Here is a 142,093-nt window from a genome sequence, read left to right on the forward strand (position 1 = left end):
TGGACGATGGATGAAATTTAGGTTAATCATAGGAAGTGACACAGAGGTGTCCCCTAGGGCCAGTGGCTGAGTGAACAACTCAATTAAGAGCAAACTGCCTAAGACAGGGCCACCCATGCAGGCTTGATTTCTGCAGGCTTCAGGGGAGAGGGAGGGGAGATCTCTGCAAAATCTTGCCTGCCCTCTCTTTACTGTCCCTGGGCAGGCTGGCACTGGCAAGGCAGGGCCAGGGGGGCAGAGTGACCATGTGCTCCAGTTACTCTGTCGCAGATGATTCACCATAACCGAGGGGGGGCTTTGAGCAGGACATGTGACACACACACACACAGATGAGTAGACAGCAGCTTTGTTCCATTATCAGTCAGCCATGGGATTCAGGGAATGGGAGGGTGGGGAGCAGGACAGGCCCGCTAAAGCGGGAATCATAAACATTATTCGAACCACCATTTACATCCCTCTCTTTCCCTTGAGCCAGACTCAGAGAGGGGGCCATGTTAGGGTTAGTGATAAGGGCAGATTGTGGCTATACTGTTACCAGAGGGTATAGAAAAAGCCAAGAGGCATAGATAGCTAGCTCTATCAAGGCTAAGAAAGGGCCCTTGAGTCTAAGTGCAATCCCTCCAATAGCAACAGATAAAAACAGCTGGTGCCCATGACAGAACTCTGCTACTGGTTTGTTTAACCCAAGGACAGAAGACATGTGAAATACAAAAATGGTGTTGCCAGAGTAACTGTTAATATGGTGCTTTTCATTGGAACCTTTATTCAAAATACATGTTCTGTTTTATTAAATCTTGTGGTAGCATTGTGGTAACAGACATGGATGAGTAACTTGCAAATTAAGCTGTTCAAGCCTTCAAAATGCAGCGTCAGTGTTAATTGTATGTTGTATGAACCTGTGGAATTTGCTGGTGTTCAAAAGAGCCCGTGCATTAGCATATCACTGAAAGTATGAAGTCATTTAAGAGCTTTATGTTCCTAAGCAAAGGGAACATTAGTAACAAGACGCGTTGACAAGAGTCAGCTGTCAGTTCATTAAGGAGATGGTGGACATGAGAGGAGCATGCAAGCTGGCTGCTTCCTCCTCACAAGGCATGACACATGGCATGCAGCATTTCTACCTGAGAATGAACTCTGACTGAATGTCACAGGAGGGGCACATCACAACAGTTCACCTGGGGCCTCATGTATAAAACTGCGTGGATTCATTCCACACTAAACGTTTGTGTATGTACAAATGATAAATGTATGTACGCCAAAAAAATATATTCACATTGAAAAAAACGTAAATGCGCCTGCCAGTTTGTGTTTTTTTTTTTATAAATCCCAAATTGACATGGAATAGAATAGAATAGGAATACTTTATTGATCCCAAGCTGGGAAATTGCAGTGTAACAGCAGCATTACACAAAGACACACCAAAACAGTAACATAAAAATACAATATAAAAGATACCTAAAAAATAAAATTTGTAAATAAGTTGTCTAATTGTAGTGCAAATGTAAACATATAATAATATAAGGTGCAGTGGACAGATTATGAGAAAAACATAAGGTGCTTGCGATAATAAGGTGTTTGCAAATGAGCGCACATGGATCAGTCTCATATCCCGGGCGTGAAAACCAGCATTGGCAACCTTTTCATGCAGCAGAGGAGCAGGATGATTCTGAGGACTATACTTGGAATATGCTTTAGCAGGTAGATTATAAAGACCTCGCTGCCTCTCCATTACATTATTTCTCTTCATCGTCTGTATGGCCATAATATTAAGTTCTTTAGTGTGTGGGCGAGACTCTCGGGAGCATTATCAGGCCTCTCACACCCATTACAGTCATAAACATGCTCACAAAGTAGAGCTCCATAGAGGCAAGAACCCTGAATTATGCTGGAGTCTGGGCCCTTTTATGTTCCTCTTGTAAGTTGCTTTGGTCCATACCCAGTGCATAGGCTATCTGAGTAAAGGGATCATGTAAATAGGGAGATTTTCTAACACTACAATACTTCTAGTGTTTTAAAAAGATATCTTATCCTATGAGGACCAAAGAGATATTTTGGCTTTTTATCACATTGATTTCACTTTCATTTTGTCGTCCCAGACGATTTGAAGTAAATAACGCATCCAGGCTACAAGTAACAGGAAAGAAATCTCTTCAGTCAAAAAAATAAACAATTATAGCAGGTTCTTTTTAAAAAAATTGATTAAATATGCCTGGGCCAAGCCTTTGAGTAGCTCAGGTGTTTGGTTTAGGTCCACCCACCCACCATCATATTATAGTACATTAAATACATCTGAATACAGGGAAAATAGGAAATCCCCTCTTATACATGCACTGCAATGCTGAAGGTATCTAGACATGCATAGCATCAAAAAGTGTCACTATGTGACGATTAGGAAATGAGACCCCGCACTTCATATGAGAAAATAGCTTTACTCTAATTTATCAATCTCAATTTTATCTGAGTTTAATAAATTTCTTACCCTTGGAGGTGCCTTGGTCGAGGGAGCTGTGGGACAATGCGCAAGGTCAGGACCTGTAAGGGCAAAACCTTTAAGAACAATAGCACTATGCTGATGTCCCTAAACAGACTGCATTACCACCATCAATCACCTAAGCTCTTAGTGACTGGCTGCTGTCGCCTGTTCTCATCTCACCCTTGTCATCTCTTCCTGAGTTGTTGGTAGGTTGAAATAAAATTACAGCAAAATGCCATAATGTGCTGTCTAACGTCACCTCTGAGTTCTGCAAGTATTGTTGCTGTGGCGATTGCAGAGGGCAGGTTGTGGTGCCCTGACCTGTAGTCTCTCCAAAAGGATAATGAGCCTCATGGCTCCCAAAATGAATGTCGTGGGCGGCCAAGGTTCAGTCTGTTTCCCCATAATGAGCTTCCATCCTTTCAACAAAAAAGCCACAAGGCTTTTTTTTTTTTTTTTACTCTTTTTAATTTCTTTGCCATCCCAACTAATTCTAGAAGAAACAACTATGGACAAAAAAGCAGAGTTCAAATATGCAAAGAGCCCTAAGCTTGATCATGCACACCAGTGCGTGGAAGAGTGAGAGTAAACAATAAGAAATGCAACACCAGCTGACATTTTGAGGTCAGCGTCATTCTGCTCTTCATCTCTGACTCTTCAGCATTCCTGAGTAGCTGTGGTGTATTTGAGGGGGCACATTTGAACTGTATGTCCATGGAGCTAATTAAGAGAGACATACAAAGGAACAAACAAAACAACATATCAGCTACATTAAATCTCTTCTGAAGGCGCTGAGCAGTACAAACATGCCACTCATTCAGTCACTCGCCCCTCCTCCTCCTTAGGCTGTGGTGGGGTTGCTTGCTGCTGAAGAGACAGAGAAGGTAGACAGCGCAGTGATTTTGGTCATCAAACACATGTTATCATCCCTGAGTGGGCAGGGAACAGAGGTGACTGAGGGAGACAGTTGTTGCACACACTACTCCCATCACACTATTGTGTGATGGGAGAAGGAAAGTTGTGTGTGTGTGTGTGTGTGTGTGAGTGTGTGTGTGTGTGTGTAGCAGGGGCTGAGGGGAGCAGATAAGGGGGTAGACAGAAGAGAGAGGACCGTCACTCACAGCACAGGGACTTTTCAAGTCCGAGCCTGTCAAGCATGGACTCGTGTGACAGCCACACTGAACTCCTGGTGAGCTACTATTTCCCCTACCATGGTCAAGATTACAACGATTGTCCTTACTGCACAGGCCACCCATAAAGCTGCCGACACAGATGTTTAGACAGACAGGCTGGGCATGTGGGTGGAATTCCTGTGTCCTGTGGAGGTATAATGCAGACAGGAACTCTATGAAATCAGCATGTGAAGCTGCGTGACACCTGACTCTCCTGCGGTGACTTATGCAAACATGTATTTATGAATACGCATCTCAGGCCCGTTTAACTATGCTCAGTGTGTCGGAAGTGCAAAGAGTGATACTGGAAATCACTCACTTATATATATATATATATATATACTTACATAACAAAAGCAAAGTTCAAGTAACACCCTTTTGGAAAAGGTATTTGTTATCTTGTCTTGCTTGTGAAATAATTCAAGTGTGCTAATGCCAGTTTCATTATGATAAAGTGGAGCTGTGATTTGAATAACCTGTTTGATTCCATCATGAATTTAAAATGTCTCCCTTCCTCACCTTATTGTTCACTAAGTAGTGGCAGAAACCAGTATGAACTTAGTCCAGGTGAACGAATACTGAGCGTTGTTTGCTGCTGCAGAGGCACCGGTCCCCATAGGGCACTGTGGGATCGAGGAAGATCTAGAACCTGTCTCTGCAGACTCTCAAACAGCCCTATAATGACAGCTCTCAGCAAGACTCTGATTTCATTGAAGCTTTGATGTGACCGCTAATGGCTGCTGACAGATAGGCTCACACCCCCCTCATCACGCTGCTTCTTATTGTATTTCCCCTCGCTAGGACCAAGCTCTGGCTTTACCAAGAATTGATTTAATCTGACCTTTGCCAGAGTTGTGTTAAATCCACATTAACCCTTCTAGGATTAATGAAGAGAGTAGAACAGAACCTATTTGTTAAAGCGATCCAACAAAGATGACTCAAGCTGGAGACATTAACTCTTAATGTTATATCCCGTGTACAGTCTCCTGGTTCACTTCCTCCAGTAATCCACAGAATGTAGCTGTGTCTGTCTCTGGTCAGATTTGCACAATGCCATGTTTGTTTAAAACGTGCAAACAGATGTTTAGGAACACTCAGCTTCTGTCATGTTGTATTATGTTTCATGTCAACCAAGGAAATATACGGCCCATCGCGCATACAAACACGCACATGTATGCATACTCTGCCAAAAATGGGCATGCAGTGTCACACACACACCCTCAGTCCCATAGCAGACTTTTTGTTTATATCTCCTACCCTACTTGAGCTGTGGCCTGGCCAGCCAACCATACTATCTGCCATGTGGCAGTCACATCAGGTTTGAGTCTTCGTTCAGCCCAGTCTGTGCACATTGAGTTAACAGGTTTCAGCTGCAGCGAGGGCATGTCAACCCAAGAATGCACTAATCAATCATATTTCACATCGAGCACGCTCGGGCTAAACCACAACTTACCATCATCACCCCTCCCTCCTACGGTTCCTTTTTATTCTTTGCTTTTGCCGTGTCTCTTGAGCACATAGTGCGGAAAACACTTAATGAATCAGACAAGCTGTTCACATGGACAATAATGAGCAGGTTTTGGTTGAGGGGAACCACAATTTCTGGTTTCCACTAAGGTACTTGAGCTAGAGTTACAACAGTAATGAATAGTACCATAGGGATCTCTGTTAAATATAGCCTTATTAAAAGGTCAGTACTGCACCAGACTTACATAGGGAGGAGTGTTTGGCGAATGCATACAACATTTTATGTTGCTAAGTTGTCATTAACAATCTTTCAAATGTAAAGCTTAGACTTTATTTAGGAATTCCTCTTAGAAAGATAATTTAGGTTAAACAATGTAAACAATGAAAAAGCATATGTGTAGCAATAACCCACTTAAAAAGGCTTTGATGTATTCAGGGCTAAAATTGTCTTATCCCCCCATCCCTTGCAGTAGCCCCTGGGACAACTTCTTAACTGATTTAGCTTTATTGCAGCTGGTCAAAATTTACTTATTCACATCATAGAGCTTTCAGGCAATCGTCTATCAGCAAAACTAATCTATTTTCCTTTCAATAGGGGCCCTTTTTCAATTCAGTTCATGGGTCTTCTTAATCTGAGCACAACCTGTTTTAATACAACACGTATTATGTGGAACGGTTTTACCCTTGAGCAATGTACTTTACCTGCATTTCTGTGGTGCAAAGTACAGCTTTTCAAATGGGTTTCAGAATTTGTGAGTCACTTGGGATGAAATTCTGTGCCAAGCCATGAAATAATAACACTAATAGTTACATAAGGTCTGAATTCCTCCAAATTCTTCCATTTCCTACCGTAATGGTTTGGGAACACTGATCGACGCATCATTTAATCCATGTGTCGTTGGCTGTCTTTAGACACACAAGGGGCACAGCCTTGGCTTAGAGCCTCCAGTGTAAAGTATAATTAAGTCACAGGTAATTGGGGCGTGTCTTGGCGGTGGCTTGGGGCATGTTGCTTCCGTGCGACAAGGACATTTTAAACTCCCTCTCAGATCCTATTTTCTAAAAACAGTTCTAATCATAGTGAGGACGTGGCCGTGTCCAGGAACTGCCAGGGAAAGCACATAGCACACTAGAACTGGGGAGGCAGTCGAGACAAGGATGAAAAATGCAATCAGGAAATACAGAAAGGAAGGCAACTGCAGAGAGCGAGTGGCCAGCTAATAACAGCTGATAAGAGAGCAGTCTAACCCAAACAATACGCAGACTAACTGCTTTAAATCTGGTCTCGCAGGAAAATGAGTTCATCATTTGCACGTCCCCATGAGCTGGATGTGCAGATGTAGATGAAATATTACCAATATTATTACATTCTGTAGATTTTTTTCCCCTGATTTAAATAGCCTACAATAAGATTAGAGGATTCACATAACAACTAATTCAGTTTTACATTTAAAAAAAAGACATTAAATGCCAGTTGGGTGATTTCAACACTTCAAAAAAAAAAAAAGAAGAAGAAGAAACAAATTGGTATTTTACAGTTTTCTGATCCGCAATACAATCCTCCAATGCAATCTCCTCTGCAAATCATAATTTGTCGTCTCCTCCACTTGGCGAGGTCAGGAGACTAACAGGAAGCCTATGTGGTAAATCACACCTCCTTTTTGAATCAAAACAAACTTTTCCTCATTCTCAAACACAATCTGTTAGGCTGCCCTATCTCCCAAGATGTCCCAGATAACAGATGTTTATACTGAACCTATGGAGAAAAGGTGAGGGAGTGGGGCTAAAGGAATCGGTTCTCCAGATGAGAAAAAACAAAACAAGGGCTATGTTTTCCATAGCAGGGATTTGGTTCTCTCCACACCCTGTCTTTTTTTTTTTTTTAGGGTTTCCTATTCAAACAGAAACAGAAACAAAAATCTGACCTGGCGTCTGTTGTTGAATGGTCAAAGTTATGATTTCAAAGAGATGAAGCTGGAATCCAATTATTTTTTACTTGACTGTGTTGTCTTTCATAACATTGATTTACCAATGCTGACCTGTCTGTGGCAGAACAGTTGGGGGATGCAGGCTCATTTAGTGGGATGGAAAGGATCTATTGACCCTAAAGACAGCTGAGGTACACTAGTAGATCTTTAGCTCCCTTTTCTTGGCCAGTCTTTAGCCCCGAACACAAGGGACCTTTGTGTCTCTCTATCCTTTCGCTGGCAGCTGTGGGCTAAGCACTCATCCATAGATCTACACATTTGCAATTTTGAAGAGGTAGGAGCAACACCAGTCTATCATTTTTTTTCCTTCTCCTTCTTTCTAATCTTGGAAATCTTGGAAATGAGGCATACTGAGCACTGCCAGGGGAGGTTGATTATTCTAACCGTGTATTTGCATGGTTTCCTCCTCCAGACATGCTGCTTTTCCTTTCCATAGTGCACCGAAATAACAAGAAGACAGAACATTGTGGAATGATAGACAGTAACAGTCAGTGAAATAATCTTCAGAAATCTAATGGATTCACTTTACATTACAGTATGTCTAAATATGCTTATGGAGAAGCATCATGAGATGATTACTGCCGATGTGAGTGGCTATGATAATCACAGGAAAAGATACATATTTATGCTTGCACTGAAAGGAATGTGGTATTGATTTAGAGCATATGGGTATTAACTTACAGACTTTTAGGGTAGGGGATATAAGTATGCCATGGTATATTTTGTTTATATCTTTTCTATATTCATGTAGGGCCGTGAAGGTATGTCGAAGCCATTCCAGATGTTGCATTTTAAATCATGTCATCTCCACTTAGTGTAACAGTCCAGGAACTCCATTTGGAGTAAATGCCCCTTAAAGAAGGTAGTTTTGCAGAGCATTTGGAGGGATCAGCAGTCTTTGATCCACTTTCCTCCTCCCTGCCGGTTGGCTCCCCTGACCTTTTGCAAACCCAATGTGGCATCCACCTTTCCAGCTAAGACAATTTGACAAATAACTGATGACCGCTCACATTTTTAATTTAGAAGTATGATGAAAAATTAACCGTGGCCAACTCAGGACCTTGATTTTTTAAACAAGTCTCCGGCAGCCTCTCTCCCGCCATCCTTTTCCTCTCTCTCCCATCTATCTCATTTGCTCGCTCTCAGTTCCTCCTCTGCTGATCTTTTCCTTCATTCCCCCCTCTCTTGCCCCATAACTAATCCTTATTATGCCTCTCACATAAACTGTGGGTCTGGCACCAGTCTGCCTAGCCACACAGGCTAACAGGAGTAGGGTGAGGGAGGAGATTGGAGTAGGATTCTTAAGTTGTAAAGGGCCAATAAGTGGCACAAAAGATGCTCCACAGACCCTGTTTCCTTCCCTCATTTGGGACTTCTTCCATTATGTTCCTCTGTCATACCCTACTCAGCATAATAACTCCTGAAAGGTAGATAACTATTAATAGAGTTCGCACAGTACTGCAGTCATATGGATTGCCCCGCAGCGCTGTGACTAAGTAGAACTGATGTCTCCTGTGACAAGCGCTCGTGTTGCTGTCATCCAGGACGTGCAGACACTCTGCATACATTACTGACTGCTGGCTTCCCCCTCTCTGTCCCCCCTTTTGGATGGCACCACAGCTGTCCCAAAGTGAATCCCAAATGAGAGAATATGTCAGGGTTTGTTTGCTGCAGGCCTTGATTTGATGCTATTACTCTGCAGATGGAGAGACTGGCTCAGTCTGCGGGAGCTGAGAGCTGCTGGTGGACAACACTTGCCTCGGGCCCGGCCTGGTGGCACCGAAGCACATTTTGAACAAACAGAGAGCTGAAACCTATAAGGGTTGAAAACGCATTTTACTTTCTTAGTGTGCATCCCCCCCAAAAAGAAAAAAAACAACATCCTCCGCTGATTCCTCTCAACACACCCTTGTGCTTGTATTACAGAGACCAAATGACTAAATCTTTCTCCCGTAGCTCTCCCTTCTGCCAGATGTTCCTCATTCATTTTTCTTAGACACAGCTGCATATGTAAATAATCCATGAATTCTCCTGCTGGATGGGTGGATCGGGGAATATTGTGTGTCTGTTTAAGGAAGCGGTCTCCTCGTTTGCACCAAGGGTGTAGACCTGCTTTCGACTTTAAAGCAAGGCGGTTAGTTTTTTCATTGGGTCCGAGGGCGACAGAAAGTCTGTCCCAAGATGATGAGGTCAATCTCTACCCACGGCACCTGGCAGCAACTTAGCATAGGTTATCTAACTCAAGGAGACAGATGACATCTTAGCTGAAAGTGCTTAGCTACCTGTTCCAGGTCAAGGCAGATTTATTGCTGTTGATTTTTTAGCAGAGGCTTGCTGTATTGCCCATCTTGTTTCGGGCCACCAAAGCATCTCTTTCTTCTCAGTGGCAACCATCAACTGCACTAACACAGGGAAAGACTGACAGTCGACCCACTGAGGAGGTGTGCAGGCAAGTCGACCAGAACAATAACAAAAGTGGAGTCAGAGGCAGAAAGGGGAAGAGGACAGACCCTAATAATGGCCAGGCCGTGGCTTGACATGCTATGAAAAGTGACAGTGGACGAGTCATCCATTATTTATAGCAGTGTAGAGCTGGGTTATTTATTTTTTGCAGCAGCATGAGCAGCAAGGGATCATGGCACAAAACAAGCAGCCAGTCGTGGCCTATTCGTGTGATTGTCAGCAGGCAGCGAGGCAAGCCCAATGGTGAAGGAAGCTGTGACTGTATGGACACTGTTCCCGGGACAGGATTCACCTTGACTACTGATGATTCTCTGTCCCTCTCATTGTCTCTCTTTCATGTCATAGACATGAGAGATCAGTGTCAACTGTGGATTGGTCAAAATAATATGACTGCTTACCTTTAACTTGCATTTTTAATGGTATGATGAAGCTCTGACTGCTGCACTGATGATAGTACAACTTTGGAATAATTATATTCATCACATTGTTATTGTGTTGATAACTTATTATCTATGTTGTTTCATCAAACATAAGAGTGTGCTACAAAGTGTTTGGAGCCACACTGGAATATTAAGCAAATAATCATGAACTGTTGATGGAGCCAACAATCAAATGACACATCCATCAGTAAGTGGCAGAATTGCTGATGTCAGTGGGAGACTGCAGTGGCTAATCTATGTGTATGGATTAGCAGAAGTGCTCAATAGTTCTGTCCAGGCGACTGAATCACTATTGCCACAGATATTTATTGCAGCTGAGTTGAGCGGCCGTGTGTCTGGACATGGCTTAGTACAGCAGAGATACCACGGACGCCATCAGGGCATTTCTGGCACACAGGAACGCGCATGACATCAGGAACAGATGTTGCACATGGTGAGGCCCATCAAGGGACAACAACTCTGCGTCAGTGCATGAATATTTTAGACAGCTTACTGCTGTACTTATCAGTGAAGACACGGCTAGGCTGGCCAAAGATCCAATCAATCTGATCTTAAATTTCTGGGGATGTTGTAATCACTTTATTGAAGAAGGAGGAGAAAACGCACACCAGGTTGATGAAGTGCTGCCTTGCAGAAAGCAAAGGGGAAGTTGCATTTTTATATGCATTTTTATTAGATGACAAAACTACAGTATATTCGTCCGGGCTTAAAAGGAACGCCACCTAAATTAGAAATTCCAGTATGTTATTTCCATAGCCTAGGAAAGTTAAATTAATATATTTGAACATGAGCACCTCTCTCTTAAAGCCAGAAACCAGAGAAGTCAGTCCAGCTCCATAGACAATAAATGGGAGGATTAATGAACCAATAAGATGTTTGTTTTCTTTCTTATACTCAAATGAGCTTTATTCTATTGTAGTGTTGTCAGTTGTGAAACAGAAAATATTCCCATATATTCAGAACTTTCCTCTGGGTGCTCTCAGTGTCATCTATAACATCTTTAACAATTCATTGTCTGTGGAGCAGCTCCACACTTTATACTGGATGACATCACAAATTTAAGATTAAGTACTCTAGTTTTTGGATTTGGGAGAACGTGTTTTGGTAATATGCTACTAATGGATCTGGCCCAGCTTACATCCAGGACATGATTAAAACCTACACCCCAGCTCGCCTGCTCTGCATCGGAAAATCGGCTTGCAGCTTCCTGCGAGAAACACAGTCACTCGCTAAGTCACAACTGTTTGCTGTCCTGGCTCCCAAATGGTGGAAGGAGCTCCCCATCTACATCCTCACAGCAGAAATTCTACACATCTTCCGCTGCAGGCTAAAAATGCATCTCTTTTCCATTGCACCTAAGCTAGAAGATGATGATTTATTTGAGCTAATTAAAAAAATTGTCCTAAGTCCTGCACTTATATGTAGCACTCTGTAGTTTTTGCTTATTTGAAGTTAACTCAGTTACTTAATTCTAGCTTTTCTGGGTTTGTTCCCTAATGGTTGAATGCACTTATTGGAAGTTACTTTGGATAAAAGCGTCAGATAAATGAAATGTAATGTAATGTAATGGAGGGAGATGTTCATGTTTACAAATGTTTTTGGACTGTCTTAGATCATAGGAATAACATGTATGAATTTTGAAAGTTGACTTAGAAACCAAATTGGTCTCAATATAATAAATATGCATTAGAGCTACAGAGTATGCTATGCAGCTGCCCCTCCTCTTTGTCGCAAGGACTTTATCACCATGTGAGCATATACCTTAGAGAGAGTCAGAACTACTGTAATGTCAGACTGCAGATCTTTTCTATATATCTGTAGAAAAGGGAGTTCGACAGCCACATTCCTGTAATCCACACTCTTTTCTAAGCGCAGCTTGAACCAGAAGCCTCAACCTCTCCTTGACCCCGAGGAAAAGAATCCCTCAACCAGATCCCCAGAGAGACTTTCATTACAGACAAAAACAAAATCCATGGGTGGCCAGAGTCATATTCTGATATAAGGGCAGAGGACATGGACTTGATATGAGTCTGGAAATAGTCCGATGGAGTGCAGAGAGAGCCCTGGGTCCATGTTCAGCTTTAATGTCCCCCCTCCTGCTCGTCAGTCACACATAAAGAAAATGCTTAATTGCAAAAATTCAAACCAGTGCAGTGGACTGACGTCATATTATTGGAACGGGGGAGAGGAGACAGGCTTTGAATTGCTTGCGAGCAGGGCAGATGGATACCCCTGCCTAGCAAAGGTATATGTCCGTATGAGTTACGAGCTTGTAGCGGCGTTTAGAGTTATGGTTGACACAGATCAGCTCAACATTCAATATCACAATTACAGTAAAAGCTGGTGTAATGTTTCTCATATGGATAGCAGCATAAACCTTAGACCTCTAGAGGAACCCAAACACTGCAACATAGACTTACTATACAGTATATAGACATGATGTTAATATTCATCAATGTAGCAGGCTATATTTCTTATTAATTATGATACAGATTCACCTGGTGGGTGGGCGGGTGGGCGGGTGGGTGGTCATGGTGGCGGGGAGGGGGTTGGCATGCGTTTTAACAATGCATGATGACGTGATGGTGTTATTATTTTTTAATGATTATATAAAATGCTTTTATAATGTATGTATAATGTGTATTATCATTGAAAACTATGAGTTTTCCCATAGCAGTGGAAGGTTTTGAAACAAAACAAAACTCACATTCCTCAGCTTCGAGCTCATGTTGTACAGAGTTGACTTTTGAGGGAGAAATGTCTTCTTTTCCTGGGGTAGATAATGAGGTTGATTTTATTCAGTTTAATATTCATTCAAACCAAACACATGGTTTGTGTCGGTATGAATACATTTCCCTCCACTTGAACGTTAGATCTGCTTTCCAGCTCGACAAAAGATAAACCAAGCGATTGTAATTTTAAGGACCAGCATGCCGTTCACCACGACTGACATCTCTTTTTTAATTGACCCCAGGTCAAATAGGGACTGGGATAATATTTTGTTAAATTATTCTCATTTCCCTATGAATCACATTTCCATATATCTCCACTTCATGCCTTATTTATTACCTCCTTACAATTACCATGCAAACGACGTCTTAACTGTCACCCCTTTCTCCCTCTGAACAGTTTAGTAAATATCAAACCATATTTATTATTAATAAACCCACAGCTGAAAACCCCCTTTTTATTCATAAATTATTCACACACTCAAAAGCTCCAGGAGTACGGGCGCCCTCCATTTGATGCCACAGAGGCCGGCATAATTAAGACTATTGGCTTGAGCTGATGCTTGTGCATGTATCATCTGTTTTGCCCTCATCTATCTGTCCATCTGTGTGAGCCATAGGAGATCATACATATCAATCACAGTGTCAGGCCCAGTGACAGACTTTACACAATGGTTGCTGATTTTATTATCACGGCACAACTGGTGGAGGCACCCTGCTATTTTTACAGCTCGCCCAAGCCCCCGCTGTCAGTCACTCGTTGATGGTTTTCACACTACGGCCTATACAAACACACAAAAACAAGAAAAAGCACAATTTCTTTTTATAACTCTATCCCTCACATTCAAGCTCCTACTCGCAACCTAAATCGCACCCTGACATTATGTAAAAACAACAAACACACACACACATTCAGTTCAGACACGCTCATTTACCCATGTGCTCACTCACACTAACCTGGGTTGGCTTCCCAGCTGTGCAAGCTGTTTCTTCCATCAACATGTGTTTACTGGCAGGGGACCCTTATGTTTGCATTACAGGGAGGCAATAAACAGGAAGGCCAGCCCTGGGGTTTGAAAACTACTGTTTGGGGTGGGGGGTATCTCATGAGTAGTGAGCCCCAATCATCGTGCAATTCAGCCTTTAATTAAATGCAACCCAAAATGTCAAAAAGACTTTTATATTTGTAGATGATGTTTTCTGAAAATCCACACATGCTGAAGTCCTTGGTGTTCAAATCTACACACTATGATGAATTTTTCACAGTCTTGTGGAGGGCTAACCACCTGGTGGAGTTAACAGGGTACATGTGTGCATGTGTTTTTTTGTGTGAGTGTGAAGGGGGTGTTTGTTAATTTTTAAATGAAGTCATTCCTTGGTACAATACAAGTAAAAGACAGATTAACCAGATGACTGCAAGGCTTATTATTTTGGTTAATCAATAGATCCTTGAATAACTAATGAACAACATCAAAGAACAAGCGTATAAACAGCCACGGGCAAGTGATAGACTGCACTGTTTTAGTCTCTTTATGAAAGCCTTAGCTTTTGTTGAAATATTATAATGATTACGTTGTCTGTTCGTATGACAATGAACAATAGGCTCATTTTAGATCAAACTGAACCTGAAAAAGAGTATGTTTTGAGTGAACTTCAAAGCCAATAGCAAAAATACTCAAACCTAAGAATTTACATTGTATAAACTATTAAGGCACTTCAATTTAAACACTCATTTGGTGAGTTAACTAAAATAGCAACACATGGGCTGAATAACATTAGAGTTGAGTAAACCAAAGGGAAATTTTTATAGGTTTAATTCAGTAATTGATTTATTCTTTCAAGTGTTTAAGAGTCAAATGATTGTTTCAACATTTGTCAAAACATGGTCTGGTGCAACTACTTACATGTAATTAACTTTAATCAATTCCCAAATCTGTTGGGTAATGGAGGGAAGGGATTGAACTGGATACTAATTTTCAATAGTTAGATTTCCTTTTAACTAGAAATTGACTAAATCAAAGGGTAAAGGTTGTAGGTTCATGACGTTTAGTGACTGAACATTACTTCAAAGAGATGCCCATTTTCAAAATTCATACATGTTATTTCTACGGTATATTAGTAAACATGAGCAACTCTCTCCTAAATCCAAAAACTGGAGTGCTTAAACTAAAATTTGTGATGTCATGCTGCTCCATAGACAATGACTTGGGGAAGTTGTTATAGATGTCACTGAGTATGTGGGAACATTTTCTGTTTGACACATCACTACAATGGAATAAAGCTAATTTAGGTATAAAAGAAAGAAAGAAAAAGAATCCCTCTGTGGGTACACAAAATCAGTCTCCCCTTCATTGGCTATGGAGCAGCTCCTAACTCTTTATTGGATGACATCACAAGAGAGAGAGAGAGAGAGAGAGAGAGAGAGAGAGAGAGAGAGAGAGAGAGAGAGAGAGAGAAGCAGCTCAGGTTCACTAACAATGACTGAACTTTCCCAACTATGGAAATAACATATTGAAATTCTTATTCTTGGTGGTGTTTCTCCCTTTTCAACTGGATTAAATCACAAGGCTACAATTAGAAGGTGACATTAAGATACATGGACGTGGGTTCACAATGAAACATTCTGTTTAGATAGACATAGTTACCATGAATGATCACGGTACGGTAATGATATTCAAAAATATGAACATTTTCCCGCAAAACATGGTCTTCACTACATGTCCATCATTGTTGAAGTATGCGAAGTGGGCTTCATTTAACTTAGAATAAGTGCATTAAATGCCCTCCTCGTGACGCTCGCTCAGCCAATAGCGGGCCCTGGAGGCGGGGGCCGTTGGACCCCCTGGCAAGCATCTGAGGCAGAGGGGCTCCTCCGACTCAGCTCCTACCATATTTGATGTACCCCCCTCCCTACCAGATGACTGTCAGTGCGCATTTCCTATTGGCAAGAGGGAGTGAGAAGTAAACAGAGGAGACCGAAAGGGGAAGAGAGTGTGTGTGTAAAAGAGAGAGAGTGTGTGACAGTGGGAACAGAGTGGGAGGGGGGCGAGAGGCAACTTCACCGGGGTTCATCACTGCGCACTGCCGAGGAGGAAGAGATCGCTTTCGAGCGCAGCATGTTGAAGCAGGTTCAAAAAGTGGACTTTGGACGAAACTACTGATTGAATGAAACCAATGGACTGTTAGAGAGCGCGGTGAGAGGTAACAGTGACGGGGAACAGATACTGCTGGAGGAGAAGCTGATGCGGTGGAGAAAGTTCACAACTATGGAGATGCTTTGTTAACTGAGAGTTTACAAACTGTACGGACCATTCAGAGTCGTTTCTTGAAAAGTGGATGCTATTATAGACGAATCCCAGTGAGCTTTGTGTCCGGTGATATCCCGGTTCCGCGGTGGACCATTACCAGCTCAGTCGCATAGACGGAGCGAGTGAATCCTTCCCCGCAACACAATCAACGGACCAGAGCTACTAAAATGACGGCGTTATACCTCATCTTTTGCCTTATGGCCACAGGTAAGACGTGCCTTTGTTTCATCATTTAGCATGCAGGTCTTTTTATTGATGGAGAGGATAGACCGCGCTCCACACTGGCGCGCTGCGTCAAGCCATCCAGTGCGCCGTTACGGAGGGGCAGCTGATGTGCTGCAGTGCTACAATTCACTGCTGTTAATTGTCTTTAAATGTTTAATTAGTTTTGAAAGAGGGATTACAGCAGGAGGTTTCCACAGTCTGCATACCCGACCCGGAGCACCGGTGAATAACGGCAATGCGTAATTCGGGGGCATAGCTGTGATTGCTTCTGCTCTGGTTCAGATTTCGGTGTGTGAGAGAGATTGCCCTGGGTTTGATGGGTAGGCATGGGGTTGCGGGTGCAGAGCGCACGAACGGAAAGTTGCAACTATTTTTTTTTACACAGGGGTTGAGGCTACTTGCTCCGGACTGCAACGTGTGTGCACGCATCTGAACGTATAACCGCCGCGTGTGTGCCCATTCACAATAAACGATCTCGTGTTTTTTGGAGGATGAAAGAGATGAGAAGAAGGGCAGTGAGCTCCGCAACCCCTTTACCCCTCCACCCCCGAAGTTAGTCAACGGTCCCCACCTTGATTACCGTAAAAAAAAAAAAAAAGACTACTAACTATTAAGAGGTTTAGCCCGGTGAAACGATGTGGGAATGATGGTTTCTACTGGTCCGTACTGGTTGGGTCTGAAGGTTTTTTTTCTCTTTGAATGGTAATCCATCACAATCGCGGTTACTATCAACGGTGCGTAAACAGATGAAAGGGTGCATCATGAGGGGGGTACGGTCTCGCGGGTGCACGCGTTTGTGATGGAGCAAGGCAGACAGAGAGAGTAAGATAGGGGTAGACGGAGAGAGAGAGTGAGTGTGTGTGTGTGTGTGTGTGTGTGTGTGTGTGTGTGTGTGTGTGTGAGAGAGAGAGAGAGAGAGAGAGAGAGAGAGAGAGAGAGAGAGAGAGAGAGAGAGAGAGAGAGAGAGAGAGAGAGAGAGAGAGCATTTGTTTTTCGGGAGCCTTAACGCACCTGTCCCCCCTCCCCAACTTCACCACCCCCTGCTGCTTTTTGTTTGCAGAATCGAGTTGCCTACAGTAGTTTGTTTATGAATCCTTACAGCAACAAAAGAAACATATACCATGCAATGCCTATACTCAGACTACCCAGTATCAATGTATCATATTCTGACTATGTCTGAATGTGTTTTATGGGAAATTGACAATGATTCAATTTGATGCATGTCTGGTTCATAGTTTTTCCAACTTTATTTCTAATCTATGCATCACCATATCTTATTGTTAAAGTGATCCTATAATAGAATTAGCATGAGACAGGGAGCAGCTTTTCTAGTATAAATATAATCATTATGAACAAGCAAGCTCTCTGAGCAGCTGGTAAAATGTACTCTAATAATTCAGTGTCTTGACGCAATTATCACTGAGCAACTGTTGACTTATCAGCATTTTTCAGAGTCGTTGATAAACCCGTTCATGGTATTAACAAGTCTCTCAGACAAAGGATGGAATAATGAAATCAAGATCCTTTTAGGGTTGTTGTTTTTTTTACTCAGCCAGAAACGGCATTTGTGGCTTCCACAGACAATCACGAAGATCACAAATGGCAAAGCGTTGTTAATAGCCATTTGTTGTGGGTACATCTTTACCTTCAGCCCCGGTTCCGCATGGTTTTGTCATTATTCAAAGCTCAGGGGAGGGACATGACACCAGTGGACCTCTGCTCCCTGACAGACTAGCAACAGCTGGATGAGAAAGGGCGGTAGCTAGACAGTGGCATATTTCCCCCAACCCCAACACACACACACACACACCCACACACACACACACACACACACACACACACACACACACACACACACACAAATAATGAGAATGGTAACAGCTGCCCTAATTAGAACCTAAGAGACCCTAGACCTCATTTATTGAGCCTTTCTTACACAATCAAACTTTGGCCACAGCAAATGACTTCACTTTGAAATTTGTATATGGCATATAGAATGTATGTATATGTAGTCTTGTACCACACAGATAATTTACTTCCTCAGAAAGTCCCCTGGGCTCTCAGAGGAATTGGATTCCACACTGCATCAGTATTCTGAGTAATCTTCAGTGAGCTCTGCTTTGGAACCTTTTGCTTTGGGTCGCCTGCGTCTCATCGGGCCAAGTTCAAAGGCTGTGAGCCGAGATTACAAGTTTCTCTCCCTTCCTCTTAAGTCGTGTCGCCACTCATGTCTCACTATAGTGTAACGCCGTGGAAATGTTCCACCTTGCTTCTTCTCACAACTCCTTTTTGCCGGGCTGCAGAATGTGTGACTATGGGACAGGAGGACATGAGAGCGTATCTGCCTAATGGGCTGGAGGCGGCTGACAGACTTTCACCGAAGGTTGAAAGCCTGTTCATACACATATTTAATGCAAGCACACACTGACACAAACAGAGGAGTGAAATCTAGCTGGGGGATAAGCCCTGACCAAGCCCTTTCCTCCCTATACACTATCATCCTTCCCTGTCCCATTACCGGAGATTTGTTTTTTCTGTGTTTGTGGACGCTGTGGCAGCATGGCCCAAGAGGTTGGTTTTAGGAAGCTGTGCATATTTTATATACTGCCGCTCTTTGAGTTCTCATGAAGGGGGGTCAGGAATGAGCGGAGGGAAACAGATGAGGAGTGGGGAAGGAGGGGTAGTCATGTTACAGGGATAAGACTTGGATGTGTCACCAGTGTCTCAATGATTAAGCTGACAAGCATTGGGTAAACTCTGAGGGAGAGTGCTGAGCATCGTTAACCTTTTCTCCATCATGTTACTCTTTCTGTCACACAAACACACACACACATACACACTCAAACATGCTTATGCTCTAATATCTCCTCTCAGTTTTCCGTTTCTCTCCCTCTCCCTCATATCTTTTTCAGTCATCTGTGATGCAAAAAGATTGAGGATAAAGTAGATGTAGAAAGTTTGAAGGCGAGAACCCCAGCCAGCTGATGAGGTAGTGCACGATGGTGCCGATGCAGCAGAATCTGAACACAGCTGAGTCTCGAACAGAAGTGTCTTGCATTATTTAGGAGACATAGTCATGGCAAAGATATAGATGCATTTTGGCCTACTTTGATTTTCTGTCTATGACGAGTTCTGTTAAATGGTTTGGCTGCTGTGGGTGTTGTATTGAACGTGTTGTGTGGGATTTCTAGTTTCACTTGTGGCCAGAAATCATATGTATTTGTTGTAGCTGTATCTCTATCTATATCCAAGATATTATCTCTGTTCACATAAACTCAAAAGTTATTATTTGAATGTTTCTTCTACAGAGTCTTGAGTTTTTCACTCTCATTTAGATATGCAGACACACACGCGTGAGGCACAAAGAGACAGTAATGAATGATCAAGAGCTTAAACAATGGCCTGCTGTTTCATCTCATCCTGGAGACGTGTCTTGCACACATGCCATTGTCTTTCTGCCCTTCTTCATAAACACGGATATCCTCCCATTACCCCTTCCCGCACACGCACTCTCTAAACGTACAGAAGGAGAAACTGGAAGGAGAAAGGAAACAATGGGGCTTCATAATGTTGCCTGTCTCTAATCAGCTTTGCCATGCGGGTAAACAAAGATAAAGAACTTGGCAGTGTGTCCTTAGGCTTTGTTATCAGCTGTTAGCAACTTAACTGGATGTGTACGCCAGTGTGGCTCAACACAGGAAGCCTAAGTAGCCGCGGATGGAACTTAGCCTCTTCTAGAATTATTTTTACCTCCACCCGCCCATCCTCTTTTTGTCTTTGCTTTCTCCTTGTGTCTGTCTCTGCACATCCTCACCTTGTCATCCTCTGGGGCAGTCCGAGGATCCGGGGAGGAAATGACAGGGAATGGGACAATGGAGGGGCTGTGTCAGCTTCCTGTCATCGCCTGAAGTCTTCTCCCCCAGTTACAGCACTACTTCAGGCTGTATCATCAGCATGTAGACTGGTGGGGACAGCACAAACTTGTTTATTTTTCTGTATAAACACGGTAATGGAAATAAGAGAGGGAGAAACAGAGATATTGTGCATGCCATTAAAATAACCCCCAAAGGGAAACGTTTATAGTTATACAGTAGTAGTAGCTATTTTAAGAAAAACTTGGATTGCATTTATCTCCCCCTACAAAGCAAGTGTCACTTCCTTCTAGAGAGATGTATCACCATTTCAAAAAGACCCTAAGCCCAAAAACCACAACAACAGAAAAATTGCAGACATACTAGACCACACATTCATTTTTATTTTCCAATCAATTTCTGCCCTGCAAGACAAGAATTTCATATCTCCTGCCGAGACACAGAAACCAACCGCAAATTGAAATTTATCTTCTGCGTTGCAGCAATATCTGTTCCTGTGTTATCTTCACCAGCCGTGTTCCTTAACCTTGTATTAAAGATAGCTCTGTTGGAGAAGGATTCTGGCAGCTGAGAAGGGAAAACGAAAAGTTCCGTCAGGAATACCATCAGACAACGCTTATTCAACACTAGATGCTGATTTTACTCTTGTTTTTACTCTCCTTATATATGAAATCTGATAAGTCTGTGGCACTTGCCTAATAGCACATCTAAAATATTTCACTGTGTGTACCAGGGCTTGTGGCATGTGCACATCATCCAGAAATGACTCATGCTGAGCTCACGGTAACAACATCCTTAACACAAACACACGCACGCACGCACGCACACGCACACGCACACGCACACGCACACGCACACGCACACACACACGCGCACACACACACACACACACACACACACACACACACACACACACACACACACACACACACACAGAGGTCAAGGGCACACAGTGGGGCAGAGGATGATAAGCTGAGATGAGTGTTTGGCATCTTCAGGGCTGTGTGCCCTTTCTGGAGCGATTAGTCAAAGTCCAACTGTCTAATTAATGATGCTCCAGCAATCAGTACATGTCATCTCCTTAACCAACTAGGGGTAAAAACACATCCAAGGAAACAAGAGATTGCTTGCTTGCTGCTCACTTTATTAGTGATGGAAGCTGCGCATACACTTGTGAGACTAAGCGCTCCAACTACTCGTTACTTGAAGTCCACCCCCTCCCCTTCGTATTCTTCTTTTCATTGCTCCTTCCTGACAGTTCAAACTCCCTGGAACGCCAGGGCTAATATTGTGTTAGTGACTCAACCATTAACCAAAATAGTGGGTTGGCTGTGGCTTTGTCTCTTCTTCCTCTGCACAATGAAATACCACAGTGTTGTTGTAGGAGGCTGGGTGAAGGGTCAGAGAAATGTCTTTTATGTCCATTTTTCCATTTTGGACGGGGCTGGCAAACTCGCCCTGGGAGGTCTGCAAGAGAAAGTAGCCAATTTGCTATCAACTGAGAGGTGTCAGTCAAAGCTTATCGATCGAGCTTTAACTGCGGCTCCTTCAATGGCAAAACATGTTAATGTTATTGAGCTGTGTGTAGACGTGGGGAACGGCGAAGCACGTGGGTGGTTGAGGTGGGTGGCGGTTGGACCGATAGGGGGTTGGGGGGGCAAGGTGTGTCTCTCTCCTGCCGTCTGTTTGCCAATGAAAGCCGATGCAGAAACGCCAATGGGCTCAGCATGAGAACAGAGAGGGGAGGGAGAGAAATGAAGAAAAGGAAGGCAGAGGGGTCAAAGGGATCTACTGCTAGGAGCCTAGCATTTCAAGTAATGGATATGCTTGAATTGGTGTAAACCAAACCTGCTGTGTTTCTTCCAGCATGACTGAGGTGAAAAAAACAACAACAAAGGTGTAACTGACTACAAGTCTGAGGGGGATTAATAGAAAGTTGATATTCCAACACCTCAGGCCAAACATTAGATCTCAGGACATGCAGAAAGTGGTTGTGTGCGTGTCAGGAAGGTGTATAGTGGGCGGTTTCTCTGCCACATTCCTGTGAAGTTGCAGCAAGGAGGGAAAGAACACATGGCTAAGTGCTTCCCAAGCTGGCTGAGGTGAACCTAACACCCCTCCTGGAGGAAGCAGCCCAACCATTGTTCCAGCACATTGCACCCGTCTGACTGAGGCATCCTAGTGCCGTGCCGATCCCAGGGGGTTGGAAAGAGAACGAGGCAGTGGAGGAGAGGGACTGATTGTTCCCTTCTCAGACTATCCACAGATGGGGCTACGGCACAGGATGCTGGCTGTTTGCTTTAGAAAGTCCCAGGCGTTTGCTTTGCAGTCGTGGTGTACAGAATGCTCTGGGGGATAGAGGAGAGGAGAGGAGAGTGCCAGTGGAGACAACAGCAGGGGAAGGGAAAGAGAGTAGAGCAGAGAGAAAGAGAAAGAAATGGATAAAAAAGGCCCCTGCCTAATATGATGTCAGTGTGAATATAGTGTCAGTGCCAAGAAGGGAAGACAGATGATACAGCCATACAATGATAGGGTAGTTGGGCGAGAGAGTGCTCAAGTCCTCCCCTGTTTCCAAACAGAGACATATAGAGCAGGAGATAATGGAGAAGGGAGGGAGAGTAAAGAGAGTAAGCGAGGAAGGGGGGGGGGGCTTAGAAGGAAGGGATGAGATGCAGGGAACCCAGGCTGCATCCATCATGTGGTTTGGTGCAGAAGCCATTTGTACCTATTGTTCTCCATAATTTGTTTTCTCAGAGCCTGCAACAGGAGGGGTGAAGGGGAGAGACAAAGCTACGGCAGCCATTTATTTTTGTGCTAATTACATAAGTGAGACAGCATAATTAGATGTAAAGCTAAACAGACAATAGGCTGGAAGAGATGCACAGAGGGAGATAGACAGGGAGGTGTATATGAATTCAAATAGAATGTGAAATAGGGAGGCATGTCCCTCTCTATTTCACATTCGAGAGTGCAAGGGAACACGTTAAAAGAAGTAAAAACGGATGGCGAGGGATAAAGGGAAAGGAAAAGGGAGAGTAAAGGAGATTGGCCGACGGAAGGGATAAAAGATAAGAGGGAAGGGGAGAAAAGCCCTCTTCACAGACTGCACTTTGAGGTGAACCATCGCCGCTAGAATAGTCACCTCATTTAATACACCTGCTCAGCGGGAGGGGGATAGAGAGATGGTGGAGGAGATGTTGTAAAAGAAAAAGAGAAAAAGGGCAAAAGAGAAGAGAGAAGAGAGGGGATACATCTCATGTTCTGTCTGCTTCTTTAGATCAAAGGCAGAGAGTGGCCCCCAGGAAGCTGTTTGTTGTGGCTTGTTTGGGAGGGTCTCTGTCTAGTGTGAGGTCATGGTTTGACCTAGTGTGCTATTATATTCAGGTAGTATGGCGCTTCAACACAGCCATATGCCAAACCCTTGAAGGTAGCACAGGCTACAGGGCGCAGAACAATTTTCTAGAAGGAACCTGTTGAAGCTCTCTGGGGCGGCGAAGCTGCAGGAAAGCTGACAAAGAGAGAGAGAGAGGTACAGAGAGAGGGAGAGAGACAGAGGGAGAAGTTGAAAGATTGAACATCTATTCATCTAACTAAAAAGGTCACGTTCTTAGCTAGTCGATGTTGTGTTGCCAAATATTCTGTGTACTAATGCAGTTGTGTATCTGCTCCAGTCCACGTGTAGGCGGTGCGTGGGTGGGTTGAGCATGTCACCAGTCTTTAAGATATGTGATACAGGGAAAGATAAATAGGTTCTTAATAAGGCCACTCAATCACTAGCTGGTTACAACAGCTGACCAAAGATTGAGGGGCAGTCAAGCCTGTTGTGGAGGCCTATTGAAGCCGGTGGAGGGGAACTCTTGAGCCGTCACACTTTAGATTACCCATTCACTGCGCTATAGAACTCTGGCCTAACTACTCTTCTTTCTCTAAACAGTCCTCTGACACACTATAGTATAGCTCGAGTCAACTCCCTGATTGTGCTGGGGAGTTTTTTAAAAGCCAATTTAAACTCAGTCCTTTGTTTAACTCCCCGTTAACTCAAGAGGGGACATATTGTATTGGCTGTGTGTGTGTGTGTGTGTGTGTGTGTGTGAGTGTGTGTGTGTGTCTGTCTTTTATTGGGCCATGGTCTAAGTTTTGTGTGTGCAGTCTTTGAGCATGTGATTTTTTTGTTAAAAAGAACCCAGCGTATCTCAGAACTGGCACAGACTAGTTTTTTTTTGGGTGAAAGAGAGGGTGCATGAGAGAAATCAATGGCCCAATTCAACCCATTACAGCCATGACTGTTGCTGTAATGGTGTGGAAATGGACAGTGGTCTTGTGGATCCCTTTTATACCTCCAGGCTCGGATCGCAACTGAAGCTCCGATTCATTTCCTCCCAGCTTTGATTTTTAAAAAAGCACTCTGAGGGTTTCAAAGACTCTCACATGATGGTGACGAGAGAAGAGATCCTTCCGTTTTGTGAAGCCGATGAAACCTCCATTCTGCCAGGTTTGCCGAGGGACAAACATAACACTGGGCTGCAATTTTCCTCGACAAATAATGACTTCTCTAGTCCTCTCTCCTTCCAGCTTTTGCCTCTTTGATCCCGGGTAATGTGTTAACAACCAACAGGTTCATGGAATACCCATTACATTAGTATGTGTATTCGCGCTGAGGTGTGAGAGTGTGTGTTTGCACATGTGTGGCTTCATGTGTGTTTTCACACCAATTAATGAATTGCTTTATATGCCTGCTGAGGTGACGATGGCCTGTCTCTTGCAGGGCATAGTTTTTTTTTCTCTTCTGTGTCAGCCTCCACCCATGATGGCCAAGGCTCTCTCGCACTAACACGTTAATGAAAGCGGTCTAATTAGTGCCTGTGGTTCCATATAGGGGACCCCTGGAAACATCGCGAGTTGGCTGCACCAGTGAGAAAGTTCACATATACAGGGAGACCTGCTTGGACTCACACTCAAATTAGTGTCCTGGTTAATTGGGATAGGAGTACAAGAAAATAAAGGAACTGGTCATATTTTTCGATATGTGACCACCACCACATCCTTCACATTAAGCTCCCTTACTTTCTCCGGTAGCGCTCCTCCCGAGGGCGATGCAAGAAAAATTATTTTGCTCCTCTTCATCCCTCTCCCTCACTCCAGATAATTCAATCTGTTCAATATCAAATAATCTCTCCCCAATTTTTCAGCCTATTGTAACGTTATCGCTCAAACAGCTACCTCTGGGGGATGAGCCTTGTTCCACCTTGTTAAAAAAAGAAGGGGCGAGGAAGCCCATGAAAGAAGGATGGCAAATAGCTCTCAGAGGAGCGCTCTTAAAAGCCTCCGTTAGGCTTTCTCGTGGGCCATATGTGAAACAGCGCCCGAATAGATTAAAAGAGAGGAGGATAGTAAGGATGGAGAGATACAGAGGAAGATAAAGGAAGACGGAGACACTACAAAAAGGAGGGGAGTGTTGGTGATGTGCGTTGTGGTACTTAAGGTCTGGGGCTCTAACTTGTGTCCCACAGCACTTAACATGCCCCTAGCCATCTCTCCTGGCAGTTAATTAGAATCCAATAAGGTTGCCGCCTGTTGGTCATTGTTCCTCCAGTGTGTTTACCCTTTCCAGAGGCTCCATTCGCTGCTTAATCTGCCGAGAAGCTGAATGTCAATAGGTCAGGCCAAGACTCCAGAGCCCTGAGAGAGAGAGGGAGAGACAGAGTGAAGGGGGGAGGAAAGAAGGATCAGGGGGATGAGGAGAAAGGGGTCCTTTCTCTCTCTCTCTCTCCTCTCGATATTTTCCTCTGACGTTCCATGCTTCGTTGTTGTTTTTTCCCCCCTGCCTCCATCTTGCGTCTTCTCTTCTCTTCTTTTCTTCTCACTTCTAATCCGTCCTCTTGATTGTTCTAAGCTGCTTTCAGCCAGCCCCTGGGAGGGTGGGGGGTTTTGGAGTCTATTTTAATTAAGATTTAAAAGACGACTCCCTCAAGAAGGGAGATTTAAAAGCAGGATGGACTGAGCAAAGTAAATGAATGAAGGTAGGACAGATTGTAAAGAGGGCTCAACAAATATCAGAAATTGATAAGAAGGAGAAAGTTAAGAGGCTATTATTTTACACATGCAAATACGAGCGTCGCACACACCCACACATTCACACAAGCGCAGCCAGACTCTGAGGCGTTCGAGTGGCTAAGCCAAATGGGATTTTTTTTTCATTTGTAATCAAGCGGCACAATCTATATAGATTGATCTCAGCTTCCTGTGATTCATACCATATCCTGCAAGGGTGATATGGGATCAGTGGTAGCCAGCAGGCAAGCTGAGGGAGTTATCTCCACACTATGTCTAATGATCGATCATCTCACCAGATGCGCTTAAGAGCCTGTAACGCTCCACTTGTTTATCAGAACCTCAAACCTGAGGCTTCTCTGTAGATGTGACCTGCAAAGAAAGTCTTGTTTTTTGCAGACAGACAGGTAGACTGCACGAAAGGGCTCAAGAGACGTGTTTTAAAAGTTTAAAGTTAGCTTCTGTTGTCTTTGTAGTGTGACCAGACATGTGAATAGAAGTTCAAGTCATTCCCATGTGTAATGTGGTACTATTTGGGTGGTAATGTCACCACAGTGGAAGCGCTAGACGTTCCCTTAATTAACAGTCTTATCGCACTAGGACAAAAGGAGATTTCACTGTAGAAGTCTGGCCATCAAAGATACAAGTTATCATCCAGCATAGCTCTACTTCTACGACGCAAACACTGCGTTACAGACAAAGTGTGTGTCCATCTGTGTGTGTGTGTGTGTGTGTCACTGCAGCCAGAGAAAAAGGCGCGTGCTACGTGCTTGGTAAAACAGTCACAAAGCACACATCTGTCCCAACTTGAAGCGTGCATTCTTCATCCAGAGTAAAACCCCAACGAAAACACACCCCAAAAACAGAGTGCACAATGAAGTGTTTTAAGTTCATCAAGCCACAGACTTTGGTGCAGCCGGTAAGGTGTTAAAGGCCGGGCAAGGGTCAAGAGCCCAACCCACTGCATTCTCTGGCGTGATACATCCCGACACACAGCCACCATATGTCCGGGGTTTTGCAGTCAATGAGCCAACCTACCCAGCATGACAAAGATCTATTCATACACAGTTGACTCTGAGGTAATTTGCAATGCCATGGTATGATCAGGACAGAATGTGGCACTAGTCCAACCAGTGGCCGTTTGAGAAAGACAATAGACAAGAACGTACAGAGAAGTAAAAAGGACAAAGAACTTTACAAAAGCATTTTAAGCGGATAAATGCAAGCATGATCTTGCCCTCAGCTCGCTGCAGCTCCATAGCTTGCCTCCATCAAAGCCCCTCGAGATTCTTCCAGCTCATTCTGGCGCCGTCACTCACAACTCTGTTAATAAGGCCAGCAGTAAACGCCAGGAATGATATGCAGGGATGAAAGATCCTTCTCTCATGTTCTCGCTTTGAGGATGTCTTTCCAGTTGTTGGGGGGTGGGGGGGGGGGGGGGGGTGTATGCAGCTTTATAGAGTAATGCTGCATTTTAACATTTTAATGGAAACAATAAACCCATATCCGCTTATAAAATAATATTTTGTGTCCCATATCCTGTTGTGTTACAGCTCTGGGGACTTTTCATAAAGAAAAAAAGCCTCCAACCTCCACTAAGCTAAAGGTATAGAAGAAGCCCATGCCAAAGAATAAAGTGTGCTAAGCTCCTGGGGGAGGGATATATCACACATATATTCGTTCACTGCAGCGATTAATATCTGGGAAAAAAGGTCAAACTTGACTTGAAACGGTCCAGTATATCACAGTTACATTCAGAGGCTGCATTTCATACATCAATCCCCGCTGTGATGTCTCATCAGCGTGGTCACACAGGAGAGACCCACATTGCACATTATCAAAGATTGATAGGGTGTCCTAGTTAAAGACAGGTGGGGGTGGGGGTGGGGGGGACGACTGGTTGGGGAAGGAACTTTGCGTTACCCTCTGCCTTTCCAGGGGTGCTGACTGCGTTTCTCATGGCCTTTTAACAGCCCGATGCAATCATCATCACTGTAGTTGGCAAATGTTATGCCAGGAGTCACCTATGCCTGACCTTAAGGACTTGACCCCAAAGATGTACGGGCTGGAATTGCAAAAGCAGCTCCTTTGAGGTCAACGCTCGCACACAAGATGACGCCGGCTGACTCAGGAAGTTCAAGACGGAGGGCTGAGCCTTCCATCTCCTCCCATCCGCCCTCTTCCTCATCCTCCCCTGTAACGAAAGACAAAAACAAACTGACAGAACAAACAAGCAGATTATCCTAAATCCTTTTTTCTCTAACACACAACCTAACTGTCTCCTATATCCACTGTTCACCGGCATCATCCCCATTTCTTGTTCAGAGTGCTTGCTTAATAATTAATTGATTAATTAGTTCGCTCATTAATCATTTATTCATTAATCATGGCCTGATTTTTCTAGAGGAAGCGGCGCAATCTGAAAAAACCCTGACTTCACATTTCACTCTAATTATGCTCCTTTACTAATCAACGCTTAAGAAATGGAGTTTCAGGAAATTAGTTTCCCCCCTTTCCCTTCTTTTTCTCAACACAAAGCAGGATGTATTGAGGTCGGCAGGTAACGTTCCTTCCCTCCCTTTCTTGTGTTCTGGAAGCTCTTAGTCATCAGTTATTTTAAATGATTTAAGTTACAGGCAATCTGATGAGCAGAATGAAAATTTGATGTTAAATTAAAACTCATTTTCTCCAGCTCTAGATGAAAAGGGAAGAGTAATTCTTGTCACAGACTAACCACAGACATTGATTAATAAATGGCAATTTGAGGGCCGTTTGTAAGAACAGAGAGGTGGCAGCATTGTGAATCACACACTTATTGTTTTCACTGGATCCATGGCTCTCCTGGGAAGGGAGGTAATTTGTTTAATCGCCAGGAGTTATGTTCTCTGGACGGAGAGATGGGAAGATAGGATAGTTCAGAAATATCTCCTGTAATGTGGAGCGAGCAGGAGAAGAGAAGCATTTTAAGCGGGTTTAATTAGAAGTGTTTTTGTGCCTTTGTGTTCCTGTTGGATGCAGAGTTCACAACAGAGCTCAGATGCTCTCTCTGAAGGGGCTCTTGTCAGCTGCCGACAAAAAAGGAATTATGCATCAAATTAAAGAGAGCTTCAGTGAAATGGAGGCAAGTCAGGCATTAACCTCTAAGCTTTAAAAAGCACACATATTAAGCAACCCTAATGAGACTCTCATTGAACGAGCTGTGTTTTATATTCAAACACACACAAAAGCACAGCTTTGACTTCAATGTGGCATTGCTGCTTCTGAATGAGGTTGTCTCTCTTATTCATCTCACCAGCAGCAAACACTGCAGAAGTGAACAATAGTGTAGATGGCCCTTTTACTCTAATGAGATGCATACATTTACAACATTACCACCCTCATTAAAAAATAATAATAATAAAGGAGAAAAAAAGTATTAATTATGAAACGCACTACTTCCTATCATGAAGAGCCAAGGGGGTCTCCACTGGGCTCAATTAGGAAGAGTAGGCCACAAATCCCTAGACTAAATTAATTGACACCCCAGGGTATTCAGCCCAGAGTCCCAGTACAGAATCTATGTAGAGAATTCCTTTGTTTTCATTTCCACCGCCTTTTAGAAAAAGCAAGAGATGGAGGCAATTTTAACGTGATCTCTTCATTGTTTTATGGATTTTTTAATCTATTATTAATTTATATATGTTTGTTTACTTGCCATGTCTGCGGCTGGGAATGAAAAGGTTTACTTTGTGTTTATTTATTCCTGCCCCATCTTTCAGAAGCCTTTCCGTCACATGTTGCGCACCATTGCTGTTTTATCCACTATGTCAGCTGTTGTGCACACACTAAACCAGGGCTTTTGCAAACAGCACAAGACGTTAATGATTTAAAAGCACAGTAAATTATACTGAAAGCCCTTTCCATACAAACACTGGGGAAAGAAGGGGAGGGAACCTGAGAGGGGAATTGGGATACAGAGACAGAAAGAAAAAGCGAGCGAGCGAGAGAGAGAGAGAGAGAGAGAGAGAGAGAGAGAGAGAGAGAGAGAGAGAGAGAGAGAGGAGAGAGAGAGAGAGAGAGAGAGAGAGAGAGAGAGAGAGAGAGAGAGAGAGAGAGAGAGAGAGAGAGAGAAGCAGAGCGGACAGAAAAGGGCTGGAACTGTGACACAGATCCAGCCAGCAGCTGTCTTGCAGTGAAAACACCAGGGGGTAAGCAGGAATGACACGAAAATGACAAGACGAGCTCAATCAACATCTTGTCAACACTGCTGGCTGATGTGTACAGACAATTTCATACCGCCACCACTGGCTCCCTCCCCTTTTCTCTCTTTTTTTATATGGGTTTTTATTTCCTGTCCTCCTGCCAGCCAGCCAGTCACTTGCTATCTGTCTACATGGAGTCAGCTCTCAGCTCTTTGGCTGTTGGCTTCAGAGTGGGGGGGTGCTGTTTAAAAGCTGTGCTAGAATTATACTCAGAGAGATGCTTTTGCCCACTAGAAACCCTAAAGATATGTGAGTGTGACAGTGAATGTGCATACAAGTGTGTGAGTGTGTGTGAAGACAGTGTAAGAAAGAGTGTATTTATGGCACATTGTCTGGCACTGCAGCACAGTGACTGCTCAAACCATTCACATACGCTTACACAGTGACTATGTCACATCAGCACTCTTGGTCTCCCCCCTCACAGCCTCCTCCTTTCCCCCCTCCCTTCTTTCCCCCCTTGTATGCATACCACTCTATTACTCTATCCACTGCATCTGCTGTAGCAGGTACCCGGGGAGAAACTCTGCTGGTGCTCACCCATGCGATAAGCCTCACTGCTGCCCTGGTGTGTGCAGTGCCCTATTCCAGCAGAGAAAAACCTTGTGGTGACAGCCTTGGAGACAGACTGATTACAGCATTCCATCAATCCCCTCTCATGGCCTGCTCCTTTGCAATTGGATGCTGACAGGAGCCCACTTTTTCCATTTTTACCTTACCTCAGTTTTCCGGTCTTTCTAACATGTAGTGGCTCTTTTTTCAATTTTTTCCCCCTACCCTGCTTTCTTGACTGTTGTAATGACAAGCTGACACAAACCCCTGTGATTTTCACACCGGGGATGTAGAGAGCGGCAGAAAGGGACACGGAGTAGAAGAGAGGAAGAGCTTGGGAGAGAAAGTGCAAGGGAGAGTTTGGCAAGAGATGACAGCTGACACGGAAAAGCAGAGTGATGGCAGAAAGATCCACAGAGAAAGCAAATCAACAATTAGTAACACCTTACATAACCCTCAAAGGGGGCCTGCGAGACATTGATTTCAGGGATCATGGCTCGCTGACTGTAGACGTATGAGCGATAAACGGAGGAATGAGAGGATGGGGCTGGATTGTAGAGGAATGAAAGAGAATGCCCCGGCAGAGCTGGAGGGGGGGGGGGGGGGGGGGGGGCTGGGTGGGAGAGAGGGGGATGAGCGGTCACTCTCTAAAAAGGGTCTAGGTCTGAGCCAAGATTTTCACAATGGAATAAAGGCTAGGAGGATTAAACTCCAGCAAAACAGCTCTTAAAAAGCTGTTAGACTGCAATTTGGGCACAAAAACACAGAATGGGAGAAAAGATAGTGAGAGTGGGTGGGTGTGCAGCTGGAATGCAGTGTGGGAGAGAAAGAACTAAAGAGAGGCCGGGACACACTGAGGTATGAGAGAGAGGAGGCCAACTGTAGAGACACAAGCAGTTTGCAATGGTCCAAGTCAAAGAAAAAAAAACAGAGGTTCCTCACACATGCAGTGCATGTGTTGGGTGCCACGAGTTGGTGGGTGGTATCTGTTGTTAGTCCCCTTCAAGCCCTCAGAAGTTCTGTAGGAGTCATGGTAATGAGCTTAGTAGCCAGATCAAACATGAGATGGGCGCATGAGTCCCCTTTGGGACATACGCTTTGGTTCAGCTACCTCAGCACTACTATCTGTTTGCACACACACACACACACACACACACACACACACACACACACAGGAAGGCGAAGACAAAGAGCCTGACTCAAAACAAAGGGATAATAATTCCATACAGAAAGAAATGGAGCTTGCATTTTCCAGCCCGATTTAGAAGCCTTATCTAGACAAGGCACAATGGATGGCATTTGGGGAAAGGGGTTGTTTATTCCAAGCTTGACACTTTTTTGCCAATTGCCTTGTTTTGTGCTGTTGTTTTTTGGGGGGGGAGGTTTTTCCTCCTCATTTTCTCCTCTCTGGCTCTTATTGTGGAAAAACTCGCACCAGCCGGGTGCAGGATTCTGCCGCCACCGCCGGGGCAAAAGCGCAAGAATATATCAGGTGCTATTTTTTTTAACGTTTTGAATTATTACTGCACAGAGCAAATTGTCCAGTCAAGTTGAGAGCACTTATATTTATAGACCCCACAGGACTGGATGTTGCACTTTTTGCACTGGATGGGAATGAGGACATGGAATAAAATCATGACTAAAATAGGGACTCTCTGCGAAACGCAGCTTGAAGCCTCTTAGAGTGAATGAACATATGCAGTTGAGTGTCATTTTAACAACGCTGGGAAATGGACACAGTGCATCGCCTGAGCTATTACAAACAAGAGAGCCTGACGTTATTTTATGTTTTATTTGAAGGACCTGACTTTTTGAATGTTGGGTTAAACTGATTCATGGCCTTTTTGTCAGAATACCAAAATGGCGTAAGAGATTATGACTGTGGTGACTTGGTAGTAAATGCACTGTACTGTGTGTGTTAGATTCCCATTTTATCTAAAGGTCATCTGCAGTGCCATTATCTTTCTCAGTCTTTAGCATCATGGTTGGAGCTTACACACACACACACACACACACACACACATACTCACACAAACACACACACTCACTGACTGTTCAATCTAATTCTATCAAGGCAGATGTCCAGTGGTGGATGGATCATTGCTGACATCTGTCCATCTCTTCCTGATCCTTCCTGATGTGAGTGTATCCCTATCAGCTCAGATGAAGGAGAGAGAGAGTGCATGCAGGCAGACGCAAAGCTCTTTAAATGGTCGTGTCCAAGTCGGAGAGGCAGTTTTGCACTTAACTCTGACCATGTGACAGAGACAGCAATGTCACTGTGTCAAAGTAACTGCTAAATGTGCCCTCCGGTGTCTGACAAGTCGCTTTCCCTATTAACAGTGCCCTGCCCTCAACACTTATTCACACAGTCAGATGCGCACACACAATCACACACAGGCAAAAACATACATAGCACATTTTAAGACACACACATTGAGCTCACACAGTCTGGCAGAAATGCACACACACACACACACATAAACTTAGCCCCATGTGCATCCAGCAGCGTGAAATGATATTCCATTTTGAGAAATCCGGATTAAAATGTATCAGGCCAAATGTGTTTTGACCTTGTTACTGGGGGATGAAAAAGCGCGCACACACACACACACACACACACACACACACACACACCGCAAAAGGTAAGAAACAGAGTTAATGTTGTATTTTTCCGTTAATCTAAAATTGAACTGGCTCTAAAGTAACATTAAGCACACGGCATGTGGTACAACTAATCTACACTGCACATATTTACCTGCGTAACATTCAAGGCGACATGGTAAATAAACTCACTTCTACTGCAGAAATGTTTGGATTTCAAGGGGATTCAAGTCTTTCTTTTCGTATGCAATTCAATTGCAGCCAACAGACAGGCTCCTCATTCTGAGTCAAAGCACTGAGAAAAGCAATGGCGTTATGGTGTTTGTGTGTGTGTGTGTGTGTGTGTGTGTGTGTGTGTGTGTGTGTGTGTGTGTGTGTGTGTGTGTGTGTGTGTGTGTGTGTGTATGTGTACGCAGCAATGCAGCATACCAAGAACAAGCCTCCTCACACCCACAGCTCCCTACTTCTTCTGACTGCCTCTCCTCCACTGTTTCTTTGTCTGGTTCTGTTCCTCCCTCTCTCCCCATCAGAAATGTATTCATGTAATTAAGCTGCTAATACACCGTCAACGAATTGTCTAATTCAGCAAGGAGGAATTAAAGGAATCTGGCATGAGTCATTAGCCAGTCGAGATGTTCTGTTGAGCATTTTCAATAAGGGATCTGGAGAGCAATGAATCACTCATATGGTGTGAAGACATTCGCTACAGCATGTTCTCTGTAATATTTGTATGCCTATATGTATGTGTGTGCGCGCGTGTGACGTTAATTGCCATATGTGGGCATGAGAAATTGCATGTGGGTGAGGTAAAGAGAAACAATTGAGTGCATGTAATCCATCCAAACAATCAACCAATGCAGAGAATTATTACCCATTGTAAACATTTAGATACTCTGGGCGAGATACCTAATTGCAATCAATGTTTATACTGTTGCAAGCTCAAAAAAGAAAACCCCTACTAGCTCTGCAAAGGAAGGGAAACATTCAATAGCTCATAAAGGCAGAATGTTAGGGACCGGCAGGCGGACTGTGAAAACAGCATTTTTTGAAGGTATGATGGGAAAATGCCAGCCTTCGCTAAACGCCTAATAGCCTGAGCAGGAAGACGTTTCACTTCTCATTGACGCTCTAAAATTGGCCTCTTTTGATCCACAGTGCGTGACACACATACAGCCTACCTGTTTGCACCCACAGCTCAATAGGCTTTTCAGACACTTTGGTAAAAAATGATGGACGGGGGAGACATTATTGGTGAACTAACATGCATTGTTCTCCGACCTTTGTCTTCTGCTCAGCTAACTATTAACATCTCTTTCGGTTCAGATGTAAAGGAAAGAAAGAAAGGGTGGATGTAAAAATGGGTTTTTGAGGCAGTTGTTGCGTGCTGTCTGAGCCACGGAGAACTCACTTAATAAAGTTCTGATAAACTCGCTGTTTAGGCGGCTTTAGTTACGCTGTCGGGGGACAGAGACAGGAAGGGTGCAAAAAGAGAGGGGAGGCCGGGGGCAGGGTTCAGTCTGTGGTGCACCCCAAGATGAAGTGGATAATTGAGTGCAGAATAAACACTGCAGCAACCTCGGAAGCCCCCCCCCCCCCCCCCCCCCTTCAAATAAAAAGAAAAACTACAGAGAATGGAGTGAGAAACAGGGGGAAAGAGAAGGGGTGAGAGAGTAGGAAAATCCCAGCTACTCTCTGGGGGGAAAAGCTGCTATTGAAAAGCTATTAAACTTGCATTTAGCAGGATTGATTGGAAATGAAGAGGCCTATTAAAAGAGAGGGACAAGGGGACAATAGCGCGTCTCTGGCCGCCGTATGTTGCCCTCCTTTCAGCAGCTTTCTTTGCTTGGGCGGGGGGGGGGGGGACAACCCTGTCTGTTTAAGCGCTCCCACCAAGAGAAAGCAGTTCAGGGGGGGCTTAGCACTGCCTGAATAGAACCCTCTTTATCTTCCTCTGTCCCCCTTCCCTTTCATTCTCTACTGAGCAACAAAGAAAGAGAGAAGGAGAATGAGGGAAGGGTTTTTTTTAAGTCCTCTTCTCAACTCAAACAGACACCCCACTTAGATAACCAACCAACTGCCTCTCTCCCTCTCCTCCTACCTTCCCCTACGGATTAGTTACCTCTGGAGTCTTGCCATCTTCCCCTGCCAGTAGGGTTTGTAAAAACTCAATCTTTAGCATAGCGGCACAAACAGTTGGAAACCATCAAATCCCCATTCATGCAGCGTTTCTGTATGCGTGTGAAGGCAGGCCAGCCAATCCAGTGAGACTGTGCGCCATACTTAAACACAGCGCAGAACGGCGGCAGGTGTCTCTGCTGACTTTCAGCAGGCACAAACGGATGGGTCCCCCGGGAACTTTAATGGAGTTTTGATTGTTTAACATCCATTTTTACAAAAAGCACACTGAAAGAGTGGCAGATTTTTTTCTCCCCAGAAGTGTGTTTGCTTCATGTCAGCGAGCGTATAACCATATGGTCTTGAGAAAGAGTTAAATAAGTTATGAGGCGCAGCTGACTCTTCGTCTTAGAAGCCACATTTATGGGGGGAAGAAATAATATTTTCACATGTCGACCTTTCCCTTTCTCTCAGCAAGAGCCATGAAAACATGAGGGTGAGCAGACCAGTTCACGGGAGTCTGCCTCATTTTACACCTGCTGTTTTTCACAACGTTTCTTATGCTACATCTCTGCTGGCACTGCAGAAACCATACATTATCTGAAATGCCATTAGCAGTATCCTGCTTACCTAAATATTTTATAGCTATTTTGTGAATTTCAGTATGAATTGTTCATCTGCCATCATGGAAATATGAATTCTAAGAGAAGTTTTATTCACATCGTGCTTTCCCTCGTTTCTCCCAGCAGCCACCCAAGCAGCCTACTTCTCCCAGCAGCCCCAGGACCAGGTGGTTGTATCCGGTCAGTCAGTGACTCTACCCTGTGTCATTGTGGGATACCGGGGAATGGTACAATGGACCAAAGATGGCCTGGCACTGGGTGGAGAAAGAGACCTACCAGGTATTATCACAGACCCTGTATGTTTGTCTGTCTTTCTTTTCTCTACCACTCTGTGTGTGTTTATTGCTCTCTGTCTCTATCTGTCTTGCCGCGATCAATGCCAGGTCTCATTAGAAACCAAGTCTCTCTATGTCAACCACTGGAGTTTTACGCAAATGAATGTTTAGAGAACAATGTACAGCAGACAGGTCGGCTACATGCGCACACACCAAACTTTAATTTGTTGTTTAGCATTTTAAGGGTCTTGTAGGAAGGTAGATAATCAATTGGCTTTTGTCACGCACTGACATTTAAATGTGTGGCAGGCTAGAGAGAAGGTGGAGAGGCTTCGTCTTGACCTTAGCCACCCCATCTTAATTGTGTCGGTCTTTAAAAGGACAGACTCCTCACGCCGCAGCCCTCTCACGTGTTGCATTTCCAGCCTCATGCTGCTCTGCTAACACAACGGCTCAATGCCTGGCTCAGTAAGGTGCGGCTTGCTTTCATTTTGTGTCTTAAAGAGCCTTGCCATTTTCCTTTCGCCTTTGTTCAACATACAAGTCTGTTCATTTTATAGTCCTTTCATTATGTGTTTTTTTTTGTTGGGTGGTTTGTTTGTCTCTGACTCTATTCTCTGTGCTGGCTTCACGCAGGCTGGACACGCTATTCCTTAATGGCGACCCGCTATCAGGCGAGCACAGCTTGCTGATCGATTCAGCAGAGTTGGAGGATGACGCGGTGTATGAGTGTCAGGCTACACAAGCAGGACTGCGCTCCCACCGTGCCAAGCTCACTGTACTAGGTAAGATACACAGCTCAGGCATGATCCTCACAGCCAGCCCTCGTGCCAAGGCTGGCATCGCTCTGGAACAATCAGGGGAGTGTCTTCATCACAAACACAGAAACATGTAGACAAATCTGCAAATTACACATGTGCAACACACGAAAGATAATCACATTTAAAACACAACTTAACATGGACAAATTCAAAAAATACACCAAATGTTGTTTAATTTGCAATTCCTAATACAATCTCTTATCACCAATCAAAGATAACCCCGTTGCAAATCTAGTTTCCTGGTTTAAAATCATGTCCTGAAAGCATAATTCAAGACTCAGCCAAGATTTATCTAGAAAAAAAAAAGGAAACCCCTCTGCTCTCAGTAGCGATAATCAAGACTATGGACGTCTAGGATAATGTGATTGCTGCAGTCACAAACGAGTTGTGTAGTCGCTTGAAAGTCAGGGTCTGCACAGTTAGCACATTTTCCAGTGCAAGGCGGTTTTTACATTAACATGATGTGAGTGATCTACTTCTTCACACAGAATCCAGAGGTGGAGGGTGGGGGTGTGTGGTCTTGGGGGAATTGGAATTGGCAAAGCACTGCTGGCATCTGGTGGCATGCAAAGGAACATCACTCTGTTAATTTGTCCTGTCAATTGTTCACATATTCACCTACATGCAAGTATTAAACAGAAATAAGGGAAAAAGCTCACAGAGGGCACAAAATATGCAGGCGTGATGCTGCAGCTCCTGCTACAACACAATGGAAAGCTTTCAACACAGAGCCTGTCCTTGAATATATCTGTTGCCATTAAGGTGTGAACTCATGAGGGTGATGAGTGGTACAGATAGGGTTGCCATGGAAAGGCAAGCTGACTGACATCACAAGCAGTATGCAGGAGCATTTTCCACTAAACAAATAGATTCAGAAAGCTCACCTTTCTGTGTCTACTGTCAGAGGGGCACATAGCACTGCCCTCACCGCATGCCCACACACATGGCCATGTGGAGGCAGCACACAAAAAGTTGATGAAACTGACACTTGTGCATTTAATGCACTCCGAAAGACCAAAGCTGCTAGTCCATGAACATAATATGCATTTCATAATTAGGCCTATATATAGGAAACCATGTGAATCGCTCAGGAACCTTTATGTTTATGTGTGGACATAAGAGTGTTAAAGAGAGAGAAGAGGAAGCATTATCTCTGCACATGCCTGTGTGTGTGTGTGTGTGTGTGTGTGTGTGTGTGTGTGTGTGTGTGTGTGTGTGTGTGTGTGTGTGTGTGTGTGTGTGTGTGTGTGTGTGTGTGTGTGTGTGTGTGTGTGTGTGTGTGTGTGTGTGTGTGTGTGTGTGTGTGTGTGTGTGTGTGTAAATCAATGTGGCCAGATGAGACCAAAGCAATCCTGCACAGTCAAAGGAGTCAACGGCGGGAGTGCAGTCAGGGGAATCGGCATGGAAATTAAAATCACCTAGCACTCGGATTCCATTAGTGTCCATGCCGCGGCAGCGGAAGGACCTCTGACAATTCAGATATACACAGTGAAATTGGTTCGGTAGAGGGAGCGAGAAAGGCCAGCACAAACCCCATGTTTACGCCCTTCTCATATTGGTTGGGGAGATAGACGCCTTCATCAGGGGTGGCACGCTTGGCTTGCCAGTGGTGCGTGCGAAACCATGCAAATAAATGAACAAATAAGCAATTCAGTTGAAACATCACTCCGCAACAGTAAGAGCAAATAGAGTAATAATGCTACTCCCAAGAAAGGAAATAAATATGGTTGAGTCTGTTTTCCTTCCAAATGACAACTGTTCTCTGTTTTTTTCCTGTCTGAAACTACACCTTGTTAAACACGGGACATAAGAAGATATTGTTTGCCTCTTTTGCTGTTGCAATATATTGATGCTGAGCTAAGAGCAACAGCAAGCTCAATAACAGTATGACTTCTTTGTGGCTATGCGCTGGCCTGGAGCTGTAATGCCTTCTTTTTTTGTTTAGAGTGGTATGTTTGTTCTGCTTTACAGTTCCTCCTTCAGACCCTGTGGTGGAGGGTGGACCTGTTGTACGTCTTAAGGCCCACACACCACACAATCTCACCTGCAGAGCCTCAGGAGCCAAACCTGCTGCTGAGATCACCTGGTACAGAGATGGAGAGGTCATGGAGACCGCAATTTATTCCAAGGTACAGTGAAACATTTCTATGCCCAAGCATTAGCCTTCAATCACTAACACCCACACAATAATATGTAACAGTGGGTAGAAATAAATGCAAAGCTATTCAAAACAGAACTATTTTCTCTTAGGGTATGATACTCTTTCTCTTCTGTTGCACTTTTTTATTTTTCTCATCTTTCTCCGATGGTCTCACAGTTTTTTTTTTCACCACCCTTCTCGCACAATTTGTTCGCTCACTCTCTGCAGTCCCCCTCCCATATTCACTCATGCCTGACCCCCCCCCCAACCCCTCCCTGCTCCTCTGCCTCCCCTCACTCGCTTACCCTCACCACCCCCCCCCCCAACCCCTCCCACCTCCTCCTCTGCCTCCCCTCACTCGCTAACCCTCTCTAAAAACCCCCCCCCCCTCCCCCCTCCTTTGCTCGCTAATGCAGCGACACTACAGCATAACTGGAGCATGCCAAAGCTCAGACAGGCATGAGTGTTTCATACAGTAGAGTTTCTGCAGAGAAGAAATCACCCACAACAATGCAGAAACACAATGGGGATGCGCCGGAGCGTAAGCCAGCCACGGCTGGGAAAGTGTCACATTTTTCATGCTCTCTGACCACGCTAAACGACGCTAAACACCACATTTAAGGAGGCGAGCGCCTGTAGCGAGAAGGGAGGGAAGGGGATTGGAGGGGGAAGGGGGGGAAAGGGGAAGAAGAATACAGGAGGGAAAAAAGAATATAGAGTTAACTAGTGAGATAGCTTTGTGGAAAACTGAGCATTTCCAACATTAAGCATGAGACTGGGGACAGAATGAGCTTTGTCCTAGTGAGTGGTGGTGACAGTCAGGGAGTGATGTGATTTGATCTAGCATAAAAGTGCTTTTTGTGTGTCTTGCTGAGGAAGTGAAAGCCTGTGTCCATTGATTTGGCTGTCCAGGGAAAAGGCTCAGCTTGCCCTTGCTTTCTTCCTAAGAAGTGTGACATTTCTTCCTCACTGTCACCACCTAAAAAAAAAAAACAGACACGCAGGCACCTTGGCCATCACATTTTTTTCCCTTTGTATGTGTGTGTGAGGAAGAGAGGTGGAAGAGAGGGAGAAAGTGAGAGAGCAGTGAGCCATATCCTCAGAATCTACACCTTTCCTCACTTAGGCGTATTGATTTCTGTGAGCAGTAAATAGATTTAAAAGATGATGACAAACAAGGAGCGCTGACGGGGAACACTCTCAGAAATGTGGGAACAGCACAATATCCCCTGCTGCATCATAAAATTTATGATTTAACTGCCATGCCAAAGAACGGGATGGCAATTTTAACGCTGCGCACATGAAAAAATAAGACCTGCAGTATCATAGAGATATTTTCCGAAGTGGTGCCATCGTAAATGGCAAGTGACTTGCTTGTGCGCCATTGAGCAGTTCTGCATGATTATAATAGAGTCTCTCCATAGTTTTACAAAAGCATAGTTTGTAAACTGTTGCTTGGACATAAGGGAGCATCTAACGATTGTTGCTCAACTCTACAGACACTGTTGGAGGATGGGAAGAAGGAGTCGGCTGTCAGTATGCTTCCAATCATCCCTGAGGATGGCGACTCTGGCCGCACCTACACATGCAGGGTTCTTAACCCAGCTGCCCCAGCCGGACGACAGACATCAGTCACTATCAATGTCCAGCGTGAGTGTCTCAGCATCAGCTTTCCTACAAAGACCGTCGAAAATATCAAAATATTGTAGCAGGGTGCATGCTATGTGCGGTAATCTGTAAAGCACATTCGATTCTGTTGACTGTGAAAAGGTGAGCGGTGGCAATAAGATTACTAAATCCAATTCGCGTCAGTAACATGAAGGTTTTCCTTCCCACAGACCCTCCTTCGGTGACTCTATCAGTCCAACCTCAGACTGTGACCGAGGGAGCCAAGGTTCTCTTTATCTGCTCTGCTTCGGCCAATCCTGAAATCACCGGTTACAGGTATCCATCCTGCATATTCATCCCAATCTCTCACTCTGAGCCAGCAGTCTTAAGATGATGATACAGCATAATCGTGCAACTACTTGAAGACGTTATATGCTGCCAACATGCCAGCCAGAGTAAAAATGTCATCCAAAATTAAGCAGTACAAGCATGCAAGTGTTTTGTAGATTCATGGGGATGAATGGGCTGCTTGATTGGCAGCGTGTGATTGTGATTGGCACAAGCCATGAATCAGCTAATAACCACTTTGATACGCATGGCTAAGTACCTTCCCTGTAACTAATACGTCTGTATAATGTGATTATTCATCTGTCCCAGGTGGTCGAAAGGAGGAGTACCCATCTCTGAAGCAAACGGGGACAGCCTAGAGGTGACAGTGGACTACTCTTACTTTACAGACCCTGTCTCTTGTGAGGTGTCCAACTCTGTGGGCAGCACCAATGTCAGCACCCTGGTCGATGTCCAATGTGAGTATAATATAATACAGTGTGGTTAAATTGTGTAGTTGTGTATTCTGAGAATGTCTCAAGCTACACGTTATTATGAAAGTAGTCTCTCATTGATTGTAAGTGGCTGTCTGTGTCGCTTCACCCTAGTTGGCCCCAGACTGCTGTCGGAGCCTAAGCCAATGACTGTGGATATAGGAATGGATGCGGCCTTTACTTGCGCATGGACCGGAAACCCTCCTCTGACCCTTGCCTGGACCAAGCAGGGCTCCAGTGTGGTAAGGCAACAAACACTAGTTACCACCTTAACGTGGCGGAAAAGCTTCAACACCATCCCTCCAGAGAGAAACATTCGCACATGGCCTTGAGGCACGAATCCCTCATACCCCACACACCCCCCCTCGCCAAAACATTCTTTTTTCAGGTTGAATCTTCAACACCTCGTCTCTCCATGCTCCCTGAGGGCTAAAGCCTCTGGCAGAAAATGTCTATCCACTGACAGATTCATACACCATCATCAGGGCACATGATATGCTGTCATAACTCTAATCAATTGATAAATCAATCAGTCAACAAGTGAGCCGAGCAGTGGTTCCAACTAACAGAATTAGTACATGTGCAGCATTCCAGCCTTTTAGTTCACTTTTTTTTTTAAGTTGGGCTGTATGAGGTACTTATCCATAATCAGCGTATTAGCACGCCTGCGTATTGGAGAAGCAGGGAGGAGGCAGCAGCTAAACACGTATTAACCACCTAACAAAAAAAAGGTGTCTTAGTGTACATATATGTGTATGCTATAACTATTACCTATGCTCTCCTCAAAGCAACCACATTCCATTGCTAAAAACAGTAGCCTTTACCTCACAGAAGACGGGTGTTGCTGCTCTACCACTGCCTCGATCGGTTAGTTTGTTAGTTTTGTAGTTACTAACCCTTTACAGCCAAAAAGTCACACAATAACACAAACAAACTAATTGTATCAGTGGTACAAAAGCAACCACTGTCAGTAAAATTACTGTTCTTGCCATTGAGTCTGGTTGTGAGAGGGTAAAACAGATTCAGTCCATGCATACATTTAAATAGTATGTCTGACAGCAAGGTAAAGTGGTGAAAATCTAGTTAAGTTGCTGCCCCTATCCTCGGCAGTACATTGCTTAACTCGATTGTCAGGACTGCTGCCTGCTGCTCCAAACTGGGGGTGTGCCGGCCGATGGATAAGTACATAATTCAACCCCACTTTAAAAAAAAAATTAGAACTATCCCTTAAAAAAGGCCCAGCTGCACTTGAGTATCCATTTCCTCAAAGTCAATTTCGTAGGTGGAACAAATGGGACACTTCCACCTTTTTTTTTACATCATCCTGGTAAAAGTCTTCTCAGCACACACACACCAACTGTGGGAACATCCCATAGGAGCTTCTCTCCTGGCGACTAATATAATTTCTGAGGCGATGCTGAAGAAAAAACACTGCCAGTAAAGAATGCTGCGGGATGGCGTGAGCGATGCAGTCATCTCGAAGAGTGAGAGCTTTTAGCCTTACTGAGGGAAAACGTGTAGGCAATTTTCTAATCCACCCACTGCCACTGTCCCTCACACAGCCACGAGTAATGGATTAATTGGGTTACTCCATAAGTGTGTTGAAATAAAAAAAATAAAAAAATGGAGAGAGTGAGAGGGGATGTAGGGAGGGAGGAGATCGGGTAAATGGATTAATCACAGCTTGATGGAATGACAGGATCAATGAGCTGAGGGGTGAGTGAGTGTAGCAGCTCCAAAGGCTGAGGCCCACTCACGCCATAGTGGGCTCTGTTCTGTCCCCACTGTTTAATTACAACAATCTCCTCGGCAGCACGGTCACTCAGCAGTGGCTGGAGTGTTTAATGCTGTGATTAAAGCTCTTCACAATGAAATTAAACTCAAACCACCAGCATTTGTTACACTGGTCAGCCCACCTCTGTGCTGCCTCCACAATGAGTTGGCCACTTATAAAGGTCCCGGTTTCCAGTCAGTCTCTTCTCACGACCGCCTTTGCTCTTTCTTGCTTCTTCTCTCTCTAACACACTTCTCACTTGTCTCTCTGGATTCCTCACTAGGTGCTCAGTAATGGCAACACCTTGCAGCTGAAGGCTGTTACCCAGGAGGATGCTGGAACATACACCTGCAAGGCCATCGTACCCCGGATTGGAGTTGCAGAAAGAGATGTCATGCTAACTGTAAATGGTGAGTGGCTTCTTTTGATTGCTTGTAATGCATGGACTGATGGGTTGAATAAGTAGCATCAAAACTGATACCTGGTAATCTGGCATTGGTCGATGTTTCGAAAATATTCTCTTTCTTTCATCCTCACAACAGGCCCGCCTATCATAACAGCTGACGCCACACAGCACGCCGTCAAGCACTCCAAGGGCAAGCTGGAGTGCCGGGTGGGAAGCAGCCCCCCGCCTGATAAGATTGTAAGTGAGCTCTTTTATTTGGGTTACGTGTCATTCATGTACGCTTGGGGAGCTCACATACTCCATGTTCCTCCTCGCCCCGCCCAGGTGAGAGCGATCAGTCTGTGCGGCTTTACCCCTAACCTCACCTTCACACCTTTTGCACCAACACATCTCCACCTCACATGCTCACACACATATTCACAACTGTAATTGCGCCGACACTGACTGGAGAGCCAAGTCGAGTTAGGGGAGCTGTGGGAGACCGGCTTCCTGCAGGTTTCAGCCAAACCGCATTCAATTAGCGGCCCAAGAGGCATCACACGGCTGACCCTGTTGAACTACTGAACGTACGCTGGGCTGAGAGAGGATAATTAGGGTGTGAGGAGGAGTGAGAGACAGGTGCCCTGCTGGCCTTGCGCTAGAGGCAGCAGAGAGGAGCTGTATTTCACAGTGCAGCTACCTAACCCTCCTTAGGCTTCACCTGCAGGGCAGACGTGGGAGGCAGCTTAAACATGAGCCTGTGAGCTGTGTCAGCCACGGAGCATCTCAGAGGTCGGCAGAGAGAAAGCAGAACAGAGAGAGGGAGCGGTGTTCAGTCAGCAGCAGGCCCAGGGATCTAAGGATAAACAGCCAGGCAGGCGCCTGGTTCGCTCACCAGTGAGGAATTCTTCACAGAAAAAAGTGACTTACTCCCTGTTGTCTTTTTCTCCTGCTCCTCTCTCAGGTGTGGACTTTCGGAGACATGAGCCTGTCCTCTGGTTCTTCCGGTCGGTACTCAGTGCAGACAGTGACCAGCGACCACGGAGTCCTGTCTTCCCTGGTGCTATCTGAGACTCTGGTGCAGGATTTCCAGCTGCGCTACAACTGCACTGCCTGGAACCGCTTCGGCACCGGCACAGCCCTGGTCACACTGAAGGAGCAAGGTACAAACTTGAAACGGTTAACAATCCCCCACCCTAGCCCCTGCACAGGTTATAGTGATATTCTCAATCCTTGCTGAGATTAGGTGAAAGCAAAGCTCCCGTCTTGTGCTTATCTTAATTATACTCCTCTAATCGATATGATTTAATCAGCAGATGGTTCCTTTAATGAATATGTTTGCCCCATAACATAGTTATTGATTGGGGACAAAAGTCAATTAGAGGAAGCCACACGCGTTTGCGGTTGGACTCATATCACTGTCTCAGAGCCAAGTTCGGCATCTCAAATTGGGCAGTAGTGCTACTACACTGAGGCTAGTGGAAGCCTTTGTTGCAGCAGACACCAAAAATAAGGTCCTCGCCAGCAATTTACATCAACGTTGCAGAGTGGGGTCTCCAGAGAAATGGGCAGCGGTATCTCCTGGAATCTCTAATTAGATTACCGTCTGTTGCTTCATTGCATGTCAGGCCTTGTTACCCTTCTTTCAGAGAGATTAGAGACAATAGCCATGCTGTTGGATGCCGGATCGCCCGCATAAAGCATACGCTAGCTGTGAGCTTGCCGGGGCTTACCACAGATGAATCTATATAGGCGCTGACGTTTCTGGGATTAGCGGGACAAATGAATGGATCTCTTTCTTTCTTTCGCTCTGCACATTCTTGACACTGACACATATGTTTTACTATCTCTCTTTTCATCCCTCTCCTTCTCTTCAAAATTCATCTCCCCCCACCCTCCCTATGCCACACTTTTTTTTCTATCGCTGTTTTTTTGTCACAGAGGCCCTGCCTATGTTGATAATTGTCGGCGGAGCAGTAGGTGGAGGCTGTGTCCTGCTCATCTGTGTCATCACTCTGGTCTCCCTCTGCTGCAGGCACACAGGCAAAGGTGAGCTCAACGGTCAGTATGGGCGACGGGGGTCAACAGCCAATTCTTCGAATCAAACAGATTGAAGTTTTTTTTCATTTGTGAGCTGAAAATTGCACGGTTTTGTTTTAATTTTTGTGCCGTATCACACTAGGATGAAATGTACATGTCTGCCTGTTAATATCAAGTAAAGCAGCTAATTTTCAATCCCCACAGGTAAAAGGTGCACACGTCTTTCCAAGAGTGACATCAGAGTTCAGATCGTTCACAGTGACCACAACGCTACACGTGGCAATGATGACGAGGAGGACGTCAAAGAACCCATGGTAAATTTCTTTTCCTTCTTGGTCTTTGTATGCCATGTTAATGTCTCTATGGATGGTTAGGGAAATTTCACATTAACACTAATGCAATGCACAGACTTTTTTTTAGGTCTTGCTCATCCTAGTAATTTTTCAAAAATGCTTGGTCTTCCCTCAGGCACCCAACAGCAGCGAGTCTCCTGGGACATCGCGCACAGAACACAGCGACCTCCTGGAAGAGGAGGAGGATGAAAGATCGGACATCAAGGTAAAACTGTTGTAAATACTCACTCAAAGAAGCTAAATAGCAAGAATGCACTATTTTCATTCATTAATACTGAACTAAGCTAAATTCATGATTTATTTTTCTTTGTCCTTCTTATAGGACCCCACCAATGGCTATTACAATGTCCGTGGCCATGAAGACCGTAATATCCGCAGCAGTGGATTCTCTGAATACGTGCCCAACACTCGGCCAGTCTACACTCCATCGCAGCTGCCTTCCCCGAGCCCCATGTATGGTCAGCATGGCACCCAGCCTCGTGTCTATGACTTCTCCCATCGATATGCAACCACCACAGCAGGCAGAACCGCGTATGAACAGCAGCAAGCTGCTCAGCAGCAGCCTGCCCAGCCAGCCAGCATTTACCCTACTGATCCCCTCTACAGTGGCTCTGCTTACCTACCTGCTACCTATGGTCGCGCCTTCACCAGCTACGTTAAGCCCGCTTCCTATGAGAAGGTGGATGCGTATGACCAATCAGATCAGGCCAGCAAGGTGTCCAGCTCATCTCGCTTCTCTTATGCCTCCTCACAAGTATCCTCCCAGCAGTCTGACTATGGCCGGCCTTCACAACGTATGCAGACGCATGTCTGATTAGACAAAAGAAGAGTACAGGAGCAGCGAGTAGATAACCGTTGTCAACTCCACATACAAGTGTGGCTGGACTAACATGAACACAGACTTACTTTACTCGGACGGTCCTTCAAGGACATGTTTGGACAGTATTTGGAGGGAGCTATGTGTTTACTGGGGGTTATGGGATAACCAACCTGTATTTGTTGTGATGGATGGCGGGATCTACAATAATGCTAACTGTAGAGCTCCTGAGCTGGAAAATTCAGCAGATTGTGATGTTCAAGTAAAACTTATGATTACAGTGTGATACCTCACCAGATTATCTCTACATGATGACCACCCAAACCTGTGGAGATATTCGGTCAACTAAGGAAATAAATCAAATGCATCTCCTGAATTTGGGTGGCCAAAATGACTGGGGTAGCTGTTTACCTGCCTTTCAGAGTTTACTTTGTGTCAAACACGACCTCTAAAATACTTTGGAAGATATTACAAGCGAAGACATATTTGAGGAAAAAAACAGATATGAACGACCTATTGTTGTCTGTCATTTGGTGTTTTGTTGGCATGCGAAAGGAATTCTAAGCACATTTGTGTCTCTATCATCCACAAAAGACTGAGCTATCCACATCCAGAGACAGACATAACTATTCTGCACAACAGGCTAGCTCTACTGACCAACAAGTGCTACAGGCACTGTACTGTATGAAGAGTTTAATCAGTGGTGGAATACTTCTGGCCTGGGCTGTATTCCTGGAGCTCCTTCTAATAATAATCCTAACACATTGGGCATAGCTGTGTTGCTTACCAGTGGATAAAAGAAGGAGATATGAAGAGAATGTGTATTTTAGCCATCATTGTTATGGAGGCCTATATGTTAACTGTGTGTTGTACCAAGATGGACAAGGTGAGGCCATGAAACCCAAAGATGGTGATAATTGTAAAGGGGAGAACAGGGGCTTAGACTGAATACTGATGTCCTACCCCTGGTACTGTTTTCTGATTGTAAAATGAAGAGAAGGCTAATACCAGAACAATCAAAAGTGGTGATTTGGAAAATGGTGGCAATCTTGAACTCGAAATAAACTTGAATGCGATGCCATCTTTAGCAGGCTGTGTGGGGGGAAGATGTGTAAGGCAGTCCCTAGGGTGGACCATAAAGTCTCAAGTTTTACAAATCAATCAAATTGTCTCAATATGTTTACAAGAAACAGTACTACCCTGAAACACTAAGTATCTGTACAAATGGCAGAGCCCATACTTCTCTCATACTTTTCTCTGTTGCATGCAAATGATGTGTCTAGTGAAAATCTTCAGCGTTTATCTTCATGTCCATTTCATGTTTGAGACATTGGTTTCTGCACCTGGCCCAGTTGCATTCCACTTCCTGGATGTTTCAGTATGGACGCCTGTACTGCCATTTGTCTAAAAAGCTGTTACCAGGCAGCCTGACGAGAGAACAAATGTCATTTAAAAGTGAGGAGGCAAACATCATCGCTTGTCTTTATTTTTATATTTTATATAAGCCTTAATGTACAGCGTGTAAGCTGCTCTATTGTAAAGTAACTTTATATACATATGTATCTATCTTGGTTGATTTTGGGGGGTTCACAGATTTTCTTCTTTAAGTTGTTCATCAATCATTGAATGCAGTTACTATGCTTTTTTGGAAACGCAACTAATTGCCATTTGTTTGTTCATTCTTTTAATAATGTATTAAGCATTTTATTTGCTAAAAATGAGCTATCGTTGCTTGTACCTTTGTACACATATTTATATTTAAATAAAACCATTTCCGATAAAGAAGTGGCTGGTGGAGATCCTGAGAGTTAATCAGCCCGGTGAGTAGCTTCATTGGGCATGGGGAACAGCAACAAACAACAATGATGAATACATAAATTAGCAGCACTGTCTATGTTGATTTTCCTATTCCCACAGTGGTGTGCTGCTTTTAATGAAGACAGATGAGATAGTGGAACCCCCACTGTATGTGTATCCACCTCCCAAAGTCGGTGTGCCCGTCTCGTAGGGTAATAGGATAGAGCTGTGACAAAGGCAGGTATTATTTGACAATAGGAGATCGTCTTGTCACCTCAGTTCCCCAGGTAGGCACGCTGCTCACGACGGGGAGGAGAGATACATGCTCATTACAATTCTGCTGTGAGAAGGGACAAGGTCTCACAAGACATGCATTTATTATGCACAACATAATACAAAACGAGACCTTGTCAAAGACAAATAATGCAGGTAATACAATTAGGTACTTAGGAATCAGATAAAAGATGTTTATTACTGCGAGTCTTTCATATAAAAACATATGCAAACACGCACAAACAAAGTATGTCCATATTCCACATCACACTGTACAATGCTCATGAAAAAATCTTTAAATATCTAAAAGCTGTGGCTTCTCCCTACTTTCTGAAAAATACACATTTATGCTTGCATAGTTTCACTGGAAAGCTCTGTGGAATTAAAAAAGAGGTCCACTGAGCATTATCCTCAACAAATTTTTCTTCTTAATTTTTTTCCCCTTCAATAAATAATATTTATGCAAATCTTTGGCTTGCTTATCCGTTATAGAATATTTCCAGGATAAGTCAGAGATGAAGGCAAATAGAGTAAAAGAAACCGTCTATTCAAATCTTAGATTTAAAAGCTGACTGAGTTGGTTGTGACCAGAGCGGAAACTCTCATAGGGATAAGAAGTCATTGCATTGCTCTGGTAAACTGGTGAAAACACCATTGGTTAGCTTTGGCTCTGAGGGGTGTGCGACTGAAAACTCAAGTCACCCTGAGCTTAACTAGAAGCCTGTCCAAAAGCCAACTAGATCTAATCCTCAACCCCCCTTTTGAATATCACTTTTTGGCAACTCATTTACAGACCAGGCAAAGCCAGTCAGCATCTGTAACCGTCATAGAAATACTGATCTAGGTCCCCTGTTCAGATCAACAACAGCTTAAAACAAGCTTACGTCAGCCAAGTCTTTGCTGAACATTTTGCCTGTTTTAGCCCACAGACTACATACCTACTGCAATATTCGTGTTGTAGGGTTTTAGATTGATTAATTCATTTTATACACATGACAACATGTTGAGTCGTTTCTTACCTTTTAACTTTTGCTATCACACGGTAATGCAGATGTCTCCATAAGATACTGTTTATGCTTTTGCTGATAAAACTGAGACTAATGGCTGCCTGGCAAATAAAGACAGATAAAATGCTTTAATCAATCTAAAAACCAATGCTATGCTTTGGAAAATGGTCGTCAGTATATTTTGTAGCAAATAGGCTAAAACAAAAGGTTCGTTAAGATACTTGATGAATAAAATCCCACATTCAGCCCAAAAGGATGACGCCATCTCTCCTGTTTCGAAATACACAATACAAAGGCTTAAAAGCACAATTACTTTTAAAAAAACTGTAAAATTTTCAGAATCTGCATCTGTATATATTATTGATGGGAGGTAAAAGACACAGGGCTGATTTACGGCTTTGAAATAATATGAAAGAAAGAGCTAGAGAGTGAGCAAGGGAGTGAGTGGGAAAACAGGGGTGGCAACCAAATAAAGTGCTTTAAGTCATTCATGTGAGCAGTTGGGCAACAGTTTCCTCAGTCTGCTGCTACATGAATAAATCTTGGAGAGGCTTGTGCTGAATCAGGCTGAAATGTTCGGTCTCCATTATTTGTAGCACTATGATGCACCCCCACTCCACCTCACCCCACCCTGTTCACCATCCCACCCTGTTCCTACAGACGTCATCAAATCCCTGTCTCCTTCTTGATCCATTCTATCAGCTTGGTGACACGCGTGTAGACACCAGGCTTGTTCCGACGAGCGCAGCCCTCGCCCCAGCTCACGACGCCGGCCTGGAACCACTTCCCACTCTCCTCAAAACACACCATGGGGCCTCCAGAGTCTCCCTGGTTACGATGGCGAGGGGAGAGTGGTTATTAGATTGGGTTTGGATGTGAGAGCATGATAATCATATGGGTGTGAATATATGTCCGTATAAGCCCTTTGTCCTTTTATTCTATTCCGGAGAATGTGTTGCACAGTCTCACCTGGCACGCATCAACTCCTCCGGCCAAGAATCCACTGCAGAGCATCCTGGACGTGACTTGGCCCTCCGTGACCACGTTGCACACCGTGTCGTTGATGATTTTCACCATTGCCTTCTGAAGCACCTGTGCCTTTGAACCTGCAAGAGCAGGACAAAGAGGGCACGTGACCTCTGTGTTCGTCACTAACATCAAAGGTGTTAATGGGCTGGATTAGTGTTGGCTAATGAAGGTTTAAGAGGCGTCCCAGGAGAGCCGATGTCTGTTTTGATATATGGATATAGAAGAAGGCTTAATGGAACAGAGCAGATTAGAAAAAGATGAGGGAAAAGTGAGGGAGGGCTGAAGTGGAAGAGAAGTATGTCAGGATGGGATAGATAAAGAAATGGGAGGGACATTAAAGGAAAGAAAGAATAAAGGATGAAATGAAAAAGAGATGAAGGAGAGAAGAAGGAAGCAGGCAGGGAAGGAAGATGAAGGACAGAGATGAATAGCTCATTGTGAGAAGGATGGGGGAGGAGTGGGATGTCTTAATTTTGATGTGAGTTGGATATGCAAAAAGGAAAAACGCAGAGTGGGTCACCCATAATTTAGAAATACAGTATAAATATTAAAAATTAGTAGAATAATCAGTTAAAAGCAAAAAATCAACAAATGACGACAGTTCTACTTAGAACCACCAATTCATGCATAATACCTCCTTCTCGGAGAGCGCCGAAGCCCGTGACCCAGCAGGACATGCCTGCAGGGAAGACGTGGGAGGAAGCGGGTAGGCAGATGGGTTGGACGGTGTTGGTGAACTCCAGTGGCTCGCTGAGCTCCAGCAGCGCAATGTCATAGTCAAAGGTCATCTGGTTGTAATCCGGGTGGGAGATGATCTTCTTTATTGGTCTGCGCTGTACACCATCCTGCTTGTACTGGTCCTGCATGCCACTGTAGGATTGCCAGTTGGATGCAACATGGTTCCTGCGGTAGCATCATGGGGCAAAGGTTACATCTACGTACACGCAGGAGGCCAGATGGTTAGACATAATATCATGTGTGCACAGTCTTACAGAAGCAAACAAAATAGCCCTGCAACATATGCTACTGAAAGGTAGTTTTGTTGAGACAAAATTATAAGAACAGCAAACCAACATCTTCTCCAAACAGTCAGATTATAAACTACAAAGGAAGTATTTCATTAGATTATTCAATTTGTATGATACTGTTGCCAGCCCTGTACAAAAATATGTAAAATGACATACTACTTATGATAAATGACTGTAAATAAGAGCACTATATACTTCCATAAAGTATTCTGGAAAATGCTTAGCAATTAAATATCATTCTGTAGAGTAAATATCAACATCAACTGTGAAAATGAACACATTCCCTTCTCAGCAACAATAGAGGTGGCTCAGGTCGAACAGCATGGTTAGTGCTCCACCTACAGGGCACTCTAATGAATACAGATCCATGCTCTCAAGGATGAGATGTAAATTTAACCCCCCCAAGGTTTTTCTGAAGTAACTGTATCATCAGGTGCTAATTTTCAGACTTTTCAATTCGTATATAAACAGTCCTCTGTGTGTTTGCATAATAATATGTAATTAAATGTTGAATAATATGATGAATAATAAAATATAAGGGAGACAATAACAATTTGTTGACCCAAATATAAAAGAAGGAAAGTGTTACATATTTTTATACAAAGTACAGTCCTGCTCTGTACATGTGTATGCAGGCTACAGATGTGACTCACGCTGGGTCGTTGGTGACAAAGCAGTGGGACGCCGAAAGTAGCCACTTCTCATTTATGATTGAGGCACCGCATACATGTCCGTAGGTCAGGAAGTGAAGGCTGACTTGCCAAGGCCACTCCCCCAGCTCAGCGTTCTGCCCTCCTACGATGCGGTTCAGCTTATAGGGCCTGGTGCCACACGCTGACATTTAACAGAGAATATAATGAGAGAGGAGGGGCGTTGGGTGGTGAGTGCAAAATACTAGGTGAGATCGGCAAGAGTGATCAGAGGGAAAAATCTGAAAGTGAGATTCAGTTGACTGAAAGCTATCATGATGCCGGACTTGGCTGCAAACGCTACTATGACTCTTTGGAATCCTAATAAGGCACACTGGCATATTAGCTGATAAAAACAAAAAAATAAATAAATAGACACACCCTGAGGCTTAAGTGGAGGAAAAAACAAAAACTTCAGAGATGACAAGAGCTGCTTTCAAAGACGAATTAAATAAATAAAGCAGTAAAGGCCCGGGGCTCTTTTCTAACAGACAGCCCAACACACAGCTCAACTCAGCTCTTCTATAATCTAGTTTGAATGACACTGAAGAGATTAGAGCCACTTTCAACCGTTCTAAAATTTGTATTTAAAAAAAAAAAAAGCTCAATTTTGAAATGCATGAAGAGATTTAAACATGTCTTACCACAGTCAGCCTCATCGGAGTTATCAGAGCAGTCGTTGACGCGGTCACATTCGGCGTTCACCTTGTTGACACATTCTTTGTTCTTACACTTAAAGCTGTAGTCGGAGCAGATGCCCGGCGCTACAGCGTGGTGGAGACAGGTCCCAGAATCAAAACACATAGCGTATTTCAATCAAAGCGTTAGGGCATTGCTAAGTTGAACCAGTAAAATACTATGCAATCAGCGAGGCTTCAAAGTGAGACTTGAATGCACAATGCATAGTGATTGCATTGATTGGGGCTATTGATTGGGGTTGAGGTCTAATATCCCTCTTTATTCACAGAAGTGAAAATCAAAAGGAATAGCAAGACAGCCCCCTGTGTGGTGTGTGTGTGTGTGTGTGGGGGGGGGGTTGACAAGTGAGAGAGTGAGTGAGTGAAAGGGAGATTGAAAAGAGTGAAGAAGAGAGGAGGAGGAAATGAGAGAACGAGCTAAAAGAATATCAGCAGTGAAAAAATGCTTTGAATTAAGAGTGAAGTCTTCAGAGCAGCTTTGTTGTCAAATTCTCAAACTTTACTGACAAAGGTTAATTACTTAATGGTTTGTGTAACATACCTATAAATCACTCTCGCTGGGTTTTTTTTTTTTCAAATGTGTGCGACAAGAGAAAAAGTGCTGCCACTCACAGGTTTTACAAGACGCCTCGTCACTTCCATCTTCGCAGTCCTTCTTCATGTCACACACAACCTCTTGAGGCATACAAACACCGTCACCACAGCGCCACTCATTCTCCTCACAGTCTGGAGGCAATGAAACCCAGTGGTGAGGAAATCATAATAACATAAAGCTGAAAACTTGAATAAGGACAAGACAAGGCAATTATTTTCAGAAGGACATTAGTGGTGCAGCCACGGTGCACATTAGCATCCATCTCCCTTCTTCTTGTGTGTATTACACATGATTAAGTGTCTGGAGGGAAGCTGAGCAAATTGGGCTTCAAGGCTTCAAACAAACTCCATTACCGATAAAATAATGACTGCACACAGCCCAGGAGTCAGTGACCAGCGCATTAACAGTGATGTGCCTTCAATGTTAGCACAATTAGCATAGCATTAGATAAGGTTTGAGCACCTCAGCAATACTTACTGCAACTTTTCTCATCGCTCTCGTCACCGCAGTCGTTGACGCGATCGCACACCCAGAGTTTCGGTTTGCAGAGGCCATTGTCACAAGCAAACTGATCCTTCTCACACCCTGAGGTAAGAGAAATGCCATGTGTTAAACAGTGCAACTGAGGATGATATACATTTGAGTGATTTGAAATGGGGCATGTTCAACAATGCAAATAGGTTAGAATAAAATTAGCGGGTCTGACAAAAATAGTCAGAAATTTTGGAATATGCTTATTTTCTTTGTTGCCAAGAGTTTTTAATGAGAAGGTCGATACCACTCTAGTGTTTGTAGAACAAATATGAAGCTACAGCCAGAAGCCAGTTAGCTTAGATTAGTTTAGCACATAAACTGCTAACCTCGCTCTGTCTCAACACAATCTCACTAATTTACACATTATATCTAGTTTTCTTAATTTGTACTAAAACTAAGGTAGAAAAATGTCAAGTTGTGGTTTAACTGTGTGGCCCATTTGCAGTAAGGAACTTCCTGAAGCCTAACCTTTCCGATTAAGATAAGACTCTAGGAAATCACTGCGCCCAGCCAAGAAATGGTCTTGTACATAAAACCTCATAAAACCACAGCTTGTCATTTTTACTCTTCAGATTTTATTACCTTTTGACAGAGCCTGGTATTTCGCCCTTTTTATGCCATACAGTTATCATGCTAAGCTAACTGGCTGCTTGTATTTAACGGGTAGTCAGGAAAGCGCTAGAGAGCAAGTAAGGGAAGTAAGGAGAGGGGTCTATTGATCTTAACTAAAGGTATTAGCCAAAATGTGAAGCTATTCAATTACAGTGAGCAGCTGAGAAGAGGACATAGCATATAAGATAAGAAATTAGGAAGGGAGGTGTGGTTCAGTCGAGGGAGAACTTACGGCACTTCATTTCGTCGCTCATATCACCGCAGTCATTCCAGCCATCACACTGCAGGTCTTTTGCGATGCAGATGCCAGAGGCACATGCAAACTTGTTGGGGCAAGCTGCTCACAAAAAAAGAACAGAGAAAAGAGGGAGGTATCAGAGGAAAAAGGGAGAAAAAGATGATGATGACAAATTGAGCGAGAGGAGTGACAGTGTATGTTTGCTACATCCATCTTGTTGCCAATGCTTGTCCCTGTTGATCTGAGCAATTATAAATCCATTTCAGTCAAACTGGGAGACAACATAAAGAGCAGAGGGTATTGAAAGTGAAGTGCTCCTGACTGACAGCGGCAAATAAAAAGGACCCAATAAACAAGCTCTCTGGTGATTAGTCTAGCTCTTGACTTTCACTGGTGCAGTTTCTAAGCCTTTATCACTAAACGGCTCCATTTGATTGTCAGTCAGCTACCGCCCCGTAGTCTCTCAGACTACACAGTTACTCCCCCTGTCTTGCCTTGTAATAGCAGGCTATGAGTGTCACTGTCACATCGCAACATTTCACCCATCTCGCCAAGTGTTGTGTAAATGTGGGCAAGTCATTTAACTCACGGTTTGCCGGATCGAAAGCGCTGTACTCGGCACTGAAGCCTTTGTCAGTGAAGGACTCATCAGAGTGGAAAATCACATCTAGGACGTTGGTGCTGCTGGTCAGAGCCAAAGAGGACATTTCCCCGCAATACCTGGGACACGGGACAGATGTTTAAAGGAAAATTCAGGTTTTATTTTAGTTTTTCTAGTGGTTATGATGACAATGCTACGCTGCTACGACAACATCCAACAGGGCAAGAAACATGAGCAGTAAGTTGCAAACAAACCATGGTTAAGTTAAATCATGTGAAATATGTTATATGGAGGTATAACTGCAGGTGAATGCAACTTAATGGGAGTAATAGCACGGGAAAACTGTGTGCAAGCACTAATATGGTAAGTATAGTGGGAGCTGAGAAGTCGGTCTGTAAACTGTGATGGATGTTTACTGCAGACAGTATATAGGGAATCATTTAGGGTGTCATTTAAATTAATTTAAGTCTTACTTAGTGTCCATAATCTCCACATAGTCTTTGTGACAAACACGGATGTCCACACCAGGCTCTTTCATGCGGAATATGGTGAACTTCACCCGCACCTTTTTCCCAGCAGGGACCTACAGTACAGAGGAAGAGGTGATTGGTTCATAATGACCTTATTTATCTCCACCTACTGTACACACCAAGACATGCATCTATATCCCATGTAAATGCAAACAGACAACAAAGCCAAACAGGCTAGGGGTATACACACACACACACACACACACACATACACACACACACACACACACAAACCACTGCGGCTCAGCTAGAACTGCGGCAGCAACAGCGGTCTGACAGATGAAGATAGAAGAGGCACTGAACAGCTTGGCTTCTATAGTGCTGCCTCAGCATCCCTCTCATGGCAGGCTAAGGATGGAGGAGGAGGAGGTGGGTAGAGGGGTTTCAGGTAGGGGAGGGGGCCAGGGAGAGGAGTAGTGTTGCAAACCTTGATGGTCCACTTGCAGTCCGCTGCAGGAGGATAGAAGCCAGGGTGAAGTGGAGATGTGAAGACTCCCTTATCTGCAGCGAGGATGCCACCACAGGTTTGAACTGAAAAGAACATGTCATATATTAACATGGAAGCATAACACATTTTCATTTGCAATGGTTTTAAAAGGGTCCCTTATTTTATGCTCATTTTCAGATTCAGACCTGTATTTTGGGTTTCTACTAGAACATGTTTAAATAATGTTTGAAAACACATTATTCTTTTCATACTGTCTGTCTAAATACACCTGTATTCATCCTCTGTCTGAAACAGTCCGCTTAGCACCGTTCTCTTTAATCCCCCCCTTCCCAAAAATGCCCAGTCTGCTCTTATTGGTCAGCTTTTACGGGTCATCAACATTAGTAGAGACTCTGAGTCTCTGCACCAGCATTGCAGCTGTTGCAGCTGGGGAATGACTGCAATGGCATTGTAGCAGCACTTTTAACTATGCATAGTCTACTACAGTATAGTTGTGACATCACAACCTTATTGAAGTCCTGACGGCTGATTTAAAGGCACAGTTTCTGAATACAGGCTGTTTATTTCTCTGTGGATTGAAAGTTTTTTATATAGTTTCAAAGTATTTATATAGCACTCTGACCTGAAACCCTAAGGATAATCAGAACCAAACAAACTGAGGTGTATTAAGTACAGAATGAAGCTGTAAAATGGTGGCAAGTGCTGTAAAGGTCTACATTACCTAAAGACTTGGGGATGGCTTTATACTCTGCCTGGAAGCCAGGCCTCTGGACATCAGAGTCAGTTATCAAATTAATCAGCATGATGTTGCCGGATGACACCACCTCCAGAGGGTTGGAGGGGGGTCTCTGACCACACTTTCTGTGAGAGAAATACAAATAGTCAAGCAAGAAGGTACAAAAATCAGGTACAATTACAGAATCAGAAAGAGGTGTTTGCAACAAATTGTAGTAGACAACCATAAAGCATGAGCCGAACATCTGATGCATTTACTGAATGGAGTTGTGCTCTTCCTTGGGATGCGAAACACTTAGGGGACTCAAATACAGCTGTAATTCCTTTCAGTCAGAAGAACTAAAACATCAATTCAGCAAACAAGTTTAAAATGCTTAAAGAAAAAAAATATTTGAAAAGAAATCATTACGCAGAGAGGGGTAGAGAAGGAGATAAATAAGGAGATGTGCCAGCACTAGATAAAAATTGCATAGGCGGAGTTTCAAAGTCAAACATTAGGTACATTAGCAAAAAGTTTCAGCACCACTGGTGGCAGAGCAACGGAGGTGTGAATAACGCTGCAAGAGCAGCAATACATCTACTTCTCGTAGAATAATGTCATTATAGAGTATTATATTATGGCTCTCATAAACCTCATGTCACCTTGGATAAAGCTGATCGCTCAATAGCTTTATAAAAATGTTATGCATCGCTTCATAACACATATTTGTTTGGCAATGGCTTCTGAGCTGGAAATTGCCTGCAGCTATAACTGATGTTGCATTCAGGAGCCCGGAGTTTCAGGATCACAGCCCTCCCCCATAGACAAAGTGCGATTACACACTGTGGTGTAGCTGGATTCAGGTTGGCACCCTTCACAGGTTTGAAAGCAGAGGTCTTTTTGAGCCAACTCAATCTCAGCGAGGTCTCAAAAGTTAACAATAAAATGAGACATGCACCGCTAAAGGCTTCAGGGCCAAGAAAAAAAAAAGTTGTAATCACAAATCCAGTGAAAGGAATGAAGTGAAACATGTTTTCCACCCACATCAAAAGAGCTTTTACTCCTAAATCCCTATGCAACATTTCAGTCAAGTGATTCCTAGTGGTTGTCCTCTGGGAATCATGCAGAACTATATTCCCCCTCTCTCTGATCGCCAAGACTAAATAAATGAGACAAATGTTGGTTGAGCCCTATCAAACAAACCCTGCAACCAAGGTTTAAGGCAACATGAGAATATGGTTTGTGTCACACTTTGATGTACTATGGGAACAAAATTAGATAAATCACTGGTTTCCTTTTCCCTCTGAGTGGAGGCCTTAGTGCACGGCATACAGCAAGTAAACAATATGATGGTAAAACCGGTTCCATTCGTGGATATTTTACTTCAGTATGACCGACATGTTTCCGACACTGTGGACACAGTTCACAGCCCTCTGACTTACTCTGTGATGGCCTGAGAATCGTCTGGACTCAAGGAGTCATAGATGGAGACGAAATCATCAGAGCAGTCATCCTCAATGTGGAAAAAAGGGAAAGTGACAAATATGACGTTGTTCTTTGAAGCTCGGATTTGCCACTGACACCGAGACCTGGCGGGGTAGCCTTTGGGGTACCCTGGTGATGAAAATTGTTTTGCAGTTTCTGCAGCCTCCAGGCGGAAGAAGCACTCCTCTGGGAAATACAACATTGGTTAAATCACACAGTGAGCACAGATACGAATAACTTGAGAAAAGCAGTTTACAGCATGTAAATTAAAATCTGTTCATGTTCTGTATCTTTTTCCGCTTGTTTTAACTGAGTGTTTTCTCCAGAAATATTGTCAGCAAATTTTGTATCGTTTTGTATTTTTCCGTGCAATGAATTTTTAATTATGTCATGCGATTACAAATGACACATTTGAGCACTGTTTAATCAAGTCCTGCCATCCTTTATGTATGTAAAGACAGATTGATGTAAGGATGGAACAGCTACTATGGTAATGTTATGCAATGTAGTCTAATCATCCCAAGGTAATAAATCAGCAGACAGTGTCAAAGAAAAGCGTGTGAGCGGACTCACTCTGGCCTGATACAAGGTTCTCAATCTCTGACTAGAGAAGCACATGTACAGTACAATGCCGGCCAGGCCGGTAATTCGTTACAGACTGGCAAGAGTGTGAGCATCTAGCCAGCTGGAAAATTACAACTGCAAGTGATTGAAATGGGACGCGCTGTACTCACTGGCTCTGGGGCTCCTGGCCATGCGAGCATCTGTGACTGGAGACGGAGAGAGGGGGGGTGGGGGGTTAGAGAAACAGCAGGAGAGGTAAGAATGGGTCGCTAATGTTGGGAGGCTGATAGAATTTGATGCATGGAGCCCAAAATATTTGGGTTGCACATTTTTCTGTTAAATTTCCCTGCGCTTAAGGGAACTGGTGATGGTGTGTAGCTCTTTCTGCTCCATCTCACCTTGCCCTACAGCAGCAAACCCCATACATCTCTGTCTGACTATCTGGAACAGCAGCATCAAATCATACCCACAGAAATCATTTTAAAGGAGGACCAAAACCACTGAGTCACAGGGCCAGCATTTGGCTGGTGGCCAGGATTTGGACAAATGCAATGTGAATGCTGAGAGGACAGAAGGAAGAAAAATGGCTGTCTCGAGACCAGGCCAGAGCCCAGCTAATATCATTAAAGGATCCAAACAGTATAAAATGTGCAATCTCAGATGCAGCACAGGCAGAGAGGTCTGGCTTATCTGTTATCATCTTATCAGCCCAACTCAGAGCCATGCTTTAATAATACAAACACAAAGTATACAGAATACCAATGCTGATAGGAGATGACAATGACCCTATTTAGATCAGTATTCACAGAGCGTTATATTTGTTGATTGTTAAATGTCCTAATCTGGAGCCAGCTGTATACTGTAAGACCTCCCCTCCTACCCAGGTGGTACCTACTTGAGGCAGTGACTTCACTGATCTTGATATCCTTGGGGTTCCCCATGCTGCGCTGTTGCTTCATGCCATTCTCCAGTACCTCCAACACACGCTCCTCTGAGAACTCTGGCACGATCTCTAGGTCTTCGACTGGAATATCAAACTGGGACCAATAGTAGGCTATCACACCCTCACTGGTGCGAGCACAGATGAAAGAGAAATGGATGGGGGGTGTCGAGGAAGAGAGGAAGAGCATTAGGAGACGTTAGTAACAAGTTTCAAAATTAAAAGAAGCAAAGATTAGTGGAACACAGGTGATTTGGATTAATGTCAATCAGAGGTTCTCAACATCTTTTCAGCCAAGGACCCCTTACATTATAGAGAATATACCGGGGATGTCCTCAGGTATATGTCTTTTTTTATACTTCTCAAGTCTTAGATGTTAAAAACACCAAGAGAAATGTATATACAATCTGTTAGATACACGTCTCGCATCTTTTTAATATATCAAAATGTTTTAGACGTGTATTTAACAGAGCGGTTTTTGAAATTTATAGATTTGATTAAAACGTACTCTATGAATTTAGAGAGATTTAACAATAAAATACTACCGTCAGGTAGAAAAAAAAGTCCTTTTCCACACAGACAAACTTTAGGCAGCGCTTTCATTAGTCATTTCACGTTTCTGTAATAATGATTTATGTGAGACCTACAACTGAAATTTACACTCAACAACAAAAAAGTGGGTTTTCATTCAAATATGTAAGCTATCTATAGCGAAAGTAAATAATGTACATGTACATGAACAGACGTACTGAAAGCTGTCCACTTATGATCTGATCACTCAGGACGGATGTTAAAATCAGGCGAAAACGGGCCCTTTGAGCAGCACTGCTGTAAATCTCTAAAGCACACATCTACAGTAGCTGTGAACTGTTGGATTTTTCTGAGGCTTAACAGTACTGAACTTCACCATCCACTACAGCTAAATGTCACACACATAACCGGTTCTGTTCTCAAGTCAACACACATCATCTAACCTTGATTTTGGTTGTTTTAAGAAATTCAACACACTTGAAACTTGGAGCCCGCAGAGATCTGTGCAACAAAGATTTTTCTTCAAACAAGATTTGGTGTGTAGTTTCTTTTTTGCATTAAGTTTTCATGATCTGTTCAGCAGTAAAAAAAAAAATAAAGAAAGAAAGAAATAGAGGAGCTCAGGATATCACAGTACCTGAATGCAGTGACCACGGACTTGGTATAGTATTTTCCAAGGAGTGGATCTTTCTTGTAGTTTTCCTTAAGCTGTGTAGAGAATATGTGTTTAACTGAAAAGAACATGTACAAGATTCCTGCTTGTCTGCCTAAAGACAAAAGTACAAATTAGTATGTTAACATAAAAACCACCTTCCATGAAAAGCACACAACAATGGGATTTTCAATTAACTGTCTTGCCTTGAGCTGCAGGGAGCTGTGAACTATATCAGACAAGGCTGTAGTCATACTTTGTGGTCTTAAATGCGGGTCACTACCATACATTATGCATGTAGAGCGTTATCTAACTTCAAAAGCTTGTTGTGGAAAAAAAAGAACCAGCTGCAGAAGGATGAGAAGGTTTGATCTGTAGGGGTTAGTGATAAAAGCAGAAAATTACATGGGGGGAGGGGGAAAAGTCTGTTATCATAAAATAAAATATCGAGCTTGAAAATGGTAATCTCTAAAGTTTAATGTCTGAACTCAGCAACATCAAATATGAGCTCATTGCCGTTTTACTAAAAGCATTTAAGAGATACAGAGGAGAGAGTTCTTCGAGGACTTCACAGAAAGGTTGTGCTAGAGTGGCAGAGTAAAGCTGGTTAAACACCATCTCCCAAGTTGTTTTAGCCCAGCATTGTTTACTTGAAGCTATACTCCACACGTTGTACCGGTCATGTAAACAATAACCTAGATCTTAAACCTCAAAAGCTGCCCTCTTTGGTTGCAAACCAGCTACATCATAAAGCACCCCCACCCCCCAGATTTTTAGTCTTCTAATATCCCAGCTCATCTCTAATACTCACCCAACACCCTCACTTCTGTAGCTTTTCACTGAGAAAATGTCTGCTTAATGGGGTATGAGCGAGTTTTTTCCCCCCCTATCAACATGCTCCTAAGTGGTGCTACAAACATCTCCACTGCCTTCAATAATAGGAGATGCTGTTAAAGGGAATTACTAAAGAGGATGTACAGCGTTTTATTCCACCCACGCAACCGTGCCTTCAGCAGTTTCTGTGCATTGGGAGAGGGGCATTTTCTAAAAAGCATTTCCACAATGGCAAACAACTAATCCTCAATGAGAGAAGAGTGTAACACTGTGCTCAAAAAGGTAGAAAAGGAGCTGAATTCAAAAGAAAAAAAAGAAAAAGGGAAAAGTCATCATTTTCGGGTGTCAAACTCACAACTGCCTCTAGGTTGTCGGCCAAGTTGTCGAATTCCTTGCTGGCGGTATTCTCCAGCTTCTCGTTGTACGGTACCTCAACCAACTTCATATGCCCGCTAAAGACCAGGGCTGATGGGCCGTGCTGCTTACTGAGAGTGGCTTCTGAATCAGCATCTTTAACTTGGAGGAGAGAGGCAGATAAGATTTAAGTGTTTGATCAACAAAATGCTTTAAGATAACTGTCTCTGATGAAAGAGGGGGATCAGGGTTTTAAACAGGCCCTGAAGCACCATTTTAAAGTTGTACAGCATGATCTCATATTGAGCAGACAGTTTGGCTGTCAGAGCAATTAAAACAGTCTGATGAATCAAGGGGCTGTTTATTAAGACTTCAGAGGCCTTTTTTATATCAGACCCTGTATGTGTAAATGACACAGAAGCGGTGCAATGGACTCTCTGACATTTTTCTTCTTTGCATTATTAAAAGGAGAAAGTGGGAGCTGTCAAACAGTCTAACACTAATGGGAAATTACAAAGTCCAAACAAGCCACTCTTCCACTCTTATATCAAAGAGCTGTGCCTTCACAGTGAGTTGGAATGATCTCCTTTGCAGTTTCTGATGTCTGTTATGTCTGTCTTGGCAGTAACTGATGTTAGAAATGTAAATATTCACAATTTCGCATTTAATTGTATCATGAATAAACTTGATTTATGTACAACAAATGTCCAGAAAATGTCCAACATCTCATGATTTTTGCATATAAAGCTCAGTACTATATATGTCTCCACCGTGGACAATACGGAAGACGACAGCTTTCAGCTATACTCACAGACAAACAGCCAAATGAGGATCGCAGCAATGGCCGCAAGGATGAGAACCCCCACAAGGACCCCGATCACAATGCCGAGTTTCCGCTTTGATGTCATTTTCTCTTTGTTGGTTAAGAAGTCAATCCGCTCGTGACGGCCATTACGGCCCTGTTGCAGAAAAAAAGAGCAGAACATAGTCAGGAAAACATAGAGCAAGTATGCCATGTTCTGGATGCAGATAACATTTACTTGGACTTAACTGTGAACAATGGGAGAAGAGTCAAAAAAGATAATTGCACTGGCAAAGGAAACAATATCTATACAACTAATGCGTCTATGATTAGAGTTCTTCATAGATCTGGAATCTTTATTTTGCTCTCAAAGTACACCAGATTGATGCATTTAATCTTAAAAAAGAACATTTTCTTACAGTACCCTCCTAGAGGATGAAAATTCTTGTAGGCCATTTTGTCATATCTCAACAAAAAAAAACATTGCAATGTCAGTTTGTTGTAATATTGTGCAGCCCTAGTTAAAAAAGTAACTGTTTCTGAATACAGGCTGTGTGCATTTCTGTGGATTGAGCGTTTTGATACTTTCATAGTATTTACAGTATGTTGCTTAGCTTATAGCATTATATCAAAAAACGACATGGAGATCTCACTTTTTATATATGGGACCTTTAAAATAGACAACTAAATTATATTACATATGGAGGACATATGGTCATTAACAACACTTACTGAACTTTCTCCTCAGATAAAATGTGTAAAAACAAATGAATGTGTTTTGTTTGTATCTTTGTTTGGCAACAGCTCACTGTATGTTTAGGTCTGTAGTTTCAGTTTCACAGCGCAGTAGGATTGAGTGTTTAATAAGCATTTATAATTTGTAGATGTAATTCATTCATGATAAGACAAAATGTGGTAATAAACGAGCATAATATTGTTAAATGTATAGTTTGTGAATGTTTAGAGTAATTAATGTTTATTAGACTCAGTAGCATTCCCTTTACCTGCGAGGTGGATGCAATTTTTGGGAGGGATGAGCATTAGCAGTTCTGTTGATGAAATCATGTTATGTGCAGATATTTGCTGTTAATAAGCTGAATATCCAATATTCAATGCACTAAAATGCTATCCAGTACAGCCGTAATTAGCTGCTAATTTATTGATTCCACTGAAACACTGCAGCCTGTGCATGTTGGAGTCACAATGTAACTGAGCGTGTCGTGAGTCTGGTGTGTGTGGAGGTCTGTGTGTTTAACTGCACCTACAGATGTTGTTTTGTGGCGATTTCATGAAGAAAGAAACATAGTCTACGGCCAATAATTACGCAGAGGGCAGAAAAAGTATAGAAGTACAGAAAGAACAGTACAGAATATTCGAATATCAGAAAATGGCACTCACGACAGCCCTTCATCACACCTAAATTCATTTATTTTAAATTGATTTCAGCAATATGCCATTGTCTCAGACGGGATTTTTCTGTAACTGAAATTAGAGAAACAAGTTTGAAATCAAGGTTAGGAGAGTTTGTACTTGTGGTACAGATCATTTGCAAAATGATGTAAAACAAGAACTCTCAGTATTCAAACTCCTCAATATTCAAACTGCTGCGCTAAGACACAGCACTGAAAAAAAAATGTGATGTGCAACGCCTTAAACTACTCTCCAAGAGTGACGAGTTCAAACAGGCAGCTAGGCAGATGTTGGCAAACACAACTGGCCAAACCTGTTTAGTAAATCTAACAAAGCTACCTAACTCATTCCTTCATGTACACACACGTGCATTGAGCAATTGCATGTTAACTAAGGAAGATCTTGCAGGTATTACGGGATTTTTGCTTTAGGCTGTGTGTGTCTGTCGATACTGTGTGTGTCTGTTGTTGAGCTCTCTCGAGTGGGCGGACTGAAAGAAAGGTTTCAAGCTGGTTAGTAATCAACACACAATGAATTCAGTGCCTGTAGCCCATGAGTGAAGAAGCCCGAGTGCCATTAGGGATGGAGAATCACTTTGGTATTAAATCAATTTGTCAGATGTGCTGCCCCTTAAGACGGGGGCTCAATTACATGAGTCTAGATGATAACTCACGGCAATTAAGGCCTATTCTCACCCAGCTCTGGCTTCCACACGTGCTTTCTAATTGGAATCTCTAACAGCAATCATGGGCCAGAATGAGAAGAATCATTAGAGATGGGGTCAGCAAGTGCTCCAGGGTCTCTCTCTATCAGTCACTCTGATCACAGCCCAATAAAACCATTACATGCTCTTCATCAAACCCCATTCTTCACTCCTAGAAAGAGACACTATCACATTTTTTTAACTATATGTACAGTAGAATTTTTTTTTTAATACCAGCTGAGTGTGCTTTGCCATTATTAAACAGGAAACAGTGTGATCCGTCTCTCAACACTGACTTATGAAGAAAATCCACAACATGCTGATGTTTGACAAGATAGCAATCAAAATTGCTGGTAAACAATCTGTAGTCAGTTGCTACAGAGTATATACAAGCAATCAAACCAGTTTGACAAGTAGGAAACAGGTTAAAACGGCTGTCAGGTGTGGTTTAAGAAGTCATTTCTTATTGACGATTTTTCATATAAATCCAGATCACTTGGACTGTATACAGCTTGATATTTTGTGTAATATACTGATTTGATGCTTACATTTACTAGTAGATGCACAACATAATATGAAATAATATGCAAACGGTATAGGGCTCCTAATGGCATCTGAAAGATTCTACTTCAACCGACCTAAAATAAGCAGAGCAGAGCAGTCTCTAACGCATTGTCAATGACTGTTCATGGACTCCTGTCAAACTGTGGAACTAAGCAGCAGTGATCAAAATCAAGATTGTGTTACTGTATTGCTTATGTCCCACATAGTGTTTTCAGAAACATATTTTTTCACAGATCGTCTGTCTAATGGTGCTGTTGGGATATAGCGTCAATTGCAGGAAATATAAAAAAGAACCATATTTTTCCTAGAAAGTTACCGACTTCAGTTTTGAGTAGCTACGTCTTACTCTGCTGGATACTTAAGTAAAGTTCAAATGCAAGACAATTGCCTTCTTGGTTTTATTTTGACAGATTGAGAAATGCTTTCTGCCTGTGATCCGATCAAATCTGCCGTGATGACTTTAAGTTTCAGTGCTCAATAAATCAAATATCAATATGTAATGTTACAGAGCGCAGGGCAAATGTTTTGATCAATTGAAAATTAAAATTGTAATTGAAAAGCTAAAAGTTTTGCTCTTGAACTCTGAAATATACAACTGCATATTCAAAGTCAAACATAAGTGGAGATGAGTTTTTTTCACATTAGATATCATTTTGAGTTATTGTTTTTTTTTCCAGCTGCAGATTTTATGTTTTCAGATTCACTTCTTATATTTTACAGTTTCAAATCTTATTTTTTGGTTTCAGATCAATTTTTTTCAGTTTATTAATGAATAACTATAGTAACAATCGTAGGTGGAGTCCTTTAACAAGCCTTTTTCACAGAAGACATTTTTTGACATATCACAGATCAGGTGTAAATAACAAAATGAATGATGGATGAATGAGAATTTCCATTTAGCTGCTTCTGTTTAAGGGCCCTGTCTAGTATTGTGCATGCTGCCTCACTGTCACAACGTACTGGGACACTTGAACAGACCAGAGTAATCATTCATATTAGTAACACCTGTGTTCTTCCTACTGTAACAAATGCAACCTAGTGCAACCCTTTGCCCTTCGTTGCCACTAGTTCTTTAATGTTTGGTTGGTGTATCTGGGTGACTGGGCCTCCACAACCCCAGATTTTTCACTTTTAAAACTTTTAGTCTTCATCCCCAACTGACATTGCCTGAAGTGGCATCACTTAAGGCAATTTATCAGATTTAACGCAGCTCCCTCTGGAGCCACAAAGGGCTTCATACAACTTTTTTCACATATGCAGAAGTACCCCCTAAGACCTGTAAACAAACTTTGATGTATAAAATCAGTGGCGTTCCTCTTCAAAAAAGCTCTCATGTGCCTCCTTTGCACTCACCAGCACTGATCTGTCCTAAGCAAACCAGCCCAGGGACTGCAGCCAAAAGGGACACTCACATACGACAGCTAATCAATGCAATTTAGGCTTCAGTGGCCTCATATTTACTTTTAGTGAACAAAACACCTACACACATCTCTTACTTGACAGTAGCCCTAAGCAGACATTTAGCAGTTAGCCTTTTATACTGCAGCACCAGTGTGTGTGAGGAAGCTTCACCTGCCCTGTGCCTTGTAGCATACTACCACCTTGCTGCACAAATTAAAGCTAGTCAGGAGCAAATCAACACAACTGCCTCTATCAAGTTGTGCACACAGATTTTCTAATTTTACACAAACATGCAGCCAGAGGCCAAAGCTGAAAAGCAAACAAAGCCTGTGTGAAACTGAATACACGCGTAATTAATTATTTATTAAACTCCCCAGTTTTGTCAACTATTTGAATGCATCACTCATTGAAGTCAATCATAATTTTAGGAGAAAATCCTGTTTTTCCTTTAATGTGACATTACGATCAAATCCATTTCATTTCTGTCACTCTGATTCAACATGACTGCCCTTGAAGTGTAGCCTGAACTGCAGGAAAAAACCTGGCCTTGCCTGAAGAATTGTTTACCAAAGCTGAGTCACCACATAGAGAACACACTGACTACAGTTTTCATAGTATTCCCATTTGATCCAGTATCCAAGACTAACCTCCTCTGTCCATGAATAATCAAATACTAAAAAAGGAAGAAATGTTAACTTCCCAACAGTTTCACTCATGCATCTTGCATAATTTAAAACAAGTATTTCTCCTAGCTGTCAGAATGAAAAGGGCAGAGGTGTGGCATGACAACCTCAGTACTTAGAGTAGATTTTTTTTATTATTAAATTACGACTTGCCACCTAAACCAACTTTTTTATACAAAAGGCAATGCTTTTACTGAATCTTAATTCATGCCAATATGCAGCTCATTTCACTGAGCACTTTTCCAACAAAAAAAAAAGGAAAAAGCAGCACCTGTTTTCTTGGTTTCTTTGTTGTACTATATTTCTACAAAGGCAGCAAGGGGTCACGTAAGGACATGCTTGACAATTCTCCTGTGTCAAATATCTTACAGTGAGGGCACCCTGTCACCTCTGAGCTGGGAGATGGCTCTTACAGGTTGATGCTATTGACAGCAAGCTTCTGTTTTTGACATCCTTGTTAATCTCACGCTGCATTGAGAAAGAAAAACTGTTTTTTGGTAGAGAGCTGGTGAATTTCAGCAGCACTGACCAAAGCCTTGTAACCACCAATGAGTCCCTTTGCAGAGTGAAGTTAACTTTTGGCTGTCTGACACTGTTTTCTGCCCACATCATCTACTGCTATTTCAATCTCAAACAAGCCAGTTAAGAGTTATGCAGTAACAAGAACTGTATGATAAGTACATAATGTATGCATATTCCAGGAGAATTCAACCTATGAGCTGTTGATAGTTTCCACGCCCTATTATCACCCTATTTAAATATTAGATAAGCCATAAATATTAGATAAGCCATATCTGTGTGTATGTATATATATATATATATATATATATATATATATATATATATATATATATATATATATATATATATATAATTACAGTTTTGTTCTTTTTAAACTTTAAAACTTATTATATTTTGGAATTTACAAAAGTAAACTAAATTTAACCAAATTTAAAAATGAAACAAAAGTCTCCCATTCAGTCAGCAAGACCATGATAAAATACAGTAAAGTAAATAAACCATTAATACTGACACCATGTGGCTGACTGAGGGGTTTCTAGACCTCTATCCCCTTCTCCGTGTGGTGGGGACAGAAATAAACTATTCTTAGTACAGTATCTAACCAGATCATTGGCTATGAGATGATGAGAGGTAGGTTACAAAAGTAGGTGACGCAGCTTTAAGGACTTTTATTCCATGTATGTAGAAACCCAATTTAAAACTAACATTTATTCTTTAAAAGGTAGCAAGAAATGTGAAGTCAGCAGTCAACCTTTAGCCCATATTTCATCTGACTTTACCTCACATAACTGCCTTTGAGACTTAAAGTAATAACTATGTTGTGTAAAGAACAGGAAGTGTAAAATAGATTAAACATAACTTTAAAAAACGAGTGAATAGAAGTGCATTATATTATTTATCCAAATCTCTACATGAATCAGTTTCCTTCTTGATGGTAATGCAGCTGATACACACACAACATTCCCCTTGTTTATAATCTCTGTCTCTGTCATTAATGACAACGTGTGATTCAAAACGTTCCAGTCGGCCTTTGAATGACAGCACACTGGTCAAAATGACAGCACCACACAGAGCTCATTTTAACGCCATGTTCTGGTTTAATCGTTCCCATTCAGACGGGAAACGTTGTGATGATAACATACAGAAACGCTGTCAAAGGCTAAAGTATCAGACTATCAATGTTTGAAAGGACTGTTTGTGTACAGGCCTAATCGTGTAAACAGAGTGTCAATAGCAAGTGTAGGCCCAAAGCAAACAAACGTTGGTTATAAAGTAAAACTGTCTATTTTTTGTGAGAAAACAACGTACACTGCCTTGGATATCAAGAACGTTGAATTAGACCAAACTTACGTCGTAGTCATATCTGGCGGACTGCATCTTTTCTGTCCAACAGGTTCCGGTTCACCTGCCCGAGCGTGTTAAACACCTGCAAATCTTCAGTTTGCAGCGTTAAGGGGGGAAAAAAAAAGTGTATTTGTGACTGAAGTGAAATCCAAATGCCAGTGGGCCTTCCTGTATCGTCGCGAGCTTGGAATGCTGAAACACCTGAACGCGACCTCTTCCTCACACACCTATGACGGAGACCACGCCCACAACACCTGCAAGACAAGACCCCTGTAATGTAATGGCACCAAAGAATTACCCTCTTCACTAACATGCAAAAATGGCGCAGGGGAGGTTTTATTCAGACTATTCAAAAACATGCTGCTACTTCTCAGTTTGGTAACTTTCTGCGGGCATGCAAAAGGATTTTCCCCCTTTATTTTCATACCGTGTGTTCCCCCTGCTGACCATTTGCGAATGTTGCTGCCAAAAATCCGGAATAAATCCCATGTTTGCCTATAACTTGGAAGCATTTTGGTCAAATATATGGGGAAGAAATGTCAAGCACTCACAAAAATTTGTTATTTTGACTTTATTTGTGTGGGGCCCTTTTGAAAATGTAGACACAGTAACAACTTACTGTATACAGAATATAATAAATCAACAAAGGGATTTTACAAAACAAACTAATGCAGTCAGTCTCCTGGTGCCTTATAGTGCAAATAGCCTACAGTGGACAAGCTTTTGGTATTTCATATTTTTATTCATTTATTTATTTATTTCTCAGGTTTTTTTTGTTTCTCAGATTCTAGATAGACCTATACACTCAAGAGGTTTTATGTGTGTGTTAGTCTGATATGTAAAATAAAAGTGTCCACTTCATGGTCCACTTACATAAATAGTCAGAAACTATGAAAACCATTTAGCATAATGTAATCCAATAAAACAGCACCCTACAATACAGCCTCAAAAATTATCAAAGACTTAAATCAAGGCCCCCTTATTTCATCTTTCATTTTTACTCACTATATGTGGGTTTTTCTTCATCTGCTAATGGTTTCCAACCTTTTTGGCTGCTGAGAACCATCTAGCCTACTTAAAATTCCTCACCTCAGGTTGTGGCTCCAGTGTGGGCACGAGATGTGATGAGATTCCTCAGCCTTTTTTCTGTGGCAACTGAGTGTAATTATGAGTAACACATCTTTTTCTTACTGCGTAAGCATTGTGTGGGTCGCACTCAGATATATTTTTATTTATAAGACACAATTACATTATTTATTCAAGCGGTAAAACGCTTGAAATGAAAAACTGATTGTATTAATGAATGCTGGATTTTTTTTTCCTGGAGTGTTAAGGAGTTGATGTAGTTTCAACAATATTTAATTAGGCATTGAATTAATTTGAAGGAAAACTATATTAGACATGCAACAAAATAAAATTCCCAGCAGAGAATTGTATATGTCTTAAAACTTGTGTGGAAGGGAATTTGTGTCTGCTTACCTTGATGGAGAAGGCTGCCTTTGTTTAGTTCTTACAGAGTAAGAAATTGTGTTTTCTTCATTTTGCTTAAAATATCTTCTCCTTGGACAAAAACTCTAGACTAGCCTGGGATCTGCACGAGTTTGAAAATAAAACCTGTATTTTCTCAGTTTCTCAATCAGAGGGCTACAAAGTCAATTGACAGTTGACTGTAACAAGATGGCATTTTCCAAATTCATTGTTTTTTTCTTATTCTGGAAATTGATGAAAGAAAAGGTTATATTGTCTATGAAGCTTAAGTCAAGAAAAATGCAATGTCTTTGAATAGGTGTGAACCCACGTTTTAGTTCAACTATCAAAAGGCCTTATCACTGTATTATAACGTTAACTGATGTTATTTTTTGCTGTTTCACACCATTTGGCAGAGGTAGTTAACAATACAACACGATTTCATTTGACTTTTTTGGACCCTAGAGCTATGTACGTTTGTCATGTTAGCTGATAGAGACCTGCTCTGAAACAGAATGCTTTTCTCATATGCAGACTATTCACTGAAAAGGAACCATTTTCCTTATAAACTGTGACTGTCAGAGGAGTGTATAATACACTTTCAATCCACATATATTTACAGAAAAGTTGTAATTGACATGAATATTTGTTTTGTCTTTTTGTCCCTCAAAAAGTCTTCATGGTGCAGACTCCTTGGACATTCCAGTCAGCATCCTCTGCTTTTAGAGAGTTTTAGCAACTTCAAATTTTACTTTGATGGATCATGATTTTGAACTAAATGTAATTGGGAAAATGAGTGATTTCAACTTAAAATGCTGAGTTGAATGATTGGAAAGAAGAGTGGATTTGACAGGGTATTTTAAGTACAAGTGATTTGCCTTTCAGTGTTCAGGACTTTTGGCCTTTATGTCGAATCTACTTAAACTAATTAAGTATCTCTAGTATGCATTTCTTTACTACTTTACGTGGGATCTCATGCCTCAATTTTTTAAGTAGGCTAAAATCAATATAATTGCATAAAATCAAATATATTATCATATTCTATGGGATGGGCTCTCTAAGAGTTACATTCCTCTCCAAGCTCAAGGGTTTTTAACCACGTGACGTCATCACACGGCCAGCTGTTCACCATATTCGAAATCACAAATTAAAACCGCAGTCATAACCTTTAAATTAATTCCCTTTTCGGGCGAATTGTCGCTTAAAACCGACGCAGACAAATCAGCAGAGCGACCCGTGCCGTGCGTTCTCGACCCATCGCCACCAGAGGTCTCTCTTCACTAAACCACCGCGAGGACTCCATGAGTAAACTCTGTGATAGATAAATACCCGCAGAAACAGGGCTTGGTTCTGTCAGTTTGCTTCATCCACAGAAAAAAAAATCCCAGGCTGCCATTGGAGAGCCCGTTGGCAAGAGCGAACAGGACGCAGACGCAGGAGATATCGCAGGAAGGCGCACGACGAACGCAGTGTCCATCACTTCAGCTGATGTAACCAGACAGTGTACGTTGGAGGCAGTCATTTAACAGAAAGGCAACTTCGTTTTTAAAAAAGAGACAAAAGAAGGCGAGAAAATGGGACATACCACAATACCTATATTGATGGCTGTATTGTCCTACTGCGTGTGGGAAAACGTCGAGGTAAGAGCAAGTCAATCTGAACCATTTGATGGCGCATTGCTATTTTGCTGTCTGTCTGAACGTCGATGTGGACAATATGCTGTGTTCTACTCATTACGACATTAAACCTGCCACGCATACAGCTGCCTCTATCTCCATATTGCTGACACGCACCCTTATCTAGGGCAGGTTTAATTTGCAAATGCATCCCCGGGCTCCGTCCTATGTCAACATGAGTAATGACAGACAGCGTCCATGCAAAAACGCAGCGACAGGGAGAGGGTTTTTTAAATTGCAAAGATTGCAATATCATATGAATGGAAGCTGGACACGCAGGACGTCAATATACTTTATATTCGTAGAGATGTGGTTTACAGTGTGTTCGGCTCGCTGCGTCAAGTCTGGGCCTGTGTCAGACGTGGGGGAAAAAATGTCACAGGCCTTTTTGCTCTGTGGAAGGATGGAGATCTAATCCCGTCTGGCCTTGTCAGAGGGACAAATCTGCTCGCATCCGTCCTTTTAGAGGAGTGGTACAGCTCTTGAGCAGGATGGACTCATGCATATTCAATCGCTGTTCTGCTTACATTTGGTCTTTGCGGAGCACTGGATAGATAAGAAAACTCCCAATGTACAGTGGGGATCGGGGAACGTTGACACATACCTCTTTTTTAAAAATAGGGTGGCTTGAAAAATGCATGTGAATAAACCGTTGGCTTTAATACATCTCTGGACATAAGAGTGTGATACAGAGTATACTAATGAGAGATATGGGGTCATCCTATTGGCATCTGTCTCCATAAAATAGGTAGAGAGGAGATAGTGAAAGTCTCTGGTAGAGAGGACAGATCAATAGGCTGCCAGCTGCTTCCACCTCCCACCTGTCTCATCATGACTTACAGCAGACATACAGTTTGATGGACTCTGCCTTTAATAACCTTTCAGTGCACCCATCATCTCTATCCCCCCCCCCCCCCCCCCCTAATAGACCTGAGTCACAAATTCAGGTTGGAGCATGGATATTTGTGTGTAGGAGCAGAGGGTTGTGTTTGGAGGTGAGTGTGGAGGGAAGGAGAGAAAGAAAGGATGAGTCATGGTGTCCCAGCTGGAGCTGTGGCTCAGGTCAAATGTACTTTTCCACCTGGAAATAAAGAGCGACTGAAGCGGCGGTATCGAAGATAGGTGGAATATTGAGCATCCTGACTGTTGGTTCAAGTTCCTAAGAGGATTTGCAAGATGTTTATTTATTAGCCATCTTCCACAGCGAGTCTGTAACAGTCATAAAGCCTCTCCTTTCATACTGAAATAATTTAACTTCTCTAAGAGCCTTAGCGGGATTACTGCTATGCTGAGGAACAGGCTTTCGCTTCATACAAGGAGACCTGCCCATGAAGGTTTACACTGAAGATTACGCTTTGAGAGGGCTGGCTGGCTGGATTACACTGTGGTATTAATCCTAATAAAACTGTCAGCTTCCCTTAATTTACTCAACACTCATTCAGCTGAAATGCGCAAATTGGATACATTTGTTTTGATCTCTCTTTTATACTGTAATATATAAATTTGGCAGTGCACTGGGAGAATCAGAGCGTAATCAAATTAAATTTCCAGACAGTGTTCTGGATTAGTAAAACCACGATCATTTCTAGCTGAAATACAAATTCACCAATCGTCCTGTGTTCTGATTGGACAGACGCGTTCATGTTTGAGTTGTCATGTGTCAAGTCAAGAAATGACTTTCCAGGTAACTCCCATTTACTGTACCTGTCGCAGCACCAAGAGCTTTTAGCTAGTTGACACGGTCAACATTTCTGATACAAGAGGTCATTCATGAACAAGATGACAGGAACAACCACCGTTATGGGCAGCTTCTAAACTTATACATATATCATGTAGTCTGACATTCATTGTGCAGAGGAGGTTTGGATTCAATTAAATTTGTGGGGTAGTCTCTAAGTGGGTTACATGTGCTCTTACATCTTTAATAGAAGTGGGCAATATGGATACTATATCACAGTAAATCACATTATGATACTATAGGGGTGGGCAATGTAATAATATATACTGTGAGGTGATAGAATTTGTTTTGTCGTAGTATTTATCCCTTTAACATCCTTGGTCTTAGTAGGTCATTGTTGGGAATCAAAGAGCAGGGCTGCTTTATGGCAATAATATATTCTTATACATGAATGTAATAAACTACTATGATTGGTCAGGTGTTTCGTTTTTTTGTCAAAAAATATTCCTTGCTATTTATTTCAGCCATTAACGTAGATTTCGTTATCAGTGCTTCAACTAACAATTATTTTCACTGCTGCTGATATTGATTTTTGACCAGGATTTTCTCAATTAATCGATTTATGCATTTTAAATGTCAGGGAATAGCAAAAAGGCTGATCACAATTTGAAGTCCAAGTTGAAATATTCAGCCATCTTGTTTTATCCAACTAACACTCTAAACCCCAAAGGCATTTAGTTGATCAGAAAAGAGTAAAATACAAAAGTTTTCACTTAGAAAACGTTGCTTAAATGTCTATTTGAAAATGGTTGCTGATTATTTGTCATTCATCTAATTGATTTATCGACTTATTATTTCAGCTCTAATTATGTGATATAACATATACCATTAAAAAGGATTTGATGTTGTATCATGATACCTCTTCTGTCTCAATCTGAAATTGTCATTTAGCAGTCCTGGTCACTGATTTGCACCATTAGCTGCAATGGTCTAATACAACCAGGGATATTGTAGTAACAGCTACTGCAGATATGGTTTGACAGAGTCTCCAACTGTAATTCCTAAATTGACTTGTTTAATTCTATTGTATATTAAAGCAATAGCTTGTGACAGGTAGTGGAATGTTGTTATTATATCACAGCTAATGGGAGTTGTTCGGACTGATGCGACATAATCACAATAAACCACTGCCTATTTTGAACTATTGCTTAAATGTTTACATGTTGTATCTGATTTAGCTAGCTAACTTTGTTAAGTTTTCTTTTTTTTCCAGACATGGAGTGATACTACTTTGCAAAGGAATTAGACGTCATGTCTGTTTATTGTTATTATACCGAAGTTATGAACCGGTCAGATTGTTTAATTTGAGCTACCCATTTTATAAAGTGTGATACCACCCGGGCCTATTCTTTAAGATCAAAAACATTAGGGCAATGATAATGACAGTGTGATTACTTACTTATCAACAAAACATAAATCCGATTGCAGCCAGTGAGCTCAGTTTTTCCTACAACACAACCCCACACAGGAATATCCTATTTATGAAAGCAATCATATAAAGATTGGAGACTACAGGGACTACTGGTATGCTCAAATTTAGCTCTGTATTTACCAAGATAGATGACTGCAGTGTGAACCTGAGCCCTCCAATCCAGAGAGGCTGCAGAAGACTGAGAAACTAACCCGGCGTATCTACAGGTTTCAGGAAATACTGAAGGTCTGGGAAAGTATAAAGGGAGGAAGGGAGGGAGAGAAAATGGAAGGAAAGAGCAGAAGGATAGGAAGCAAGTTTAGTAAAGCTGAAGATTAAAAATGAAAATGGTGAGTCATACAGTCATCCCCCTCTTCCACCACCACATCCCCACCAACAGCAGTTTCAGTCCTTGTGCTGAAATACAGCCATACAGATCCATGCAACTCCCACCCCCATCTGCCTTTCAGTGCAGTAACACAAGAGGATTTGTTGGGGAAAAAACAAGAAAAAAAAGACGACCACATCTCTCTCTCTTTCTCTCTCTCACACACACATGCACACACACACACACACACTGCCCTACACTCACTCAATTAATTTTAGAGCCAAGAGATAATCGGGTTTCACTAATGGATTCCCGTGCGCTTGCTATTCTCTACTATATCTGTGTGCCAGTGGGCATAAAACATACCATTTTGTTGTATCACACGTTTCCTCTCCGTTCTCTGTATATGACTTCCTTTTCAAGGTTAGTGAAATGCAGCACACTCGCAGGAACTGGAATAAACCCTGCAGAGTCATTATGAAATTAAATCTACACTGTACCCGAAGGAAAGGAGCGCTGTAAAAAAGCCCTAGCAATTGAGCTGTTACTAAAGGTGACAAACTTATGAATGATATTTATGTGTCCTGTTGGCCATTCCCACAATGGACAACACTAAAACAGCTCCTTTTGCTGCTGTGTCGTTCAAAGGGTTATTGGAGGATTTTATTTCTATTATCGCTACAAGTCGTTTAGAGTATGAATAAAGAAAATATATTTGTGTTTGTTCCTCTAGACATGGAGTTGATCCAGCTTGCAGCTGAATATAAATTGTCATTAATTGCACATTTGCAAGACATCCTTCTGATAGGTTAAGGGAATCTCTGCTAAATCTTCATTAAGATGATTCAACCTAGTCTCCTTGCCTTTCTGAAATATTTCAAATTATGCGTCTCAGCTGGAAAGGGAGTAATTCCCAATTCAGTGTTTAATAATGTTTGCTTTCAAGGCTCATCACCTTGTGTCATCTCAATAGCCTGCCATGCATAACCTGATGCACTGCATCTGATGAGTTAATATATTTGGCTTCCCAGAATACATGGCTGTTTCTAGGTTAAACATAATCAAGGACTAATATTAACTTCCCAAAGATGACTTTACCCTCATCATGTGCTTACTGAATGCCACTTACATGGAGATCCATGGGGCCTGCGTCTGTAAAAGCTGAAGCCCGGATAGGACAGCATGGTTCCAATGTGTGTTTCTTCTGTGTGTTTTTGCATACGTCATGCATTTGCTCAGCGTAACCTAGAGGGATTGAGATACACCAGCCACCCTGATCCCATCCAGCTGTGGGCCCTCTCCGTTGTCTTGTAGGGCAGAGATATCACTGCAGTCCAAGGTCTTCACACCCCGCATAACTGCCTCAGTAAGCCTAATGGGTTGGATTTTTGCGGAAAAAAAGTTTAATGCCGGCACGAAGCGAGGTGTTTAGTACTGCCACAGCCAGTGGGAGGGTTCCGAGGAGCCCCCCTCAAAAACATCTGCAGTGTGGTGATAACACTTGTCCTTCGTGTTCAGGAGGAAGAAGAGAGAAAGTGCAGTGAAATAGATTTAGGGCTGGCGTAGAGAGTGAGAGAGAGAGGGGGGATTGCCCTGGCACGGCGAATGATTTGAAAAACGGAGAGGGTGAGGGAGGATAGAGAGAAAGTTAGTGATGTAGAGCATGTAAAATGTTATGTGGGTTGCAGGGTGGAGTGCATGCTAATGGAGGAACCCAGCCCTATAGTTGCTCAGCCCGAGCATCTGGGAGCAGAGAGATCCATCTCTGTCATGTACATGTATTCACAGGTGGCCTTGAAATGAGACGAGGAATGGGAGGGCAGAGGCAAGAAAAAGACCCTGTGGCCAGAGTGGAGCCCTGAGTTGTGTGAAAGTGGGACTGCAAAAAAAATCTAATTTCCTTTACAGCCGTGACTGCAGGGTTTGAGAGAGTGTGGGGTTGTTGGGTCCACTGAGAATGATCAGGTCAGTATTAACATTTTACAGGAGAACATTGGGGGCATTATGGAGGGAAATAATGTTCTCGCGGCAGGTTGTTTTGCTTTGCACAGCATTAACTGCGAACCAAACACACAGCTCCTAACAGACAGACTAAAAGGTAATTTCCAAGACATCAATCCAAATGTAACAAAGATACAGTGGTTATTATGGGTAGAAATAACCTAAATTAGGTCATACACTTACACAGATAACTCAGAAATACACACACATTCACCACACACTTGCTGCTTTATAAAGATGGCACGCTGCAGAAGCCGCATCAATTATTGAAGGCCGTGGAAAGGTCTGGGCTCTCACTTGTCAACGGGGCTTTGGCACTTGTCACGCAGCCTCTCAACGCTCCCATGCCAGTCCTCTATCTTCATGGTACCTGTTTTTTTTGTGACCCCTCTTCCCCCCACCGTCCAGGTCCACTCCCTTAGCCTCGCTCTACAGGAGACAAAAGAAAATCCCCACGCCTGTCTGCGCCCCCCCCCCCCCCCCCATCTCTGGCCCAGCCTTCGGCACTCCTTACCCCTCCCCTGCCCACTCTCCCAGACACTGCTCCTCCATCTGCCTCAGCAGCTTTCAGTGGCCAGTGACATCTTTTCACTTTCTCTTGTGTGTACTTTGATTGTCCTTGAATAATTCATGCTCCAAACTTGCCCTTCGTGATACTATTTTTCTTCTGCACTGCAACTCTTTCTTTTTCTTTCTTCATTCTTTATATTTTCAGACATCTAAATCTCACGGCCCGGTTTTCCATTGTCACTACACCTTGCTAATGAACTCGATGAAATCATATATCAACATATCATGATACACAATAATGTCTTCAAAATTGATAATAATGATAATACTAACAAGCACATACTAACCTAAAATTCTCAGAATATCTGATGTCACATATTTTTGGTTTTAATTTTGCCCCAAAGTTCTTAATAAAATGAGAAAATACTCTAATATTCATTTGTTACGTAATAAATTCAAACTTGAGTAAACAAAAATAGGCTTTACCATGTATTTATTTCATACAGACTATTTATCTATTAAATTACCAGAAAACATGCTATATTGTTATAAATATCATTATGGAGATATGAAATGACCTACAGTGGAGATCAAAATAAGAGAATAACTAATAAATACTTGATTTATTCTGAAATACAGTTTTTTTTTTTTACTGTCCAGAATTTGATAGAATATTCGCTGTGGCTATACCACTGCTGTACTAGCGTGTTTTTTAAATAACCAAGGCACTTAAACTTTCAGATACCTTCCATCTATTGGTGTTAATCTGGCACCTGGTAAAAATGTACGTATTGTTGGACACACCCTATTTATCTGGCAGCTCTCCTGGTTACGTTGCAAGATGGCAAGCCGCTCTAAGGTGACTGAAACCCTGTGACAGTAGGTTGTCCAGATGAAGGCCAAAGGGATGACCCTTTCAGCCATTAGAGGGAGGTTGGGCGTTCACAGTCTGTGATTTCAAGAATATTAAAACTTTACAACGGCACAAATTCCCTCAAAAAGGCCGGTCATCCATGTAAAACAAAACAGGATTATGCAAAGACTCTCAATGGGGATTCGGTTCAACACTGCAGCTGTAATTGCTCAACAGTTCAGTGCTGAACAGGGCGAGGATCTGTCTGGCCACATAGTGTCTCATCATTTAAGACAATTTGGACTGAAAGCCCACTCTGCAGTGACCAAACCTCTCTTCATCAGGCAGAATGAAAATTCCAGACATGCCTTTGCTGAGGAGCTTGTTGTTTGGACAGAGGAGAACTGGTCCAGAGTGCATTTCAATGATCAGAGTACACTCAATTTATTTGGGTCAGATGGGAAACATTCTGTTCGGCGTAGGACTGGGGAAAGACTGAACCCAAAGTGTGTAAAGAAGTCAGTTAAATTTGGAGGAGGAAGGGTCACGGTTTGGGGGATGTTTTCTGCTGCAGGAGTTGGGCCTCTTGTTCAGCTACATGGCAGGGTGAACGCAAATGTTCATGTGAACCTCCTTCGGCAACATGCAATACCTTCCCTGCAATTGTCTCCCTATTTCTGTCCCAAGATCAAACCAGAGCAGTGTGAGAAATTAGTGATGTCCTGTGGCCGCAGATGTGCTGAAGTCATTTAAAGCAAGGGCCTCTACACTTTCTATTCATTTTTTAATCCTATAGCCTAAGAAAACATTGTTTTAATCTTCTCTTCTGATAAAATGTTTACTGTTCTCTAATTTAGCTCACTGTCTTTTTCACAAAACAAAGTTTTTTGTTGAAGTGCCTTGGTTATTTAAAAAAAACATGATAGTACAGCAGCGGATATTCTATCAAATTATGGACTATAAAAATACCAGTATTTAAGAAAGAATCAAGTATTACTTTGTTGTTCTCTAATTTTTATTTTAATATTAAAAGTTGGTCGTTCAATGAGTACAACTGAAATAACAGTTAAAACTTGCCCAGTTGAACCAAATTCCTAAGGACCTCTCTCCATTTTGCTATCACTAATGAGTTAGATGGCCACAGGCGACTTGTTTTGTTTCCTGTTCACTATCTCGGCCTGTTCTACTCTGTTCACTAGCAGAATACATATAAAAATAACAGATATGCAACCCGGATCATTGCTAGCAGTTGTTTATTTACCAGTGTTTTAGAATGTGTCGTTGAGGAGTGTATATTCACAGCAAAAGGAAACTCCAACCCTCCTCCCTTCCCTTGAGACAAAATGTTCCCACAGTATTTGACTCGATGCTGAGTATTCATCAACCCCAGCTTAGATTCTCCAAAGGATTCCTGCAATTGACTCTGCCTCTGTTTTATACAGTATACACAGATGGCCTACTATAAACAAACAAGCAGGTGCAAACAGCTATAGATGATAAAGAGACTCAGGTGCTGCTTCGGCTGCTGTTAACAATCAACAATAAGATTAAACCAGTGATGGTGAGAGAATAGTATGCCATTGTTTTATTATTCAGCTCAGGGTCATTGTGCCCGTCAAGGCCAAGCTGTGCTAGTTAACAGCCAATACTCACCCAAGCTCATCTGACAAATACGTGTCACATGAGGTTAGCAGTGGTTTGGGAAAAGCATGTAATAAAAGTACAAAGCACAAATGGAGGTTCCATGCACCAGTGAGGGGTGTTTAGTACAGATTGGCCTCAATGATTAAACCATATTTCCTTCAGTCGGACATTCTGTGGAGACTTTATGGCCCTAGGAAATGAGATAACACTAATATTTAATCTACTGAGTGATTCTGCAGCACAGACTGGCAGACTGCACAGCCAGCACGCATTATCTCACCAGAGTGGCCGGGTCTAAAATAACACTGAGAGGGCTAAAGCGAGACAGGACATGTCCGTCTGACATGATCTCAGTTATCATCATAATCATTAACTGCACTTCATACTGCTACTGGTACTTAAAAGTGCTTGTTTTGAAAATTAGGCTTGACACATAAAGGGAAAGGGATTTATCATTATACGCCTTGATTTAGCTATGACAGTCAGTTGAAGAAATTTGTACATATCCCATCCTTTGTAATAGTGGATATGAGCGTACTTAAAGAAAGTCTTGGAGGGACAGACTATTGGAGAAGCTGATTAATGAAAAATGGAAAGATAATCAGTTGTGTTGTAGCATGCAGGCTGTGTAGCCCTGAAGCAGAGGAATCAGAGGACTATGTGACGAATCATTCAGTCAGCTACTGAGTCACCACATTGAGATTTAGCAAGAGTGGGATCATCAAAAACAACACAATATAATGCAGTCAATGATAGTGGTGTAATCAGACTAAATTGTTAAATACGCTATATTGTATTAACTGTGTTTATATTGTTAATACCATTGATGTATTATATTATATTCTAAAAAGTTAAGCTCAAATCAAGCAATCTGATTGGTTCATAGCCATAGTATTTCGTCTAAATCCTTAATTCAGTATCACTATAATAAAAAATGACCTAATTATATCAAATTATACCATGTTATATTGTATACATTTATGACTGTGACTAACAACTAAATTTATCAATCTCTAGATTTTTTTTTTTGCGTTGATTGAAGTGATTGTTTAATCTATGAAGCAATCTAGTAGAAAAAAATGGCCATCACATTTTCCCACATCCCAAGGTAGCAATAAAAAATACTACTGATATGTCCGACCATCAGTCCAACCCAAGTTTACGGTCATAATAAACATAAAATATAGCATGTCAGTAGCTAAAAACAACTAATGTTTGCCATGTTTCATGATAAATGTCTTTATTAAGAGTTGGTGATTAATTTCGACTTAATTCATTTTTTGATTACAATGTTGTTAATTATATCATATATATTATTAATTAATTGTCATTAGAACTGCTATATATATAGACATTGTTGACAAAAATTTCTATAATATTACAGGACAAACATTTAAGTTTTTCCTCACTCTAAAGACAGTCAGTAAGTCTAACTCAACATTGCTAAGTAATTTAAGTGGTGTATAAACAACCAGCAGACAGTGATAAGGAAAGCAAACCAACCATTAAGCCAGCGACCTGCCGGGGATACAAAGTCGAACCAAACATATGGGGACCCTTTCATGTGAGAAGGGAAGAGACAGAGAGAGGCAGACTGATAACAAGCCGGAGAGAGACTGAGTGACATGCTTGAAATTCTGTAGGGAACCAGTTGCTACGGTAACAGGGAAGGTAGCCGGCTCCTGTAGGTGGTGTTACCATGGCAACCCCCCTCAGTGGCCAAATGATGCTGAGAGGGAGAACGTAGTGGAGAGGGCTAAATAAATGTGTGTTTACGGGTTTGTTGGGAACAAATGAGACAGACGAAAAGGACGGCAAGTGAGTGGAAGCCGATGGTAAATGTCGGAAAACGACACCAGCCGCACTGTGCGCTCTTTCATCAAGTTTGCCCGTAGCAGAACCCTGTTTTTTTTCTTTTGCTTTGTACAAGTGGCAAGCCAGTCCCAGTGGGCCCCGGCATAAGCTGTTCATCCTGCTGTTCAATAACAGAGCACCTCATTATCATGAGGAGTAGGCCAAAGATGCTGTGCAGTGCACCATACTTTCTGAGAGACCTGTGAAGAGGTTATCCCCTCAATATGTCTCTGTAGTTTGTTGGGCTAAAGGTGTACATTGTGACCTCTCACTGGGAGTTAAAGACCAGTTTGTTCCCACTGTGGGGATACCACGTACCTCAGAATTAAAGCCATGAACCAACATGTTTTGTAATGAGTTATTTATTACATACATACCATTATACATAATGTGTGGACACAATTAAAAATGTATTATTTTAGCTTTCTGGCCACACCCGCCTCCACAAATATGTAAATAAATACTCACAACCACATACTACTCTACCTCACTTTCTCTGCGTGAGGCTCACACAACATATGTAGTATACTGTATATATAACCTAATTTCCATAAGATGCATCTGCTAGACCGGTTCCCAGGGGAGCTGGCACGATGCGATGCGTTGTGAATTGTGAATAAATCAGAGACGAAGGAAAAAGATAGCACTCTCCCCCTCCTCTGTCAACACGTCTCAGCCGTACAGTATGTTACTCCATGTTCTGCTAAAAGTCTGTTTGTCTTATATATGTACATTCAGTTAAGCATAGTTTGATTTATTTAGCAAGCTTTAATATAAACACTCAATTACAATAAAAAAGGATATACAATACTGATACAGCGGAAACAAGACAGATTAACAGTTCCTGATTTACATATTTGTGCTATTATAGAGCAAACAGCATCTGCGGTCATAAATCATATGGATGAAATGCATCTATGTCCTATTTAATTTAATGAAAATAATGTGAACTTGACAAATTTTACCCGAGTGATTTAAGTTCCAAGACTATTTGCCTGTATGATGCACTCAACCGTTCAATGTTTCACCCTATTGACAGATTCCTTTACTTGTTTTAACAAGCACTAGCTGCAGTGTAGACAGGTCTGTAGAGGATACACTTACTAACTATGTGCAATGCTCAAAAAGTGCATGAAGTGAAAGTAAAAGTAGAACTGGGGGAGAGATGACATGCGGATCCCGAGAAGAATACCCAGGAAGAAAGACTTCAGTACAGATTGGCTGCAGAGACAACAGAGTCAAAGGCAGAGTGAGGGGCTTGAGAGGCAGCAAAGGCCCAGAGTGTGAGATAAGAAGGAAGCAAGAAGAAGCATGAGATCGTATTGATGCTGACTGCGTGCTGTTTGTCAGGGATACCATAGAAAGACAGTCTGTCTTCAAGTGGATCAATTATTACAGTCTTTTAGCCTAAACATGCCCATAATTTAGGCTTTGAGATTCCCTTAATCTACTTAAAACATGCTCAAGGACATCATGTTATTGCTTTGAGACCTCCAGTCTCGTCTGCACAAAAAACACATTCGTCCAATACCTTATTCTACTATCGATAAAGTTATCATCTCTGTATATGTCCTTGGTCTGAAATTGAAAATTGTGTTACTAATCTACCTAATCTCCATTAGCCTAACCTGCTAAATTCAGGATTAAATTCCAGGGTGGATTAACAATTCCAGAGATCCAGCTCAAAGTCAACCTGCCAGTCATCTAACTGGGCGACGTTTTTTCATAACATTCAAAACAAGCAACATTTGCAGTTTTTTGTGTTTTAATCATATGCTGTTTTGCTCACCAGAATAGAGGTTTTGTGCGGGAGAAAAGGTAACAATAGCCTGTGGAAAATACCACACTCTTGCTGTTTCAATTCACAGCATGAACTTGCTAATAGAAATTTGAACCTTTGAGTATCAGATGTGACTCCAGCCTTTTAAATGTTTTAACCATATAAATACAGATTTGGAGAGCTTTTTTGCTTTGTGTCCATCTCAAATCTGCCTGCGGAAAACAATCCCTGATTCAGTGGCAATTGTGTTGACATTAGGGTGTTTCAGATGGACCTGCAGCGCTCAAATCTCCGCTAAGCCTTTGATTCCTTCAATCCCCTGAGGTAGCTCTTCAGCTTGAAATCATATCTGCAGGCTCACAGTGTTTGGCATTAACATGTTAGCATTCCCATGTTGTGTTGCTTAACTGTGAAGGAGGTTCAGCAGTGTTACATAACAGCAGAGATTCATCAACAATGCTACCAGAAGACAAAATTATTTCAGTTTGACTATGTGGAAGAAGCTCTCTGGGCTCTGGCCAGATTTATGATGTGTTTGTGTCCCACAGATCTGCAGGAGGCGGTTGCATAGAGAGGATTGGGGAAATAACACACCATACTTTGTGTTTTTGTTCTTTTCTGGAGAAGTATGGCGTCATTATGGCGTGTGAGTCAGAGGAAGCGTTTGCTGAAATGTGGGTGGAACTGAGAGAAAGAAATGCATAAAAGTGCAGCCTGCTCTATGCAACTGTCTCTCACAATCACTTGTTTCATTGGAATATTGCTTAATGCATCCTTTATACAGAACTGGGAACACATTATATCAGGTTCTTGTTCTGTTCATGTCTGACCACGGATGCTGCTGAAAGACAGGATGTTTAAAAAAAAAAGTCACAGGAAGCATATCTGTAACAATGTTGCCTGCACAGTGGAAGTAAAATCCAGGTGTGTATAGTGGAGTGTATTATAAAGAGAGTGAGAGGGGAAGGGGGAAGCAGGGTGTGTGTGAACATGATATTTATCATGAGTCATGCGAGTTCCAGCTGGGAAAGTCGAAGTCTCTGTTCTTGTGGTTATGGGGCTTCTTTTGAATCCCATGGTTCTATCGTACATCATAGAAATCTGTATCCAACTAAGGTCATGTGATTCCAGGAGGAGTTAGCAACCTTTACACAAGAGACACACCAGTCTCTTTCTTTTTCCCCAACGGCAGCAGCCTGTACAGTGCTAGTTTGAAAGATATAAGCTAAAACCTTGAGAAAAAGGATATATATAAATATATATATATAGACCCCATTTGGCACAACACTGAGTAAACACACTCCTAAATAACCTAACAATCATGAGATGATCTATGGAGTTTCTTGCAGTGATGCCATCTGACATATCCTGTATTTTAAGCTATGCTTGAAATGAAATCAAATATTGGGAGCTGGTTTTGGCTGCTATTTCAGACCTAGATGAACCCTGGTGATTATGGGGCCATCTGCTCCCAGTGCGCCTAGCTGGAGGCAGGTCACTGTAATCTCGACTGATGAAGACTGATTTAGAGAAGGCTGATGTTTGTACATCTTTGCAACCAAAAGCTTCTGTCGTAATTGGGGCTGCACGATATGGGGAAAATATTACGAATTACGATATGAATTCTTAATTTTCATTGATATATAATATTAATATAATAAAAATGAATATATTAAAGTGGCCATATTGTAAAAAATGCAATCTCTATGTCTTTTTGATTAAAAAGCAAGTTGAGGTGCCATGTAAATATTGTAAAAGTATCATAATGCTCAATCCACAGGGACATTTATACAGCCCATTTTCAGAAAGTGTGTCTTTAAACAAGCCATCAGGGCTTCTGTACATTTATGATGTCATTATATATATAGGTATACAGTGTGGTGAGAGTGCTGTTACAGTCATTCCCCAGCTGTAGTCACAGTGCAGAGATGCCGAGAGTGAAGATTTGGAAGACCCGGAAACACTGACCTATCAGAGCAGACTGGGATTTTTTCGGGAGGGGTGTTTAAAGAGAGATGCCCTAAAACAGAGCGTTGCAGACAAAGGGTGAACACAGGTAATCTTCAGACAGACAGTATGAAAAAAGTTTTTTTGAACATTAAAGCATAAACATGTTCCAGCAGAAATCAAAAATACTGGTATGAACCTGAAAATTAGCAGAAAATGCTTATTTTCAACTCTGGCCATCGGTCTTCAATGAATAGAAAATGAATGGCTTCAATTAGCCATTAGTCAGAGATGTATAATAATGAGTGTCAATGTGCCAAGCTAACCTGCTCTATCCCCCTTTGTCCCCTCTGTACCATAAGAGTCTGGCAGACTAATGTTGCTACTCTCTAATAACTACATGCCACACCAGGAAGAGGCCTGATGGAGCCTATGAATAATTAACCAACATGATTACAATGATGAATGCTCCCAAATCTCTCTGGCCATTTAGCACTGGCCTAGAGAGAGAGGCCAAACAGCAGAGTGTCAGGCATTGTGTGAAAGCTGTCGGTAGGGAGGGGGAGATGAGAGATATCAAGAATAGGGGGGCTGGGGTGGATCAAGCTCAGCCTTGAAGGAGGCGGAGAGAGAGGAATATAGTAAAGGAGGGGCCCGGAGAACAGGAAGACACCCACTATTCAGCCATCTGTGCTGCAGAGAAGCACAAAGACATGCTCAGGAAGGCCTGTGTGTGTGTGTGTGTGTGTGTGTGTGTGTGTGTGTGTGTGTGTGTGTGTGTGTGTGTGTGTGTGTGTGTGTGTGTTTGTGTGTGTGTGTGTGTGTCTCCTACTTGCATGGCTTATGCATCGATGAGGCCTATTTGTACGTGGGTGTGTTCTCTACACGAGTGATGGAGAGTGGCCAGTACACAATGGTATACTGATCACGAGCAGCTTACCAGGTTTTTCACACTAAGAGTAGCAAAGCTCCTAGTTCGCATGACACACAAATTTAATAGTAACTAATTTGTTTTTTATTGCATAACATAATGTTAAAGTTAAAGTATTAAAACTCTAGCAACACTTGTAGTATTGAGATCAAATGTATAATGTACAAGTGCCTACATCCTCGGATTCTGGAAATCGTTTTGTCTTTGTGATGTATGGTTGCTTGATTACGTTGTCACTACATGGTGTATATCAGTTAGATGGGATATCCCAGATCCCTGTTGCTAAGTAGGGATTAGCTCCTCAGGGGTCTGATGTCTCTAGTTAATTATCAGGTGTCAAGCAAGCTTCATGCAATATATCTGACCGGAGAGTTTGTATTTATGTAGTTACTAGTGTATTTTCAACTTTAAGTTTAAGTATGCACCAAAGGGTTTCGCACAACATATACACAGGGCACATGCCTAAGGTAATTTAGAGAATAGAAAGATAACAAAGGAATTATAGAACAAATTCATTATAGATACATTAAACTTAGGAAAACATGATGAAAGGATAAAGCAGGATCAAAAACACAATGAATCACAGTTGTGTACAAGGGAATAAAAATGCATCAAAGGCCCCTATGTTACTGTGGTTGTGCTGCTACATGCTCAAAGCACTCTGATGCATTTAAGGCACGGCTCTCCAATGTACAGTCTGGCAGCGATATGTAAAAGGTGAAAAATGATGGGTGGGCTCCTCCCCTCCGGCTCCACTGCTCTGGCTTGCCTGCCAGGGCCGGGAGATTGCATCATTACAGAGGATGAAGTCATCCTGCAACATAAGGGTGGAACTTTAATTAGGACAGGGTGGAAGATGCTGGAGGAACATGTAAATGTACTACCCGGGCCCAAACCCAGTCCACATGACAGAAGCATTTATGTTGTACGGTCTGTTGTAGGCTAGCTCTTATTGTGGTTGATCACACTACCGCATTATTTACTAGAGGGATATCTGTGAAAATATAATTAACCAATATTATATCTGCACTAGCTTTTCCACAACTTCTGGTACAATGCACGGTGCGTTCCTGTCTCTGTGGCATTCCTTAGTTTCCTTGTGATGCCTTCTGCTGTGGAGGTACACATGAGATTACAAAGGGAAGCAGTCAGTCAGTATGCAGCGGATATAGAGAAGCGCATCAGAGAAAAATAGAATTACAAGGGAGCTAACAGAGGCAAAGAAGCTGGTGAAAAGGCAGCCAATCGATGCTTTATATCACCAAGTCGTTATTAATGATGCAGCGTTCTCTGCAGCGGGGAGATGTCAGGCTTCTGTGCTGTCTGCCTGTTCAGCCTCATCAGCACTAGGACATAATATGTGGGACTCAGGATGTTTGAAAAGTGCTGCCTTACCAACCTCTGAACCATCCCCCTCACCCACCCACCCCCCAGCCCGCTTCTATGCTTGTAGACCGTAACGCACAGAGATGCTTCAGTACACTACTGTATTTTCTCACTGAGACATGGAGAGTGACTCTGCTTCCTGTCCTTTACCGGAGAAGAAATGTTGTTGACAGATTGTGAAGCATTATTGTGAAGCAAACTGGATCAGTGTGCCTCTGGTCCCGAAAGAGACTTACGCTGCTGTGCTCACACCACAACATTCTTGACACTTTTAATCTAAATCGGCATTTAATGGACCACAACACTAAATATCTTTGTCTGCATGCTTGTTAGTCCATTGGGAATTAAAGCTATGAAACATGGACAAAACGGCTTAATCAAGGCACAAGAATGTGATTAATTCACTGAAGCAAAAGTTATTTTTAGCTGTGAATAAAAGCCTAATCCTTCACCACAGAGGACTTTTGCCTGTCTATTTAATCTGTATCCTGAATACAGCAATGTTTCTGCTTAAGACAAGTTGAATTTTTGTAAACGTAACCTTGATTCTTTGTTTAAAAAAAACCTATATTTTTAAAAAGCACATTTTCAAATGAACTCAGAACAGTTGATTTTTTGGGATCATCTACACTTAAATGATTCTACTACCATAGTCGCTCTTTGAGGCTGTACTGAAGCATGGCGTTGCTTTGAGCTAAATCCTAATGCTAGAATGACAGCACGCTCACACTGACAACAGCCTGCTGATGTTAATATGATGTTGTTCCACATCCTCGGTGAGCATGTTCACATTCTAACATTAGTTTCCATAGCACCAAACAGCAGATTTCACTGATACCAATGGCGGTATTGATTATGCTCATTATTATCTTTATCGATCCTGTTCAACACTCTCTGTGGAATAAAAAGTATGTTGTATAGAAAGATGTTTCAGCATATTGCTGGTGTTTCCACCCTTATACCCTTATTTTAAATGATCATTTTACAGACATTACAAGCTTTACTGTCATCTTTAACTGTGTAATGAAGCAACACTTTGGACGGTTTCTCTCTCTGTCTCGCCGCGATGACTCCTTCTTGTTGCATGTTTCCAGCTGCGTCGAAGCACGAGTTTGACGTCATTGTTTTGCGATGCACAACTGTCAGAAAAACGTGCCAATATTAATAGGAAAATAAAGAATTGATAAGCTCGGAGGCATACGATTCTGATCGATAGTCTGGAACCAGAAACGTCTGTACCAAAAACAGAGTTCATTCCACATTTCTTTTGTTATGCTTACATTTTCTTTTTTCCCTCTTGTTGCGATATTTCACAAAAAGCCAACAATGTCAGTCTCGTGATGGTTAGAAGAAAAGTAAGGGGAAAGTCAGTAGTTTTCATTATTTGGGGATCATGAATGTCAGTTCAATACCTTATGGCAATAGTTGTTAAGATCTATCAGACTGGACCAAAGTGGCCGACCAACCGACAGATAGGCCAACAGTGTTGTAGAGATGCTGCTTGCGTAGCTTAATGTATTATTTATTGTTACCTATTCAGATACACTAATTGGTAATTGATATAGGTGACAATTTGTTGTGCATACAGTACAGTATGCTTGCTCTGTATGACCCATAGCCTAGGAAATAAAATAGGCATGTGCAACAGAAATAAGTTTCAGACATTTTCATTGCTTGTTATTAACAACGCCATGCCTAGCTACAACTGAACATCCGTGCCCTCCTCTCTTTTCTATCTTTTACATTGGACCATTGTTATCAGACTTAAGACTCCGCTCTTGGTTGAATGACCATTTTCTATTTAAACACGATTAGCAACTTGGCAAACTCTGTCCTCAACAGCACTCTGCCGGTACATAAATATTTGTGCACTCTTGGCTGGACTTCAGATCCGATATTAGAGTTGATTCTACAGAAATACTAATGATATGGGATCTAGGGCTTAAGAACATTAGACATAACACGATCAATTGAAATGGGCAAAAAGTACACTGAAAGAAATTTTATCCAAATCAGAATCAGAAATACTTTAATATTCCCAGGGGGATGACAACATGACAACAGTATGTTCTTGAAACAAGTACAGCCAACAACATTCACTGGAATGAAATCAGGCTTCTATCGTCATGCCCGGGTTCAAGCACAGTCTTGCCAGATGTTTCCCAGGCTCCTTAGTATTGCATTAACTGATTTCCTGAGTCAGTGTTTATTTTTACAAAAAAAAAAAGAGGTCCACAATCTGACAACTCTACGTGACGCACTAAATATGTCAACAACCACAAAATACTAACTGTCCAGCTATACCTTAGTAGTCTAGGATTAACTGACTGACGCATGCTGATGACAGTTTCTGTTATTGCTGTGAGAATACAACAACAGCACAAGGAAACACCTACAAAGACACTGTGGCATTCACACAGCAGAGCAGATTGGGCATGTGAGGTCAGTCCCTGAGTGATATATTTATTTGATGCTGCGGCTGTGGGTAGTGGCCAGCGTGTGGAGAAGGAGTGTTCATAGGAGACCAAAAGAATTGTACATCTCAAAACGGTCTTTCTTATTAGGGGTTATCACGAGAGGGAGATCTAATCTGGTCCCAGATCAGGCTGGAGGCTGGGTGTGCGGCCTTGCCGTACGTGGAGGTCAGGGCCTCAGGCTCCTGATGGACTGCTATTGATTGGAGGGAACGAGGCGATACAGTTGCAGTCGCTCCGCATTGATTTTCTGCGAGTGCAGTAGTGGAGAGCAGGCAGAATGAGAGAGCTGGACCAGGGGGAGCTGCCAGGTTATCTTCTCAAATATCCGGAAGTATTTTTTTCTTCTTTATGGCACTGACCTTCCCTGAGTCAAAGAGATATATCTATTTAGACATTAGCTCAGCAGCTACACTAGACAGACTGTTTCAGCAGCTTCAGCCGTGCTCATCCAACAATACTCTTAACCAATCAAAAGCTCCAGTTGAGCATTAACAATAACCGTGTTCCCATTCATATATTTTTATGCACATTTTATAGTATCGCATTAAAAAAAGTAATGGAAATGGCAGAACTCTATCAAACTTTCGCAATCACACAGTGAAGTTTTCCTGCTGGCTTGACGCGTTTTTTGCCTTTATTGAAAAAAGGGTCGATGGGATATAGAAACGCTATTGTCAAATAAATTCTTACACAGTAAACATTTAACTTAACATGACTGATCAGTTGTTTCTGCTTTCGGCATCCTCCTGGATATTCCCATAACGTGTATTTGTCTCTGGACAATTTTAGCTTAGGTAAGTTACAGTTCTGTTTCACAACCTTTACTTCTTCTACTCTGTTTACTGGTGGATTACAGCTATGCTGGGAATTTAGCGCCAACTTCTGACAAAATTACGCTGTCACCTTGTCAATTTCAAAAGTTTAAAACTTGCTTAAAATTTTCTTAAAATTTGAATGGAAACAGACTACTGATTTTTCTAGAAAATATATGATTTCATACTGTGAAACTAGAAGAGTGTAAGTTAAACATTGATTGTCTATGCAATTACTACAAATCATAGCGCAACATTTTCCAAAGCACAATTAAGTAATTTGATTCGTTTTCTAAATAAGTTTTCCATACCTTCCAAGCATTGTTTCCAAAATGAACCATGTAGGGACTTAAAAACTTGCTTGAGAAGTTGTAAGCATGTGCCAACAGCCAAAGCTTTAGAATTAGAGCAATACTGTCCAAAAAAAACCAGCAGTCAAACAAAGGGAAAATGTGCACAATGAGAAAAGGAAAAAGTCAATTTTGGAGCACTTAAAAAATTAGATGTTCAAAGAGTGAATCTAGCCCATTTTTTGTTGACTGTGATGGATTTCCTTTCTCAAGGAACTTTGTAATCCTCTGGTAAATTATATTCAAACAATATAGGAATTAACTGAATAAAAACTATGGTCTATGAGGTTTGAAAATGCATTCATAAATCTAAAACTGCTTTGGGAAATGGTCAGCAGTTAGAAAGTAGATCCGTAATTTGTAAGAAATCTGCTAGGACATGCAGAAACACAAACTCCTCTTAGCGTAATTATAATGCATAGACTGCTCAGGGCCTTTCATATTTATTGTACATTCACTCAAAGGGTTTTATATATTTATTTTATTCTGTATGAATTTTAATTAGGACTTCAAACACTTGAGCTTCGGTCGGCTAAAGCAGGGCTTCCCTTTGATCAGGCGTCACTCACCCATATTTTATCTCCTCCATTTCTTCCCTTTGGGCAACTTTACTTCTAATTGGCTCAGCGTCGCTCGTCTTGTCTGTCGTCAGTAGGTCTATCTCTCTGTCTGTCAGTGCAGATGAAAGGATATGAGCTATACATAGACTCCGGGGCGCGGGATGCCTTTTTGAGGAGTCCCGGGGTTGGACAGTAAACATTATCGCTTGTTCTCTACCATGAACGTTACTGTCAAATAATTCACAGAGAAACCCGCATCTTTTCATTTGAGCTAAATGACCTGCAGGAGACTGTGCGCGTGTGTTCGGTAAACAACTCCCTTTTGCACCAGAGATGACTCAGACATCCAGTAGAACACGATATACTTTAGCTTCTCGTGATTCTTGAGGGCTTGCTGCTGTCACGTTTTCTGAAGGATCTGTTCTGTCTGTTAAGGCAGATGGAGTCCTTGTTTGTGCTGTTTATAGAGATTTTCCACCCCAACATAACCCCTCCCTTCCCTTGTTCCTCCCTGGACTCTCTCTCTGTCTCTGTGTTGTGTGTTAATGTAGTGAAGTGGCCTATCGGTCAATGAGCTTGTATTAACACCTGACTCCCAGCCCGAGCTGCTGTTTCTTCCTCTATGTGGGGTCCCTTGGGCCCTCCCCCAGGCAGAGGCAACATATCCACACAATCAATAACAACATCCTAGAAGGCTGTTGGGTGAGGGGAAGAAGTGGTGGGATGGGGGGGCAAACATTTACATACTCTATGATATTTTAGCGATACACCTATCGTTTCATATACCATCCATTATTTCTGCTCTCTGCTGTCACTGCTGTCAGCAAACAGGGAGCATGTGCCACCAGTCCATAACTCAGGCTTTTTATTGGCTTTTTTTTCTCTTCTCTTCAGGGTTATTTCAACAGGGAGTCCTCTATGGATCTTTCCTGATTTTTTTAGGTCTTCCGATATTCTCTTAAAGCTTGCAGTATGTCCTCAATTCCCCCATGCATTAACTTCCCCTTTTCCTTCCTCTACATTCTCACCTCAGTGTTTCGATCTTACACTCACTCAGTCTTGCGCCCTGGCTTACACTCTTGGTCTAATGTTGGATAGTGCTGAAGTGCATTTAGGAATTATCTGTGGTCTCCCCGCCCTGGATCAGCTTTAAACACAATATTATCTGCCACTGTGTTTGTATCGACTTCCTCCTCAGCTTGTCTCTCTCTCTCTCTCTCTCTCTCTCTCTCTCTCTCTCTCTCTCTCTCTCTCTCTCTCTCTCTCTCTCTCTCTCTCTCTCTCTGTCTCTCCCCCAATCCCTCCCTATGCTCTCTAGGGTATGGCCATGACGGAGGTGAACGGGCCGGGCCCCCAGGTGGCAGAGCCGCAGATTGCCATGTTCTGTGGCCGTCAGCTCCTGCACATGAACCTACAGACTGGCCAGTGGGAGCCGGATCCTCAGAGCCGCCAGGGCTGCTTCAAAGAGCCCGGCGAAATCCTTTCCTACTGTCAGGAGGTAGGGTCCTGAACCTTGTAAGAGAAATAACATCAACCTGAACAACTGTAATGCACACCAGTACGGATCAATACTTGTAACAGTAACATTATCAAAACCAGAATCACCCTTTATGGCAAAGAGCTGGTATTAAAAGAGAAAAATCAAGTAAAGTTGCATATTCTTATTCTCTAATTTCTGATTGTCTAACACCTGTTCAATCAATCTATATATTTCACCATATATAGTGAAATGATGGTGACCTGTTGGAATATTTCAGTATTTCATTTGTAGCACCATCTGCTTGTCCCCTTGTCACCTTATATTTCTACTCTTTAATATTTACTTTAAGGTAGTGATCAGTGGTAAACACTACTGTACACTCCACACACTTGCTTTAGAAATATTAATTTGAAGTGCAACAGTAAAGGCAACCAAGCGCCATCTGGAGGTCAGAGTAGACAAAGCTGCTGGAGAGAGCAGCAGCCACAAGCCTGAATGGACTATAATGCGATTAGCAGACACATTATGCATGTGTGATGGCTTTTATGCAAAAGCATTCCTGTTTTCCTTGACATTTCTGATGAAAGCATTTTAATGTTCATTCAGACTCTGTGCCAGTGTCTCTCACAATTATTCAGCATTATGTATTTCAAATTATTGGCCATTAATTTAAGTAAAAGTAGTCGGATGTATAAACGGAAAATATTGAAAAGCAAAAATGCTTGTTGGAATTTTAACTTCAGTATGCCATGTCTAACGTAGCTTCAAAAAGAGGCCTTACACAGCTTCATAGGCATAGTTAGAGAATATGTTGCATGGCTCTCTCCCTCGTTAGTCTTCTCGCCACTGACTGTGTTCTCCCTCCTCTGCCCGGATCCTGCTAATTTTATACTCCCCCCTCCAAACCAATTCCCCGACCTCTTCTCTAATCAATTTCCCCCTTGTCCACTGTTCCTCTTGTCCTGAAACCCTTTGTTCTCTCCATCCATCTATCTGTTTTTGTGTCTCTCCTCGTCCCTGCATGTACCTGTACGCCCAGATGTACCCAGCACTACCGATCTCCCATATAGAGGAGTCAAAAAGACCTGTCACCATCCCCACCTGGTGTAAGAAAGGCTGGGGCCACTGCCAGTCGCACCCCTTCATAGTCCTGCCCTACCGCTGTCTAGGTAAGAGCAACACATCACATTGCCATTAGATAATTACACTACCAAGAATACAGAAGTTTGGATTTGCTTTTTACATTTTTTTAAGCATTTGGTGTTTATTTAGGGTTAGGGGGTTCGGGTATAGGGGTAGGGGTTAATTAAAACAAAAAAGTAAAACTAGACCAACAGGACACCCCGATTGAATAGGTGAATATTTTAGGAAATTTGCTTTTGTGTGGAGAGCTAGATGAAAAGACACCACACTCATGTCTGTAAGTTAATATGAATACAGTCAGCAGCTGATTAGCTTATTAGCTTAGCATAGCATACAAACTGGAAAAACAGCTAGCCTGGCTTTGCCCAAAGGTAATGCAAATGCAAACCCCACCACAGCTCACTAACTACAATGCCTAAAGAGCAAAGATAAATAAATATGACAAACCTTTTTACAACACAGTATTTATACAAATTAAACAAATAACATATTACATCTGGTTTGTTTTATTGTATCGATCTTCTTATCTAACTCTTGGTAATAAAGTAAATTAGTTTATTTCCAGGCCACATATTTATTTTTGAATAATAGGGTCAACTAAGTTTTGAGAGGTGTAGGAGAGTCCTTTAAAAGGGGTTAATTGGACTGAAGATACAACAACAGACAGTAGGCTATTTGGAATAAAGTAAAGAGTGACACAAACCATGGTTCAGTGTCAAAGCAGAAAATTACATGAATTTGATCATGCCTATGCAACTAATGTTTAAGCTAGCAGGATAATCAGTGCCACAGCTTTCTGTTTTCTTTTTGTGTTAGTTCAGTTCAGTTCGTTGCACATTTCTCACAACAGTTCTTTTTTGCATTTCCATTGTCAAAATTTGTGGAAGGTACCAATAGACCCTTTCAAAGTTGTAAACATAAACATTCTAAATATGCCCCAGTTTATTTCCAGTGGCAGTGTATGTCGATGATATTTCAGCTGTCAGGAAGTCAACGAGGACCCAGGCTGTTGCCTAGCAATGGAATTCCATTGAAAAGGTCTATAGCACACTGATTCAATACTTAAAGGACGAGCTACAAAAAATTGTGGTCTGCGATTGGTGTAGATGTTTCTCTGCAGGTTAAGTGAAGAGGAAATACAGTAGGTAGGCAGTGAGAGGCCATGCCTGCCATAGGCCACTAGGGGGGCAGATAGGCTAACAATGGATGAGTGAATAAATTAATGAGTAATGAGCAGTGAGTCACCCTGGATTCATGAAGCACTTTGATTCTTATGAACAGTGCAGTAGAACTGGTTCGAGCTTGTTGATTTTGATTTCTACTGTACTGCCTGCCTATGGGTGAACACTTTCCTTTAAGCCGTTTTAAATAATATAAATATAATAAAATATAATCTATAATACAAACTATAGACTAGTAAACTCTTCTTCATTACTGTATGGTTTATTGTATAAAACAAAGTAGCCATCTGCATGTATTAACTCCATAATAAATGTTTTATATTCATTCAGTCAAAGCACCTTTTTTTAACTTTATTTCCTTGACTCATCTGACTATTCTAGTTCATTATCTGATTTGTTTCATGTATTCTTTGTATCATTCTGCTTGCCTTCATATACTCGTATCTGTAAGCACACTTAATTCTCCCACTGCTTGAAATCAAACTTACACTGACCTTACATGTTCTTCAATCCCGCTGCAGAGGGCGAGTATGTGAGCGAGGCCCTGCTGGTGCCCGACCGATGCCGTTTCCTCCACCAGGAGCAGATGGATGCTTGTGAGAGTTATGTGTACTGGCACAACATCGCTAAGGAGGTGAGAAGGGCAGATAGTGGAATTTTTTAGATGCTTAGAATTTTAGGAGGAAGACCTGTGTATAAGGAAAAATACGGTTTAAAAGCCATATTAAAGCAGCAGGGTGATTTTTATGAGACTTTCCGCTGGGGGCATTTTCACATACACTATAAACTTTCCACAAATTAAATTACCTCCCCTGTAGCCAAACAACAATAGCCGACTAGACTAGACAAGTCTGCACAGTGGTGTGTTGGGTATCACAACATCACACTTTATCAGTACGCCTACCTGAGGTGTTATTATTTTACAGAGCAGAATGGTGACAGAGTTCAAGCTGGAATACTCCTGTCAACTTTTTATATTCTCAGAGATGCTAACTTTTAACATTAAAAAAATGTAAATTTCAACCACATTTTATGTGTTTTTAACTTTGTGGAATCAATGGCCTTTCTCTTAGGAATGCACTGCAGACAATCTGGAGCTCCACAGCTACGGGATGTTGTTGCCATGCGGAGACCATTTCCGGGGGGTCGAGTATGTGTGCTGCCCAGGCCGAGGGACTTCCAGCGGTAAAGGAGAGACGGAGGACAGAGAAGTGCCTGCTGGTCCTCAAACGCTCTCATCCCAGACCAATGAAAAATTCAACTCCATGTAAGATGATTCAGCTTGACCAAACAGTGATGTTAGAGAGATGATACAGAGAGTGTCTTCATGGTCATCAGAGTAATGACTGTTCCACGTCTCCACAGCTCCAAAGTGACAGCTCCCACTCCCAGCCCCTCTCCTGACACGGATGTGGACGAGGCCGACATGGAAGAGGAGGATGGTGAAGTGGTGGAGGAGGAGGAAGAAGAGGAAGAGGAGGAAGTTGATGAGGAGGAGGCTCAAGAAGAGGAGGAAGAGGAGGCAATAGCTGTAAAAGACCCAGAGGAGTATGAATACCCAATTGACTCAGGTCCCTACCAGACTTCAGACTACCTGGACTCTTTCTACTACGAGAAAAGCCACAAACCCACCACTTCTGCACCTTTGATGAGGGGAGACAGCTGTGAGTGTCCCTAATCTGTTCTGTTTATCGTTTCATTATTTGTGTAGTAGCTGTGGTTAAAACACAAAAAGTCAAAGGACTACAGTAAATGACAGTGTCTCTCCTGGTGTATAATAGATATATAATAATATATCTCTCCTGTGATTTCATGCAACACACATGCCCCTACTCACCCATGCACCTCATGCATGCATGCATATGGTGTGTGCATGCCACAGACATGCAAACAAATGGCTCTTTCTAATTATACATAGGGGCATTAGCCTCTCATCAATCTATATTGTCTGACCACTGACCTCACGGCCTGTGTGTGTGCATGTCATGTAGATCTTAGCATATCACACAACCACACCCGCAGCATACTCCAGGTTTGAGCGGGCTCATTCTAATGTGCACAGTAAATGGAACAGATGACCACTAGACACATGAACTTGACTGAGAACAAAGTAAGGATGGCAAACCATGGTTGTGTTCACTGTCTGTGTGGAAAAGTCAGTTGTGTTATGGTGTTGTCAGAGGTTTATTTTTGTTGAAAACCATTTTTAAATCAAACCGTACTCCCGTCCTACTTTCTGTCTGATATTTTCTTTATTAATATTACATGTATACATGTACAGTGGATAATTGTTTCTATCACTTTACATATTTCCTTTTAATATAAAGGAACAGGTAAAAAGTATTTAAGTAAGTGATAAACAAAAAAAGAATATATAAAGCGACAAGGAAATACTATAAAGAAATACTACTTCATAGACAGATTGATATCTACATTTCGAGAAAATAGTGTCGCTTAGTAACAGATATTTCAATTAAAACAAGTGGAATTTATATACTGTATGCAGTTTACCTAAAAAACTGATTCAAATGTACCACATACCAGGTTATCTCAGCAACGGTCCAATTTGTCCTGGGCAGGTCTCTAAGCAAATGTCAATTTCTTCATCACAAAAATATGAGGGATTACGTTAAACTAATCCTCAACTAGTGCAATCTTTGGCTTGACCCATTTCCTACTAAGAGCTGTTGTATATTTAGAAAAAAACTGAATGCACGATTATTTTTAAAACCCAGATAGAATATCTTAAAAGAGAATGGAATCGTGATTTCAGCATTTTTTCAATAATCTTCTAAAAAAAATCCAATGCTTGAGATTAGTTGAAAGCCAGATAATCTATACTCATGATTGATCTTGTGTATTTCACAAAGTGATGTATATTTTCCTGTTTCACTGCTGGGGTTATTATAAAGAAAATATTATCTTCTGTCCCAATTCTCTCCAGGACAAAGCAAATGCAGTTTCCCGTTGTTGTTCATTTAAATGTCCCCCTTCCTCAAATTGTAGGGTAAAATTGCCTTTCCCTCCCTGTTGATACGTTTTCAGTGCATACCCTGTCACATTTTGACCAGGGTTGTTCTTTTCATTACAGTATAATTGCTCTCTGGCTCTTGCAGTCAGCATGACAGTAATAACCTCTGTTTTCTGTCCCCTCCGTCTAGTTACTACACCTAGGCCCACAGATGGCGTTGATGTTTATTTTGAGAAGCCAGTGGATGACACTGAGCATGCCAACTTCCTGCGTGCCAAAACAGACCTGGAGGAGCGCAGAATGAAGCGCATCAATGAGGTGACTTTTACAGGGCTAAAATCAGGCAAATCATTTGTTGGCTGGCAGGTCGGACTGAGACTCGCTGTTCAATTTCCTTCATTTTCTAATTTAATTTGCACAATGAAAGGACCACTGGCCTGGACATGTATTATATTATATAATAGAAGTTTAACACATGCCCCTAATAAAAAACTGCTAGGCCCCTAAGTAGGCCCCCTAAGTAGGCCCCTATGACCTAAAATGGATATTATTAAGAGTGGACAGCATATATTCCCATGTATAAGTATTCTCCTTATAATTTCTATAGAATATGATTTCAGTACAACAATCAAAATCTGAAATAGCAACCATTTATTGCCAGTTAATGTTATTATCAGTAAACCAATAATATACTTTGCAGTAGTTGTGGAGGCAGAGTTTCATACAGCCCACGATGGAAGTGAAAAGTTTATCACACTGCACATCTGACTGTTTGCATGCATGTGTGTATCTTACACACACACACACACACACACACACACACACACACACACACACACACACAAACACACACACACTCTCACGATCTCAAGACGGCAGCTGTAAAACTTTAAGATTGTCTTTTTGATTTGTAATTTTACCACAAATACTGTGTTTTCATCTTTGCAGTCAAGTCTTCTCACTCACTAAGCACTGTGTCTTTACAGATGCACAGTTATGATGTGCTTATTGTTCATAACTAGCCTTGGTTATTTAAAAAATGACAAATTAGTAACTCACACAATGATGTCTGATCAACTACGAGCATTTTTTTATGCATTTAGTAATATCTTCACGTTTGAATGCACTTTTTGTAAAGTTGCTTTGAAAAAAAAGTCAGCTAAATGAATGTAATGCAATGTAATTTCCAGAATTGTAGAACTACTCTTTTAAGCCAGACTTCCAAGTTTTTAAAACCAAACAAAATCAAAACTTTTAATGAAAATAGATAGGTGACATTGTGTTAACATGCAAAGTTGCACCGTCTCCCTTTTTGCACTTTGTGAACTTACACACATTCTATAGCTAAACCATAAGGCATGGCCCTTTCTTGCAATTTTAACGTTAGGAGATAAACTTACATCATGCACTTTAATTCCTTAGATAATGAAGGAATGGGCAGAGGCAGACAACCAGTCAAAGAATCTACCAAAGTCAGAGCGACAGGCCCTGAATGAGGTAAGCATATGTTTGTCAACCTGTTTATTGGCTTTATTTTTTCTTGGGACAATGTCACACCAGCTTTACTCATCATTGCATCTACTGCCTCATCTTTCCTCTACCAGCACTTCCAGTCTGTGCTGCAAACGCTGGAGGAACAGGTCGCTGGAGAGAGGCAGAGGCTGGTGGAGACTCATCTTGCCAGAGTGGAGGCCATACTCAACAACAACCGCCGCCTGGCCCTGGAGAACTACCTTACTGCCGTACAGTCTGATCCCCCTCAGGTAAGTCAGAGGAGGGGAGAAAAACAACAAAAATAGAAAGTAAAACCTGACAAGAATCTCACATCTGCTTTTCTAACTGGCATTTCCTGACTCTGTCCTCATGTCCTCCAGCCAGAGCGTGTTCTGCAGGCTCTGAAGCGATACATGGCGGCAGAGCAGAAGGACCGCAGACATACTCTCAGGCATTACCAGCATATTGTGGCTGTCGACCCCCAGAAGGCTGAGCAGATGAAATTCCAGGTGCGTGTCTGAGAGCGTGTGAGGCGTTTGCTTCCAAGAGACTTTTCATACACACCTGTGCTTTTGAGATACCAGGCTGACTGGGAACAGTGCATGCTGGAGAGGACGACGCACCACAGATAAGTTAATAAATACATAGCCCACAGAGGTGAACCAGCTACCAATCTGATTTTCATTAAACTTAGATCAAAGGCAGTCTTGACTTCAAACACAGCTTTAGACACATGACTGCAGAGAAAATCCATTTGGACTTTCATCTTGAATTTAAGGAAGCAATTTACTGCTTCTCTTTTCACAGCAGTTAAACACTTAGGCTCATTGTGTGAGCTCTGCTGGCCCTTTCTTGGTTAAAAAAAAAAAAAAAGCCTAAGCAGAATGATTTTAAAGCCTCTGCACCGGGGACCAGCAGCATTATGTTTTTGGGGTTGTTCGTCCCATTCCCATTGTGAACATGATATCTCAGGAACCCCTTGAGGGATGTTCTTCAAATTTAGCACAAACATCCACTTGGACTCAAGGATGAACAGATGATTTTGGAGCCAAAGGTCAAGGTCACTGTTACTTTTGGCCATAACACGAGAATTCCTAAGCCAATTATGACCACATTTCTAACAGAATAAAATTATGAGGTAATGACATTTTATATCCAGAAGGTCAAAGGTCAACTTCACTGTGACATCATAATGTTCTGCAAAAACACTTTTCTGCCCATTATTCAAACTATAACTCAGGAACAGAAGGGGAGACACGTCAGATACTGAATTGGGGACACTGCTCTTGAAATTGTGGTGATTGTATCGATCCTCTGTGCTGTTGGGTTGAAGATGTGTGTGAAGCATCCATGTTTCACCAAAAAATACACTTAATACCTCTGGACAGTTTGGTTGTAATCTGACTTGTTAGCGGAGGCCTACAATCACAAGTCGGTAATTAGAGATTGACCGATATGGATTTTTTAGGGCCGAAGCCGATGACCGTTACGGACTGCCGATTTTCTTGTGCCAATATTTGGAGCCAATACTACTTTTGCTCCCTCAATTTACATCATTGAAATTACACAACAATGATAACAAATGTTACGAGTCTCAAATTAAAAAAAAAAAAGGAAAATTTACTTAAACTTTTAAACTTAAAAAAGGCATCTCCAGCAACACGGAACTGCCCTTGGACGCCTGTCTGTATATAATTGGCCGATACTATACAAAAAAAGAACCCACAAAATATCGGCCAGCCGATTTATTGGTCTATCACTAGCGGTAATTCTAGTTTATATTTTGCAGGTGTACACACATCTCCATGTAATTGAGGAGAGGATGAACCAGAGCCTTGCACTGCTATACAAGGATCCCACCTTGGCTGAGGAGCTGCACAATGATATCCGTAAGTTTTATCTACCATCACCCATCAGTTTTTATCAGTTTTCATCTGCAGACTGCTGTGTGTGGACATCTTAATGACTTCTGGTTTTTTTTTCTTTATGTCACCTGTAGAGGAGCTTGTCAAGGCAGAAAGAGGAGACATCAGTGAGCTCATGACCACCTCCTTCTCTGAGACCCGCACTACTGAGGAGCTTCTGCCGGCTGAAAGCGAGGAGGAAAAGGATGATGAGGAGGAAGAGGAGAGAGCCTTCCAGAACAGGCCTTATCCTCCCCGTATTGGTATATATATCTACATACTACTCGTACACCCACAAATTAAACTTCCTTAAATCTGTCCTAAGTGTGTGAGTGGTATATAAAAACTTACTGACTTTGACTTTCCCGCTATTTCTTTCTCTAAAGAAGTGCAGTCTAATAAGAAAGGTAAGCTGGTGTTTCATTTCATAAAGCATGGCTATTTTTCTGTTTACAACGATTGCAGTACACATACTCTTACGTTGGCTCACAGCTACATGTTTTATTCCATTTTTGTGTCTCGTCATCTTTAGTGTCTACAGTCGATGAATATGATTATACAACATCTGAGAGAGGCCCTACCTATGAATATGAGGAAAAGGTAAAATGATGATCTAGTGATATTTCACATACATTTCATCCCAGTTCAATGAAGAATATGCTTAGACACAGAAACGTGCTGTGAGTATGTTATCTATGCAGTGTTTGTGTCCCATAATTTCCCTTATTTTGACAAAACTCCCTGTCGTCTTAGATCAACACCTCTGTGGAGCTCAAGCAGGTGGTGAACAAGCCTCCAGAGATTGAGAGAGATGAACTGGTAAGGGCTGAGTATGAACATCATAATGTTTCTCTGTTGACAAAAAAATAAGTGAAGAAATTTGCATGAAATCAAATTAAGATCCCATTTCATTTTGTTTCTCCATTTCTTTCTTTCCATAGCAACCCGATGCCTTGGAGACATTTAACCGTGGTGCCATGGTGGGGTTGCTTGTGGTGGCTGTGGCGATCGCCATGGTGATGGTAATCAGCCTGCTGCTGGTGCGCAGAAAGCCATACGGCACTATCAGTCATGGCATTGTAGAGGTACGGTCCCAGATAGGCCTTTAATTTAAGCTGACCACACCTGGTGGTGGTCTCGCACCTTATAGTTTAAAACTGAATATACATTATTGCCTACAGTAACACTGTCTAAAGCACAACAAAGGTTTTTAGGTTCACTTCCTACCTTCAAGGTATCAATTGGCTTTGACTTATTTCATGTTGTGGTGAAATAATTAAACCAGTGGCTGCTTGTGGGTATGGGTATTCTTCTAGTCTAAACACTTCTGGTACAATGTCTGGAAGAATATCAAGTATTATTATTAAAGTATATTGAGTGTTAAAAAATGATTTAAAAGAAATGCTGGTATGATCCTTAAGGTTAAATGAATATTTTGACATTTTGGAGAATATGCTTATTTGCTTTCTTTGCAAGAATCTTAACTTATACCAGTCTAACATTTGCACTGTTAATATGAAGCTAGAGTCAGCAGCAGATTAGCTTACAGTACCAGTCAAACATTTGGACACGCTTTACCATTCAAGTGAATGAGAAAAGCTTGTGGCACTGTACGTCAGAAGTCTGAGCTTGGAACTGTAAATAAGAATATTTCCCAGAATGCCAAACTATTTTTTGAAGAGGCAGTTGGTGATTAAATACTGTAGAGAAGAAGGCTTTTGGGGGTCTGCTGAGCCCAGAAGGCGACGTAGATCCTTCCAGAAGCCTCCCCACACAGCAGCCACTGTCCAGCTCCACCATTCCCATGCACTTTTCCATATTAAATAAACAATTTATTCACAACTCAGTTGATAGTGTGTTCCTGAATTTGTTTTTAGCGTGTAATAACAAGAGCTTTTGTGTTTCTCGCAGCAGGTCGACCCCATGCTGACACCAGAAGAACGACAGCTCAACAAAATGCAAAACCATGGCTATGAAAACCCTACCTACAAATTCTTTGAACAGATGAACTGAGGTACCGGGGTTGCCAACAAGTCATGCCTGACCACTTGTTTTGTTCCCCTCACCCACTCTTCCTTACAGTGGTGTCTCAGCTACACTCACACCTTTGACGGATTCATGATGTGTTGAAAAAACATAAAGCAACTGAATAAGAACATGTTCCTACCCAAACCAATTGTAAATGACCAACAACAACCTATCATCATTACCAGAATGTGAATAACGAGATATGATACAATCTCACATCACCTATTGTAATCTAATACTCCTCTGGGTTAGAGTCTGAGGATTGTTCTTTCCATTAGCAGTGCCACAGCATTTCATAATCCTGAAAACATTCACCTCATAGACAGGCAAACCATCCCAGTGGCATGACTTGACCTATTGCTCCACACTAGAAACTGAAGTTGAACGGTGCATAATGCTTTATAGTATTTATTTTTCAGTAGTAGTCTCTTTCGTTTAAATTGTACCACAGTTAGATATAATGTATCTGTGTAGATGAGTGTGAGTGACAGCCTAATTAAATTATGGTGTAATTCTCAATTTGAAACCCACTCAGTGATAAAAGGGCAATTTGAAGCTAATTGTCAAACTGTCCTTACCTCCATGAGTTACTGTAATATTGGACTATACCTCTAATATGAATACATTGACATTAAGTGAGTATGTGGAGGTGTTTACTTTGAATGTGTGAGACATTTAGACTTTAATTTTAAGACATAGAAGGCCAAAAGACCACACTAGTTGCAATACGGAACTATGTGCTGGTGGTACAAAATACGTCACGTCTTTGATTCTGAGGACTTATTAGTAATTATTTGGCAAAATAAACCAAATATTCCATTTAGCTTATTTAGACAGTGAATGAGTTTATTTTATTTGTACTGCTACCTAAAGAACTGTAAAACAGAATAATCAGAAGTCCGTTATTTTAATGAAAGCATGACAACTTGGTGTATGATACTGCTGTATTTATTTGTGTTGTTCTTGTCATTGCTTTTGAAAAGTCGAAAATGTCACCGTTCAAAATGGACACTGTAAATAACTTAAGAAATACATACTACTAGGTGTAGACATTTCTATGATTAATTTGCATCGATGTAATGGAATAATACATAAAAATAGTAAATTGTGCTGTTACGAGAAGGAGAAACATTTTCCTAACATGGCTGATTGAAAACGGACTGTTGTAAAAACCAGCACAAGACAACGACACAGTAACTTCTTTCTGAATGTATTTAAGGTAGACATTGAGATTCCATCTTCTTTTTTAGTAATGCATCATTCCCCTAGTAGACCTTTATAGGAGTAGTGACGTTCAACACATCCAACAGACGGACTACATGCCTGGTTCCCTTCTCATCACTTCCTGTAGCAGTCTATTTATTTTCACACTTGGTAGGTGTGTAACAGAGCAGAGGAACTTAAAGTCTAGGCGTGTCATATTGTACAGAGCAGCGGAGTGTAAAGAGGCCACAGCTATAGTAACGTAAAGTGTCAGTGTGTGTAGTAAGTCCTAAAAACAGACCACACTCAGGCATGATAGTAGTAGAATTTACTGTATGTCTTTAAATCTCCCACTTTGACAAATTTGGACTCAACAACATTGAATGTTAGTACTCTATAGATGCTAATTTTAAGTTACTCTCTTCTTAAATAGCTTTTCACTGAATGCCTCATTGTAGTTTGTCATATTTAGATTTATAGATCAACACAATACCCTGTATAGGTAATTGAAAAAGGGATTGCCCCTTTTTTTCCAGGTTGATTGTTAACTGCTTAGTGTGTCAGGTTGAATTTCCTTTAGCCACTTTTTTCTATCAGACCATCTTGGTTAAGGAAGGTCACATTGTGGGATGCTGCTTTTTGTTCTTCAGTCTTTAACTATATGCTGTAGTAGAGATAATCCATACCAAAATCCGTTCAGATTTTATTTATTTCTTACTGATGGAAGTTTTCTTTAAAACCTGCATTTGTCCATTCAGAGGAAAAGTCATTACTTGTACTTATAAACTTATAAGTTGTTGTGTTTTGTTGTTTTTTTTTGTAAATTTGCTTTGAAATAAGCAAAGAGTTTGACTATCAGAGGTATGATTTAGAGTTAATCTTCAGTTTCTCTCATTAGGCAGGTTAATTGCAGGTTGCGGTTGTGTTATGACAGGTGAAGAGAAGTCATAGCCCTTGTATAATTTGTACAGCTACGTTAGTGAATGAAAACGTTGTATGTTCACAGTTTAAGTCAGTTGATCTTGTAATGATACTACTGAAACAATAGATGAGAATAAGCTTGCCTGTGTTTCCCAAACCACTGAAGGTTTCCTACCAGCATTTAGCAGACTTTAGAATGGTGTATACTGTAGTTACTCAAATCACATTTGTACGTACATCCTCTGTCAAATTCTAGACTTCTTTGTTGGTCTGTCCCCTTACTTCCTGATGAAATATAAACAATGTTATTGAGATTTTAATTGCTGCATTATTGCCTTTTACAATGCTGTGTTTTGGATGTAATTATTCTGTATTTTTTATTTCTATGTAATAATCAGTTGGATCAAGGGGTCATGCTTTTCACCTGTAATGTAAATTTAGAAGCTTGTATGAAAAAACATTGACAAGTTTATAACGTTCAGAAATGTGAAATATAGCAAGACACATGTATGGCCTCTGCCTAATTGACAAGGAGTGGCACTAAGCACAAGTAGAACCAAATTACTCAATTTGTGTACAGGTTGCTAAATGTTAGACATTGATTACGTCTTATTTCAATTATGCCGCATTGATTCTAGGGATGTCAATACCACCAATGAGAGAGCTGTTCTTCATTTTCATTCAGACCTTTAACCAAAGACATGCTCCACAAATAAGCAGACAGATGTTCCTATTTGGCAAAATGTTCTCTGTTGTGTAACTGTATTTGCAAGCAATCTGAGAAATTAAAACTGGTCAAGCTAATTGATAGTGTAATAAAAACGAATGACCCATAAAATACTGTATCTGTGATTACTGAATTACTTATTCACATGCTGACTTTCTCTATATTCAGAAGACTGACACCATGATCACCTGATAGAAACTTAATTTAGTCCATCTATCTCACAGAGGCAACATGCAGGAGAGTAAAGGTTGATCATGATGTAACCAGTGTAAAGAACCCATGATGTAAAGGCCACAGTCAAGAGGGGAGAAACTCTGACTAACTCAATTCTGGAAAACTTTTTTTCTAGCATTTCCTTGGTTGAATTCTTTGTAAAAAGAAACCTAAAGAACACATACAGTAGATTATAGTTAGTTTCATGGCTGAATGCCCAAATATGTTTACCACAGTGCACAAGGTGGGATTTGACAACAATGATGATGTTAAAGGTCCCATAGTGTAAAAAGTGAGATAGCTTGGCTTTTTTTTATTATAAAGAAGGTTGATATGTTAAATAAATACTATGAAAGTATCAAAGCACTCAATCCTGAGACAAACGCACACAGCCTGTATTCAGAAATTCTGCCTTTAAACGAGCGTCAGGACTACTGTACTGTGATGTCACAACAGCGGAGTGTTACAGACCGAATACAGATATCAGGCAGACAGTATTAGAAAAGTGTGTGTGTGTCTGTGGGGGGGGGGGGGGGGGGGTATTATTATTTTATTATTTTATTTAACGCATGTTAACATGTTCTAGTAGAAACCCAAAGGTTGAACCTGAAAATTAGCATGATATGGGACCTTTAAAGAAGAGGTAACGCTCATTTGTATAGCAGACATTGGTGAGGAGACATAATACATGTGATAGTAAAGATTTCTACAAGATAAAAATATTCACCAAGATTTACATCAGGCGTAAGATAAGATTTTCTCTCAGTTCTCAGTATGGAGTTTCAGTGACTACCTTAGCCACAGTGTCATTTTTGTGAGACCAAAACTGCAGTTGTGTATATGCGGCACCAAGGCTAAAACGTACATTAGAATTCTACAAACAATGTTACTGTACAAAGAAATGCAGCACTTATAATTACCCATGATAATCTCCAAGTCATTGCTACATTGTTAGTAACTGGTGAGTATTTTCCTTTGAATGTAATGTAGTGCAATGACTAATGATATACTGTAGCTGTGGGGGTTCATTTCCTGTAATTTCTAGGCAACTTAAAGTGACTGCTTTAATGAAATCATCATCTTGTAGTTTATGCTGTGATAAGCATCAATAATCAGACCCTCGTCAAAATCCAGCCGATTAGCTTCCTTGACACAGTTCTCAAGCATTAATTCACCTGGCTGTCACAAGCGTGGGTAGGCCTCACACTTCCGTCACCCACAAATTACAAAGAAGTGTCAAGCCCCAGCCCCAGCCCTGCACAGGTTCACTTCTTCCAAACCACAACACTGACGGGTAGTCCTGCTTACCCAGATTACTGTGAAAAGGCTCTGTGGCTGTACAGTGACAGTTTGCCATTGATGCCTCCAGCGCACATCAGTCATCTTAGTAGTGGTTCCTCTGAAGTCGACTGCTCACTATACCGCCACTGTGGTAATGTAAGACGACTCATATTAACCCTGACTTTTATCACATCGCAGTCTGAGTGTGCGTTTTGTTTAGTTCACTAACACTTTGATTCATTCAACAAAACAACAATATGAAACCCCTTAGTATGCAGAAATTAAAGAGATTTGTAGGTAGATCAAAGGTTGGTTGCTTACTTAGTGAATTGAAAGATAAATATCATTAACATCATACGAGAAGTATGCTGAGGGACGTGCTAATGCAGAATGTGCAGACTCGCAATTACCTCAAATACCCCACACAGTTAGACACCTCAGTGAGTCAGCATTGATGCTGAGTCTGATGGTAATGATTATACTAACAGTGAGGGGATAGCAGATGCTGAGGAGTGCGGTGTGGGGGGGGTGGGGGGGGGCTTACATTCTTGATATTACTGGAAGGTGCAGGCCTCAGCTAAAGCGGTCCCTTTTCCATATAGTGCTAGATGACATTTAAGTGTTGGTATAATGCTAATCTGTCTGAGAGGAATAGATGAGATCAGACTGTCCAGTGGTTTAAGCAGTCCTTGACGTTAACCCCCCCCCCCCCCCCCCCCAAATTGTCAGCATATGCAGCATAAACTGTTACATTATATATATTTCTTATCTATTTTTCATGGTCATTTTTCTATTTACTGTATACAGTGGGTACAGAAAGTGTTTAGCCCCCCCTAAATTTTTCTCTCTGTTAATTTGTAGCCAATTTTTTGATAAAATCATTTAAGTCAATTGTTTTCCTTTTTTACACACAGCACCCCATTTTGACGGAAAAACACAGAATTGTAGAAAGTTTTGCAACTGAAACTGAAATATCACATGGCCATAAGTATTCAGACCCTTTGCTGTGACACGTATATTTTACTCAGGTGTTGTCCATTTCTTCTGATCATCCTTGAGATGGTTCAACACCTTTATTGGAGTCCAGCAATCGGGGGAGAAGAGTCTTGGTGAGAGAGGTAAAGAAGAACCCAAAGATGGAAGAAAGTTCTAGAAAGTCAACCATCACTGCAGCCTTCCACCAATTGGAGCTTTAGTGGCCCAATGGAAGGCTCTCCTCAGTGCATGACCAATAAAAGCCTGCATATAGTTTGCTAAAAAACACATGAAGGACTCCCAGACTATTAGGAATAAGTTTCTTTGGTCTGATGAGACCAAGATTCAACATTTGGCCTTGTTTCTAAGCAGTATGTGTGGAGAAAACCAGGCACCTCTCATCACCTCCCGATACAATCCTAACAGTGAGGCATGGTGGTGGCAGCAACATGCTGTGGGGCTGTTTTTCAACTGCAGGGACAGAGATATCCTGAACCAGACTGGGTTCACCTTCCAACTTGACAGAGCTGGGGAAGATCTGTAAGGAGATATGGCAGAGGATCCTCAAATCCATGTGTGAAGAACTTGTTGCATCATTCCCCAGAAGACTCATGGCCGGGGACTTCAAAAGCTCAAACGGGTGCTTCTACTCAATACTGAGGAAAGGGTCTGAATACTTTTGGCCATGTGATATTTCAGTTTTTATTCTTTAATAAATTTGCAACAATTTCTACAATTCTGTGTTTTCTGTCAAAATCTGGTGCTTTGTGTGTACATTAATGAAGAATGAAATCAACTTAAATGATTTTAGCAAATGGCTGTAAATTAACAAGGAGTGAAAAATTTAAGGGAGTTTGAATACTTTCCAGTATGTTCTTAACTGCAGCACATTGCTTTATTGTTTTTTTCCTTTTAATATGTTTATTGTGTGTGCCAAACACCGAGGCAAAGTGCCTGTATGTGTAATCTGATATACATGCACACACGCACGGACGCACACACACACACACACACACACACATACACAATAAGTTATCATGGATGGTCAGTAATCTGTAGGTGTTGGAAAAAGCATACGAAAAATGAGAAAATGTCAAACCTGCGATCACAGGAATTACAAGGAAACCACCTTGTGCTTTACCACATATAGGTGTGTGATAACGTATGTGTGAAGTCTCAAGGACACACTTTGTGTTTGAATGCTACATTTGGAACTGAGTTCTCAGTTAGAGGAGATGTAGTCTAGCTCAACAGATGTACAACGCTGCAATTAGGCCCCCTTATGCATCGGATGTTAGGCCCCTCACGCAATATTTTAATTTATTCTAAATTTGTTTTTGCATTTACTTGTTCATTTTTTTACATTTTTTTATTTCTTTATTCTTTTGTTTCAATGAATTAATGCCTACATTTAAGTTTTATGTTTTATTCTTAATGGCATATTCATTTATTTATCGAGTAATTTATTTATTTATTTATTTATTTTTTATTTTGGCAGGTTCAATCCTCCCTAGTACAGCATCCCTTTCAGTATTGGTCAAATAAAACATACAGAATATAATATGCACACTTGAGAGAAACCTCTGATAGTATAGAGTGTCTAGGGATGGATAAAATCACAAAAACACTGTAGACACTTACTTAATTAAGGCCATGTCTTCCCTAGCATACTCACATATCACTTCACATCATAAATGTACAATAACTGTAATAAGACCTACATATAATGTTGTAAATCTATAGTCCAGACCTTATAATAACAAGCCTTATCAATATTAAATCACTTTCCACTGACGCATTACTAATTAGTGGCCTGATTAAAGAGCATAATGTTGACGCGATGAGTGTACAGTTAGCGAGAACTGTAAATCCTAAAATATAGGTACCTCCTAGTGACTTCTATTTGTACAATATCAGACAGAGATGTCAACTTGTTACACTCTGTGTCCATTTTCAGTCTGGCATTGCCTGCGCTAACCGATTTCCATGGTGGAAGGGTAGACGATTTTCACAAAACAATCAGTAGACACCAACGTATCCACCTGAATCTGACGTCACTTTAGGTCAGGGTTTTAAGAAGTCCCTTCTCTTCTGGTGTCCTCCATGGGATCTTTCGGGGAAAAAATATGTACGAGAGAGATCTTTTTATTTAATTGCACATATGATATATATCCTTTTAAAGACTATTTTGCAAGTCAAGAAAGTCACTCTTTGTCGTAGAACCATTTAGTTTTGTGTGAAACTGCTCAGTGATCTGCATTTCTCGTCTTGCACAACAAACATCGCATTTATTGTATATATTTGGATTCGTTGTCTGTTGTTATATGGTTACTGATGCCTGTGCAACAATTTTTTATCCCTCTGGGATAATAAAGATACCTTGAAACTTGCACCATGCTTGCTAGCTAGCTGAACTTATGTTTCCCAGGTCCTATGTCCCCTACTTTGTATGCATACAGGGAACATAGGACCTGGGGAACATAGGGATGACCCCGCTGCTGTAACCTGCTACGTTCCACACATGTCATATCTTACCTAATGCGTTGTAACCAGTGAGTCTTTTTTTAAGACTGAAAGCACAAGCAAAAAAGGAGCAAAAGAAAGTTGAACAAGACCTGTGGTATTGTAGCTTCAGCAAGAGAGAACATTATAACGACACTTTTGTGACTTTGAGGTTTGTGTTATACGTCAACAATGACATGCAAAATCATCTTTTAAAGTCGATAAACATCATATGTGTAATTCATGGCACAATTCGAACTGGATGAAAAAAGCAATTGTCTTCCGCCATTAACTACCATACCTGTTTTGTTCTTTTCGAAAATAAGCTCCCATCATGGTCCACCAGAAAAGGGAGTGACTTTGCCTTTCTTTTGAGACAACTTGACAGTGCTTCACAAGGCTTAACAACAGCTTAACGACAGCTTAACAACATATTACGTTAATTTCAAAACAGGACTCAAAATACGTTGTTGTGCCTAAAAAATAGATTACAGTAACTACACTGATTCAGTGAAATAATGACCACACATCATATAGATTTGGAAGACTAATTTGAGCGCTCCCTCTTTCGTCACTGTGAAATCTTTCCCGAAAATATAGACATAAAAAGTTTCAAATATACATCTCTCTGCCAGTTTTAAAAAAAAACAGGGAAGAGAGAGGAGGGGCAGCATGCAGTAGTAGGTCACAGGTCAAAGTCAAACCTGGGCTGCTGTAGCAAGGACTTAGCTTCTGTATATGGAGCGTCCGCTCTACCAGGTGAGCTAGTGGGGGCCCCCTCTCTGCCAGTTTAAAGTCTCTCAAGCTAGTGTCCGTTAAAAAGGCCCAAACATTAGCACAACATAAGTGATTTAATCAATTAAAGTTTTTAAAAAATGTTCACATTACATGTAAAAGGCATATCAACAAACATTAAATAAAATTAAAAACAAATTAAATTAAAGACAATTACCGTGTTCACCTCTTGGAACACACGTAGAATATAGTTATTTTGGGACTGAATGTCTATGTTGGTTCTGACCCATAATGCTACAGTAATGCCATTAACTAAACTCTGGTCATGTGACTCATTTACTCTACGTTAAAGTAATGTTAAAGTAAAACCATACTACTTAACCGTAACTTTTTATCAATTTCATAGCTGTATGAACTCAAATAATCCTGAATTTATGACATCAACGATAATAAACATCTCAGTGAAACATGCCTCTGGGACAGTAACAATAATACCTCATGTTATGGAAAATTTTGATAATAACTTGATTATTCAGCATGAGTCACCTATCAAAGACATAATTAAAATCGAATATCATTACAATTGACAGTTTTAAAAACGTTAACAGTGTTATCAACAGCAAGCAGAAACTTTTTTTACTGTCAAAATATTTATTCATCATAATTCTTACCAAAGCAGCTGCTTTTAGAATCTTGACTATAAATAATAAAATGTGACCCCGACATCTTCTTTCTGCTGCACCTTTATTCATACTAGATGTGACATCAAAGGGCTTTTGCCATGTGATACACACTCCTATTAATCTGATATCATTGCATCAGAAATACTGCCATCTGCTCCACAATTGCAATTTTCTGGCAACAATCTATCCCAGCTGTTGAAAACGGAAATAGAGAAGAGCACATTTGGCTAATTGTGTTTGTTATTTAGTTTTTGTTTCAGTTTATGATTAACATTTTTTCTTTCTACACTTACAGCAAATCTGAATGTTTTCCCTATTGGGTCTTTGGAGTTTCTTGTTTGCTTGAAAGGTCCATGATCACCTTTTTCATCTATTGTTTCATTACAAGGCAACCTTTTCGCCACTTGGGGCAGAAAAAACACAATAACCTGCAAAACACAGACTCTAGAGAACACTGCAGCCTGCATTCACTCTCTTTTAGCTCTGTTTTGTTCTTCACCAACCCCTCAGGGAAATACCTAACTCTTTAGCTGCTAAATGCTCCACTGTTTTCACCAGCTACCTGCCATCTTTGTCTGTTAGCCAGATTATTTAAACACCCCTCAACAAATTTGTTTTTCTTATGTTTAGCATGGCCTCTAAATGGTCTGACATTGACAGAGTGACATTAAGTGGGCAAGCTTTAGTTGGTACGTCACTAATCCTTAAACCAATCGCAGTCTAAAATGTGACACACTAAGCAACGGGGGAATAACTTCGACACAACACCTCCAGCTCAGAACGGACTGTCAGTACAGAGAGAAAGCACACTGCCATCATAGCTGTCAGCCACTGACAAGCTAACAAACAACATGAACTAATAAAAGATGTTAATTACCCTTATCATTCTATTACATCTTCACCAATTTTAGTACACCCCCTCTGTCTGAAGCCGGCTCAAACATGTAGGCCAGTGCATTCTCTCCGATGTGTTTAGTTATCTTGATAGCGGTTAGCACGCTTCTATTTTACCTTCAGCCTGCTTGTCAACCTCAGGTAGAAGCTAGTAGAATGTAGTCACTGAAAAGTCTCAGCCTAGTGTAAGCTCAATGAGGCAGAAAGAGCAGATGTGCTTCTCCAGCCCCTTCTCTTTGTTTTTAACTATCTATGTGGTCAAATCACGTTTAACTAAATATAAATCATAGCAGAGTAGTTTTTAATACTTTAGAGACAAACAAAGGAGTTATAATATACTCAACCATCGAGGTCTGCTAAACTGACCAGCTCTCGACAGTTGGCCTACTTTTTTTCAAGTTTTCACACCGACATATCGAAAGGACACAGCAGATATTTCTATTTCAAGGGAGCAGGTTTCAGTGAGGCCTAGCCCTGCATACCGGTACCACCGGGCTTTTGTCTGTATGTTTCCTGTCACAGATCAGTGTCTTTGAAGTGGTTTTTTGCCTCAGCACAGAACAGCCTATTAACGTAGTGACCAGCAACTGATGCATATACAGGTATACAGCATCAGTCTGGCATGCGAATATCCCGCGAACCACTGTCCCTGTTTCTCTCTCTTTCTTTTTCTTTCTCTCTCTCTCTCTCCCTCTCTCTCACGCACACACACACACACACACACACACACACACACACGAACGCACACACACACACACGCAGTTTTACAAAATGTGTTACTTCTATTGTTACTTCTGTATAATTTGCGATTTACATGCAATATCAATATTACAATTAATTTTAAAGAATATTAAATAGTAAAATGGCCTTCATGCTTTGAGCAAAATCAACAAAACTAAATAATTGAAAGAACTGGTTTACTTAGGAGAGACCCCCCTACTTGTATCACCATTTAGCACCATTATCAATGAACCAATAAGGGAAAGAGATAAGGTGAAGAGGAGGGACTGTAAAGACTGTAAAGAGGAAACCACCTTGTCCCTCAACAAAACCTATATCCAGACAGACATGTCACATTACAAGACACTTCACAATCATGATGCGATGTAGCTCATCATCCTCTGGGGAGAATATTCACTAAACACCAGGTAAGTTTCTCATTCACACAGCTTGCTGCTTCTGAAGTTTCCGAGACTTGAAACCACAAACAGATACATGCTGTTCCTCTAAGCTTTTTTTTCTGATCTACTGTAAACGCAACCTAGTGTGCAGCTATTGATCTTCTGACGCCTGTGAAGGCTTTAAGTTCAGGGTTCTCTCTTAAAACTGCAGACCTTTACACACAAGCTTTAGGGAGTCTAGCTGTAAATTCATGTCCTGTCAAAGTATATGTAAATTTGACATATGCATGCAAGGTTTCCTCCATGTAAGCATAGTTGTACTGTGACTGCAAGGAGTTCAAATACCTGCTAAATATGTCACAAAGCTGCAAGAGTGCATTGTAGATTTGAACAGTATCAGGGGGAATTTAATTATTGCATGAGCCAGTTTAGTATAAAATCTAATACTTAGACATTGTTTGCAGGAACTTGAAGCATAATAAAACAGAATACAATACAGCAAAAATAATTGATTTAATAGCCAGCGGCCTCGGGAGAGCAACTACATGCCCACAATTGATTATTATACACATCAGGTGCATCACATCAACAATCCCACAATTAATTCCAACTAAAGTTTATAGATTGGCGGCCGAATCACCACTGAAAGACAGCAACATTTATGAGTTTTCTCTGAAAAATGAAAAGAGAACATCCCTGTGAAGATTAAAAATGTCTTTATTGGCTCGAAATTCAAAATCTCCTTGCGCATTAAATAACATGTTGTCAAATGACGTTGCTTTGGAGTTATTTATCATAAAAAAACTTTGTAGAACAATATATGGATCCACCTGCTATATTACTGTTGACGACTAAAACAATTATACTACTATATATTAATAATAGCATAATTATTATTATTATTATTATAACTATTATTATTGTTGTCATTGTTATTATGTGAGAGGAAATTAAAATAAATTAAAATGACTGTTTTACAAATCGCATGACTGCCTGTCGTAAAAAAAAAATTAATTGGGCATAGAAAATATTTACATAATTTAATAAGTTTGTCACTATGGCCTGAGTTGTATGATGTCATTTTTAGACAATGCATTCCATTTTTGATCAGGCATCACATTTCTTCACGTCTTTTGACAGACGTAAATATCTACTGCTTTATATTCATGTACGCAGACGATACAGTATGCTTCACTAAACTTATGCATACTTGATTTGCATGATTATTTCTCAACATTCTCTAAACACTGTGCACTCAACATTACAAATTGTGTAACTGTAATTCTTTTTTATTCGTATTATAAATGAACACTAAACTGAAACCTTAAGTTTGCTGGCTGACTCTAATCAAATGATCTACTTATCAGTAAATGAACAACTACTTCTACTTCTGATACTGCTGCTGTTCCACTGACACTTTCACCCTCAGAGCTAGTGTTTTTGTGTTTAAATTATAAATAAAATAATTTAATTATTTTTTTAATTACTGCTCGTTGGTGCAACATTTTCCAATAACTCAAATTCATTACTTTGATTCAGAGCAGAGAGAGTGGGTTTCGAGAGCATGCAAAAGTGCATACACATTTAAAACAAATTCCAGTAATGAGACAACTACATGTCATTTCGTTTCACATCAACTTACCATTTTCAGTCACCATCAGAGGACCGAATGGGTTTGCAATTGTGCAAAAAAACACCAACAACTTGGTAATAGCTCACAGTACTTGTGACCTTCGCTGCAGAAACCGACCGCACACTGTATAATCATTAAAGTTCATTGTCGACTTCAGTGTGTGTGAAGATGACAAATTCTCATGCATCCGGTAGTTTTGACACACAGCCATGGAGTTTTCATCGATGTATTTGCTATTTTAGGTGTAAAATTCCAAATAATTCTGTCGCATACTTAAATATTTACATATTCCAACCCTTGCATTTGATGTTGATCATCACCAAACAATCTTATTGTTGTTGACGTTCAAACTTTACTCCTGTTTACTTGTGTGTACAGTCATTAGTCATGGTTTCATATACTGTTAGAGCTTTGTGGCTTTAGAGTGTGTATGTGAGCACCGAATATCAAGGCTTTCACAAAACAGAGTACATTTCCACACATTCAGACACAATATCAGACATGGTTGTGATTGAGGGACGTTATTCTGTATATTTGAGAATATCGTAAAAAGAAATTGTGTGAATCCTTCAGGTATTGAATGCGTAAATATGTGGGTGAGTTACTTGCTTTTATAAAAATCCATAACCATTTTATAAACTATAGTATATAATCAAATTCCCTGTTGACACTTGTTGCAATACAAACAAATAATGAAATGACCTTGGGTACGTTCAATTCTCTCAACTGTCACTACAGGTAAAGTTTTTTGGAAAGGTTGGGAGGGAAAAAATGTACAAACCACAGAGAAACATATTACTGATCACAAGCCAATCCCTGCTTTTGATTAGTAACATGATTTTCCTATTTACAATTTAGCATTTCTAGAAATGTCACATACCCAATAACCCCCTGGCAAACAGACGGAAATTATTCTGAAAAAGAGTGGGCATACTCTGATTTGATCTCTCTCTGATTGTTTTTGTTCCTTTACTTTCTCTTCTCAGACTTTCAGTTTTACATCTTAAAACTTCAGAATGATCAGAATCAACAACACCCAATACTACCACTTTCTGCAGCAGGCAGATGCCTTACGCCACACAGGGTCACTCTGTGATGCCATCATCTCAGTAAAGAGTCAAACTTTCAGGGCTCATCGGCTCGTACTGGCTTGTGCTAGCAGAAGACTAGCGCAGCAGCTAACCCAGGCAAACGTAGACAGCCCAGTCCACTGCACTCTGGAGTATTTCTCACCCCGCACCTTCCAGCAGGTTCTGGACTTCACCTACACACAGACTCTTGAGGTCTCTGTAAACGACCTGCACCTGCTGCTGAGAGCTGCTCAGCTGTTGGAGATGCAGCCGCTGGAGGAGCAGTGCCGGAAGCAGCTTGGCAATCTCGACTCCAGAGTCAGAGAGGAGGACAATAGAAGAGAAATCAAAGAAGAAGAAGTAAGTGCAGATGAGAACGATCAAAAGCAAAAAGGAAGTCTAGTTCAAGAGGAGAAACTCCAAGAGACATCTTCCCCAGTGGAGGAGGCAAGTGACTGCATTGTTATGGAGGACCTCTCGCCCTCTGATCCTGCTAAGAACCCCAAGAGTCTGCATTCCCCAAGAAAAAAGCCCAAACTCCCCCCTGTGTCAGCAACACCCTATAGCAGAGAAAGTGTTATCACCAGGCCTGCCAGCAGCAGCTCCTCTTTCTCTTCTCCCTGGACTTTCCCTGCAAACATGTGGGGCTCTGTGAGCACCTTCAGGCAGATAGCAGAGAACTATTCGAGCTTAATCGCAGCTCACCCCCTTCAGTCCCCAAACCAGACCTCTGTAGCGTACCCCTTCTCCCTCTCCACCCCCCACATGCTCCCCCTGCTCGGCTCTCCTTTTCAAAACCCTGTTCACAGCTCTGTAATGGGCTACTCTGGCTTTTATCCATGCTATACACAAAACCTTCACGCTGGGTCTTCAGGGATGGGGAGAATAATAAAGCAAGGCCTGTTGAAAAGAAAAAAGAACAGCCAGCGAGCATTTACTGGAGCCGTTCAAACCAGTGAGCCAAGGTAAGTTAGCAGCCGGACATGATTTTGGAAACTTCTGTTTGGATTATTTTCAGTCATTGTCTCCTTATTTTCCTCTCACAGTCATTTAGAATCCCCTAATTTGCTCAATTGTTCCCTTACGACAGAAATGGTACCTGACTCACTGTTGTTTGTGCGTGTTCGAGCCACCTGCACTTTCCAACTAGAGCAGTTTCACCTGTTAACCCTTCCCTTACAGCCCTAGTCAGTCAAAGGCTTTTTTTGTTTTTGCTTTGAAAAATTATAATCCTAGTTTTCAGACTAATCACAAGCACAAAAGGACAAACAACATACAAATCAAGTTTTTAATAAAGTTAATGTAACTTTACTCACTTTTTTTTGTTTAATCACAATAAACCATACTTTGTCCTGATTCTCAATGAATGCACTGTTTTAATACTGTGAAACCCACTTGACTTTGTTTTTGGGTCTTTTAACTCCTTTTGTAAAATCTATGCATTTTGTACAGCGTTCCTCACAGTGCAACTAAACAGGGTGTACAGGGGAGCCCCCTAAATTTCTCCCCTCCTTTGCAGAATTATAGATTTTCCACCCACTGAAACCCAGTTTCAGTGTTTTAACTTGCCGCGTCTGTACCACAAGAAATACCGGTAGTTCAAAACATGTATGTGTCTTCATTAAAAAAGAAGCACTTCTTCAGTGTCTCTTCATCATCCTGTTCCAGTCTTCGACTATGACATTATATGAAAGTTAAAAGAGCTTTTACCCTGAATGAGCGCTATAAATATCTTGTGGTTGGAGATGGAAAGGAAGGAAAGGGTGTTAAAGGATGTAATTTATGATAACACATAATGTCGTAAAATATACGCAGGCTGACTTTTACTTGCTGTATGTTTCCCCAGTGATGTATCTCTTTGGAGCACAAATAAAGGTAGTTTCTTTATTATAGTCAAAGGTACAATTAAAAAAAAAAATTGTCTCTTCTCCCTTTTCACATAAAGGCAGACACACTGTACAGCTGTTATGATTTTGTTTGTGCACTTGTCTGTAAAATTTGATAAAAAATATTTAGAAAAAAAAAAAAGGTACAATTAATGTAATTTATGTGAAACCATTTTTCCACAGTTACCATGAGGTACCCAAAGCCAGCAGAGAGAGAGTTAAAGAGTGCCAACACTGTAGTACAAGCCTCCTTGGGGATCCAATGCTGCGGGAGTCAGCCTCCACATCACCAGGTAATGATATTATTATAACAATAGTATTTGTCTTTATTTAAAGAATCCCCATTAGCTGATGTCATGGCTGTCAGTCAATCTTCATTGGGTTCACACCTACAATATATTACACATTACAAGATGAACACTGATTGCATTAATATACAAAACAAAAACATACAACTCAAAGCAACTCAACACTACACATACAATAAGTTAAGTAATCGCTAATTAAAAATCCAGATGTTGTTTAGAAAGAATGATAGTTACATATATAGATGATTTGAATCAGAAATGTTGAACTCATATGAAGTGAAACATGAGTATTAAAAACTAGCATAGCGTTATACCTCCCACCATATAGTCACCTGCATGCTGACGAATGTAACTATCACAACACACTGAACGTACTTGTATTACTAGCCGGCACTGGCTGTAGCAGTGCTCATCCTGTGTGGAACGATTCTATTTAACACAGTAGGAAGGCCGTTCTTGTCATGACCTCTAACCTCAGCAGACTCCAGGTACGTAGATACGCAATGGAAAGTGATAAAGAGAGTTGTGGTTTAGAGAGCATGGTGCAGCAGGAGCAGGAGTGTGGTTACTAGATACAGCGAGAGATATATGCAGTACAGTGTGCACTGCTTGGCAACAGTGGTTTGTCCTATACTAAACAAAAATCATACACATTGATTTATAATTATAAAAAACAATAATATGAATTTCATGAAGTCAATGCCATACCACAAAAGAGTATGTGCCTCTGTGTTTGTGCGTGTGCGTGCGTGCATAGATAGTTCATCTCATACAATCAAACTGATTAACATGTTTTATCTGATGGAACATTATGTTCATACTTGGAGAGATTAAGCTATAGTGAAACCAAGCTTTAGAAGTGACTTACTCCAATGCAGTTAGCAGTGTATTAATGTAGGATAAGTACATAACACTTTTTCTCAAGCACTTATTAAAAAAAGCTTTCTCAATATATAATTGCATAAAAATACAGATAAAGCGTTTGCTATGAGATGTTTTATTATTGTAAGGTAGTCTTTGCCTTCCCTTGGAATTCTAATTCTGTGTGTTAATAAGGGCAATGCAAATGAAATCTTTAGCTACATAAGATGTTTGTTTTTTTCTTTAAAGTTAGAACTGAAGTGAAATATTGTACAGGAATCATGTCAATGGCAACAGGTCTCAGTAAGTTGTGTTGAGAGTGGTGAGTGTTCAATTGTTGTGGTTTAGTCTCTCAATTTCCCCTACTACAGTACACCCCCTTCATATTTCAGCATCCTGTCTATACTATGAGGCCCAGGTCTTCACTTCGAAAAAAAGAAATACATATATATATATATATATATAAGGCGCAGAAAGGCTTCGGAATAGCTACTTTAACCTCAAAAATCACACCTTTGTTATTATAAAAGACTCACCAAGATACGTGGCTGCAGGAGAGACACGTATGCAGAGCGACAGGAAAGTAAGCTTGTACAAACTGACTTTATTGTTTTGCAACAGGATGCTGACCATGAATAGACTTGTGTATCTGAAAAGTTTTTTATTGTTATAGTGAGTCATTGCTATCATGTCAAAGAGGTGCGGGAGGAGTCCATTATAATCCTGAGTGTGCATGCTACTGTCGACTTAAAAAAAACCATGTACTCATCATTCTTCTTTTTTTCAATTAATTAATTCATTGTTTGGTCTATAAAATGTAAGAGAGGTGACGTCATGAAACGTTTTGTGTTATGACGCTTAAGATATTATCATTTTTATATTTAATTGTTAATGATATAGCAAAAAAAGCAAAAAAGCTTCACACTGGAGAAGCTGGAATGAGGAGCTTTTAAACAATGAAACATTTATTCAATCATTTGGTGATTAATTTTTTCAATTCATCGACTTATTTAGTAGCAATAAAATTAACTTCACTTCATTCACTTTATTGCAAGTAATTGATCATTTTCATTCCCTCGATCACATTGCTATTTAATGACTAGTACTGTATATGACAAACATATCAAACAGTTTACACATAAAAAGAGCAAATAAAAATCAATTAATTCCTGTGTTTAATATTAGGAAACATGAATGAACACATCAAGGTCAGGGTCCCATATCTTACTTTATAACCATTTTACATAACTGTTCGCTGTTGCAGGAATTGTACTTCTGTTTGAATTTATTATATATATATATATCTTGTGAACAGCTAGGCCCTTCATTGCCCACCGCAGTGTTCACACCTTGTTTTGCCTCATCTTTTGTTGCTTGCACAGGTGAGGCCTGTGCAGGGTGTCGGTTCCGCGGAAGGGAAGATGTGTTACAGCATAAACCACAATCCCATCGACAAGAACACAGAGGAGAAAAACCCTACCAGTGCCAACACTGTCCCAAGAAGTTTAGTCTGAAACACCAACTGGACACACACCACCGAGTTCACACCGGTAGGCACACTGTTTAATCAGCAAGCCAAAAAGTTACCTTAGCAGAAGTAGCTGTGAACTGTGAGTATTTGGGTATTTTTGTCTTTAAAATAACTCTAAACTTTAGCTGTGTGACTTTTGATGATGCTCTGTACTCACTGGTTAGACATGACACGTTAGGATCTAAGACTGTACCAACCCACAATGATGGCTTATAATCTTTGTTACCTATAAATCAATATTCAGTATATTTATTTTTGTCCAAAGTCCAGTTAGTCAGATAAACTGGGCCATCAGGTAAAAAGAGCCAGATATGTTCAATTATATTGAAGGCTAGTTTAACTTTAAATACCAATAGTATTAAAAAAGATATTATATTTATCATTACTGATAAACATCTTCCAGTGCAGAGTGTTACTACATGTTTCGTAGTAACACTCTGCTTACAGGGACTTGAAACTTGCTGCGTGAGATAGTAAATATGTCAATCAACACTGAATGTTGTGTAGCAGCGTTAGTGGGAGAACTTCAGATCCTTTACTGAGGTGAAAGTATTAATACCATACTGTAAAATATAAATAAGTACAAGTCATGCATTCAAAACCTCACTTAAATAGTAAAATGTACTTAAATTATGAAAAGTAAAAGTGTTGATTGTGCAGTAAAATATTCCCTGTCAATGTTGTACTGTTATATGTATTTTTGGATTAATATCACAGGTGCATTAATCTGTAGGTTGCATTTTAGTGCTGTAGATGTAAGGTTGTGCTAATTTTGCTCCTTTCTTTTTGGGTGGTTTAATATAATATATACATTATATAAATGCATCACAATCTGTAAGAGCCTTATATGTTTGTGGTGTCACTGTCCTGTGAGAGCCACACTCTCTAAAAAGTGTAAAATGTAGAAGAAGGGAAAACATCCTTCAGTTAATTACAAACATTCAAAATCAAGTACAATATTTGTCTCCGCGATGTACTGGAATAGTATAAAGTTGCATAAAATGGAAATACTTAAGTAAAGTACAAGTTGCTTGAATTTTTTAAGTATACTATACTTGAGTAAATGAACTTCCACCACTGGACAGTGACATCAGGCAGAATATTCATTGTGATGATCTTTGTCAAGCAATTTTCTCTGCAAATTGGACATTGTGCAAGGTGAAAGTAAAGAAAAACTACAGCATGTGTTTAAAAATACAAAATAATTAGCAACATTATAAAGCGTCAAAGAAAATTTGCTCTAAATCAGTTGAAACATGCTTAACTATATAAATGGTGCTAAACATTACACCTTCAAATTAGACCACTTTTCTCAGGCAGGATTTCTTAAACAATACTTTAAGAGCAATTTGATGTTTCCTGTCATCTTAATCTTTAATATGAATTTATCCGAAAAACGGAAAGATGCAAACCATACGATCCGGACGAAACGTGACCCAGTTTATTTATTTAAGAAATTCATCTGTCAAAAGGAGAAAAAAAACTTAGTTTGCAGTCAAATAATATAGTAATCTCTAATGGAATAAAACTGGCAAAGACCGTACTTTTAATGCCTAAAGGTATGAGGCCCTCTCCAATGTGAACACACCTCTCGTTCCCTGCCATTGTCTTCTTTTCTGTAACCCCAGTTACCTCCTCTCTGCTTCAAGGAGAGAAACCTTTCGAGTGTCGTCTCTGCGGTCAGCGCTCACGGGACTACTCGGCCATGATCAAGCACCTGCGGACGCACGGAGGGGCCACGCCCTACCAATGCACAGTGTGCCTGGAGTTCTGCAATAGCCTGGTCGCCATGCAGAGACACGTCAAGCGCCACGCAGTGCAAGACTTCCCTCCTGACTGGAGCATCAGCAGCACCTACCTGTACAACTCACACATGTGAGCCTCACAACACAGGCACTTCTGTCTACACAAAGTTCTCATAAGTGTAGCTTATAGTTTGTGCCTCTCGTGTATAACATTACATTTGAGTCACAGAGCTGAAGAATGAATTCCAGATGGTGCTCAAAAACCACACTTACTACCTAAGTTATAACAATACATGAGAGGCACACACTGGGGCTATCACCAGGTATTGCAATAACTTCTATACAAACTGACAATGCTCTGTATTCACATTTTCAGCAATAGAACAGAGCAATGTGGCACTCATTTCCAATGACATGCAAGAAAAGGTAATGAAAGTGTTTACCATTTCACATTCGGTCATGTACGTGCATTAAAGCCACATCAACAGCTACTCCTCGTCAAATGACGCAGGCACCTTCCTTCTTACTTTCATAATTATTGGAACTGCATGTGAGACAAAAGTCAGCTTAATCCCATGTATGGAAACATTACAATTTTTAAGTAAGACTGTATTCATGTAATGACAAATAGGAATGCAGAGTGCAACTAAAAATGTCACTAGATATCTCAGGGTTGCTCTGGTTCATTGAGATGAAAACGTCTGAGACGAGCAATAGATTAGATTTTCTGCAGTGTCACAATTCAGTGGATATGCTGAGTAAATAAGCATATCCATACAAATAAGTAAACAAGTTATATGACTATAAATGTATCCCCAAAGTCCTCATCTCATATATATGGTATGTATCTATGCAGTGTGTAACCATGCACATTGGTGCTTTCAGTAGAACGTTCTGGCTACTGAAGGTTATTTGTTGATTTGCACAGCATTATCTGAATGTATATAGGGTATAAATTAATAAATCCATGCTTTCAACTCATTTTTTATTTATAGGCTTTAATGAATCGATATGTTGTATTAGATGAGATTTAGATTACTATTACAATAGATGATCATTAGGTTACTAATGCGTAAAATAAACAAGCATACAAACACAGGCTATATTGGCAATTATTTGTCATTTATATAAATAATAAAACACATGATGTGACTTTTAAAAGGAAATGCTAGGGGAACAGAGGGCAGCTCACCAGGTTTTTTATTACTTTGTGGGCAAAATAAAACTACAGGATCTTGGCTTGCCTTTGAATAGAGGAAAATTAAGACTGTTATGCAGAAGTTTAAACTATTTCTTTCATACAATTTTTTATATACATTACTATTTCTACATAGGAAATGCTAAATGATCATGAAATCTTTATGTATCCACTCTGCCAAGCAACTGTACACCTTAATTATGACAGTGTGAAGATGATGAAGTGTGTGTGATCTTTGCAATTTAAATAAAAAGTCCTTTTTATTGCACTGGCCCGGCAGCAAATGTAATATTGTGATCATTGTTTGTTGTTCAGCGGGCTGTGTTTGGATCCCTGTGTCTACACATGTACAGTACATGACAACTCACGGAGACTGATAATCCACTTTAACAGATATTCCTTTTAAGCATTGATGTAGCATTTTTGAGGAATTAAAGGGTCATTTTCACAGCAGCCATTTTGACATGTCATAGTAGGAAACGCAGAGGTTTCATTAATAACACTAACTATGGCTTTGTTCTAATCAAGTGTCCCATTGAGCTTTCTTTCTTTGGTTTTCTTTTCTTAGGTTTTCCACATCCAAAAACAAAAGTAAAAGTGAAAGGAATGTATTAAACAGTGTGTTTATCGACTGTAATATAGACTGCAATCTTAGCGTGCCAGGCTAACAAGCTAAATAACTTAGCAACCTACAGTCAGCAAGGAGTTTAATTTCCTACGTGGTTTGGAGGGTGAACAGGTTGAATTACATAAAAAGCCCAACTCTGATCTTACCTTTTTTCTTCTCAACACACTTAAAATACTAATTTAGTAACTTCTTTGGTAAGAAGCTGCACAATTTCATTGTTGATGAGGAAGGAATCATGATGCCTAAATCGGTCGTAAAATGTGTGGATTGTTGGAGGGAGATGATTGCAGACTACACATTGGCCTACAAGTATCCACTATATCCTTTGCTAGAGAAGAAGATATTTCAACCATATTCACCAACGTTATTAGGCCTGATCTGAAGTGTACAAAATTAAAAGTGCTAAATGCATTATCATGAAATGTTTGCTATGCAACAACAAAGATAAGAATGCCTTAGTTTTTCAGTAAACATTCTCACTAAAGTGCAATGAATAATATGACATTTGATATAAGATTAGTTGAGTGGAAGAATAAAAGCATTTATTTTGATAGGTGCGTCATGTGTTATTTTGCAAAACCTTCTTGATAAAACTATGCAAAATTAAACAATTCACATGTTGCGATTTTTCCATTTTTTCAGGTGACATTGAAGCACAGTAATGTAGGTCCACCTACACTTAATGTGTACTACTGCAACCAGAGGCACACCTCCTATCAGAGTGTAACTACCTAAGCTTGAAACTGGCTAGAAATTAGACGTCTGCTTGTGCCTACCTCTGTCCGAAGGACATGTAGTTAAAAAAGTGGAAGAACCGCTCATCTGATCAACCTAACACTCGACACTGCACTCCCTTGGATCTTCAGCAATACACCTACCAAGGGTGAAGTTAAAGGAGAATGAGATGTACTCCGTAAGATTTTCATCTATTTAACATTACTTTAAGTAAATATTTATCAAAGAGTGAGTCAAAACAATGGTGATTGATCATATGACCCATTAATGAAAGCACTTCTACTTCCAATAGATAAAACAAGCCGCCATGTTAGTGACTCTGCTGACAGCTGCGTTCACTTGTCATCGGAAAGCTGGAACTTCCAACTTGAGTCAGGCCTGTTGTTAGGTTGTATAGTATAAGTATAATAGGAACATGTGTGTACTTGAAGAGGTAACATATGTAGAGGACAGACTTGAAGTAGAGAGGTGAATGCGTTTTAGTAAAAAATAGTCAACACACATAGTGACCATGAACATGACAAGATAAAAGGCTCTGAACAAACAGGCCGACCTGCAATTACATCGTACTGCCAAAGAGGCCGCTCATTTCTTATGGAGTACAACTATAATTTTAACTGGATGAACTTCTTGAGATATGTGAAGGACCGACAGAGATACATGCACAGACAGAGATTCCTTTCTTTGTAGTTAGGTGCTGCTGCTACAGCTCCATCGATTGTTGCAACGGCGCCAAATGTCCAAATCGCCATGTCCACTTAGACATCATATCTACACATCCACCAAATATGGTTGCAGTAGCACAAAGGGTTCCGGGGATACGACATTTCTTGTAATATAAGCCCGGCCCACAGCATTTCAGCAAACTCTGAGGGTCATCTACAGCTAAATTGTGCAGGATATAAAATAAAAAGTTGGCTTTTTTTTATGTTGTTCTGCTGTGTTTCGTACGAAGATTTTGTGCTCAAAATTTGTAGGAGTAACGCTAAGATCGGAACATTAATAGGAGATGTAAGTCTGCTAGAATTGTTAATGGAAAGACAACAGTATCTAAGAGTGAGGTTAAGCAATAAACTAAACCCAAATTGCTCCCTGGGTACTTTCAGCTGCTTACTGCTTCTTAGGATGGGTTAAAAGCAGAAGTCAAATTTGACTGCATGGTACTTAAAACCGTATGTAGCCACTGATCAATAAGGTTTGAGTTTAAAAAGCTCCATACATTCCTTGTTGATAAATTATTCATAAATACTGTTACATAACCTATCTTATTAGACTGCATGTATTCCAATGTAGAATATTATGTGTCAGAGGCTGTTATGGCAAGCTTGTTCTGCTCCCTTCACTCTCATTGCCCTCAGACGCTCTCTCCTCCAGAATGTTATCAAAACTGAATCCTCCATGAGATGGTTGTTTGTCTTTGTCCTCCTCTACTATTCCCTCTGTCCCCCAGTCTCTGCTGGCTTTTGAGTCTTGGAGTGTCCAATCTGCCAGAGACATTAACTGTTGTGCCCGGCTGGCGCTGCAGTTAGGCAGCGGTACTTGGTAGGTGGTGTGGAAACGACGCAGGTCTACTCTGAAGGAGCCCTTCTCCAGTGTCATGCAGGGTTCGAAGCGAGCTCCCCACTCGATCTCTGTTTCAATGTAGGATGTTTTGGCTTGGCACATCATGCCTGTGTGTAAAATGATGAGATTGAAACGTTACACATGTTAAATGCATCACTATTTGTAAATTGAAGTACACACCATTGGCCACAAGATGTCACTATGTGTTTGAATCTCCATAGTGAACAGCTCAATTATGTACTACTTCTAAAGAACGCTGCTTAGCGGGGTGAACACAATGGGCCACACAGCAGATATTTTGACTGGGCAAAGAAGAAAAATACACAGGTGTTACTAATAACTTAAAGTGTCGAAGTCTGACATTGAGCCAGCATGCACAATACCAGCGCTGTGAAACTGAAGCAGCTAAATTAAATCAAGCCATCATTAATTAATTAATTCACTGGTGTAAATAATTAAGTATTATTCACACCAGTTTTACTTTTACCTATCATTATATGTCTAAATGTCTTCTGTGAAAAAGAATAAATACTGTCACTGTGAACACGTAAAATATAAAGCAAACTGATGCGATAGCAAGTGGTGTTGTCTACATACCATTCATTTGCAAGAGAAATTATGTTTAGGAGGAAATGTAGAGCCAGATTATGAATTTTTAATCGACATAATGAGAAAACATTTTTTAAGAATGTATCTACCAAGTTGCATAATTATTGATATGAACAGATCTGCAAAACTTCACTGAAAAACGTGGTTTGTTTGTTATTACCTGCAGTATCCCCTCTTGTAATGCCAGGCAGACATGTTTACCCCTACCACAAACTGGAGAAGTTATAAGTCACTTCCATTTTTGCTTTCTTCTGTTTTTTTGTTTTGTTTAGTTTTTCTCTTGACACATGCTGAACCACTGAAGTCCAATAAACGCTACAGCATTCTGTCTCGCCAACCAAGATTTCCAAAGAAGATAAACATTTCCAGAAAACTTAATTACTTACGGCATACAAAAACACTTCTTATCTTTTCACACACACACACACACACACACACACACACACGCACACACACACACACACACACACACACACACACACACACACACACACACACACACACACACACACACACACACACACACACACACACACACTTAAACACACTTAAACACACTTCCTCTAATGTTAAACTGCTGTCAGACCAAATACTTTGCCACAAATGCATTGCAGTCAATCTGCCTCCATTTACAGTTGTCACAATGTGTATGTGGAAACTTTTTGGTGGATAAACATTCATCATCTAAAACTTACAATTTGTTAATGGCATAGCCTACTTAGTGTATTGGGTGGCCGACATGTATTAGTTTAAGTTAGCTTAGCTCAACATAAAGGCTGGAAACAGGTAAAAACAGCTAGCCTGGCTTGATCCAAGGTAATAAAATCTGTACAGATCAAACAAACAGGATATAACACGGCATGTGGCTTGAGGCATGGCTCCCTCACTTTTCAAAATCTTGTTTCTGTCAACTGATCACTATCACAGCAACAGAGAGTGCTTTGCAAACTTTTTTTTGCTTATGACCTATGAGGTGCCCTGGTTATTGGTGAACGTATCAGGGCTGTATGCAGCCTGAAAGGAATACCTCCAGACACTGATGCTGAAACAAAATGGTTGCTGATTTAATATTTTTGGGTAAAAAACAATAAAAATTTATGCTGTATTTTTACACATAGTTAATATTCTCCTTAAGATATGTCACAATTATATTTTTAGCGAATTTTCAACAGAAGTGTATATCTGAAAATGTCAAGCAGCTCCTCTTAATATGTTTTATCCAATATTGTTGTGCTATGGTCCTCAGGGTGCCCTAAACTTATGGACTGTTTCAAACAGTCAGTAACAAAACAGGATAAAGGAATTCCTGCTAACTGAGTGAGAGACATTTTATTTCCTGTTAAAAACATTGTGCTTTTTTGGAAGTTTTCTGCCTTCAGCCTTTAGGGATTTAGATGTTATGCATCATGATCATGGTTACTTTAATGAATAATGAAGTGAATATAACACTTTCCCAGGAATACAGACTATCTTGATTTGCTGAGAGACAGCCGAGTGCCTTGACTCAAAAAAATATAATGTTTCAATGTATTTTCAAATGTATGTACTGTATATGTGAATAGGCCATAAATGAGCAGTATAGTTGGCAAATGACTGGATGTGAACCACCATCCTGGTGATTTTTATACAAATAACAAAAGTAAATATTAACACTACACAAAGGGTATATTCGCTATAAATTACAAAAAAAACAACTTGTTTTTCCAACCACTTGTGGTATGAAGACAGATTTCTGCCTCACCATTGCCAAACCAATGAGGGTTACTTGGAATTTTCCCTTCTGGTGCTCACAGTGCATAAAATGACATATAAAAACATTTTCAGTTTTTCTGCATACTCTGCAGACCTTAAGGTCAACTATTTTCTGTGTAACCAACCACTAAAGAAAAATACAAAAGTATAGGATTGGAAGTAGAAATCTAGAAGTGAAATCAAAATGGTGTTGTTATATATTATTGGGGTAAAGTAAGAACATAATACCCATTTTTAAGGAAAGGCAAAATTCCCCAGCCTAATTCTTGTTAACTTTTACAGAGGAACCACAGAAAGCATCCTGACTGGAAACATTTTATAAACTTGCATAGGATGTGCATGGACCAGGACGGGTGGGCTCTAAAAGGCAATACCAGCAACAGCCTGTTCACTCTGCTACCATATGGCAAGCGATACAACGTAGCTGCTGCTGCACCACCAGATTACAGAGCATCTTCTTTCCTCAGGCTGTAAGACTCCTAAACTCATCCTCCATACTCAATCACAAAAAAAAGTGTTGTTTTATTTTCTTGTGTAGCATAAAGAAAATACTATTCACATTTTTTAGTCTAAATCTTTATTTTAGAGAGACAATAAATTAACTTTGTAACTTTTGTGATTTCTGCATCTTCTGTATCTTATTTGACTATTAGATTGCTCACCTGTGGCCTCAACAATTCCCTCCAAGATAACGATGATCTCAAACTGTTGTCGTCTTAGCTGTTCAGGTTCCAGTTCCCAGAGTGGACTGTTAGAGTCAATGTTGTGCTGAATAACTTGAGGCTCCACCAGGAAGAGACGGTCTGACCCAGTTTCATAACCAAGATCAATCTCTGTCTGTTCAAGTGGCAAGAACTCGCCCTCAGCTGTTTGGCGGGACTTGATCAACTTTGCGCGGACCTTGGCATCCACCATGTGGCTTTCTCTCAGGTCCCCCAGACGGAACATCAAACACAGCTGGTCGTCGCGGTTGGCAATAACACAAGTGCGACTGAAGAGAAGTGTCTCAGCCCGCTTCTTAGGTCTTGATATTTTGACAAACATGCAACCCACCATGAGTGCGTCTATCATAGACCCAACAATACACTGCATCATAACCAGAAGCACACCCTCGTGGCAAGTGGGAGACACGGTGCGTGACCCATAACCAATGGTGCGCTGTGTCTCTACGGAGAAGAGAAGAGCTGAAATGAAGCCATCTATACCTAAATAGCAAGGCCTTTGGTCTACGAGGTGGTGTTCAGGGGTGCCAAGGGATCCCTTTTGTCCTAGGTCACCTCGGAGGGAAGCATTCAGAAAGTAGAGCCCAGCAAACAGGAACCAGGTAATGATGTAGCACATCATGAATACAAATAGAAACCAGCGGTACTGGAGGTCCACAAAAGAGGTGAAGATGTCAGAGAGAAAACGGCCCCGCTCAGTGATGTGACCCAGGTTGACGCGACACTTTCCATCTTTGGAGACATAGCGAATTTGCTCCCTGGTTTCTGGAGGCAGGGTGGGGGTTTGGTTACACTCACTCTCCAGGAGTTTACTCCGGGCTTTGGCCAGCCTCTCCAACTCTCTAGAAGGGCTGGATATGTTGCTGTGTACAGGTGAGAGTGGGGTGCTATGGAGGGGACTGTTAATGACACGAAGGGGGTTAGGGTTGCCTATGTTAGGCACACTGAGGGCATGGCGAGGGTAGTGCGACACAGTGTTGGTCTCTCTCAGTGAGCAGCGGCGAAAGACTTGCTCTGTTTTTGAGAGACCTTGGATGGAAGGTTGAAGCAAGTTGCCCCGATAAGGGATATCTGTTGTACTTTTATGACGTCGCTTGGCCGAGGCAAGCTCAGCAAAATCCCCTGGCATGATGTCCGGAAGAGGAAGAGGTGAGTCTGTCTCCCGCTGGAAAAAGGAAGAGTCATGAATTTGATTTTCTCCGTACACACACAGTTTTAAATCTGAGTGCATTTGAGCTCAGTAACACCAGATTACTTTTCCTCTATTGTTTTTGTTTAGTGTACAATAATTCTAGTGGCATATTCCAACTTAAAAAAAAAAAACAATACATGGATTCTATTGGCTTAACCAGAGACATTTTGATTAAACATTTAAACAACAGCTACAGTTGTGATACAAACAAGGTCAGCTAGTGGATGGACCATAAAGAGATAATGTTTTATCAACTGTTTTCAAGTTCAAGAATTTACTTTCAATTTCCATTTTCAAGCCAACAAGAAGTACTAAAAGTTCTCAGAAGTTTGTGAAAAATGCCCATTTGAACATTACTGCCTTACATTTATTACATAGCTCTCACACTGAATTTCCTCTCCTGAAGGTGTGGAATGGACGACCATGATGGATTTAGGCTGGTAGGGCATGGATGTTTGCCGTCCCCTTGTCCCAGCCTGGGTGGTCCCTGGAGGCCCCATGGCTCCTATGTTCCGATCCACGGGACTCTCTGGTCTCAAAGTTATAGTCTGTCCTTGCAACAGAAATTTAAAGGCAAAAAACACTAGCAGTAGAGCACGGGTATAATCATTCTCGTTCCAAGGTTCTTGCATTGATTTAAGACCTGAGGACACACAGTCAAAGAAGACTCTCACATAGGATGTATTACCACCAGCAAGTGGAGCACACAGCTCCTAAGACTGAAATAAACCAAACTCAAGCTTGTTAAAAGTATTCTAAACACTTTGTTACAAATAAGCAGAGAGAGAGAGAGCACAGACTGGTGTATAGCTGAGGGCATTTTTCTTTCAACTGTTTCCCTCAGCAAGAAAAATATTTTGATTGCAATGATGAGTCAGTTTTTTAAAAGGAAAGCTGTTTGTAGGAAAAAAGCACAACTAAATTAACTAACCTTTGGGTGGTGTCAATGCATCCCATCAATCCATACCAGACACACGACACTAAATACTTCCTTTTAAAGCAATGGTTTTAGCTTGTATACTTTCAGGAGCAGCAGACACTATCGGAGGAAGCTTAGGGAGATCCTCTCCAGCTGGAGCTATAAGCTCTGTCAGCCTGCTGCCTCAGCAGTACTGCCAGAGTAGACTCAGCTGCTACTCTCATCTGGGATGCAAAGGGTATCTAAATTGAATTCAAAATACTTCTGTTGGTTTACAAAGCACTGAATGGTTTAGGACCAAAATACATTTCAGATCTTCTGCTCAGCTACGAACCATCCAGACCTCTCAGATTGTCTGGGACAGGTCTGCTCTGTGTCCCCAGAGTTCAAACTAAACATGGAGAGGCAGTGTTTAGTTTTTATGCACCACAAATCTGGAACAAACTCCCAGAAAACTGCAGGTCTGCTGCGTCTCTGAGTTCTTTTAAATCAAGACTGAAGACTTTTCTGTTTGCCGCTGCTTTTGCAGTAAACTGCACTGAAACTTCTGTAACTGTAACTATCTTCTATATGTTTTAAATGACCTTTATGTGTTTTCTTTCTCCAATGCTTTTAATGTTTTATGTAAAGCACTTTGAATGACATTGTTGTTGAATTGTTCTATACAAATAAACTTGCCTAAATGTACTAACTTTGACAATATATACTGTGATTAAGCACCTGAACAAGGCTATGATATTCATTACAACTTAAATGTAATTTTTTTAAATATTGTCAGTTATGTTACAGTTAATCATAAAAATGAATGCTTGGAAAAACTTAACTGAAATCCTGAGTTCCACTGAATAAGTGAGCAGATAAATCTGGGTATGAGTGAAGTGAGATTGAAAAGGTCAGTTTACTCATCACGGGGATTATTCGTCTGTGCAAAGGTTAAACAAGAGCAATGCTAGCAGCACTGTGAGGCTGTACTTTGATCTTAACACGAACCTCAGCCTCCCAACATGCTCACAGTGATAATGATGGGAAGCAGGTATGATGTTTCTTCCATGTTTGCCGTCTTAGTTTTGCACATGACTGGTGGGACTGATGGGATTGTCATTATTGGACTGATTTGGAATTTTGACCAGATGATGACGCTTGAAGAAAAGGCAGAGGATCACCAAAGTCAGCAGAATTCATCCTCTGAGGGACATGACCATCTCTACAACATTTCATGGCAGTTCATCCACTCATTGTTTACTGTGGCAGTGGGGTGTGGTTAAGGTGTCGACTGCCGGAGGAGGAGAGGGAGGAGTGGCTCAGCCGGTGATCAGACAGCTGGACAGAATCAGGTAATCAGTCAGCTACATAAGCATGTTTGTAACCTGGTTCTGCCTCTTGCAGTAGGCTGGGTCCTGTGAGAGGACCCGAGCGGCGACGACCCAGAAAGAGGCAGCAGACACCCGACCACGGCCGTCAGAGGGACGGCTGCTCGTTTGTGTAGTTTGTTTTATGTTGAGTAACGTTTGGGGAAAGCCTGGAATAAACGGTTAACCACCAACAACGCTGTCTCTGCCTCATTTCCCGTCTGTCCTGTGAGCAGTGAGGCTCACATTTACATATTGAAGTCTGGACCAAATTGGTGCACTGACCTTCCAACTGACATTGCCCTCCCCAGTGCTTTGCTGCTAGCTTGGCTAAGAATAACCCTGAAGGTGTTATTAGGGTTATCTTGGCTTGACATCTTTTTCTATTTTACTATAAAATCTTAATATATAAAGAAGACTTTGCCTTAAGCCTACAAACTGAATCTGTGGAGTAAGTTTATACAAGTTTACATACACATACAATCGCTGCTGATTGGGTAACACCTCTGACACCCACCAAGTGGGACAAAAAGTACCTGTTGTACAAGGTTTCAAGGCAACCCAGAGCACAGTATTATCAAGTCTTCCATCTTTATGGAAGATATCTTAGGCTGTGTGGCACAGATTTGAATAATTTCTGAGTCTTTCTCTTCAACCCATGAACACTAACGTCGGGTGATATTTACCCGTCCTATTGTTGTCATGTGACTTCCATTGTGTTGCCGCTGTCTGAGCCACGTGAATCCTTCAGTAGCTTCAGTCTGCTCACTGACATTATTGAAGGTAGGCGTGTTTCACTGCTCTAATCATTGTTTTTTTCCGCATGCACGCGTTCTGGTGATTTTCACCCGATCATAGTGACAACTGGTAAAATGTTTTTTCCATTGTAAGTGATGCAGAAACACTGTGCTTCTCCATATCACTTCACCAAACAAGGGTCACATGTCACAGGAACTGGTGGACCGAAGGACAAGTTCCCAGCTCCATTATTTGAGGGCGATGAGAAGTACTTTTTTCACATATATTATATCGGGTAAAATATACCCAATGTCCGGGATAATGTTACTAATTGTAAAGTTAATGTTCTAGGGTTAAGCCCCCCTTCCAGTCACTGTTTCCGGGTCTTCTGCATCTGTGTCCCTGCTCCGTCATTGCATCCAGAAAATGACTGTAACGGCACTGTAGCTGCATTTCCTACCTATATATAGTAGCCTTATTGTGCCATGTGATGGCTTATTTAAAGGCACAGTTTCTGAATACAGGCTGTATGCATTTCTCTGTGGAATGAGCATTTTGATACTTTTACAATATTTATATAGCACCTTTACCTCCTTTATAATAAAAAAAACATGGAAATCTCACTTTTTACAATAGTGAGATTTTTAATTTTTTATATTTTTATTTTAGTGGAGCCTGTTATATTCTATTGTAGGAGCATGACGTAGGCCTACTTTGTTGCGCATAAGCTACTGTGACTGTCACTTATAAGTCAGCAAATGAATCATCATTCATAGTTACTCAACATGCATGCAGTGAACCACTGTTTTGCAAGTTCATATCCGTTATATCTGGATGAGCGTCATACTCATCCAGAAATTACGCTTCTGAATTGTCTTAGTCATCATTTGAGGGACAAACATAATCCTTATCATCACTGACATCAGGCAGACCTTGGTATTCAGAGTAACTGTCATCAGAACTGTTTATCTTTCACTGTGTTTCTGTATATTGTTCTCGGATTAAAAAAAAATGGAAAATAAAATAGAATTTAAAAAACTATTGACTAAATAGACATTGGCATTTAGGAAGCATACATGTCCATTTTGATGACATCAGCTAATGTGAATCACCTCAAAACAGGAACATGTGTCATTTAGACTAATATTAGGGCTAGCGCTTCCTTTATTTGCATACTTTAGAACAAACAGTGTAACAGACTTTATATGCTGCCATGCATCAGATGGGGGGTTACAGTATGAATGGATGAGAGTGAATGTAACAAGCAAGCAGTCTTATGTCCAGCCCCAAAGTAAAAAATCTTCAACCACTCATTTTGTAATTAAAGGGCTACTACAGCGATTTTGTATTCCATAAAATTTCAAGTGAAACATAAAACAAGAGACCAAATTTAAGCAGCACACCCAAGGATTGGTCATGCTCCAAAAACACTGGATGCTACATTTCCTATAATGCAACTCAACAGCATATTTTTTTACACTTCCCTTGCCGGAAAAATAGAATGCCCACATCTTTCAAACCCCACAGCTTCAGTACGGCTAATGCGATTAGGGCAACAGGGATAGGACCCAAATCCAGACAGCTAGATCAGGATCTAGTTCAGGAATGTATTGCCAAAGTGAAAGGATATGCGTATGCTTACAGGTACAGGAATCACGAGGCAGGAAAGGGTCACAAGGCAGTCCGAACAAACAAACGAATCAAAAGGGGCAGGCAGGAAATCGAAATATCAGGCAGGTAACAAGATCCAGATTCCAGCTAAAGAGAATACAGAGGCTAGAAAGCCGCAGTGCAGTGCACATCACACATTTAAGGAACTGGCATTGAATGAGTGGAATATATATTTCAGACAAGGGAAAGTGGAAGCAGGTGAGTAGGTGGATGAGGGAGTCAGGTGACTGGAGAGGGTGGAAAAGTCTGAAAGCATCCCGCAGACGGTTAGAGAATGTAATGAATGGGTTTGGGAAAGAGGGGATGTGGTGGAGGGAGGGCCAGAGAGGCCGAAGGTGGAGTAATACAGGACCTCCATCATACATTTATAGTCTCCACACCCGAGCTGAGGTGAGATAATCATGGTTGTTTTCTCAGAACTAGAGTTCATCTGACATTATACAAGTGTAGAGAGAGAGAAGTACTTTCGAATGGTAAAAAAATGGGTTAAACTTGTAGAGGAAAAAAGTAAGCAGCAAGAAACGTCATGTAGTGACTCATCATTATTAAACTGTTGAGAGCAACATAAAAAAACACATTAAAAACAGTTCATATCAATACCTGTGCCTGAATCTCATCAGTGACTTTGTTGAGTTAAGAATACTGATGGCACTTGGGATGAAGGACTTCTTAAATACATTTGAAGATGCCAGAAGGACTCAATAGCGCCTCCTGGAGCCAAACTGGCTGAAGAGAGGATGGGCATGAGGATCTGCCTCTTTTCTCCTGTCCTTTCTGTAAAAAGTGGAGTAAAAGGCGTCTGGGGTCTTAGAAAGTTTATTCTTACATCTACAGTAGGTGACCCTATTTATGGAGGGTTTTAAGGCCCAAATCTAAATATATAAATACATAACTCAATATTCAGTTAAGGCGTAAATACATGAATAAAGAAATAATTCTGTAATTGAATTCCTATCACAAATCAAATGAGGCATTAAATATAAGAATATTAAATGGAAAGGTACATGTATTTGTTTGTATTTACTCATTTATTTATTTATATACTTTTATTTATCCAAGGTGTGAAATGAAAGTATATATATAAATGAAAAAAATCCAATTATAAATCATTCAAATGCATGAATAAATAAACAAAGGCATTAATATACGACTGAATAAATATAGAACTCTTTAATGGAATTCCATTGCTAGGCAACAGTCTTGGTCCTTGTTAACTTCCTGTCAGCTGATTAACATTCACTGCAACAAAAAAATAAACTAGGACACATTTAGAATGTTTACACACTTAAAAAACTCTTTATGAATGAATGAATAGCTAGAAAAAAATACACAAATAAATGTAGCATTTTAATATTTAAAGGTTGAATCACGCCCGATGTCAGCTGGGATGGGCTCCAGCCCCCCGCGACCCCGACAGGGACAAGTGGTTGAAGATGAATGAATGAATGAATGAATGATATGTAGAATGAGCAGAACGCCGCCATCTAGTGTCTCAAGATTTGTAGTCGCAACAACAAAATGTTTCTCAGGTCACTCAGCTGCTGGGACAAATAACGCAGCTGCAGGATTTGCAAACTCCATTTCACCCAGTGCCAGCTTACAGTAGCTGCACCCAACAACAGACAACCCTGGCAGCCCTCAATGCCTGCTGCTAATGGCAGGTACAATGTAAACAGAAGGTCACAGAAAATCATTGTCAAACCTGTCAAAATATATATACATTTTAATTCTGAACCCCTCAAAACGTCCCGTGGGTGTATTATTTAAAAAAATTAAATTAAATATGTATATATATATATATATATATATATATATATATATATATATATATATATATATATATATATATATATATATAACCTTTA

At 41.2% G+C, this 142,093-nt stretch overlaps 5 protein-coding genes across 7 annotated transcripts; 3 read left to right on the plus strand and 2 right to left on the minus strand.

Moving 5' to 3' along the window:
• The first annotated feature begins 15,893 nt into the window (after positions 1 to 15,893).
• Positions 15,894 to 49,075, plus strand: kirrel3l (kirre like nephrin family adhesion molecule 3, like). Its single transcript, XM_083918298.1, is given in 16 exon segments — positions 15,894 to 16,247; positions 36,444 to 36,599; positions 37,232 to 37,249; positions 37,252 to 37,380; positions 39,388 to 39,545; positions 41,056 to 41,206; positions 41,395 to 41,500; positions 41,822 to 41,970; positions 42,100 to 42,227; positions 44,043 to 44,169; positions 44,302 to 44,402; positions 45,109 to 45,307; positions 46,086 to 46,193; positions 46,389 to 46,498; positions 46,653 to 46,742; positions 46,860 to 49,075. Coding segments are annotated over 16 exon segments (2,262 nt in total). The 5' UTR covers positions 15,894 to 16,207; the 3' UTR covers positions 47,352 to 49,075.
• Positions 49,076 to 49,606: 531 nt separating this feature from the next.
• On the minus strand, positions 49,607 to 71,143 carry st14 (ST14 transmembrane serine protease matriptase). Its single transcript, XM_083918357.1, has 19 exons — positions 70,944 to 71,143; positions 64,320 to 64,467; positions 63,510 to 63,670; positions 62,306 to 62,376; positions 61,093 to 61,265; positions 60,368 to 60,403; positions 59,591 to 59,819; positions 58,155 to 58,294; positions 57,413 to 57,516; positions 56,929 to 57,038; positions 56,444 to 56,574; positions 55,849 to 55,953; positions 54,948 to 55,055; positions 54,488 to 54,601; positions 53,822 to 53,941; positions 53,142 to 53,322; positions 52,095 to 52,363; positions 51,401 to 51,537; positions 49,607 to 51,259 (listed from the first exon to the last, which is right to left on the minus strand). Exons 1-19 carry the CDS (start codon positions 70,968 to 70,970, stop codon positions 51,098 to 51,100), a joined length of 2,526 nt encoding a protein of 841 aa, XP_083774483.1. The 5' UTR covers positions 70,971 to 71,143; the 3' UTR covers positions 49,607 to 51,097.
• A 2,677-nt stretch (positions 71,144 to 73,820) lies between these two features.
• aplp1 (amyloid beta (A4) precursor-like protein 1) lies at positions 73,821 to 109,813 on the plus strand. 3 transcript variants are annotated; one of them, XM_083918358.1, is made up of 17 exons: positions 73,821 to 74,044; positions 95,981 to 96,160; positions 97,182 to 97,311; positions 98,988 to 99,100; positions 99,540 to 99,733; positions 99,832 to 100,130; positions 101,628 to 101,755; positions 102,860 to 102,934; positions 103,042 to 103,200; positions 103,312 to 103,440; positions 104,721 to 104,820; positions 104,931 to 105,098; positions 105,222 to 105,242; positions 105,368 to 105,435; positions 105,589 to 105,654; positions 105,777 to 105,920; positions 106,747 to 109,813. In XM_083918358.1, the coding sequence occupies exons 1-17, from the start codon at positions 73,979 to 73,981 to the stop codon at positions 106,846 to 106,848; spliced, it is 2,142 nt and encodes a 713-aa protein (XP_083774484.1). In that variant the 5' UTR covers positions 73,821 to 73,978; the 3' UTR covers positions 106,849 to 109,813. The 3 variants fall into 3 exon arrangements, with proteins under 3 accessions (XP_083774484.1, XP_083774485.1, XP_083774486.1); XM_083918359.1 differs by having other exon boundaries at positions 106,750 to 109,813; XM_083918360.1 differs by having other exon boundaries at positions 105,225 to 105,242.
• A 10,954-nt stretch (positions 109,814 to 120,767) lies between these two features.
• zbtb32 (zinc finger and BTB domain containing 32) lies at positions 120,768 to 127,286 on the plus strand (the record flags this gene model as incomplete). Its single annotated transcript, XM_083917844.1, has 4 exons — positions 120,768 to 121,786; positions 122,891 to 123,000; positions 125,259 to 125,426; positions 127,057 to 127,286. 4 exons carry the CDS (start codon positions 120,768 to 120,770, stop codon positions 127,284 to 127,286), a joined length of 1,527 nt encoding a protein of 508 aa, XP_083773970.1.
• A 3,741-nt stretch (positions 127,287 to 131,027) lies between these two features.
• On the minus strand, positions 131,028 to 136,555 carry kcnj20 (potassium inwardly rectifying channel subfamily J member 20; the record flags this gene model as incomplete). Its single annotated transcript, XM_083917845.1, has 4 exons — positions 136,483 to 136,555; positions 135,917 to 136,104; positions 134,300 to 135,524; positions 131,028 to 131,383 (listed from the first exon to the last, which is right to left on the minus strand). The coding sequence occupies exons 2-4, from the start codon at positions 136,049 to 136,051 to the stop codon at positions 131,028 to 131,030; spliced, it is 1,716 nt and encodes a 571-aa protein (XP_083773971.1). The 5' UTR covers positions 136,052 to 136,104; positions 136,483 to 136,555.
• Positions 136,556 to 142,093: the final 5,538 nt, after the last annotated feature.

Source organism: Echiichthys vipera (genome assembly GCF_963691815.1).
Source record: "Echiichthys vipera genome assembly, chromosome: 8".
Taxonomy (NCBI): domain Eukaryota; kingdom Metazoa; phylum Chordata; class Actinopteri; order Perciformes; family Trachinidae; genus Echiichthys; species Echiichthys vipera.

Bases quoted from the DNA above. Each gene is read 5' to 3' on its own strand.
- aplp1 (XM_083918358.1), top strand. From the start codon at position 73,979: ATGGGACATACCACAATACCTATATTGATGGCTGTATTGTCCTACTGC. The intron at 101,756-102,859 runs GTGACTTTTACA...TTAATTCCTTAG, and splicing joins GAATGAAGCGCATCAATGAG to ATAATGAAGGAATGGGCAGA. The intron at 105,921-106,746 runs GTACGGTCCCAG...TGTTTCTCGCAG, and splicing joins TCAGTCATGGCATTGTAGAG to CAGGTCGACCCCATGCTGAC.
- st14 (XM_083918357.1), bottom strand. From the start codon at position 70,970: ATGCAGTCCGCCAGATATGACTACGAC. The intron at 64,468-70,943 runs GTAAGTTTGGTC...TTTCTGCAACAG, and splicing joins CCGCCAGATATGACTACGAC to GGCCGTAATGGCCGTCACGA. The intron at 60,404-61,092 runs GTAGGTACCACC...CTCCGTCTCCAG, and splicing joins CAGTGAAGTCACTGCCTCAA to TCACAGATGCTCGCATGGCC.